This window comes from Phoenix dactylifera, chromosome 17, assembly GCF_051530095.1.
Source record: "Phoenix dactylifera cultivar Ajwa chromosome 17, Ajwa_hap1_PhDact_Kaust_v1.1, whole genome shotgun sequence".
NCBI lineage: Eukaryota > Viridiplantae > Streptophyta > Magnoliopsida > Arecales > Arecaceae > Phoenix > Phoenix dactylifera.
The window spans coordinates 15,849,584-15,985,308 of record NC_143206.1 but is presented as its reverse complement, the minus strand read 5'-3'; the positions used below and the strand labels follow the sequence as shown (position 1 = coordinate 15,985,308).

Genomic DNA, 135,725 nt, shown 5'->3' with positions numbered 1-135,725 from the left:
CCATCCCAGTACTGACATGTTGTGTGAATAGGTGACAGGCACCGGGACAAATAGAGCTGCAGATTAGGCGACCGTGGAATGGGTATTTCAGAATATTTTATTTTTTGACCTTAGATATATTCATATTAGAATGGTATGGATTGCCTATCGCAAAAAAGAAGAAGAAGAAAAAAAAAGAAGAAAAGTGAGAGTAATGGAAAAGGACGCTCGTTGGGTCTTTAGGTGGAAAGCTCCACCGGAGGTGACTTAAACCACTTGCTCATAAGAAATCATTTGTTCTTTGGACTTCTGAGAGCGTTGTTGGGGTGTCTCTCTCTGATGTGGATCCGCTGAAACGTAGCCACCAAAAGATTGAAGCACCGCATCCGAACTCGTAATCTATGAAATATCTATTTTAGCAAAAAAAAAAAAAAAAAAAAAGGTGGCTTGTGATTTATGGGGAAGTAAATAGGGTTATCAATGACATGGATTGGAGGCAAGCCCTGCCTTCACCTCAAATTTGGCCGCGCTTCCTTGTGATGGCACATATTAAATACATAATTTAAAAGAACAAATCTTCCTGTCCACATTAGCAATTGGCACATCAACAAAATTGATTGTAACTATAATATATTGTGAACTATAAATATACTGCTGTACGGTAGATGAGGGGGCTTCTATCAAAATCATAGGTGCAATATACAAGCACTTCATCGATGAGTCCTGGACGTCTGTAATTGCAACAGATTATGATTCGGACTGTTTCCCTTCTAGCGGTGCTTAAGTCGATGTTTACGATAAGCGAATTGTTTTTAATTTCAACACCCTCATTGTGCAGCCTCTTACCATCCTTCTCTCCTGTTCTGCTGGTACTGAACCGCTGCAAAATCTACTGTTTATTGGATCCTAGCAGCAAGGAGTCACAGGGCTTGTCACCTGCTCCAAATGCAATAAATCAGATGCAAAGCCTCATTGACCTGATGTTTAATCATGACTGATCTCATCAGACTGGATCAAGTTGGATCCAACACAAAACAAACCAATACATCTCATTCTTGATCAAAGGTTCATATCTGGATCTCACAAAATGCTAATAGGCTTCGCATGTAGATCTAACCTAAATAACCATTTCCAATTTAGCCCAGAAATGTTGCAACAAAGGTTGCAATGTTGCAAGTCATCTTCTCACCAAGTCATGAAGCGGACATATTCACAAACACTGTAAAACCAGCTGCAAGAAATCTAAGGAACAACCTATTTGTCATTACCAAAAATACCAACATAGTCAATGTACATGACAAAGGAAATCACTGCACCAATAAACGTATCCTTGGCCCACTGTTCAAAAGTCAGAACCACCAATCAAGTAGATGACAACTGAGGGTTCAGCCAACTTAAGATCCCTGGTTGCGATATGCACAAATGAGTTCTTTATTCTTTTATTGACTTGTAACCTTTCACCTCATGTTCTATAAGAACTCAAGGCAGCAGTAGGAAGGCTGTACAATGGGGTCCGGTTTGGAAACTAACTGCAATTCTGACGAAGAAGCCACGTATGAGAGACAGGAAAAAGATACGAGGTACTCTTATCAACCAAACATAGAATCAATGAATACATATGACAGGGAAAAGCCTTATTCAGCATCTCAATAGCCAGATGGATTCACTTGGAGCACTGGGATGAGGATTCAATAAGCATATTTAACTTATTCTCAAGTTCAGGTTTGTTGGCGCCGACAAGCTTATCCAGCTGCTGCCCATCCTTCAAAAAGAAGAATGTTGGAGTTGCATGAATATCCCATGATGAACTGAAATCCTGCAACAACAATTTACAAATTCAATCTCCATATTTGTCAACAAAGAACGCATTCCACGTATAAACACAAACTTGATACAAATCTGACTTGGTATACTAAAGCCAACACATTAAAGTATTTGCCACAATCTAGAAGTTGGTTTTACGTGTAACATATTGTTCCCGGATTTATATGTGCACAAGGTTTTCCAGACCATTAAATTCTATATTGTGGTAATAAGCAGTTGGCCTATCTTCTTGGATTGAATAATGAAACAAATAATGGTCCATAGAAAACATACTTTACAGGAAATATGTCCAGAGATCTCCAATACATACAATTTTCAGAAAGTGTGTCAAATAGAGGCACAATGAACAGGATGGGTTGCATGACATCATGGTTAGCTTGATACTTTTTACCGCATTCAACATTTTACCTTACAAAAGGCTCCCGAAACCTTTTACATGTCCTTCAATTTGCATCCACATTCTCTGTTGTATATCTGATGTTCAAGTTAGTTTTAACTCGCCTTCCTCAACCATGTAAATGACCTGAAAAATGTCGACCAAGATGGAGCCTTGTGAATCAAATGAAACCATGTCTGCAGTTCAAAGGAGCTTTTGGTTGCTTGTATGCGTAGCAGTGAGTCTGAGAAACAACATATAGGTTGGTAGACAAGGGCTTTAACAAAATATTCAGTTGGTTATCCAAAAATTTGACCCGATATTGACTCAAACAATGGTTGATGTTCAGGCACAAGTTTTTTTCAGAATCGTAAGGCTTAAACAAAACTAGAAAAATTCCATGTGCTAAGCTGAGGCTCTGTCTTTATATGCAATTCGCCCTTGGAGTGAGTGGTGCTGAAACAGGATTGAAGCCATACAACATGACGAAAGACTACAAACATGGTAAAGATCTGCTGGCACCAAGCTGACTGCAGAAATAATAGAATCTTGGTTTGATAGGCTTCCACAGAGATTAAAATAATAATGAAGGATCTCATTTCATGCCTTCTTCCTGAACCATCAATTTATAACTTAGAATATTAATAAACAACTGACTCCCCAAAGTACAGAAGTTTAATAACGATTATTCAGCTTTCCCTGACACAACTATTTCATCTGAATCTTCATAATTGAGAACCATAGTCAACAATGACCCAATAACAGAACTGCTAATAACAGAACTGCTTGCTCATCATACAAAACATCACATGAGAGATCATAACAACTCTGGTTACATCCTTAGCCACTTAATAGGGATCTCACTTGTCCTAAGAAACCAAGTGGGATTAGTGGCTGAACCAATAGGTGTGCTATATTACCAAGGCAAAAGCAAAGATGAAAGAAATATCAATTGTAACAACAAAGAATAAGGTGGCGGAAACCATGAGGTAGAGAACAAGATAACAAGCATCAATAGCGCATTTGGGATAACAATGATGATGATGATGATTCAATAATTGTAACCAAGGTTTAAGTTTCGGCTAAAACCAATCCCTTTCAGTCAAAACTGATTGAATTCAGCCAAGACCGATATGAAACTAACCAAAAAGTAGATCTGAAAAGACTACATTCAATGCTTAATTGGAAATATATGTAAAAAGAAACAACGGACCATCAGAAAAAGTAGCTGTTGAAAGCATCAAACAGAACGTGCAAAGGGCAAGATTGAAGATAAGAGCAGATCATACCATCAACTCATCCACATCAATTGTCAGGAACATGAGAGAAGGATACTTCTCAGACAGCTCAGCATAAACAGGTGCCATCATTCTGCATGGGCCACACCAAGATGCACTGAAATTTGCCACAACCTGTGGAAGAAAACATATATGTGATTTGCATGAAAACCTAGAACATTGAATAAAACATGCGAGGGCTTTAAGTTGACAAAGGTGTGCTCAGTATTAAACAAAAAAGTCAAAATTCACACTCCCAAACTCTCTGATCAACATGGAAGCTATGATTTGGAATTCAAACACCTAGCATGGACATGCATGTCTAATGTTTATCTGCATCTTGCATGCTCGTAAATGGTCTAAGTTTGTATTTAAAGCAAGGTGATTGATAAAAGCTGGACTGCCAGTTCTTTTTTTTTTTTGGTACAAGACTGCCAGTTCTTTAGATGTAGTATTCAAGGCCATATCCAGAGTTCAGACTGATACTATCAGATAAATGCCCTCAATTTTTTGGTGCTTGAGCCGACAATAATGATATTATATAACAATCACGTTGGCAATATTGAATCTGATGTGCTCAGACTTATGGATGCTAGAACCTCTTAATAAGCACATGATATATTTTATAGATTTTTACCATACTTCTTTTTTTCATTGCAGGCCACACAGATGCATGTTAATATGTGCAGTTAAATTACCACATGCACACAAGCATATTTATATAAAACCCCACTTCCTTGTATGTGGATTTTGGAAACTTAAAAACTCTGTACCGATACTGTGCTAGTATGGCACCAGTATGGAGTCCGGTATCGAGACAATGAACCTTGCATAAGAGTGAACATTAAAAGTGTTAAGTTTATGTGCACATGGACATTTGTGTGCGCGCGCGCGCGCTGCATGCATATGCCCCTGTGTCTAGATTGTGGGTCCTATCAAGTTGCTTACCAGCTTGCCATCTTTGTTTGCTTCTGCAATCTTCTCCTCCCAGCTCTCTTTGGTAGTAATTGCATGCACATTTCCAGCTCTGAAGTCTATGTCATCAGAGTCACCACGGCCCCCATACTACGAATGATGAGAGAACAAAAGCTATTAGTTGGTCACCATTTTATTTTACTATGCAGTCATATAATTATAAAAAGGTTGCCAAGGAAAGCATGAACACACCGATCCAGTACCGAGATAAACCAACAGGTATAAAGGTACATGCGCACACGGCCACACGCATACAAATGTGCAAAGACAGACATGCCCACAAGCACACACACATATACAAACATAAATATAAATACACATACATACATGTATATATGCATAAACATTTGTACGTAATATTTCAATATATAGATATCTGTCTGTGCATGTGATGAGAAGGCTTGTGTACAATCAAGAATAATGGAGTGTTTAAAACTGAAATCTTTTCCAGTGTTCAATTAAATTTGTAATGTTATTAGGTTTCTTGCAAGGTCAAAAAACCAAAGAATGTGACAAGTGTGATGTTAAACAGAAGATGTTTGGAAGCTCAAAGCTCAGACCATATAACAGTGACTTAAAAGCTCATCTTCATGCCTGCCACCATCACCCGTACACTGCCCCCTCTCCCCCAACCCACTCCATTGCCCAACACACACATTTGTGTACCCACATACTTCCATGTTTCACTATGAAATCACATAACAAGAAACACTAGTTATTTATCTACACATTGCACTGCATTCACTGAATTTCGTTATGAGTTTCCATTAGAGCTGATCATGAGCTGGGCTTGGGCACAAAGAGGATCAAATTTTAAATAGGCCCGGCCTGAAGGCCAATTAAAAATGAATAGAATTTAGGCCCGTTGCTCGGCCCATGATCAGCTATAGTTTCCATGTATTTTATATATCATAACTAACCTTTCCCAAGCAGATTCCCATCAGATCTAAGGAGTTCCAGTCAAGAAAACAGGATCACCAGCTTTTTCTGGAAATAGAAAATGACAAAGAAATCATTAGCAAAAACTAATGTCATTGAATTGAAAAGTTTAGATACCTAGAGGGAAAGAGCAGAAGGACAGATTATTCTGCATATCATAACCACATATATGCTCCAGGTAACTGAAAATAAACTTTGAAAAGAACCACCAGAAGATATTTGTATAATGTTCTTATTGAAATCAGGCTATTTAATCAGACATCAAGTGATGATCATATGTGACAAGTAAATAAAGAATACGTTGAAGAAATATCTTATGACAACAAGATATTAATGCTATCATTAGTTTTCCAACAGCCCATTATTTTCCCATACCTTCTTGTGAGACAAAGTCAATATCTTATAGGATAGCAGTATGATGATATTAGAGTGTGAGTTCACATTTAGGCAATCAGACATGTCCAGAAAAATAGGAACATTGAAAATATGATAATACTTAAGTGAATATCTTAATATATGACAACATTGTTCTATGAATCAAAATAGTGGCAATAAATATGCAATTGACACCATAGAGATGAGAACACTGAGGTGGATACATAATGCACCAGGAAGTGCAAGGAATGCAACTATAGAGGGAATATGCATAGAGAGAACACTTTAGGGGAAAAAATGATGACCGAGAGGTACCAGAAAACAACTTATTAGCATGGCTTTAGTTTTATGATTAATAAAAAAACAACATGATAGTTTTGGTTAGATTGTTGTAAAACTAGAAAAATAAAAAAGGATGCACAGTGAATTCACCAAAAGAAATGCCAATAGTATGACAGAGGTTAAGTGATGATAGCCAGTTTATAAGGCTCTTTCGGTTGCACCAGATGATATATGGCACTAAAGTGGTAGTCACACATTCCAGAATATTGCGAGAACGGTTTTGGTGAAACTGGTTGCAAAATAGATATCGGTCTTGAGTTAAACAAAAAGGAAACCATGATCCGTAATGTCCCACCATAAAGTAGTGCAAAGGTGCAAATAAATACGCCAAAAGAGACTTAGATAGGTGTATAGCAGGGATTATATGATGAAAACTAGTTTATAAGGTTCCAGCATGTGTGTAAATGGCTCCAACGAAAGAAGCAATCAAATGGAATGTAAGTTGAGAAGGTGGGATGCAACTAAGAATATTATGAAAAGAGATCTGGTAATAATAGTTGCAAAACAAGCAAAAATCTTGAGTAGAACAAAAGGAAACACATGGCCCACAAAGTTCAACTTTGAATTATCACTGATTATTTCTATGTCCATGGCTGCATTTTGTATGACAATCTTCTAACAATATTATGCATCATCGCGCATTTAGCTGTGGTCAAGATTACGATATTTATGTCGAAGTTAGATAGACGGAATAAGGCTTGTCACGATATTTGTAATATACTCAGTCATTTGTTATGGTTCATGGACCTCAAAAACTTGCACATTTTACTTGTTAACTTCGAACTGAGAAAACTTATATCAAATTTTACCAAAAAAATAAAACATACATAAAAAAGGACACAGTGCAAAGAATCGACAAAGATAAAAATGCTGTGATGCATAAGAGTTCACAAATTATGTTCTGTGTGGCATTAAAATACAGTCTAAGGCTAGATCCACTGGACAAAACAATTGCGCTTAACACATAACATAAATTCTGAATTATAGTCGATAGTCATCAAGAGGTTCATTTGCAAAACTAAATGACTGCCAGAAAAGGCAACCTTCAGCTAGCAAGATTAGCAGGTTTTACCCTTACAACTTACCAGCAACTTTCAGAACCCATGAAGAATAAAGCATCAACTATAACTTCCAACCGTGTCAAACATTTCACCAATCATCTCATGTGCCATTCTTGAGTTGCTCAGCATTAAAATTACGACACAGGCAGATGCGGTTGCACTAATTTAACCAATATAAACGTAAACTAAGCGGCTAATATGGAACCCGTTCACTAACATCTCTAAACTACCGGTAAATTTAACCAAGAAGCTTTTCACACAACCATCTGCATCAATTAAACAAAGAGCCTGTCCGTTAAGACATCTAACCATGCGCTGATTTAACCAAGAAGCAATTCGAACTCTCCAGGATCCGAAAACATGGAAATTTAAGCCTTGACAAGGAAAGGAAAATACCTAAAAATCTCTTCGCCAATTTCGCCGTGAGATACTGTTCTCGGCAAAAGAATCCAACGATAATTTTGATCGAAGAAACCGTAGATTTTGGGAAGGAGCCAAGGAGGAGAAATCTGAGCGAAGAACGACGATGTCAAAGTGGGGTTGACGGCAAGCGCTAACATTAAATTCGGGCGAAAGCCGAAAAATGTCGCCTTACTCCTCTGGGCCGACGTTTTTGACCTGAAAACGTGACCTACGCCTACGATAATCTTGCGGCTGTCATCAAATGCGTCCGACTTATGGAGGAAACAAATTGAGGCACGTTAATTTTACGAATAAGAGATGATATTTGCTCTATTATTGATGCCCCATCTTTGTGTTGGAATTTGAATAAATTTTGAAAAGTTTTAAAGAGGTGTAAATAAAAAAGATTTGTAACCCCAAATTTTTTAAAAAAGAGTTGTTATAATCTTTAAGTTTTTCAAATTCCATTTGGAAGTTTCAAAACTTCCCATTATCTTTCATTATGGCCTTAATGAGGCCATAAGTATTCAACCGTTATGGTTGGATGACAAAAGGCCTATAAAAGAGCCATTCCTTGTATCTAACAAAAAATACAATAAAAAATCCTTCTTCTTCCTCTCATTGTTTCTCTCTACCACCATTCTCTCTTTTACAATTTTCTATATTATTGGGCAACCGATATAGACTAGGTAATCTGCCTACTACAGACGTGCACTGTAGATTAGGCCCGCTGTGAGCCGTTTGGGTTGTATCTTGGAGCCGTCGCTGACCGCCAATACCTGCACGTGGGGAGGCAACAACGGTTTTAGGACAGTGCGTCTTTTGGCGTGCCTCTCGCACCTCACAGGCCAGATATTTTCTTACCACTATTTTATTAATTGTTAGATTTTCTTTTATGTGATTTAAATATCTACAAAGCATCTTGGTAGATCAACATTCTAAAACCGTTGTTATATTGTTTCATCTATATGTTTATATATTCTGCAAGATGCATAGTTGAACACTGTTTTTGTTCATCTTTGATAGAAATCATTGCTGAATACACTTTAAATAATAATATATATATAGTTTAGCTTTAGATTCTCAATTTTAATATTAAACTGTTTAATAAAAAAAAACAGTTTACTGCTTAATAAAAAAAACAGTTTACTGTTTAATTAAAAAAAAAAACCAGTTTACTGTTTTACTGTTTTAATAAAAAAAAAGTTAACTATTTTGATCAAGAAAATAGATTACTGTTTTAATTAAAAAAAAACAGTTTACTGTTTTACTGTTTTAATAAAAAAAAAGTTTACTGTTTTGATCAAGAAAACAGATTACTGTTTTAATTAAAAAAAAACAGTTTACTGTTTTAATTAAAAAAACAGTTTACTGTTTTAATAAAAAAAAACAGTTTACTGTTTTAACAAAAAAACAGTTTACTGTTTAATCAAAAAAAAAAAATAGTTTACTGTTTTAATAAAAAAACAGTTTACTGTTTAATAAAAAAAAACAGTTTACTGTTTAATCAAAAAAAACAGTTTACTGTTTAATCAAAGAAAACAATTTACTGTTAAAAAAAAAAAAAATAGTTTACTGTTTCAACAAAAAAACAGTTTACTGTTTCAACAAAAAACAGTTTACTGTTTAATTAAAAAAACAGTTTACTGTTTTAATAAAAAAAACAGTTTACTGTTTAATAAAAAAAAAACAGTTTACTGTTTAATCAAAGGAAACAATTTACTGTTAAAAAAAAAAAAACAGTTTACTGTTTCAACAAAAAACAGTTTACTGTTTCAACAAAAAAACAGTTTACTGTTTCAACAAAAAAACAGTTTACTGTTTAATTAAAAAAAACAGTTTACTGTTTTAAATAAAAAAACAGTTTACTGTTTAATAGAAAAAAAAACAGTTTACTATTTAATCAAAGAAAACAATTTACTGTTAAAAAAAAAAAAGTTTATTGTTTTAATATAGAAAATAGTTTACTGTTTTTAATTAAGAAAATAGTTTACTGCTTTAAAAAAAAACAGTTTACTATTTAATATATATAAAAAAAAAAGTTTACTGTTCTGATTTAAAAAAAAAAAAATAGTTTTGGTGAAGATATAAGTATTAAATCTAATTGGTGACATTAGGGTTGTTTTCCTTTACAATTATTAGTAAAGTTATTGTTACATAGTATATTATTAAGAGATACTCTTAGGAACATCTTGTTTAAATTTATTCATTAGTGACATTATTGTTATTATTTTTCCTCACAGTTGAATACTCTACTGCCCTTTTTAAACTTTAAAAACTTAGAGTTTAAAATTTAGAATGGCAAATATGGAAGAAGCTAATAGTATTAAGCCTGAAAAATTTAGTGGACAAAATTTTCGTAGGTGGCAAAGACAACTTAAATATTGGTTGACTGTGTTAGGACTTGTATCTGCAATAGAGGAACCACGGTCTAATCAAGAGTTACCTTCACAAATGACTAATAAGCAAGTAGAGTACCACTGCTATAATAGAATACTTAGTGCTTTGTCTGACCACCTTTATGATGTGTATCATGCCACTACCTCAAGTGCAAAAGAACTTTGGGATGCTTTAGAGGCTGAATATGGGATGATAGATGCTGGCATTGATCGGTTTACTGTCTCAAATTTTAATAGTTATAAAATGGTAGACAATAAACTAGTGGGAGATCAAATTCATGAGTATCAAGAACTTCTGAGAGGAGTTGAGAAAAAGGGAACCAAATTTAGTGAAGATTTTAAAGTCTCATGTCTTATAGATAAGTTGCCATCATCTTGGAATGATTTTGCTAGGACCCTTAGGCATAAACAAGGAGAGTTAACCTTAACCCAAGTCATAAACTCTCTTAGAGTTGAGGAAAAACATAGAGCCAATACTAAGAAAGAGGATGAAAAGACTCCTAAGGTGAACCTAGTTGAAAATAATACTAAGAATTTTTACAAGAGAAATAATTTCCAACATAGGGGTAAGAACTTCAAGAAAAATAATAGGTTCCACAATCGTTCTAACCAAAACCAAAACTTCCAATACCGTAATAATAATAATAATAAAACATTCAAGGGCAAAGGAAGTGAGAAAAGGCTATGCTTTGTTTGTGGGAGAACTAATCACATGGCGAAAGATTGCTTCTTCAAGAAGACTGAGGAGTATAAGCCGAAGCCCAAGTCAAATCACTATCAAAGAGATCCAAAGGCTCAAGTCTATATGTTGATGGATCAAGAGAATTCAGCTGAGCCATCCTTTAGGTATAACTTTAGTTCTTCTTCTATTAATTTTACTTATGGAAATAAAGATTGGTGGTTAGATTCTGGAGCTAATGTACATATTTGTTTTGATCATGGTTATTTTAAAACTTATCAGAAATCAAGTGGAGGAAGTGTAACATTAGGTAATGACTCTGTTGCACGTGTGCTTGGAGTTGGAGACATAGATTTGAAGATGACATCTGGAAAGATCTTAACTTTGAAAGGAGTGCGACATATTCCAGAAATCAGAAGAAATTTAGTTAGTGGGTCATCCTTAGTCCAACAAGGATACAAGGTTGTTATGGAATCCAATAAAGTTGTAATTTCAAAAAATAATGTATTTGTTGGGAAAGGATTTATTAGTGAGGGGTTGTTTAAATTAAATGTACTTTCAGAAGTTAAAGTTATCTCTTCAAGTGTTTTCAATGTTGAATCTTCTAATGTATGGCATGAACGATTGGGACATGTACACTTAAAGAAAATTAAAAGAATGATGGATCTAGATTTAGTCCCTAAATCCAATCTAAACTTTAAACATAAATGTGAAGTGTGTGTACAAGCCAAACAACCTAAAAGGCCTTATAAGTCTGTAGAAAGAAACACTCAACTCTTAGAGCTCATACATAGTGATGTATGTGATTCGAACAGACCACCTACTAGAGCAGGAAATAAGTATTTTGTGACTTTTATAGACGATTGTTCGAAATTTTGCTATGTGTACTTAATAAAAACTAAAGATGAGGTGTTTAATAAATTCAAGATTTATAAGACCGAAGTAGAGAATCAATTAGAAAGAAAGATTAAGAAACTCAGATCCGACAGAGGAGGTGAGTATACCCTTACTAATTTTAGCATCTTCTGTGAGGAATATGGAATAGTACATGAAATAACTCCGCCATACTCTCCTCAATCTAATGGAGTAGCTGAAAGAAAGAATAGAACTTTAATGGATATGGTTAATGCGATGTTGATAAGTTCTGGGCTACCTGAGAATTTGTGGGGAGAAGCAATTCTTACTGCATGTTTCATATTGAATAGAGTAACTGTGAAAGATAATGATAAGACCCCTTACGAAATTTGGAAGAAAAGAACACCTAATCTTAAAATCTTGAAAGTGTGGGGGTGTTTAGCTAAAGTAGCAATCCCTGAGCCTAAGCGAAAGAAAATAGGGCCTAAAACTATAGATGCTGTCTTTATAGGGTATGCTCAAAATAGTAGTGCCAATAGATTCTTAGTTATAAACTCTGAGATTAGTGAAATTTCAAACAACACAGTTATAGAATCTAGAGATGCTACCTATTTTGAAGATATATTTCCTTATAAAAATAAAATTTCACACCAAGTAATAGATAAATCATCTACTAATGATAAACCTTCCACTAGTACAAGTGCATCTAAGGAACCAGAAACACAATTAGAGTTAAGAAGGAGTAAAAGGTCTAGAATAGAGAAAAATTTTGGAGACGAATTTTATACCTTTTTAACAGAAGGAGATCCTACTACCTATAAGGAAGCTATGTCTTCTTTAGATGCTCCATTTTGGAAGGAAGCTATACAAAGTGAGATAGAGTCTATTATTCAAAATAACACTTGGGAGTTAACTAATTTACCTCCTGGAAATAAAGCTATTGGGTGTAAATGGGTGTTCAAGAAGAAGTTAAAACCTGATGGAACCATAGACAAGTACAAAGCTAGACTAGTAGCTAAAGGTTTTACACAAAAGGAAGGAATAGATTACTTTGATACATATTCACCTGTATCTAGGATAACTACGATTAGAATTTTAGTTGCTTTAGCATCAGTGCATAATCTAGTGATTCATCAAATGGATGTTAAGACTGCCTTTCTAAATGGAGACATAAATGAAGAGATATATATGGAGCAACCTGAAGGTATTGTAGTTAAAGGTCAAGAACATAAGGTCTGTAAGTTAGTTAAATCCTTGTATGGTTTAAAACAAGCTCCTAAGCAATGGCATGAGAAGTTTGATAAGGTGATCTTAGAATATGACTTTAAGATTAATGAATATGATAAATGTGTGTACTACAAAGAGAGTAATGGAGAACATGTGATCTTATGTCTTTATGTTGATGATATATTAATATTTGGGACAAATTTGGAGATAGTAAATGATGTTAAGTCTTATCTTTCTAGAAAGTTTGACATGAAGGATTTAGGAGAAGCCTATGTAATTTTAGGAATGAAGTTGGAAAGAACACCTAATGGAATTACTCTTAATCAAACCAGTACAATAGAAAGGATGTTAAAAAAGTTTAATTATTTTGATTGTAAATCTATATCAATACCATATGATCTAAATGTGTATTTGAAGAAAAATAATGGTGAACCAGTATCTCAACTGAAGTACTCACAAATGATTGGATCATTGTTATACATAGCAAATAAAACTAGGCCTGATATAGCATATGCTGTTGGGAGACTTAGTAGATATACTCATAATCCTAACAAAGATCATTGGATTGCTTTAGAGAGAGTCTTTAAATATCTTAGAGGAACCATGGAATACTCATTGTGTTATAAGGGATTTCCGAATGTAGTTGAAGGGTATAGTGATGCGAATTGGATAACAGACAATATGGATGTAAAGTCCACTTCAGGGTATGTATTTCTTTTGGGTGGAGCAGCAATATCTTGGGGATCTAAGAAACAAACTATTATCTCTCGGAGTACTATGGAGTCAGAACTTATAGCTTTAGATACAACTTGCTCTGAGGCTGAGTGGATTAAGAACTTGATGCTTGACATGCCTTTAGTTAATAAACCCATGCCTGCCATTTTCATACATTGTGATAGTAAGGCAGTAATAGAGTTAGTAAGGCAGGCACATACTAATAAGAAAATGAATAGACATTTGCAAGTGAGGTACAAATCAGTTAAAAGCCTATTGAATAAGAATATTGTATCTTTGGAATTTGTAAAATCTGAGAAAAATATAGCTGATCAGCTGACCAAAGCTCTTTCTAAGAGAGCTGTCATTGACTTGTCGAGGGGGATGGGCTTAAGCCCATAAGGGAGTCACCTAGGGAGGTAACCCAACCTTTATGATTGGAGATCCCATGAAGAAGGTTCAATGGGTAGAAACAATCCATATTGCGTGACTCATTTCAGCACTACTTTTAAGGAGAGAGTCTCCTGCTCATCCCTATGGCAATAGTGCTTTGATATGTGACGTTAGGAAGGGTGTTACCCTGAATGAGCCCGAGGCAGGCATACTTCTGCAGGATACAGGTCACATGTATTCTTGGAGGACTCACCTAAATGAGAGTTGTCGTGAGGCCGCGACCGTGAGAATTGGGCTGTTCTCTAATAACTCTCATGAGAATCAAGATTCAGCGCATGGCCATAAATAGCGCTAACCCGCACCAAGTCTATATCAATACTATGTGTGTGGCATGTTAAAATCTGGTCCAAAGGGTCTAGTTCAAGACTTAGTTCACTATGATCCTTCAGGTTAGAACTGTCAACACTAAGTGTAGGTTCAAGTCCGGAAGACACCTGCACCCATTGCATAGTATAAAGCTGCCCAAATTTCTCTCTATATATATGTATATGATTTTATAAAGTTTTGAAACTTGTGGGGGACTGTTGGAATTTGAATAAATTTTGAAAAGTTTTAAAGAGGTGTAAATAAAAAAGATTTGTAACCCCCAAATTTTTTAAAAAAGAGTTGTTATAATCTTTAAGTTTTTCAAATTCCATTTGGAAGTTTCAAAACTTCCCATTATCTTTCATTATGGCCTTAATGAGGCCATAAGTATTCAACCGTTATGGTTGGATGACAAAAGGCCTATAAAAGAGCCATTCCTTGTATCTAACAAAAAATACAATAAAAAATCCTTCTTCTTCCTCTCATTGTTTCTCTCTACCACCATTCTCTCTTTTACAATTTTCTATATTATTGGGCAACCGATATAGACTAGGTAATCTGCCTACTACAGACGTGCACTGTAGATTAGGCCCGCTGTGAGCCGTTTGGGTTGTATCTTGGAGCCGTCGCTGACCGCCAATACCTGCACGTGGGGAGGCAACAACGGTTTTAGGACAGTGCGTCTTTTGGCGTGCCTCTCGCACCTCACAGGCCAGATATTTTCTTACCACTATTTTATTAATTGTTAGATTTTCTTTTATGTGATTTAAATATCTACAAAGCATCTTGGTAGATCAACACTTTGAATAAGAGATGAGGAATTACGTTGAATTTCATAATAAAAGTCATTAGATCCATATTCTACCAGTAATTTTATCTACGAGTGTAGGCTATAATACACTTCCAGCATCAACGCATCTTGAACTAATAATAATACGTATCTACTAATTTTGAATGGTGCATCTCCAAAAATTCGGATTTATATAATTATAATAACGGCAAATCTTCCAGGCTTTCTCTATAAAAAATCAAATAAAAAATATTTTTATTTTTAAGAACCCAAACTTTATGGTGATAGACGAAAATCTACTCTCTCGAGCGGCCAGATTTAGCATTAGTTTAATTATTTTTTGAGTTTATGATCATTGATATTTTGCTTTGGAGATCATGTTGCTAAACCAACAAGCTAGACAAACACTTGCTTGAAAAGTTAATATACCGTGTCGTAGTCGTCATTGTCGTCGTCATCTAAAAGTACAATATCCACATTGCTGAAGCTAAAAAGTTAAACAAATCTTGGTCCCCAATATGACAAAGGACCAATGTTCGAAAGCAGTTTGAAAACATTGATCTCTTGCAGAACTATCAACATGCAAATAACCCCTTCCTCTGTTATGCCAATCGTTCCTGTTATTTTCTACCAAGCAGCCCAACAGCACGATTCTCTCTCTCCCGGTTATGGGGAGGGGGTTATTTTTACACATTTGCTTTTTATCTGCCATTCTATTCCATCCAAAATCTATTCAAAGATCAGGAAATACAAATCATAGCTCACATCTTCCCTTCTGCCAAACAAATATATTCATATGCCTGTTTCTACGGCATGTCGTCCTTGATGCATATTTTGTCTCAGTAATAAATCAAAGCATGTGAACCAATATTGACCTACCAGAACTCGGATGTCCTTGTCTCTCTCAGTCCCGTCCCTTTTTTTCTTTCTTCCGGGCAATGCCTCGATCTGGTCTTTGGTGGGCCAACTATTTTCACATAAATCTCCACACGTTGATGGCATCCTTCTTTTTTTTTTTCAGCTAAAATAAAGAGGCTCCTCTTCCGAGAGAATATTCGATGCGAATAGACAATACACTCATACCCTCTTCGACCCGTGCGTTATTACACGTGTGAGTACGTTATCCCAATGCCATCTTAGTGCTACCTGAATCAGAAACCGCTTCCACCGAGCGCGTCCAGACGAGGAGCATCTGGTCTCCATATTTAATGGACGCCCGTGCTTTTCAAAACTGGACCACACCGGTTGATGGTATCTTTCTTCAGTTCTCTACTGCCTTCTGCCTTTTCCTCTTTGAGCTAAAGAGGGCAAGATGTGGCGAGTCCAATCCACCTAGGCTTCACATGGGAGTAGTATTAGTACTATTTGATAGATTGTTTTCAAAAAAAAAAAAAAAAGTTTCTAATATAAACAAATCAAAATACATTTTTCTTTATGTTTTCGAAGTATTACTTAACAGATACAAGCTCGAATTGCGGTGATGGTGCCAGGACGATTGCCTCACTCGTGCAGGGAAAGTTGGGTGCCGCCTAAACCCACGTTACTCTCTCGGTGGAGATCTATTGGCACATGTGGGTCGGAGAAGCGATTGGTGCGAACCGATCCGTGTCGCCCACTGGCGTTATCGTGAGCAGTGGGCTCCACAGAATCTCAAATCAAGCGGGAGCTGAGGTATCCTATTCCACACGTGATTAAATCATCTTAGATCGAGGACCATCGGATGTGGGATGGACCCCCGGATCGTGCCTCCAACTAGGCCACGTCCCCATCGACCCCCGCTTTCGCTAGAAACCGCCATCGACGTTCGGAAAATCTACGAAATTGCCCTCACCCGGTAGTCCACTGGAGTAGCCTATACGATGTACCATGTATCCGTAGCTTATTTAATTAAACTACCAACTGAGTTAATAGCTGCCAACTGAGTTAATAAAAAGAAGAAGGAGGAGAAGAAAGAAAGAAAGAAGAAGATAATAGCTGCCAACTGAGTTAAGAAAATTTTGGTCAGGCGAGAGAGTGCAAGACTCCTTCATCACCATCACTCTTATCACACGGCAGAGATCGTGCAACGTGATCATTTCACAATTTTTATTGCTATTAGAGTACAATTGTCTTAAATTTTTTTTTTAGAAAAGAAGGGAGAGATCTCCGGCTTTTCCACGCGGGAGAGGCGTGGCATTTAAGGAACGGTATCCTTCCCCCCGACGTCCGCGTGTCCCACACACACAAAAAGAATGTGTTAATTTAACCATTTTTATAACTAAAATAAAATAATATGAATAAATAGCCAGGAAACTATCGCCACTCCACTAACAAAAACTCGCCGTTACACACTCAACAGGGGAAAATTGCTAATAGGAAAAGACGATACTACCCATGGAGGATGCACGCTGGCACCTGAGTGTGATTAGGGTATTTTCGTCCTCGTATTTGGAAGTACTAGAAGGTAACGATTTCGAGCGAGAAATCGTCGGCGTCGAAGTCGCCGAACTCATCCGCTTCCCAGTACTGCCGCTTGGGTAAGTAGAAGTCCGTCCAACACAACGGCGGCTCCACACTGAAGCCGAAGGCGTCCACGTCGCCGTAGCCGAGAAAGTCGAACGGCCTCTGGTCTCCGCCTAGACGGAGGACGGACGTCGGGGAGGGGAAGGGGTAGGAGGAATCGTCGCTCTTGCCGGAGGAGTCGTTGGTGACGGCGACCGCCGGTTCGGTGGGGAAGTTCGTGACGGCGTTGGCTCCTTTTAACTTGACGGCGGCGCTGTCATACACGGCGGCCGCTTCCTCGGCCGTGTCGAAGGTCCCGAGCCACACCCGCTTCCGCCGAGTCGGGTCGCGGATCTCCGCCGCCCAGCGGCCCCATGGCCGTCTCCGGACGCCGCGGAACCTCTTCCGATCGTTCGCCTCCGGCCCCCTCGCCGGCCGCTTCGGCAGCGGTACCTGGCGAGCCGTGGGGACCACCTCGATCCCTATCTCGTGCACGTGCCGCTTCACCCGCCGCCGGGCTATTCCGCCGGCTTCCTCGTCGCTCGACGAGGAATCTGTAGCATCCGCGTCGGTGAAGGAGATCCGGACGACCTTCCGCAGGCAGCGCCCCTCCGCCCCATGTCTTTTCAGATCTCCAGCAAGTTTGTTGCCGGAAACCGTCTTCCTGGTCGTGGTCACGTGCTCGGAGAACTTCTCCGGCTTGCCGGAGATACTTGGCCTGCGGCTCATCGCACGGAGCCACAGATCAAACTATAGGATTCGATTCGCGGTTTCATCAAAAGAATTCTCAAAACGATTTCAAGAACCCCGAGTTGAGAACAGCTCAAGGATCAAAAATTTCAAAAAAAACACAGTAAAAATCACTAGAGAGGCATCTCTTAATTATTCCCACCTCAAAGATCCAGAAAATCCCCAAGATTAACGAAAAAAAAAAGAAGCTTCGATCACTCTTTTTCTTTGGAGAACACACTAGTTTTCGATTAAGAGACACAGACCTAGAAGAGTTCCAACCGGATCTCGGGCGAGAGAGAGAGCGCGCGACGAGGGGAGCAGAGAAGTGGAGAAATAAAGGAAAAGGTTGACGGTGGGGGAGTGGCGAGGTGGTTCTATATACACCCCCCCTATTGCTCAGGACACCCCCCAAAAATTAAAAAAAAATTAAATACTCTCTACACCCCCCCCATTTGCTAAGGACACCCCTAAAAAATTAAAAATTCCTAAATTACCCCCCACCCTCCCCACCCCCTCACCTAAATTGCTCTCTACACCCCCCAAACCCCCCCCCACCCCGCTCTTCCCCTCCAAAACACCTCGCCAACGCCCAAAACCCCCCCGTTCCCCCTTCTCTCTCTCGTCGCCGGCATTCTCCCGATCTCCGACCACCTCGCCGGCTTCTCCCGGAACCACCTCGCCGGCTTCTTCCGAAATTTTTTTTTCACGGTTCGTGCTCCGTTCGGCACTGGATCGCCGAACAAAAGGCTTCTGTTCGGCTGAACAGTGCCGGACAGAAGCCTTCTGTTCGGCACTGTGCAGCCGAACAGATCTGTTCGGCACTGTGCAGCCGAACAGATCTGTTCGGTTGAGGGTTGCCGAACAGAAGGCTTCTGTTCGGCACTGTTCAGCCGAACAGAAGCCTTTTGTTCGGCGATCCAGTGCCGAACGGAGCACGAACCGTGAAAAAAAAAAAATTCGGGAGAAGCCGGCGAGGTGGTTCCGAGAGAAGCCGGCGAGGTGGTCGGAGATCGGGAGAATGCTGGCGACGAGAGGGAGAAGGGGGAACGGGGGAGGAGGGGTTTAAGGGGGGTTTGAGGGGTGTTTTTTTTTTTCTTTTCAAAACGAAACGGAGGAGGAGGAGGGGGGGGGGGTGTATGAGAAAATTTCAAGGGCAATATGGTAATTACACTAAAGGTTAGTTTGGGTATTTTTTTTTTGGTTTTTGGGGGGTGTCCTGAGCAATAGGGGGGGTGTATATAGAACTACCCCGAGGTACTGCGACCTTATCATCTACTCAATTCCCGAAATGCCCCCTTTCCACTAATTGTAGTCTCAGAATGGGACTCATGGTTTCAACGGCTCTGATCGTACATCCCAGATCTGTATTATGGAAACGAGCGTAACCTCAGGAATGCCGTTCTCATCTCCTGTGGAGCCCACCAACGTTGTTTGCCGGACTAACCAATCAAAACTTACAACGTAATAAGAGAACGGTGTAACTGCTTCGGGAGGAGCAACCCCGTGGAAGGGCATTTTGGTAATTTCAGGAGCGACAGGCGCCATCAGTTCGGCACGAGGAAGGACCAGCCGCCGCTGTCGGGTCCACCGGCGTGCTGCCATGGTCTCCATCTCGGTTCGAGGCTCCGGTCTAGCCCGCCGAAACCGTCTGATCTCATGGTACATCTCGAGCCCACTAATCTAAAAGCTGGACCAGTGACTCGTTTGAACCGTTTAATTAATAAAAAATTCCAATTTTCTATTACTATTACGATTCGTTTAGTGCGCCGCTGTGCATTTGGTGCGACGCGTATCTCTATCAATGATCATCAATGATTATAGGCCGTCTGATTCATGGAACCCTGGTAGTGGAACGAAATACACCAATTAGAAGAGGTAATTTCGTCTTTTGGTTTGATGCCACGTCAGCACTTATGTAGGCTTGTCGTTGCGGGCAAGATGTTAGGCACAGGATTATGCCACGTAGAAGAGCGGCGACTTCTGGCCGTTGGATTTCCACGTGCGCGTTTCGGAAAGAGACGTGGCAGGACAAATCCGACCCAGCACGAAAGAAGATAGCGAGGGGCGAACGGTTCAACCGCTTCCGCTTGTTTTTGGTTTTGTCAACAAGCCTGACACAATTGTGCATCCAAATGGAATCATCAAAGTAATCTTAAATCATTAATAATTCTTATCTTGAGTAATTTAATCTCTGATCATCGTGTTTAATACACCATGTTTCAACAATTAAAGATTCCTTGGTATCCATGAGTAACCTGTAATCATTGGCCATAAATACCAAAACTATCATTAATATATTCCATAAAAATATATTTATTTATTTATTAATAATATAAATATATTATAGTATAATATATATATGATAAATATAATATATATATAATATCCCACACACACACATACATATATATATATATATATATATATATATATATATATATATATATATATATATATAATTGATATAATATATTATTAGCATGCTGATGTATCAATTTTTTTCTGAATTGAAGGAATTTTTATTCTCAAATTTCAGGCCTAGATCACTCTTCTAGAATGCTCTTGGATCCCGACCTCCAGGACTTGTATCCCATCACTGGGTTGGATGGTGATTTGAGTGGAGGCAATTTGACATCAGTGCTATGTAGAATTACCATGACGCAACCAAATATCATTCTTGATCTTGAAAAAATCATTCTATACCAAATGCTCTCAGGAAGTTGAGGAGAATCATGTTTTTCCATGACAGTTTGAAATTTTTGCAACTTTCAGCACCAGAGGTCTCTTAATATATAACATTAGAAAAATGCAGTCATATGAGCTCAATGGAAAACGATTTTAAGTAGGCAAGTTGCAAGGATATCGATATATGATACGCAATAATAAATCTTATTTGATTAACTTCCTGGCTTTACAAATCCTTAAGTAAACTCTGAGAACATAGAAGTGCAACTGAAATTTTTTGAGTGAGCCATCCTAGTATGTTAAAAAGGGTTTTTGAGTTTGTTTTACTTTACGGTAATTCTCCTGCGTTGGTGCCAAATGTGAAAACGAAAGCAATGCCATATGATTTCCTTCCCTTGAAAAAAAATTAATGCTTGTATAGAGACAACCTCTATGAAATTTCCATACAAGAGCATGATCCACCACGCGCCTTGCACTGTATGAGTATATATATAAACAGCCAGATGGATATCCCTTTACTTGCACTTAGTATCCCAATTTCTTAAGCAGTAGCTATTGACTTGCTGCCTCCGTGGCTTTTTTTTTTTTTTTTTTTTTTGGCTAAAATGGTTGATTCATACAATTTTAGTATGAAAATATTCAAAAAAAAAAATATCATAGAGCGCTATAGGCAGCTCCCTCTTTCCAATCCACAGGACACCTCCGAATGATTGGCCATATACAAGACCACCTACTTCGTTGCTCCGTTAGCCTATCTATAAATATACATGGCCTGGAATGCCATGCCTCCACTAACCATAGTTCAGATGTCTTGAAGCAAAGGATGACACCCACCCACACTGTCGATGCCTTTCTGAATCCAACCGATCACCGTAGCCGAATCACTCTCCAGCATGATTGCTCGAGCCCGCAACACGCGTCGAGCATGGCCCCGCCCCGCCCTACCTTTGTGGTATTTTGCATAAGCACTCCAAACACTAGAGATCACCCTTCCATCAAAATCTTAGCGAGGCTATGGTAGCTCAAAAAAATACTCAAAAAGAAGTCCCTTATGGGAGACAAGTTACAAGGCCAATTCAAAAAGGTGCAACGTAGAATGGCGTTTTTGATCTCTGCTTTCTTATGTCTTCTCTTTAATTTTAATTTTAGTTCTACTTTTTCGTAAATGATAGAAACGAAAAGGTATATATATATATACACACACACACACGAGGATCGCGCATGGCATTTTTTGTGCTTGTGTCCTCATGCATGGATGCATTTTTTTTGTTTGTGTTTTTACTTTTAATTTAAGTTCTTTAATACATGAGAGAAGCGTGATCACTCTCACTTTTTCATAATCTTTTCGCCACATCATTTGTTTTTTTTATTTATATAACGTCCAATCATTGGTGATGATCTCATTGGCACGTAAATCTCTCAATATTAGTAGACTTGGGGCCTAAGTAATAGTACAAGCATGTGTGTCACCAAGTACAACAACCTTGGGCCTCAAGCAACAAAGGAGCAAGAAATCTATTTTATAACATATCCATTTATTCTACTGGAAGTTGCATTGCGCCCATGAGATCAGATAGGTGAATGACGAGCCAGCGACAGAATTTGATAGATACGCGTTAACGTCAAAGAGCCATGACAAAATGTCGGTGTGGAATACAGCTAACACACAGTACCAGATCATTGTCCCTATTTTTTATACTCTATTACATACTTAGCTTCATCAAATTTTCACCTTAGTCACTTGATCCTACAGGGCCTGCATCTTTCTTTTTTTTTTTTTTTTTTTGGTACAAAATAGGAGGGGAGGGGGAGGGACCAGCCCACCCGCGTAGCAGCTCCCACTGGGCCCCCCTTCCATCAGGGAATGTTCGATACAGGTCGCAGGTTTCGCGTGCCTTCTCCGACCCGTGGGCTCACCGCCACACGTGTGGGTACGTCACCCTAGCGTCACTTTGGTACAAGTGGAAGGAAAGCATAATCGCCCCTAATTTAATCGACGTCCGTGCGTTTCGAACCCGGGCAACTTGGACGGAATTATCATCCCCTTACCACTAGACTACCACGCCTGCATCTTTTGGCCATCACATCATTTATTTTGGAGACAAATGATTTTTATTCATTTCCACAATATAATAAGATATCGTTAATATACATATCATATTATGAAATGAATGATGTGGGTGCGAAAATCGCCTTATAAAATTTTTTGGACCATATGATGATATTCGAACCCTAGACCACCTCCACAGGTAGAAGAGCACCAAACTGGTAGGCTTTGATCGATGATATGCAAAAATATTTAATGAACAACTGTGGTTTTCTTTTACCAAAAGAAAAAGAGTGAGGTTTTCTGTACTCATCAAATATATATAATGCTGTCAAGTGACAAGTGTACAGTCCAATATTCGGACTGGGTCGGAGCTCTTTTTTCCTTGCACGCGAGCATTTAACCTAAAATGTAGGGAGTTCAGAAGCAAGTCACATGTACGAGCATTCAGATGTGTAATCGACCGCTCATCTAAATCAAATGATTGAGCGTCCAAAAAGTCTTCCGGATAAACAATTGCAGGTGATGATGAAGGCAAAGCTTCCCACTTCCCCTATTTCAGAAGCGTCCGATGGAGGTGACGCATTCGATGATGCTGCTTCCTTCTTTCTTTTTCTTTTGGTAAAAAAATTTGCCCGCTCAAAACAAAGCATGAGTAAATCACTATTCCACGTCGTTCACAAACCGTGGCGAGAAACTATTGAAAAATAGTGTGTTAAAATCAGATTTATTTATATATTTTATATTTTCTTATATCTTTTTTCAGTGCTATATATATATTTTTAATAGATGAGTCCAATATGTAAAATTTTTAATTATAGAATTAAAGAGTGCAAAAATAAAATTCGAACTCAGCACCTCTGCTCTGATACTATATTAAAATCATCATTTATCCCAAAAACTTAACTAGATAGATAAGATAAATTTATATTCTATAAATATAAAGAAAGCGGGAACTCAATCTTCGGGGAATTGGGGAGGATCCCCCCTTCTAGTGACTCGTGGAGCTGATAAATCTACTTCAAAGGGAGGGAAGCTAGGAGTGCTAGTCCGAAAGGGGGGTGTTCTCCTTTTTTTTCATTCAATCATTTCTCCGGTTCAAATGCCTCGATACCCGCTTTATGGTGCTGGCGGATCGACAACAGGGTCTGGGGGGTTCCGTATCAATCCATGGGGGCTCTGGTCATAGCCCCCGCCTCCGCATCTTTTATTCCCGCTCTAGCTAACATCTTCGAAGAAAGTGTTTTCTACGGTAGCACCATGAATTGAGGCAGAGTCGGCTGAAGGTAGAAGGAGAAGAAGAGATTTGACTATGCCCTTCCGATCGAAAAAAAGCAGACGGGCGGGCCGGGCCTGAATTCAGAGCGGACCAGACTCTTCTTTGTTTCAGCTGCTCCCACGCACGCAGACCGATGGAATTGAAACAATCTTATGATTGGAATTAGTAGGCGTTGCCCGTGTTTGGCCAGCTGGCAGCTAAACCAAGAAGAGAATGAAGAAGACGCAGACACAGGAAGCAATTGAAGGCGTTCGAGTTTCTTCAATTCAGCCGACCAGACTAGAAGGTTTGGGGATGCAACCAATGTTGGCCCAGTTTGTCACGTAGCTAGATTTGTGTTAGAGCCCGATTGCATGTGGTTTTCATTGATAAGGGCCAAGCATGGTGCCATGTTGCCTGGAGCACGAGCTGGCCGTCACCACTCACTAGTCTAGAGAGAGATGTGTGCCAGAGCCGACTTGGTGCTTCCGGAGATTAGATAGGCCATTGGGGACGGGCGATCCATCGATGTTCTGAACTTAGACCACCTACGTGCTGGTAAACGAAAACCACCTTGACCGGATCTACCGAACGAATCAGGCCGCCCCGTCGAAAGAATTAACACGCCAAAAGGGCCACCAGCTTTCCCCCCAAAAAAGGGGAGATCCGCAGCTTACTGCTCACAGAAACATCCGACCTTATGGTAAAATGTTGTAGATGCATTCATGCATGCATGCATCTTTCAATGTGCGTTCACGGACGCATGCATGTATGTGTTTTGCAACATAGTCTAAAACAATGTAGGCGCATTCATCACAAGCTCGCGCATATATATATGTATGTATATAGGTATTTTGCAATCTTTCATCTTGCATGCAAACTGAATACCAAACCTAAGTCATGAAAATTGTTGGCAAGGAAGGCCGGTCTGTTTGTACCTTCTTCACTTTTCATGGAAGGCGAGATTTTGTTTAAAGAAGACGCGAGAGCTTCCGCTTGAAGCAGAAGCAACCGCGTCTGTTGGACCCAAATGGAGGTGCATGTTGCAATCTGGGTAATAAGTGGCAACCAGGTAATGTTCCTTGCTAAATGCTCTTTTAAAACTCTTCCGTCATCAAAGTTTCAGGCATGATCTTTGGTGGCCATTGCAATGTTTCTTTTTGATGTAATAGATGAGGAACTTAGAAAAAGTTTGATAGTTGGTGCGTGTAACAAATTAAATTTGATTAGCTTAAAAAATGTAAATCTGGATTGTGAGATTAGCATGGACATTGAGATTCATTGCTTATTCGTTAAAATTCTATTTCTAGGTTTATTATACAAGAATATTTATCCTTTAGAGATTTTTTGCATGAATATCCTCCTAAATATTGATTTGCATGTATATCCTCCTAAAACACTTGTTTTGTTGTTTTACTTTTTTTTTATCCCTATTTTTGCATGTACCCACACCATTTAATGCCATTAAAAAATTAACGATTTCAAATTAAAATAAATAAAATATTCTTAATAGGTAGATGTGCAAAAGAAAATATTTATATAGCGATCGTGATGGAGGACAAAAAAATAATTTTGAAATTTTATTTTATTTTAATTAAAATAAATATGATTCATATTAATGGTGTCAGAAGAATAGGAGTATTTGTATAAAATAAAAAAAAAGAGAGTGAAAGTTGTCCTTCTTGGTAAAAAGTGAAAGAGAGTTTTTTTTGTATGATTCAATTTTTTAATTATATTTTTTTTCTCCTAATTAGTTTTCTTCCAACATCTTTTTTCTATTTTTTGTTTGGTATTTGTTCTATATTTTGGGCCAGCACAATCGATCTACTCCATGTAGCATGTTGTAGGCATTCATTGACAATGAAAATTTTCATATATATAATTATGAACATTCTGTTAATCACTTTAGTTGAAGTTTTATATTAATTCAATCAAAAATATTGTTTAATACATCTGAGGGCACGTGAAACCTATGTATCACATTTCTTTTACTAAGAAATATATACATGCAAAGCTCAGGTCATGTTGCATCTATAGTGTGTTGTAGTTTGAATGCAAATATTTGTGAATTCGAACCAAGTGCATCGTAAGATTAACTATGTTCTCTTAGAGTTATCTAACAAACAATGAAGGGTCAAATCAATTCAACAAAGTCTGTATGAGCGTGTTTAGTTGGTTGTTTATCCATTTGGATTAGTAGGTTCCAAATCCAGGTGTCACAAATGCACATTTGTGGTTTATACTTCATCTTAAGGAGATCAAGAACAATGCCACCAATAAGACTATGCTTATTTGCTCATCAACGGGAAAGCATCAAAACAAATACACAACATTGTCCCATTTAACGAAAGAACTTCAATAGCAACAAAATAAGGAGTTTATGCAGCATGACTATTTAGTATATAGAAAAAGCTCATTCGAAAAGCTCTAAAATGAAGCTTCTTTCAAAAAGCTGTATTTAGCTTTCTGAAAAAGCTAAAATAGTTTTTCGAAAATTCTATCAAACATCTCTATTTTATATAAAAGTACTTTTGAAGGGCTATAAAGTGCTTTTTGGCTCTCCAAAAACTCCTGTAAATGAGGCCAAAACACTTTTACAACGATATCGGCAACTTTAAACTCATCCTTTGGAATACTTTTCTGTGTCCAGCTACAAGCCGTGGTCTCACGCTTTGCCCTATCGGTCTTATACATTTTAGCAGCAATCATTGGCGCGAGAGGGTCATCTAGATTTGGGTCTCAGTAAACATTTATGTACCATATTGAGATCAAAATTTTAGGACGCACTGTGACCCTTTTGCATCTTTACTAAGGTTCTAAGCTCAGTCTCATTCCATTCAACAACAACAACAAAAAAAAAAAAGAAAAACCAACCAACGACACCATGATCTAGAAGAAAACAAAAACAAAAAAAAATGCCATCACAAACACTTCAATAATGAATAATCTGATTATTTATATATATTTTGAGAAGTCATCCATCTACTTAAAAGATCCATAAATATGATATCCTTAGTATCACTTAGAGGCAGGATTTGTCATCCACGGAGTGTTGTGATCATTTGTTCATGTAATTATGACATATTCTGATCGAAAAAATTTAGCTAAAATGCTATGATGTATCAATTGCGCTTATCCCTCGTCACGCCGTACGGTGCCTACCGAGGGATATAAACGCAATCGAGTCGCAGGCTGGCTAAAATTTCCCGTGGAAAATGGATCGGGTCGCATCCAATCTCTCGTTTTCTACGATGCTTTTCCCGATGTAACTTGGAAGATCACGGGAATCACAAATCGGATGGATGCACCGAATGAACGGCTTGGATTGTACGAACGAAAGTTGACTTTGTGAGAGGCTTCGACGGGCCTATCACCGCGATATCGCGTCTCGCAGCCCTAACAAAGAGCCGTTAGATGGGTTTTGAAGCGGAAATTTCACGCGGCTCTTGGTGATCGGAGTCGAATCGCACCTCAAGAACTCGTCCTTCTTCCTCCGATCCGAGCTCCGTCCATCCTCGAGCTTGGTTTTAGGGTTAGATTTCGTCCAGAATTGCAGTTAATTGGCGAATTTGTTAATCTTTTTGGTTCCGGGGATTCTGATCGCTAAGCTCGGGTTTGTTCCTGCAGCTTTAGATCTCGGAATCGGAGGGCACCTCAAGAACTCGTCGTTCTTCCTCCGATCCGAGCTCCGTCCATCCTCGAGCTTGGTTTTAGGGTTAGATTTCGTCAAGAATTGCAGTTAATGGGCGAATTTGTTAATCTTTTTGGTTCCGGGGATTCTTGATCGCTAAGCTCGGGTTTGTTCTTGCAGCTTTAGATCTCAGAATCGGAGGGCACCTCAAGAACTCGTCGTTCTTCCTCCGATCCAAGCTCCGTCCATCCTCGAGCTTGGTTTTAGGGTTAGATTTCGTCAAGAATTGCAGTTAATGGGCGAATTTGTTAATCTTTCTGGTTCCGGGGATTCTTGATCGCTAAGCTCGGGTTTGTTCTTGCAGCTTTAGATCTCGGAATCGGAGGGTTTCTTTCTTCGGGGCATTTAGGTACTCTTGATCTCTGATGTACTGTTGGATTAGCGTTCGATCCATTCATTCTTTTTTTCTTTTTCAGATTTTTCTTGTATTTGCATGAATTAGTCGTTACGTTGTCAGATCAATGCGGCCTATGTGTGGATTTGTTGGGACTTCATTGTGTCTGCCATAATATTCGTGTCTGGAGGATTGGGTAGCTTAGACTAATATTACCTTTCTTCGAAACAAATTGGTTGATATGTTGGCCTATGAAACTTGTTGTGATTTCTTGATTTGTCTTAGAATGAATCATGTTTCTGTCAATAAATTTGAATCCTGATGGATTACCACCATTTTACTCTATGTTCCTGTTAAAGTTTGAATACTTTTTCCTCTAATATATGCATAACATGAGATTCTTGTCAAGGAATATAATTACTTCGATCGTTTAGTTAGTAACATGCGAACCATAACTATCTGACACGCCTTCTAATGACTGCAGCAAGAGACACAAAACTGGGTGCTGAATGGAGAGGTTGGATTAGTTTTGTTGATTTGTTGTCCAGCTGAAATATGGATGGAAGGAAGAAGAAGAATAAGAAAAAGAAAGGCAGTCAGAGTAAAGCTGCGGAAGATGCTAATGCCAATGCAGGAGAAGTGACAATGCAGGAGCAGAACCATAGTCCGGCCACTGAGGAGAATCACCATGCACACAGTTCGGGTAATGCAGATGTTCAAATTGCCGGGGTGTTGGAATCTGACATAGAGCTGGAGAAGCATAAAGTCTACGAAGAAAAGTGTGTAAGTGCATCTTATATACAGACAAGATCCCTCTAAGTTAAGTGGAATTGATAGTGCACCAACTAGAAATTTCTAGTATTGGCTTGAGTATTACAATGCAGACAATTGATACTTCTCAATGCTTTTATTTATTTCTCGAACACATTTAGCCCCTGCTTGGATGCAGGTTCCTGAACCTGCTTGATATTTCTCACACATGGGAGTTGCCAATAAGAGAAGGCTAAGGAAATGAACAGGTGGAAAGGGTAACTCATGGTTGTTGATCCCCCAATTCCTGTATGCTCAAAAGCATGAATTTTTAAAGGTGACTTTTAGTAACTTAAGATCATGTAATCACAGTCTCCTCTGGATCCTTCTGACTTGCAATTTTCCAACATCCTCTGTTCAAATCCCATGGCACTCAGGCATCAAAATCAGTCCTTAAGAAACCAACAATATTGATATCTAGTATATCTTTTTTATCGATAACAACTATTTGTAATGAACTGTTAATCGAAGAGACCATATTCAAAATACTAGGTTATTGGCAGCACTCCAATTTCTTAAATTCTTCAACGAGCTTACTCATTTTATGTTCCATCAACTCATAATTTATTAATAGATTTATTCAGGTTGTCCTTTTATACAAATTTCTTTTGAGAGTGTCCATATGGTTACAAACTAGGCCATAGCCTAGTGGTTGCAACCCTCCTGTCAATGGAGTAGTTTCTGTGTTCAGATTTTGGCAGGTGTTACACCAATTGTTTGACTCAGTAATTCATGTTGGCACTCTCATCGTTGTTTTTTTTCACGAAAAAGAGTGAAAAAAGTGCAAACACTATTCGACATTCAAAAACCAAGTATTTTTTTTTCCAGCATGTGTTTCACGCAACCTCATGATGAGGTGAAAGATGGCATTGACCACTACCATGATCATCAATCATTTTTCCTAGTAATTCAGGTTAGATTTATAATCTTTGGTCCACAATAATTCCTATTAACTATCAAGATCCCGCTCCCCCCCCCCCCCCAAAAAAAAAGACCAAAAAAAACTATATGTTTTCTGGTTTTACCAAAGTTTTTCCAAATCCTTTCTCACAATACCAGCCTTATTAGCTTAGATTCCCCACACCTCTTTCTGGAACCTTAAACAAAACTATGAACACCTCTCAATACCGACATCTCCGCAAATCTTTAGCACAAGTGTTTGTACTATCTCCATCACTTTGTCTACAACCAGTACAAACTCCTATGCCTCTTCGAGTATGATCATTCTTCACCTTACCCTTCCTAACTTACATCCATCTCCTCTATTGTAGAAAGATGATGTTGGTAGATTAAGTAAAATGTTTTTACTCTGGATGTTAAAAGTTCTGAATATCTGAGGATTCATTAGGGGTTTCATCATACTTCAAAGTTTAATCAGTAGTTTAGGGATATTGACATCTATATATTTATTTTTTGTCCAAAAAAAAAAAACACAATCATCCATGTAAGAAGCTTAGGAAGGCTATATTATGAAAAAAATATCTTTTCGTGTTTAATATTCCTCAAGTCTTGAGGTTCTTGTTGTGCCAAGTTTGTAACCAAGAATGTGCATGTGTTTTGAAGCTCTGAATATGTTCTGGATATATTCTTTGAGGGTATTTCCTTTTGATTTCAAATAAATCTAGCTTGACATAGTAGTGCATGTATTTTCCCTTTTGCCATATCCTAATACATCCTTATATATTTTTTCTTGAAATTTATGCCTTACAGGTCAGGCTACAGGAAGAAATTAGACAAATAGAAGACGGGAAGAATTCTTGGCTTCAAAAACAGGTACCGTTGGTGTGTTTGTCTTTCATTCTCGGAACAATGGTAATCAACTATTTAATGAAAAAGTTGAATGAATGAGCATATCATATTATATATGGTTTAATCTAGATAATCTTCTTGTTTTCTTTTATGGTGCACCCCTGCTCCCTTCCCCTTCTCACTTATCCCTACCCCTACTTGCTTCCCCCTCTCCCATTTTTCCAACCATACTGTAATAAAAGTTTGCTGATTGTCCTGAGCTATGCATATGAGGCGTACCAAACTGGACCAGTAGGAACTGAGATCGTTCAACCACTTAATTTGATCTCAGGTCAAAACAAGCATGAACCGGGTTGAACTATTTGGTTCTGCCTGGTTTCAAGGGGTTTTGGGTTGTTCTGAAGCTGAATTGGGTTCTTTTTTTTTTAATAATCCTCCCCTCCCCTCTCTCTTCATGCTCCTCGGCTTTGGGGACTCCTCTCCTCTATTGCGACTCCATTCACTAGGGTTAGGGTCCACCACCACCACTACTGCCACCGATGATAACGACCATCGTCTTTCTCTTCTCTCTCTCGCTTTGCCGCTCTCTCTCTCTCCCTCTCTCTCTCTCTCTCCATCATGCTGCTGCCACTATAGACAATGACATGTATCGGGGGCTGGAGATCACAGATTGAAGATCGGAGGTACTCCTATCTCTCCCTTCCTCCCCCTCCCTCTCCCTCTCTTTTGCCCCCACTCTCTCGCTCCCTTTCCCTCTCATTGGTTCGAGTATGCCTTGGGTCAATACCGTATGGTATTGTTCTGTACCAACTACTAGCCGGTGGTACAATCCCTAGTACTGGTTCTTGTATAATATAAACCCTGATTTTATTTTTATTTATTTTGGAGGTGTGGGGAGAATACTCACAAGAAAAGAAGGAAAATATTTTACTTCCATTGTTGTTTAGAGTTAGGAGACTGGACTCACTTAATACATGTACATGCATACTTTCTCACATGCATATTACTACACTTTAATGTTGTTGTTATATTAATAGAATTTTTGGCTATAACTCTAGCACTGAGGCATTTGACACATATACTTGTAAAATTTATATTACAGGTCAACTTGGAAGAGAAAATTAAAGTTTTGCAAAATGAAGTAGACTCTTGTTCTCAGAAGGAGGTAATTGCTATGACATTTATCTTGTATTTTTTTAATTTTACTTGAGAAGCATGTAGTTTGACTGGAAAAAAGAAGTGCTGAATAGGGAGAACTCAAGGCTTCATTCATACTTCTTTCTTTATCGTTTTGTTTTCCTTTTATGTGTGCTTGTGCATTTTATGATTTCTTTTACAACCAAATTAATTGCAGTAAGGAATTTGTTTACTCCCCCCCCTTTCTTCTTAATGCAGGCTAGCTTAGAGGCAAAACTCAGTGATTTACAGATTGGAAATGATTCAGTGACACAGAAGGAGGTAATTGTTTACGATATCATTGTTAACCATTTATTTATCTAAATATCGTGAATTGAATGTAGAGCAAATTATCTTGAGGTTGAGGGAGCAACCTATTATGTACATAGCTTCCAGACGCCTGTATCTATTAGAATTGTGTTTATGTATAGATGAGCCATAAGCTGGAGCAGGAGGGGGAAATTGCTGATCGGAACAAATGAAGTGAATACACTCTGGAATCATCTAGTTGATGATGAATACAACTTATTTCATAGATGCATTCTTTTTTCTATTAGTAAACTCATAGGTAGTAGCATGCTGCACGATTCGTTTTTTCAACACAATATTAAGTAAAAGTGATATTTATGGGCATAGTAAAACGTGGCAGCAATAGGATATGCTTAATCATAGAAGTGGTTGGAAATATCAGGCTCTTTTTACAATTCATTATTCTACTTGTAGGAATTCTACAAGATCTGGTCATGGTTTCTATTGCTGAAGTGAATCTAATGCTCAGGTTATAGAAGCTAAACCAACTAGATAAGAGCCACTTAGGAGATAAAAATCAGCAGGCACAGGATGAAAAAAATGTTTTGGACCATAAATAGTACTTATTTTAGTCATGTTGTTGCATAAACATATTAATCAAAATACCCAAGATTTGTTGAGTGACTTGAGTCATTGTTTTGTTTTAAGAAATAAAGCATGGCATTGAGCCTTTCAGTGCTACACACTTCGTAGTTCATAAAAAGATTGACATGTAAAACAAATATCTATCTAAAGTAACAATTGTTAGTTTCTGTGTTTATATATGAATATTTTTTATGTTTCTGTAGGACCGTGCCTTCTAGGCTCTGCAGAAAATTGTTTCTCCGACAGATGTGATGCTAATTCCATTTTTGAACAGGCCATCTTAGAGGACAGAGTCAAGGATATAGAGGCCATCAAAGACATCTGGGTATTAAAGGAGGTAATTGTTTGGATTTAACATGTCCTGTATATATATTGTTTCCCTATTGCATATTGGACATTATAAAGTTAAATATCTGAACTGGTAAGTTAATCAGCTACAGCGAGAGGTTCTTCTCTTTTTGTTTTTAAAATTATGTTATGCATTTTATTCTCTCAATAATTATATTATGCTTTTTTTTTTCTCTCAAAAATTATGTTATGCATTTTTCATTAAGTATGGTAGTTCACTTTGACACTCTGTATCCTGGTTACTTTGTGTCCCTCACTTACCCCTTTCGCCCCCTTCTTCATCCTTCTTTGTACTGCCTGTACCCTTACGTCTCCAGCTCTCTTGAGTCCACTTTTATTTGCCTTCACCTCCCTGTTTCTTAATTCTGCTTGCTAGACCCTCACTTCAACCACACTACTACCACCCCTTCTACCCACCTTGGCCTCGCCCTTCCCCGCTCCCAAGCCTCCACATCCCACCCTCTTCATATAAATCCCCAAGAGTAAACAATAGGGACTGGTGTGACAATAGTGAGATCTTGATGACTGAACTGTTGCAAAGAGGAAAATTGCAGCAGCTTCCTTCCAGATCTGGTTCAGATCTGTCAAAACATTAATCCTATGCTTGATTTGCAGAGCTCCATGACAGTTGGCTGCAAAAAATAAGTTTAGAGAGCAGAGAAGAGAAGATAGAAAGGAACTTAAGGAGAACTTTGAGAAAATCTAAGGAAGAACGAAGGAGCAAAAAATGAGAGAAGAAAAGATATTAGAGGAACAAAACTAAAAGAAAAATAGAGAGGAGGAAGAAGGGAAATAAAATTACTAATGGGAGAAGATGAGAACAGTGAGAGCACGTAATTGTGGTTGCCATCTAAATCTAATAGAGATGGAAGGTTCAGATTGAGGTTTCATTGTTTTATTTGTTAGTGGGCTTAACACCGAAGCCAAACTAGAAAGCAAACACCCGACTCCTTTTTGTATTTTTGGTCTGGTCGGCCACCTGATAACTTTCCACTTTCAGTTTATTTAAGACTCTTAAAAGGAAACAAAGCTAACTTCTATTGGCATCCAATTCTTAGTGATTTGAGCATCCATTACATCTCTATACAATCCCTAAAAATCTGAAAATGGAATCCTATTGCAATCTAAAAATAATGCAACTAAATACGACCCAAAGTATATCACTTCAGGCTCAAAGTTAAGACTGTAAAAGCCCTTTTTGTTGGCCTTAGCTGCACCAGAGCTTTTGTTTTTGTTTTTTTATCAAAATTTCAATTAGGTCAACCAAACACAGAACAATTGAACTATTGGATATTTTGCTAAAAGTGTTTCTGTTGGTTGTTATATTATTCATTCACATAGTGTTCCTAAAACATTGTAGCAAGCCAAACAGACCCTTAGTTGATAAACAACAATATAATCTGGCACCTTGTATTTCTTTCAAGTGCATCTTTGCTTGTGCATTAAGCATCTGTCCTTTCAGATTCTCTAGGAATTATGCTTGCATAGTTGCTTTAATAATATCTCAACTATGCAACATTTGGACATCTCCAACTCCTCACAACACATACCAAGCTCTAGGAGGACAATTTTTTCAAACATGCATCATGATTAAGTCATCCATACCACCACCATCATGACACCTTGTTTTTAGTCATTCTCTAAAACCTTCTAGAGATAAGCAGCACTATATCCAATAGCAACCATAGCTTTTCATTGATGGGTAAGTAAACAAAATCAAGAAAAGAAATGATGGGTTTGTTGAGCACCACTCTAAAATGCAGAAAACTAGTTATCTGATCATTGATTTGTTATAAGTCTATACTAAATAAACTGCAGTCCTCCTTATAAGTCTATATGAAAAGTTGCCTAAATCCAATTTAATGTCTTGATTACATGTGAAATTTCAGTTTTGTGAACATCTCAATCTAGATCTTGATTTCCTCAACACCCAACCTTATGGGTCTAGGGAGGATTGATATTTACACAAGTGTCTTGAAGAAAGCTTGAATCCTTTACGGGATTATTCGTACTTTCACCATGCCCTTGACTATTAGAGCATAGGTAAATGAAATCCTCTTGCAAACTGCTTCAAGCAGTACATAGTGCAAAAACTGACTGAACTTTTTCAGTTTTTGCGGTCAACTAGCTTTGATGTCATTTACTCTTGAACCCTTTAGATTTGCATCTGTGAAATGAACAAGAGTATGCAAGACTTATCTGCCTGTGACATAGTCAAAAGCGAAGGGACAGAGGAGATATCTATTTGGATTTTTAGCTTCGCTTATACATCTTGTACATTGTATTGCCTGTATAATCCAATCTTACCCTAATAGAAAATAAATAAAGAGATATGGGTGTTCTCCTAAAATTGGAATTGAGAGTTGTCAAGAGCTAAGTCCACTTGTCTTATTGGGGTTATATACCTTCCTGTTGTGACGATGTTGGGATTGACCTTTGCTAGTTATTTCTCTATTGTTGATTCACTATCTTATCAAAATCTTAAACATTTGGGAAACTGTTTCATATATATTATGTTATTGTACAGTTTTTTGTTAGTTTTCATCTATAGAGCTCCAAAATATCCCTATTTGTTATATTTTATTGTTTTGAATTGTTTTTGGGGCTGCCCAGACTTCGATGTGGGAAATGATTGCTAGACTGGAAGAAGCCAACATTGGTCTTCAAATGCAGGTACACTTCCACTATCTTGGTATCCTGTCCTCCTACTTGGTTATATAATAAGATTTACAATTTTCAAGCATTCTCCACAAGTCCACATTATCATATCTTTGCTGTCTCATGCACATGTATCATCTAGTTGGTTTTTCTTGAACTTTTATTTTTTTTAACTTCTTGTATGGAAGTAATGGAGTACAAGGTAAATCTCTAGATGGAAGGCTATACATTTTCCCTTTGGGAAAAAAGATGACAGTGCAACAACGAGATTTTGATATGTGCTCCTTTTCCATATTATGATACTTATATGAAATACTGTATGGACACATGCGAACACATAAGCAGAGGTGAGGGGTGAGTGCCTTGTGCTGCTACAATTCCATGGATAAGAGATTCTATTGAGGTATCATTATCTCTTTCCATGGAAATTTCAAGGATTTTAAGTACTCTATTTTGTATCTTTTCTTTATCCTTGGGTCCTTGCAGATTTGTTTCTTGATGATATTCTTCTATTCCCAAAACCACGTAATGTAAATTGATCCAACAATTGTGTCTTCTCTGCTTCATACAGGGCGACCTTCATGAGGATCGGACCTGGTTGCTCTAATGAAGTGTGCACATATTGATATTGTTGGCAATTCTTAATCTCATTAAGTCAGATTAGAGCTATAATTATTTAGGCTATTTGGTTCTTTTGTTATTCCATTAACTCATGCCATTACTTGTAGAGCTCTCACAAGTCAGCCAACATTGGAAGGAGAACATTCAACACTTAGGTTGTGTTTGGTATTGCTTCTGTTTTAGAAAAAAGAGGATAGAAAAAGGGAAAGAGAAGCTAGAAGCTACATTTTCTAGCTTGTAATAGAAGCACTTTTTTGACTTTTCTTCTTGCAGTCACTTTTTAAATGATGTTACCAAACAATTTTCTGCGAAGTGTTCCTTTGATTTAAAAGTCACAAAACCACTTAAGCAATACCAGACACACCCTTAGACTAGGAATGCTCTGCTTCTTGTCAGGGACAAAGTTCCTTATGGGCACAAGCATGTTTGTATGTATAAAACCCTCGTTAATGGCTTCTTAAATAGATGCAAGTTCTGGATAGTTTTATTTGTGCAAGAGCCTTGTGTTGACTACAAGAATTACATTTATCTTGGAAATCTTTACCTGATTTGGATATGCGGTTTTGCAAAATATCTATCTAAGAATGTTTGTATACAAACCTTTTGATCTTGATATTTACTACCTTAAGAAAAATTTGTCAGCTTTGCTGTGCAGTGCATGATTCCATTCATGGCCTGGTTTGAAGGCTGGTTCCTCTGCCATTGCTTTTGATCATGCATTGACCTTATCATCTTTGTAAGGAACAAATGCTTCTATATAGGTCTTCTTTTATTTTGATGAGATGACTTTCATGGGTGATAATTTCATTTATATCTGCTTGGCAGTAAGGTATGCACCATAGCTACTTTGTGGGGCTTGGTGTTGCTTTGTTCTTGCTACAAGTAATGTTTCTTTTGTCCCTCGTGCTCGCCTAACTAAAAGCTTCCTATAATTTGATCAAGCTTAACCACAGGGTTCTTTTGTTTATGAGGGCACCATCCTAATTCCATAATCCTTCTTGATGGTAGCTTCATCAATTTTGATCTCACAGCCCCTTAATATGCAGTTCCTCTTGGCATACTCTATTGGTGGTTTTCCTTCAGATTATTCAATTACTCATATGTTACGTCAACATGAAATATTCTTTAACCTTTGTTTTCATGATTTTTTTTTTTTTTTTTTGTGTGTGTGTTTTGTGGGAGGTTGTTCTATTTCACGTTTTAAAAAAAAACATCTTTGCTGTATGACTGAGTTTAACTGTCAAATCATGGCTTAAATTGATGCAAAAGTTCTACTTCCGGGTTGGATGTAGGTTCACTATTCTACTTTTAGCACCAAAATATTGTGAGAACAGGATGTTAATTAAATCATGGATAATTTAACAGACAAATAAAACAGGGCCTGAGCATCAGTTTGTATACTGCCTTCTCACCAGGTTATCCATGTAACTTATCCTCTTGTCAGCTGGCAGATGTCTTCCTAAAATCTGATACTACTAGTCACTTGTTTTTTCTAGCGAGCAAGCATGTCTGTCCTTGATCTTGAGAGATTAAGCACTACTTGGTTTGCACTTTTCTGCATTATAATTGTATAGGTTGTAGGGAAATTTTATTATGTTATAATCATTTTGCCTATGATTTAATGGTATCAATCGTAAACAGTCTGTGTCCTTTGTGTTTTTACATGATATTTCTGCTTTCCACACTCATTTTCAGTATCAGTTTGTGAATCTAAAGATTCATTCTGCAATAGTTTTTTCTGTAGTTTTTCAAGTTACAAATCCCCTTATATTTCATTCATCTATTTTATTGTGGGATATGGAATTTATCAGAATGTTTTGTGGCATATGCCAAAACAATTTTCAAAATCAATAATCATCTTTTACATAATCCATCCAAGCTTGAGTTAGCCAATCCACTGAATGCAATAATAAAGGCTGGCCGTATCTTATCAAATTGGTTGATTCAGATGTAAATCTGGAGTGATAGAATAATTCCTGGGTTAAAGCATGTTGATATGATAGAGTTCCCTCAATCTTGGTATATCTTAGTGGGTGTTTGATTAGTGCTTTAAGCCTTTAACATACAACAAAAGTGTCTTGCCATGTGCACGTCATGCATCGACCTAATAAGTTACTCAACTAGATTACTGTCTGTGTTTCTGATATGACTATTAAATAACAAAGCCTGTCAGGTAAGGGAGTTGGAAGAATCTAGAAGCAATATTCTTCAAGAAAACCATCGGTTAGTGGAAAGCATATCAGAATTGGAATTGCGGATACGACGCCTTGAAAGGGAAGCTTCTGCCTATGCAACTTCGAAAGTGATGACAAAGGTTAGTTTGCACCTGCTTTTCGATTGCAAATGCTCTTTAAGTTTATTTTGCTCTTTATATACTTGAACTTCGTCAAATCCATACATGTTTGTCAAAACTCGAAAGAAAGAAACTACTTCAGTCCATCAGAAATTCCTATGATGCAATTATTTTGCTACTCATTGCCATGAAAGTCTGGGCTTGTACTCTGTCCAATGCAGTGATCCACCATTGACTGGTCTATTTAAGAACACGTGCTAAAAGAAGTAAGAACTTTGTAATTGAAAGGTCCCTCCAAATTTATATTTAACTTGTGCGGGCCATCTAATCTGATTGTAGCTTGTTATGCTACATGGCAAAGTGCAAAGTGACAAGCAGTACCTTGTTATGCTATATTGGCATTTGAAACTTGAATTATATGAAATTTTGCATTCCAATTACTGAATGTGTTAACCCTTTCAAATTCTAATATTAATGTTCTGTAAATAAATCAGCCAATATAATCCTTTTTGCCGAGCAATCGGCTTTCTAAAGAGGATTGAGGGTGAGGGAGACACATGCACATGCACACAGAAAGAGAGGGGGGGGTGGGGTGGGGTTGGTTCTGAATGGTTGACAGGGAAGGAGGGAGGAAACAAACTAATTTGATAGGTGTCTGATCTTAGGACACAAACTGTGACAAATATTTTGGGAACTGCTTCTCATTCCAAATCTATTGGCATGAAATTTCTTCTTGCGACTGCAAAACTCTAAATTGCTGGTTGATGATTATTATGAAAATTACTTGAAGTGAGTTTTTTTCTTTCATTCTTTGCGATAATTAACTTTGTAAACTTTGACCTGTTTTCTTGAGAAACTATATCTGAAATCAGAGTTATGGTTCTTTCCTTTCTGGTTGGTCGAAAAATTATCTGAAACAAGAGTTTAGCATTTCCAAAGAAGTTTGTGGTTTTTGACATCATAACTGAATTACTTTTTTCTCTTTTCTTTTAAAAAAATAAAAAAAAGCTAAAGATGGCAGCTAAGGCCATCAGACTTCTATCATATTGCCATGCTTAATTCTCAATTAATGTGGGAAGAAGATAACCCTCACTGTATGTGTCTTTGGTGGTTCTTGTATGCTACCTGTCAAACTTTAGTTTGCCTGGCATCTATATATATTAGCAAAATTTGTATGAAGATTATCCTCAACTACACCCCCCCCCCCCCCACAAAAAAAAAAAAAAAAGCTTATGAAGATAATCGTTGGAATTGGGCCTCCTTCCTAGCCGATCACCCTCTCCTTTTAGCATTTTTTTGCTGAAAACTCCTTTTAGCATTAAAAGTAACAGAATGTCTTGTGTTTGATGCAGTTCCCTGAAGAGAGAAAATCACTTGATCGGATAGAAGCAGCCCATGCATTAATTGAGAAGCCAGATTCCGGAATTGGGGAGTTTGCTGGAAAGGTAACAATGGGAGGTTCAGACTATTTTCTCTGTGCTGCTTTCTTGATATATTCGAGTATATTCTATTTTTCACAATAGCCATTTCTTTAAATATTTAGTATTTTTGCAAAGTTTGTTGGTATAATAGTATTGGATTCTAAACTTGATCCTTTCTTTCTCAGCATCTGATTCTTTACCAATAGAGTGTGAAATATTAGGATTGAATTAAGTTTTACAGTGATCTGCCTTAACCTTGACGTTCTGTATCACCAACAGTTCACAAGCACATATTAGATCCTTCAATATCATTTTTCCCATGTAATTTGAACTGTAGTGATTATACGAGTAAATAGTTTGTGTACATCTCAAGGTGGCCATGATTTTCTGCTCAGGTGACCGAACATTACATGGAGCCAAATCAACATGCTGCTTCTGCTGAACATTCAAACCCTGAGCTTAATCATGAAATGACCCAAGCGAGAACTTCCACAGATAACGTATCAGGGTATGGTGAAAAGATATCTGAATTAGGCGAAAAGGGTCAACCTTCAGTTGGAATTCAGGGGAGATTTAACACTAGCAATGGAATTGGGGACTTTGTTGCTGATCCTGGAGTACGATCAGCACAGCCTCCGGGATTAGATGAACCAAGGATTAGCGAAGATGTTGTGTCAGTTCCACTGGATGAGATCCAAATTCATGAGGAAGATTTGCAAGGCATGAAGAATAATGAGAAAGCTCCAGCGGTTCCACTCTCAGATGCCCCTTTGATAGGGGCACCATTCCGCTTGATTTCTTTTGTTGCCAAGTATGTCAGTGGCGCTGATTTGATGAGCCAAGACAATTCTTAATCTAGCTGGTCAGCTGTTTGAGATCGAGTTATTGGAAAAGAAAAAATATTTTTTTTTTTTTTTGGAAATGATAGATTTTTTATTTGTTTTATGCTATTATAGATATTATTTGTAACACTAAAAATTGAATTTGTTGCTGACCAAGATTTGCCTTCCATGCATTTCTGAAGGTTTGTGTAGTATGGGAAAAATGGAGCTGTTATGATACCTTCTTTTGCCAGGGAGGCTGTTGAAAGACGAGCTATGTTTGTTGAATACCAGTAATGCAAGTGTCTGGATTTTCCAAAAAAATACTCGGTGGCCGCGCACACACATACAGGTAAAGAAAGATTTACTCCTGGTAAAGAACCACTAAGAAGAGCTCATATATTAAACCCATATACAATTGTACAAAGCTGTACGAATAAATGAAATCAAAATTAAAGAGAATGAAGTTATTAAGTCTAAAACTAAAGCATTTATCGTGCAATGAGCGATCATACTCATAAACGAGGAATTTTAAGCATGCATGTATTAGTTGTCATTTTGCAGCCGCTTGTTAAATCCACTTAATTCCATAGTCTCCATAAAAATAATAATTCATCGGGGCAGAAACTAGTTGAGGGCTTTCCATAATCATCCTCCTCTGGGTCATCCGCGGCTGTGAGAGCACAAGGTTATACCTGCAGACATTCCCGAAAGCAGTTGTGTTTTAACTGTTATCAGTGTGCTCCTGTCTCTTAATAAAACTACCAGAAACTTCATCCTTGGATACGAGAAAATAAAAATTACCAATCAAATTATGCACGAATTAGTACCAAAGTTGTCGCACAACTACCAAGCCCGACGCCAGATGGAACATGTTACTGGCTCTGCACGCTCCTTTGTGCACAGCACACCATGCATAGATTCAAGCATCCTTACATAATTGAAACTCTCTAATGGAGTCAAATCAGTTGTCTTAAAATGAAATCCAGAAGCAATGCCATCTCACTCACCCCTCATGATGTTCGCACAACAGAGTCCTCAGGCTCGCCTTCCAAGGATGGCCGGCCTTTTGAGCCAAACTGCTGGATCTCCCCGATCATCGTAATCACCTCCTCCATTCTCGGGCGTTGTTCTGGAGTTCTCGCTACACAACTCATTGCAATCTGAAGCATCTGAACCAACTGTTCCTCGATGTTCTGATACCTCAACAGCTCCACATCAAAAACTTCAGCAGTCCACTCCTCCCGGACCACGGATTGGACCCACCTTGGCAGATCAGCAACATCGTCATGCCCTTGGCCCTGAAGTGGAGCTTTCCCGGTGAGCATCTCAAGGAGAAGGACCCCGAAGCTATAGACATCAGACTTCTGAGTGATCTTTCGGGTCTCTATGGTTTCAGGTGCACGGTAGCCCACCACGACCCGGGAGAGGTTGGCAGGAGGATTCATAAGAGGAGAGAGGCCATAATCAGAGACAAAAGGGTTAAGGTCATGATTAAGGAGGACGTTGGAGGATTTGATGTTTCCATGGACAAACTTTGGACCACCTTCAGAATGAATGTGTGCAATGCCATGTGCTGTTCCAAGTATGATTTTCACCCTGGAGTCCCAGTCCAGTGGAGTCCCTTCAGTGCCTCTGTTTCCTGTCCATCATCAACATGTAAGTCCAGTGAAGGGATTTAACACATAGCTGGTTATATTTACATTAACAAAAAATCTTCTGCTATACCTTTGAACTCGAATGCAAATTAAAGTATGGCTAGCTGAAGTACCTCATACCAGTAGGAGTATATATTATTAGTTCAGATCTACAAATAGGTACTTGGATAACAAACTAAAATGTAAGTCTGCATGATCTAGACGTCATTTCAGCTTCGAAATTATCTTCATTTAATTTTATTATACTAACAAGCTTCTAATTTATACAAGTGCATTGGTCCATATCCACACAAACTAGCAAGAAACTCTGAACCTAACATGCCCACAAGATTTTCTAGATTCCAACAAATCAGAAAACAAGAGACTACTCTCAGGACCAAAAGAACAAGGGCATAAACAAGCAGTTTCTAACAAAGTTTTCACCAGAGTCAATGTGCAAATGACTACCTCAGTCTGCATCTAATACAATCCTAAAAATAATCTAAATAAATAGCCATGAGCTAAACAATGTAGGTAGCCCTTCCCAAATACCCCTAACCCCCCAACCCCAGTAAACATGGGTTTTGAACCTAGGCTCCAGTACAACTACTAAGAGACTTTACTAGCTTGGTAAGCTGACATCTTCAACCTATGGTTGGCATAAGGTTTGTTGGTTATGGCTATTTTTATAATAATAAGTTAGGAATTTAATTGACAAGACCAAATGGCTCGGATGGTACATATATAGGTCTTTACTAATACCATATCTTCATATTTTTGATTTTCAAATTATTTGTTTCCAACCATTAACCACAAAATTTGATAAAATATAAGCATCATTACTTGTACACATTTTTATGCCAAAGGTATTGAAACAAGATATACCTTCTTAAAAACTCGTCTTATATTCCAAATATGGCAGTATTTCATGCATGTATTTTGGGCAGCATATGACATTACACTTCAAAGTAGGTCAGATATCAGACTTAAATTTACACAAAGTAGGTCATGCTTGTTGAGAGCTGCACAAAAGCCTTCTGTACTTAGCTAAGAAAAAATTGTGTTCTGCTTATCAAGATTGCCTCCAATTTAGCAAACGGTCGAGGATCTCATGCTTGGTCCTTAGAAAGTTGCACATACATTTTGAGTCCATCAATTGCTTCAAATTTAAGTCCAATATGTGGATCTAAATGAATGAGTAATAAGCTTCAGATCTTGATGAGTGTAAGGAAGCAATGAGGAGAAAATCTGGGCTAGGCATGCCATACTTTTCAGTTATCATAATCTTTGCCAATCATTGAGAGGCCTGAGATCACCATGAAATCATCTATGGAGTGACAATCTTATTAGGTGTTCTAATCTACTTAATAGGAACGAGTCACCTCGTGTCAAATCATTTTGGAGATTTCTGTTCTTCCTTTTTGCTTAATTTATTATCAGAGAAAAATGAAAAAAATATAGTTGGTTTTACTGTATTTGGTCCAGACCTCGAGGGGAACATTTGACGGTTAGTTTCAAAATGTGTACTTGGAAAAAAGGCAACAATTTTTTTAATTTCAATTTACAGCTTGAAAGATATCCCAAAGATTGTTTTTAGTATATATTACGGGGATTGGGAAGATTGTCAATAATGTTATTTAAAAACATATATCTACATCTAATATCAATCCTACATAAGCTAGGAGTATTCACAATCTTACTCTGGTTCATTCAAAGGACAATTTTTAGTGCAGCAAGCATTTCATAAATCAAACTCATGCACTTACATAATCTATACAACAATAACAATGAAAAAAATACAAACATCAGGCTTTTAGAGAGGCATACCATGCAAGAGGGTAGAGAAGTTGCCAGTGGGAACATAATCATAGACTAGAAGCTTTTCATCTTTCGAGTAGTAATAAGCACGAAGTGGAACAAGATTAGGGTGCTGCCCAGCCCTTTCCATTATCTCCATCTGCTGTTCAAAGTCTCTCTTCCCCACCACCACCTCCTTCAACCTCTTCACCACCACTGTTGTGCCATCCTCAAGAGCAGCCTTGTAAGCTGTTCCATAACTCCCCTTCCCAAGGACTTCAGCAGAAGCTCTCAGCAGATCCTCCAGGTCAAAGTTATAAGCACAGCCCTCAAAGTAAACCAACTTATTCTTCTCAGCCATTTGAACTCCACTACTGTACTCCTCTTTAGGCTTTTCAACATTGGAGCCCTTCTCCTTCGATCCTCCGCTGCTTCTTCCATCCTTCCTCCTTGAAATGCATATAATTAGAACCATTGCAAGTAGCAGCAGCAAGGCCAATGCCCCAGCAACAATTGCAATTATAAATCCTGTACTAATTTTTTTCCCAGATTTTTTCTTATGATTTTGGGGGAATGCTGGTTGGGGTGACAAGGGAGGAGAAAATGGTGAAAATGGTGAAGGTGAAGGAAGAACTGCAGAGCACTGAGGTAGAGGTGGGCCACATAATTGAGGGTTTCCCAGGAATGAGTCATTTGGAAACTTTTGGAGGGAAAAGGGTATGGAGCCATTTAGATGGTTGTAGCTCATATTCATATGTTTTAGCCTTGGGAGTTTCAGGTCAGGGATGGGTCCAGAGAGAGAGTTGTTTTGTAGATTCAACAAAGAGAGTTGAGACAGGTTTTGAATTCCCAGGGGAATTTCTCCTGTAAAGGAGTTATATGAGAGATCAAAGGAGACGAGGCTGAGAGAAAGTGAGGCTGGTATATCTCCAGATAAATTATTGTGTTGCAGGTAAAGATATTGCAGGGAAGGAAGTGACATGATATCAGATGGGAGACTTCCATTTAGATGGTTAGATCGGAGGCTCAAGACTCGGAGGGCATCAAGCTTGCCAAGTGTATTTGCGGGGATTGGGCCGAAGAGCCCAACCCCTGGTAGCCTGAGGGCAAGGACACGAGTTTGGTCTGCTGTACATGTCACTCCAATCCAAGAGGAGCAGACTGAGGTGTTGGAATTCCAGTTGAGTTTGCGGCCATGGTGGACTGCATCAACAAATGCAAGGAGAAGTTGCTTATCAGATTTTAGGTCACCAGTTGCTGCAGAGGGAAAGCACAGTAGGAGGAAAAGAAAAGGAACGGATGGAAAAAAGAAGCATCTGCAGTTGAGGTAACCCATGCCAGTTTTCCGAATCGGAAAAAGGAAAAAGAATGGGAATTCTAACTTTCTGAAACAAAACCAAAGAAAATGACTGGGAATTTCAAGTGTTGGGCATCTTCCTCTCCTTCTGCAGTGATAAAAAGCAAGAGTAAATACATGGCCCAAGCACTAGAAACAAAGAACAATCAAATCATACTGTGTTTTAACTTAAGATATGCTCCAAGAATAGTTTTGCGCATCCAAACACACACACCAACACACACCAACACACACACACACACACACACACACACACACAAAAAAAAAAAAAAAAAGCATGCCGTCACAGAGAGAGAGAGAGAGAGTTGACAAAAGCAACAAAGCAACAGGCTTTCAGCTGTCACTTGCTTAAGGGTAGGTGATAAAAAGAGACATGATTCTCTTGTTACTATTTCCTAAATCCACAAGCTAATCTCAGTTGAGTTGTTGAGTCCTCTTTCGAAATCCACTACGTCTAAACATGTCCCAAAGAATTGTCAAGAAGAAAAGGACACCACTTTGAAAGAATACCGCCCACTCAAAGAGAACCAAACTTTTCTGGAAAGCATGCTGTTAGTCCAAAAGCAAAAGCTCATCTTATTTTCACTTACTAGCAAATTAAGAGGTGCTTAAAACACAGGAAAATGGAAGCTTTCCATCCCTCTCAAAAGGCAAAGAGGAAACCAAAGGCCCACCAAAACTTTCAAAGAAGAGAAGCTCAATTCCTACCCAACACTTGGATCTCACCTCGCCTACTTTTTTGTGCTAATACAGAGCAGCACTTAAATCAAGTAAAAGAAATGAAAAGGAGCTATGACAAAGGAAAAGCATCAACATTTTACTCCGCAAAAAGGAAATTATAATAAAAAGTAGGGCTATCAAATGCGCCACCTTGGTACGGCATTAGACGCACCCACTAAGCGGATATAGTAATTAATAACAAGATATTCAGAGAACTCGAAGACAACAAAGGGAAAAATTATTTAGTCTTACTAAAATGAATCCTTCAGCTATAAACCCAAATCTCACCGGACTCAAAAAAAGAAGACTCCATTTCTGGAAAGAATAGCCATTAGAGCACCCAAAGTTCAGCTAAATCTTCAGTTTTCAAAGAATTCTACTTAAACAATTAGGAACGGAGAGGTTGCAATCAAAGAAAGAAGCAAAACAGTTGGGACCTCGAAACACTGGAAATAATCAAGTACATTAATATCTACACTGCGATGAAGGTAAAAACTGATAAGGCCAGCATTTGGACTCCAAGGAACAAACCATGGCCGGAACAAGAGCTAAACAACTTGAAATCAAAACCCTATATTTAAAAGTAAAGAAAATTTTGAACCTAGAACATTCTGTTCAAATAGTGAATAAAAGTGGCTCGTGATTACTTTGAAAAAGAGCTTAAGATCAAGCTTTTACGATCTAGGCAACAAAGAAGCACTTGGTTACCCCTAAGAACCCGTCACAAACGCCGCAAGAATTCAAAGAACAGCAGGAAAAGACTGGAACTTTCACCAAACCGAGACGATAAGACAAGATTTTCATCTAAATTCGAATAAAAATTCTCAAAATTCCAACATTGCAGGCTCCAAAACCTCCCTTATAGCTAAAACCGTAGCCTCCAGTTCGAAAACCGAAGAAATCCCCGCAAAACCTCAGGGCATTCCAGTAACAATCCAAATGTTGAAGCTCAAGACCTACTATTTTAGCTGAACTCAAGGAATTAACAGAAAATACCTAGAAATTTCTCACCGGAACCCAGGCATCCCTCCAAGAACGCGCCGCTGGAGCGCCCCCGGCGGCCCGAGCTTGCACCCAGAGCTCCACCCGCCAAATCTCGAGGCTCTTAGAGCGCCGAGACCTCCAATTGAGCCGGAATCGGGGTTACACTATCTGAATGGCGCCAGTTTTAAGGCCCTTATAGGATTCAAGACGGGGAGGGAGAGAGAGGAGGGGGGAAGAGAGAGAGAGAGAGCGCTCGCGCTTTTGGCTTCGATGCCGACGAAGTTTGGAGGACGCGGAAATAGGCCGTTTTGAAGAATTAATAGGCTAAAGCATTGTACGGAATTACTAATATGCCCCTTACTCATGTCACGCGAATCGCGCGTGTTAAGAGGAAGCGTGGAACCCATGATCGGTTCCAGGGAAACACAAATAGCGGCTGTTAATTCCAGTCTTCGACTGCACAAAAATTTTAGGATTCAATAATATAATGTCAGTCCTTGGCCTGATGGAATGTAACAATAATTAAATAACCAAATTGTTGTCTCTACCCAAAAAAAAAAAAAAAAAAAACCCACATTGTTTCATTATATTATTTCTGTTAAAATTTATATTTATTTTTATATTCTCATAAAATACTATTTTTATACAAATACTTCTAATATAATGGTTCTCCTAACATCGTTAATAAAAATCATATTTATTTTAATTAAAAATAAAATAAAATTTTGATATTACTTTTTTATTTTTTTTGCACTTCTACACATTAAGAATATTTTAGTTTTTTTAATTTGAATCATTAATTTTTTAAATGGTGTTAGATGGCGTAAGTACATATGCAAAAACGAGGATAAAAAAGGTAGAATAGCAAAATAAGTGTTTTATGAGGGTGTACATGCAAATATTACTTTCGAAAAAATATTCATGCAAAATTCGATATTTAGGAAGGTATTTATGCGAAAATAATAATAATTTAGAACTAATATGGAGATTTGAATTGAAGGAATGATTTCTTACTACGGCGGAGAAGTTGTATAATATTTAGTTAAATTTCTGTTAGATATGATACTCTTTTTTTTGAGTATACTTGACTTTAAATCTTTAGGTATAGACTAGTATACGGCAATCTTTGTATAATGTCATGGCTCGAAACATTTACAATTACTAATAAGACATTGCAGACTTGAATATAATAAACTCTTTTCTCAATTTTGTAAGGTTGATATCCTTATAAGAATAAACTATGAAATAAATTATATCAGTAAAATTAAAAAATAAAAGTTAGCACTTAAATTTAGAAAAATAATGTGTAGAAAATTATTTTGATAGTCTCCAAAACTACTAAGATATAAAGAGTTGTAAAGCTGAGGTGCAACCTTTTATTCTAGACTACCAAAGCACTTTTCTTGACATTACATTGTGCCTATAATTAACATTATACAAGTTGTAAAAATTAGGTGCAGCAGAAGTAATTTAGCATCAATCTTTTATGAGTTCTATGTGTAGTGCAAGAATCACTCTATCCATTACACTCTAGTCTCAAGATGCCTCACTTGATTTATGGTGCACACTGCATGGTCCAATTTTCTTTGTGATAGTTTCATTCCTGTTTTGGTTGTGGCCTCAATCTGTATTTAAATCTTGCAGACAGCCATGTGTATAATTAAAGCCTAGCATTTAAAAAAGGTCCCCACAATATGGCCCCATCAATAAGTATTTCACCAACTAGTATCGTTTGCTAAGGTTTCTAGTTAATGGTTAAGTGGGTGCATGCAGTGCAAATAATAATAATAAAAAATTGCAGGGACCTCATCAACCTCAAATATTGTATAGAGTAGGGTCATCATTAAATCTGAATTGCCTTGTAGTTATAGGTACATGCATTTATTACAAGATGGCTCCACATTTGCCCCATGCTCCTACATAGACGGCGAGGTTGATGAGACCCCCAACCTGCCCAGCCAAATTCCAGAAGGACTGGCTGAGGCCAACCTCGGTCAAGACTAAGACGCAGGCCAAATACACTATCCGCCCAAAAGATGGTTCCGCAATCATCTTCTTCATCCTCCTCAGCAGAAACTTGGTGTGGGGTTTGGGACCGCAACGCCCCGCGGGCCAACATAGGTCAAATGAATTAATTGGCCATCCATAGAAGGTTAAGTATGAAAGAGAATACAATAATACCATAGGATAAACTTAAATTATGATGTTATTTTATCTATATATATTTATGGATATATTAGTATAAAAATTATACTTTATTCTATCATAATTGGAAAGACCGATATCAGTTAACAACCATTATAATGGCTTGGAGTAATTGATAAATAGATATTTCTTTTTTTTCCTTTGTTGAGAAATATAATTGGGATGCTACCATCTTTCATTTATCTAAATTATATTTATAAAAGTAAACACATAATATGTTTATGTATTATATCTAAAATCAATAAAATTTTTTTTGGTTTGTATAAGAGCATTGTAGCATTATCACCATCACTAGTTATAAACCATGAGCCACACTCTTATATCATTAGGTTTGCTTGCTAATTGATGAATCATTGATAAAATATTAACTTGGAGCAAATAGAAAGGGGACTTTGGTTTTCTTCTCAATATACAAAATATTAACCTATCTATACTTGTCAGTCTCAGAAGGCAAGGAAAGCAAGTAACAAATTTTGTATCCATCGTCCTATCATGCACTTTATCCATGTTAAAACTTGCACATGAGACTATTTCATATATAAAAGCTGAAAAAAACAAAGAAAAATTCTTTCGCAACGTATGTTTATATCTTTTGTTGCTAATAGAGAATCCTTTGCGGATTGACCTAATCCAATTTGGGACCATATCCCATAACTGTATCTCTTATTCATTTAAGAGCATTGACCGGAGGTGACGCTGATCAAATCAAGCCCATTGTTTGGTTTTCAATTGAGCAGACATAATTTATCATGGAAGATGGAAGAAAGGGGACCAATCCATTATCCACCAACCAGGAGAATTATTATAAATATTGTCTTCTTTCTAGGTAAGCTTATAGGCATGATTGGCCTTTAGTTTATGATTAGAATTTTTGGTGGTATGACAATCTTCTCTTGTTTGACTGACTATTAGCTTTGAAATGACCTACAATCAAAAATATGCTCCTCTATATTGTTTCCGCTAATAAAGTGTCACTCTTGTAGCACAAAAAATATTACATAATAGCAATTCTAGTTCTAGTCAATGCAAGAAACTCATGCAATAAATTTTTAACATACCTTTTGTCCTCAACTTCATGCAAATTTCTTCTTATACATGTTATGATTGGTTCAAGAAATTTATTTGACTAATATTACTAATTTGAGCCATGTATTGTATCAATTTTTATGTATTATATCAAGGCTCTCAAGTCACATCATAATAGAATACACAAAACAGACATCTCCTACAATTTCATATCAATTAATAGTTCCAAGTCTACTCGTATATATAGCCTTCCAGCGAGCTACTTCTGTCAGAAAATTTGTTGTTGATGGGGAGTTTGGTTATGGTTCTCTTTTTTTTTTTGTGTGGATGCGCATAGAGTGCGCCCCATGTGTGTGTGTGGCTAAGGCTAGTTCTACTTTAATTTTGTAACTTTATCTAAATCATGCTTTCTCTAAATTCTAATAGGTTCGATACAGTTAAAATATTTATACACATGTGTGTATGTATGTATATATGTATATATATATATATATGTATGTATGTATAAAGAATTTTTTATTTATATATCTTGATAAATATTGAAGATTACGGGCACATCCTTGTAAATTTACTATCGATATTATATTCTCACAAATTATATATATATATATATATATATATATATATATATATCTTTAAAAATTATTATCTTTACATAAAATATTTTTTAAAAAAATTAATTTAAGAAATTGATATACTTAAGAATATTTTAAATAAGAATATATCAAAACAAATAATGAATATTTAATATAATTAAGTAAAAGTAGGTGAGGGGATGAGGTTATTGAGATAACCAAAAAGATTAATTTAAACAAGGCTTCATTGAATTGAAAAAGATATTTAGGGTAAGGGTGTGTAGCTTGATTTTGGGTAAGGTTGGATCGATGTTGAGTTGAGCTAGGTCGGAAAATATAAAACTAGAATCTAACTTAATTTTAAATATGGTTCAATTTCGACCCTAACTCAATCCGCGAGTCTTTCAAAAATAGATCAATCAAGTCTAATCCATTTGGGATTGGATCAGATCACAGATTGATATAATCCATTTATTATCCTAACTTATAAAAACAAGGATCAAAGAGAAAATAGGTTTAGAAATGAAATAAATTAATTAGAATAAATGGATAAATTTACACATTGTCTTTTTCATTTGAGGATAAATTATTTTATTCTCCATTGTGGATCAATTAATTTAATAAATTTTTGCCTGAAAAAAAAATCAAATGATTTTTACTCTCCCCCGTCTCCCATAATAACATAAAAAAATTCATTTTGGCACCCGGTCGCTTTGTATCGTGTGACCAAAACTCCCTCGCTCTCATCCGACCACCATCAAAAGTCCAATCTCCTGGCGGACCGGGCGCTCCCTCGGCAGCTGCGGAATCTCTCTTCGTCCTCATGGCTCTCGCCTTGTGCTCTTCTCTCCCCTTCTCTACCGCCACCTCTTCGCCGCCCTCCCTTTCCCTCCCTCTCCGAGCCTCGCCGACGGGTTCCTCCCTAATTACGATCCCTTCTCCCCAACGGATGCGAGGCCGTTCTCTCCGCGCCCGCCCGTCTCTCCGGCCGAAGGCCACGGTCGCTGTCGACTCCCCCGCCGCCGGCCCCGACGTTCCCCGTAGCGGTCCGCCTAGGGTTTTGCTGGAGGTGAAAGATCTCAGGGCCGTGATCGCGGAGTCGGGGCAGGAGATCCTTCGTGGTGTCAATCTTACCATCTACGAGGGCGAGGTGGCTCCCCGTGCCTCCCTTTCTCTAGTTCGTTTCTAGTAATATATCTTCTGCAAAAAAATTTAATCCTTGGTTTCGGTTGAATAGGTTCACGCGATTATGGGAAAGAATGGGTCCGGGAAGAGCACATTCGCAAAGGTGATTCTTTTATATTCTTTTTTTTCTTATAATTTTAATTTCGCTCAACCTTGATGAATGTCGAGACAACCAGTGGTGCTAATACAATGGCTGAAGTTGATATATTTGGATTATAGAAGAACGGATTACTAATCAAAACTGGAATTTTGTTATTCTAATTAGTTATTATGCATGTAGAGCGAATTAGAAAGAGAAGAGGAAAAATGGAATAGCATAGGCTTCCACCATGTATTATTGGGCTGCGCTGAATAGTGCATGAGGCTCCATGATGCTGGTATGCTTATTTTTACTAATATCGGGCTTAAGTTAGCATTTACAAAGCGAACATTGATGGTTAGGATGAACCTATAGTAACACAGTTACTACATGGTTTGAACTTAAATTTGTTGCTGGACACTTGAATAAATTATTGCTGCCATCTTTAGTGTAGTTACTAAAGTTGATGTTAACACTGAGTTTTCACACCGAGACAATGAGGTGCACCTAATGCAGAACTCTTGGAGGAGAGCCAATCAGCTAAAGATATTAAAATAATGAACCTAATGTAAATTCTTGTCATAACTTAGTAAGAATTCCTCTCCTATAAATTGTTGCTTGTGATCCTACTAATGTACATTTGGCATTTTCAGCTATTTTGTACAACCAGAAGTGAATCTGCTTGTCTAGTCTGCAACCATGTTTCTGCATAGCTTCAAAATCTATTCATCAAATCTTAGGCGAATTATATGGCATTGGCTTTATGAATTCCTCATCATCCTTCCTTTGTATTAAGATTACACCATCCACCCTGTCATCTTGGGTTTCCTTCTGTTGATACATATGTGGTTCTTGACAAGGCTCATTAGATTCTTGATGCGTGTGCTCTTTCTTATATAGTTGGTTTCCATCTATTAGCTATAACTTGTGCAACTCCTGCACTTAACATATTCCTAACCTTATTCATCCTTGTTTTATCACACATCAAACTCTGCTCTTCCCTCTCTCTCTCTCTCTCTCTCTCTCTCTCTCTCTCGCCCCCTCCCTCCCCCCTCCTTGCTGTGTGTTCCCTAATCTTGATCTTTGTTCCGTCATTCTCTCTCATATCTCTATAGCATAGCTACTCTAATTTAATTTCATAATAATTGATGTAATATTGTGGGTCAGGGACATCTTCATAATGCTAATACTGTGATACTTATCTAATCATCTGATGTTTTTCTCTATTCTCAAGGTCATGTTAAAAAGGCTAGTTAACCAAATCAAATAGTCTCACTCCAAACCTTAAAGTATGGCTCAGATGCATCACATTAGAAATGATCTTTGAGCACTTAAAGAGTAGTCTTGTTTGATGAGACAATTGGACTTATTGACGTGATCTCGTTTCTTCTTGACTTCAAATTTTTCATTTTTATTGCTTTACAGATTTTTGAGGATGGTCTTATGTATACAGGTTCTCGTTGGTCATCCAGATTATGAGGTAATTGGAGGAAGTGTTATCTTTAAAGGAGAGAACTTGCTAGAGATGGAGCCAGAGGTAAGGTCTCATGCTGGGCTTTTCATGAGTTTCCAGACCCCTGTTGAGATACCAGGCGTAAGCAACTTTGACTTTCTGAACATGGCATATAATGCTCGAAGAAAAAGGCAAGGGCTACCTGGACTACCTCCTCTAGAGGTTTGGATTCTTTTGCATTATTGTTTGGTTCCAGTAGCTATGACTATCTTGCTCTTATTGTAGTGATTTATATTTCTTTCTTATTTTGAAACATATGAACCTGAAATATTGTAACAAGCACTGCTTTGGAGTCATCTTTGGCATACCATGACTGTCCTATATGGAAATTGTGCCTCTGTATTTATCAGAGTTGATAGTTATTTTTGCTTGAATGAATGCAGGAAAATGAATGACTCTACTACACAATTTATCTCAATCTAAAATTTATTTTGTAGTGACAACAAAGCATTCTTCCTTGATGCCATGCTCTGCATGGGCTGGCTTCTGATCTCTGTTTAACCATAAAGTAAGAATTATTACCGTGCCTGTTGAGCAGATTTTCTTTTTCTTTTTCTTTTTAAATTTTCTGCTCAAAGTATTTGCATACCATCTTTTTACTAGGCGCGTCAAGGTAAGTGTTTGCTTTACCTGGATTCAGTCATGCTTTACAAGTTTGAGAATGACTGGCAAAAATATTAATACATATAGAAAAGGAATTAGTGTGTTATTTGCCTTGAAAGCTGAAGATACTGGTTCTTTGATACTAAACATTATTATGACCGTCATAATTCTGATGTTATCAATGAAGATGCTGTGCATCAGTGATTCCTACCTGTCATTGTCCTGTATAATAGAAGATTGCTAGCTAATGCTTGACTATGTGTAAAACTTCCATGTATCCTTCCATTTTCTGCTTCCTTAGCTATATAAGTGAAGGGAAGAATTTGTATCTATGAATTTTATATTGTTATTGTCTTTTGTTTGCTTCTTCTTCTTTTTTTGAATGTGGATGTTTTAATTTCTAGTTGTCGCATTTTTACAGTTCTATAGTTATGTGTCTCCCAAGGCTGCTGCTGTTAATATGGATCTAAGGTTTCTGGACAGAAATGTGAATGAAGGGTTTAGCGGTGGTGAAAAGAAACGCAATGAAATTTTGCAACTTGCGGTATGGAATCTGATCTTTGCATTAAGCAACAAAACTGAGTTATTTAACCCACAAAAAAATCATAACAATTTTTGTCTTTGACTTCTGATGATTTTTCATGATGGGGGCATCTTTTTCTTACAATGTGCACGATTACATTCTGAGGAATTGTTTTAGTATAAATCAGGTTCACTTTAACTTCAAAATCTCACTTTCCCCTTTTTCTTAGATCTCATAATATTTTTTGCATCTTTTCTCAGCAAATACCTTTATCTATTCTCATATGATCATAGAAGACTTGTTCATCATTATATAACTTAGTAACACAATTTGGCTGATTCCACTTTAATAATTTCTTGAATAATTCTTTCATAAATACCATTTGATATGCTCCTTATGGTAAAATTATGATAATCAAATATGTAACTTGATAAATAGGCTAAAGCTGTTACGAGGAAATAAATTACACCCTTTTTGATGAGAAGGAAATAAAATGTCATTTGGCTATATTACTATTACATGTTTTGGAGGAAGCGTATATAGAGAGACCTGATAGCTTTCATTGGTTTGCAAAGAGTTTCCACTACCAATCATTGATGTGCAACATAACGATGACTTCAATTTCAATGTTCCTCCATAAACCAATTTTTTTTCCAATTTTATGAAACACTTAAATTATTAGAATATAACCATCTTAATCTAATTGTAAACTAGATGATTTAACTTTGATTTATGAAATAGACATTGGGGAAAAATATGGTGTATAAAGTTTAAGTACAATTTCAACATTTTTGTTATTTGAAGAGATGGAAAGAAGACTCACTGTGCATATCTAATATTATGGACTCGTGCCAAACTCCAACTACTTTACAGTCACAATAGCTTCAAGTTACTTTAGCTTGATGATTTGAATTGCATCAGCTTGTACTGAAGTTCCCAATCTTGTGGAGTTATGATAATCCTGAGAAGAGTGTAATTGTAGCCTGAGATTTACCAACCCAGTAGTTTTTAGAAATCTCGGTGATCATTTTTCACACATCCAGTAAGTAGATTTGAGTAAGCTCCCACACTGCATTCATATTCTTGGATATCTTGGTCCATAATGAGAAGTAATTTCTCTTAATTGATTTTCTAGAGTTGCAAGTGGGTACCGTAGGGAAGATGACAAGGGCACTTGGTGGGGCCACCTTTGTGCCCCACAATGGAGGCATCTGATTTTGCTTCTACTTCCAACCATGGCAGTGTTCTTTAAAATGACTCAACGCATCATGGTAAACAAACTTCAGAAGAGCTGAAAATGGAAGGAATCTGGGAATCAGAAGTTGGGCAAGGTTATGGTTTATGGATATATTATACACATTCTCTTTACAGACTATACAAGACTCCATATTTCAGTCAATACTCTTATAAGTGAAAACTCTATTGGCAAAAATTGTGATCATTTTTTTGCTTATGTTTTCATAATTATATCGTTTAAGTCTTGATACTTACCTCATTTATGCTATAATATATTCAGCATCATGTTGGCTTCCTGTGTTTTCAGGTTCTTGAGGCAGATTTAGCAATTTTAGACGAGATTGATTCAGGGTTAGATGTTGATGCACTTCAAGATGTAGCAAAAGCAGTTAATGGGCTTTTAACACCCTATAATTCAGTTTTGATGATCACACATTATCTACGCCTTTTGGATTGTATCAATCCCAGCCATGTCCATATCATGGTAAGAGACATAGATTTAGAATCAGAGAATAGCATGAATGGTTAATTGCTTATTTTTTTTACTGACTATTATTCTGTCAAATTTGTCATACCACTTTCGTGTTTTTTTTTTTTTTTTTATGTAACCTGTTCGTGCTTTTTTTATACTGCTGCTACCTTTCAAAGAATGGGACTTTTAGGCTGTTTATCAAGAAAATGTTTACTTGCCATCAAGATGGTATATTCCACTTTGAATCCTATTCCTGGCATGCAGAATATACTAATTTGTTCCAGGACTTCCTGGCTATTGTGGTGTCTTAACCTGAGTTGCAAATTCTGAAAAATGTTGTATTGTCTTGCAAGTATTAGTCTATGTGTTTAGGCCTCCTATTTGCAGTATCTGAAGAATGTTTTGAGAGTTGACTAGTTAAACAAGGGCTTCAACCACTTAAGTAAACTGAACTGCAAATGCTATCTGCAAATGATAGCATATGCATCTAGACTTTTTTTTTTTCATTCTTCTGGTATTCTTGGGTAGTCCAATGTTCAGGTCCTGTACCCTCCTACATTATCCTGTCTATAAATCTTTTGCTTCTTTTCCCCCTAGTCCAGTATTCACTGTCCTGACAAACAAAGCCCCATAGCATGTGAATTGGGTCCATTTGAAATTCATTTAATAGTTGTGTGGTCTTGATCAAACAGTTGATGGTAAATTGTAGTTGCTGCATCTATGTTATTTTCTGCATTAGTTTATGGTTATATTACTATAACACAAAGCCTTTTTCTTCACCTGGATATGTTCAGGAGGAAGGCTCAATTGTAAAGACTGGTGATGTTTCACTGGCAAAACAGCTTGAGAAGGAGGGCTACAAAGCATTTTCTGTTTTGTGATTGTGAAGTTAGTATCCAAATTGACCTAGCTTATTCGTTTTCTGCCTTTTCCTGATTAAGAATTGTAATTGTTTGTTCGACTACATGCATAAAGTGATCATCTCATTTGGGTACATGATTTCAACAGATAACGTGACCATACATATTGTTGCCAGATATCACAAACCATATGTATAATGTATTTGATGCATCAGTGGAAAGACATGTTATCTGATGTAGTGTTTAATAATTTATCATTACTCTCCATCCTTTTGAAAAATTTGATAAATTGTTGGCATCAAAATGAATTGGATGACTACATTGTGATCCACGATCGACACGATCGAATAACAGGAATAATGCATTCGTAAGTCATTCTGTTTTCCTGAGGTATTGCAGGCAGATTTCTCCAAGTCCATATTCTCTGTAGTGTTTGGAACTTTTGGATATCAAACGGCAATCAGTAGCTACCAACTGTTGCAAACTAGTGATAATTGACCCTTAACAATTTAGCCAGCTAAAGCAACCACTTATATGACTAGTCTTGTTTAGTACCCATCAATAGTTTACCATGTGTTTGCCAAGTGTTGACACCATGCAAGAGCACCAAGCATGATGCACTCGCTATCTCCTTCAATCTCTTCTCTCCTTCAATTGTTGATTGTTGATTGTTGATTGACTGGGGCAGAATATGAAGACCATCTTTCCTTTTTCAAGTTCATATATCGGAGCACAGAGAAAAAAATCCTTAAATTTCATATTCCTGTAATCAGTATTTTTTTATTCAAAGTCTCTCTTTTTTTTCCTTCTTTCGCTGCCCTGCTGGTGCTGCCCCTGAGTAAATTAATAGGCATCACTGTTCTGTTGGTTTACTTTTCATTCTCTTGCATTTTGGTGAGCGAATCAGCAATGTTTATTGTAATTTAGGTAAAGATTGCTCCACTCATGATATTAAATAAAGGACAAACCACAATGGTGACTGTAATTTAACTAATGGTCACAATCCACAATGGTGACTATAATTGTAGTTTTAAGGCATTTTTTGTTAAAAAAAAGGATTTTAGGGCACCTACAGTACATTTTTGAACAAAAATAATGACCTAACAGTGGTTATTTGTAGGCTGTTATGTATATGCTATTTTGATTGTAACAGTGCAATGTTTGTTAAATATTTTGATTTGATTGTTGCAATGGCTTGAACATAAAGATCTTAGTAGTTTTTTTTATTTAGTTTTCTAATATTCGATATTTATCTACCTTGTCATTTTTTATATACAAAGTAAATTTAATAAATGTAAAATGCTGTAATGTTCATCATGAATCAGCAATCAAAGGATATTAAAAAGTTAAGTTTGTGCAACGTTGAAATAATGATCAGTTGTTTGCAATGTTTCAAAATCATGGTTCTTGCACAGCTATAAAAACCAAAGGAAAATAAGTGAGTGCGCACTTGGACACACATTGACTGACTCAAATCTTTCTTTTACCATAGTTTTTTTGCTCTTTGTTGGCCATGTGTTCGCATCTTTCTTTTTCAAAAAAACTTGTTTACTAGATGCACACCTTCTGTTAAAACATCTATCAAACATGAGCATAATGCATTAAAACACTTCTATAATAATTTATAGAATTATAAGAATACACCTAGCATTGAATCTTCAGAAGAAAATCATAAACCATAAATAACATAAAAGGAGAAGATCAGCAATTACAAAATTACAGGGGCAGCAAAACCATATCTCTCAAATAAGGCTGAAAGGTTCCGGCAGTGGCTCGAATCGATGATCAAACACAGGGCTCTGGTTGCAATTATCTTCGATGCTGTGCAGCCAATTGAAGTTCCTGGAATCCTCTTTGAGCAGAATCGCATCATATCGGGAGCTCTCATAGATATCCAGCTCTTTCACTCTCACAGCACCAGACTCCCTCTCTGCAGAACTGACCACTGCCTCCCCATCGTCTGAGATGGCCAAATTGCTCTCACCAGAGATCATTCCATTGTGATTTCCATCCTCTCTACTGGTCAAGTCCGACATTCTTTCATCATCAGGAGGTGCTGCTTTGTCAACAGGGGGAACAGGCAGGGCTTCTGAAGTAGTTGGGCGAATGCTCTGGGGGAAGAGAGAGGCCCCCCGAATGCCCCCCATGCCTTGGCGGATGTCCTAGAATCAAATTAATTAGAAGGCTTCAGCATTAGAATGTTGATGATTTCACCAAGTATGCGTATCTAAGGAGCCTCACCATATGCCTGAGAGCCATGTCAAGTGACTTCTTGGAGATTGTCCTTCCGAATCCAGTGCTTTCTGTGGATGAAGATGGCTTGGTGGGTCTCCCGACAGCAGTCTCTGATGCAACAGACTTATGGATTTCAGGTAGCCTGACATCTTGCCCATTGCTGCATGGTCGTTCCTTTGGTGAATTGTGGGAGAGCCTGCCTCGATTCAAGCTCATGGAAGCTGCTGCCTCCAAATTCGGTTTTGCCTGAACTGTTAATGGCGCTCCTGGTCGCTGCTTGCTGGCAGAAGAAATGGGTCTTTCAGGCAGCTTCGTCCTGGGATTTGGTTGAACCTTGTGCAGGAAATCTGGGAGAGCTAGCGACTGTGCTGGAGGAACTCGAGCTCGCGGTCCCGGTGAACTAGGACGTAATCTGGGGGCAGGGTTTCTGCTATTTGTTGTCGGAATCCGACCGGCAGAAGGGCAGCGAGCCATAGCTGGAGCTGGTGCTGGCATTGGGGTGCGGCGATTCGGAGTCGACGGTCTGGAGTTCGAGGTAGTTGGAGCTGGGGCCGGGGTAGTAGGGTTGCGACGTGTTGGGGTTGATGGCCTGGAATTCGAACGAGCTGCTGAAGTGCTTGAACTAGAATCTGAACTAGTAGAACGAACATGAGGCCGGCCGGTCGGAGTAGAGGGTCTCGAATTTTGCAATTGTCTGGGTTTATCTCCAGAAGAGCTGGAAGATGTTCGAGTTTTGGAAGGGGTGGATGGACGTAATGGCACCGGACGGGAGGCTGGGGCCAGGTTTGCCTTTGTGGTGGATGCAGTGGTTGGGCGTTTGCCAGGGGTTGTGGGTCTAGAGGTGAGTGAGGCTGAGCTAGTATTGAGGTGTGATGTTCTATTGTTATTAGAGAGAAAGCTGGGGGAGTTTGTACTAAAGAGAGAAGGACGAGTGGCTGAACTACTTCTGGTTGGTCTAGTAGATTGCCCATTCTCTGATTGAGACACAGATAACTGCATGAGAAAATGGAGATGTTGAGATCCCAGTTCTTAAAGGTAGGGAGTCCTGATTTGGTTAGATAAACAAGCATACATTTTTATCATACCAAAGGAAACTTAACAAGTAGGTATCAATTAAGAATCGCAAATTGAGTATAAGCAAGTCATGTCCCATAAGAAACAAAATTGAAGTTTAAATGTAAATTATATTGCAGTAAACTAGTTGTTACAGTTATATCGCAAAATTATAGAAGTCTTCAAGGTAACAGAGGGAGTTGAAGCATACCCTTGAAGCTTTTGTGGTAGTTGAGACTGATCTGACATTGGAACTGCTCGTTGGAGCTGTTGAGGACAGTTGATGTTCGCTGGCATCTGAAGAAGAGAAGAGAGGAGTGCCAGGGGGAGTCAGAAGCCTGTTCATTGAAGTCAGATGAAACTTGTGCTTAGCTTCCAGATTCTCTATAACAAATATATCTATGTATTTATTTATAATTTTTCTCATGAATCTATGAAGTGCAGCATATAAAAAAGAAACAGTTTGAAAATTAACATTAAGTTGGTAAAAAGAAACAAATTATTGTCAATCCATACAATTACGTATAAATCCAAAAATTTCAAATCTGGATTTCCAGAGAGCAAAAAACGAGAGTTATTTAATAAGAAAGGTTTGTTTTTTTTAAAAAAAAAAATTAATTACCAATCATAATCGCTTTTGCCAATGTCAGCCGATAAGAGATCGTCTGCTCCACTCCTCGCCAACTTTGCTGGTCCCATCGATGTCTCAAGCAGTCCTGCAGCCGATCACCATCACTACCATAATTCATTATTTCATGCAGGAATATGAATAAAATGCTTGAAACATAATTCAATCTCAATCTAACATAAATGCATAATAAATCTTTGTTCCGAATGACAACATAATACTTCAAAAAGCAAAAAGAAAAAAGGAAAAATATAGAGAAAAATGCAGCTAAAAAAAAACAAAATCTTTGTCCATCAAAAACAAAGCAATCTAAAGAAAAATGCGAGCTCCAATGATCACGACCAGTTGCAGTAGAACATACCCGAATTATAGAAAATTCTGGAAGACAATGAATCTTGATAGAACAATGTAACCAAGATTTAAAGTTATAGTGGAAGACAATGATATTTTGATGACAGAGAAATTCTGGAAGACAATTTTGTCGATTCTGAGAGAACGGAGCAAGGATTCAGGAAGAGGAAAGGAAGAAAGCATGGATCCAAACCATTCTGGCTGCTGGATTCGGTGGAAGAGCTGATCAAAGAATTCCGGCGGATCCTGGCGAAGAGATCCAAGCTCTCGTCTCCGTCCCTCGACCCCCCTCCGGCGGCGAGCCCCCTCCCTCGCCGGAGATGCTGCGGTCCGCCGGCCGCATTCCTCCCGCCTGGAAGATATTCCTTCGATATCCGACTCATCATCACTCCAGCTCTCTTGCTCGCATCCTCATCATCTTTAAGACTGGAGACAGGCAGAAATTAACATAAGATAGATTTTTTTCCCCCTCTTTTGGTCAGATCTGACTGAGAGGAAGGACAGGGGCGAGGGAGAGAGCATTAAATGGAGCAGAGGAAAGTTTTGAGAGCGGCGCTCTTTTAACTGTCACTGGCTCATTGCCGTTTCTTTGTACGGTAATTTCCCGGGTTGAAACAAGGTTTCTTGTAACGGCTATTGTGACGGTCTCGACGAGTTGTCGTTAGTTTACAGCATTCCTCCGAAATCGCCCACTTCAAGTAGGCGAAGCGTTGATGCAAAAATTAACATAAAATAAATCCAATTTTTAGTCTGATATTCGACCAAGTCTCCACTTTTATTTTTTTTAAAAAAGACTATAACTTTGTTGCAGCTGTTGAATATACATTACTGGTATTTAAAAAAAGAACACACCATTTAGGTGCTATTCTGCTAAATTGGTCGTTATTATAATTAGAAGGATGGGAATCAATTAATCTTATTTTATTAAAGTATTATCTCTTTAAATCAAAATTTCTGTGTTAATTTGTTCGGCAATTTTTTATTAACAGAATGGTGATATGATCGAATAACATCATTATTTACTACTATTTTCTATTATAGCACTAATTTAAGCGATCATTTTTTATTTCAAGAGATAAGTCGAGGATTTTATCAAACAAAAGCGACCTTGGTACATGGTATGAGTAAATGATGTGTTATTAAAATCTCATGACCAAACATTTTATACTAACTACTATATAAATATATATTATGTTTTGCCAAAATAGTTTTATATAAATAAATAAGTTTTCTTTCGGTAGTGTTTATTCAGGTATAAATGTTCCAAATTCAAGTATTGGATGCCGATTTTTTTAAAAAAATACAGCTACATCCATACACAAGAGACTGTTTGTAAATATTTTTTGGCATGTAAAGAGTTTTTTTTATATAAATTATCATCTCATTTTTTTTTAAAAAAATAAAAGTTTAAGGCTGGACTGAGTAAACAACAATTTTTCTTTATAGCCATCAGACTGATCAACTCTGATGGATTGTGAACGGCGTTAGAGAACCCTACGGTTGATAGGGGTAACGTGTCATGCTTGCCTCTACCTAAAACGGAAAAAGAAAAGAGAAAAAAAAGGAAAACCTTCGTTTGGACGGTTCAGATGGCATCTTTCTTGTCCAGTTGCGTTGGGCCTAGTCTTTCGGCAAGTCACGTGCGTCCATCACTACTTTTTGGCGTCTAACTCTGGACATGTTCTCGTCGACCTTAAAGAACGTCAACGGAGTCCAGCGATCACGTGGTCCAACACATCCACACCGTAGAGATCATAATCGACGCCGCGCAGCTCGTGGATGAGCTGAACCCGTCAGTCGGTTGCCGAGTCTGTAGTGGGTCGACTGTGACTTGTCAGCCATACGATGCTCGTCGGATGGTCCCTGATCGTGACCGCCATATGGTGGTAACTTCGTCTTCGTACTGCGTGAATCTTATCCGGGTCTAACCGCATTTTTGGTTCATTTCCCCAACAGCCTTGCGCCATATCACTGTTTGTTTTTTTCTCACAAGTATACAGTTGTTGTTATTACAAATTCTCATTGTTGGGAACCCATGAGTTCACTTCACTTTTTTTTTTTTTTTTTTTTTTGGGGTTGAAGCTGTCTCGTACAAATCAGGTACAAATACATCCAAAAAAATATCAAAGAATAAAAAGTTCCAGCGTGCACCGAATAATCTCCTCTCTTCTAGCCACAGGATCTTTTCAGAATAGTTAGCCACATATGAGGCTACCGAATTTGCTGCCCCATTGGCCTCACGATACACGTGCTTTGCCTACAGTGCTATCCCACCACTGATCGTAACCTAAATATCTCTGAATAGTGGGTGGTGCTCGCCCATCTCCTTCACACCCTGCTAAATTCAACCAATAACTATAGCCGAATCGTCCTTGAGCACGACAGCATGGGCTCGCAGCTCACGCCACACGTAGCACATGCCAATCCAGGCTACTCACAGTTTCGCTCTAAAAATCGAGATGTCGAAGATTTGGAAGCCCCAACACTTTACATACTCTCTCTCTCTCTCTTCAAAAAAAGAAGAGAGAGAGAGAGAAAGGTTATCTTCATTTAATCATCTAGATGTAGACAAAATTTGAATATATATATATATATATATATATATATATATATATATATAAAAAGTTGGTAAAATAGAGTGTACTTGTTATTTATATTACTATTGCTATCATCGTCGTTACTATCATTATTTAAATGCTCGAGCATAAGAATCTAACTCCATTAGGACTTGGGAGGGTGGTTATTAATTTCATAAGACGCAGTTTACTACCCATTGCTACAGATGGATTGAGTCGTGGATTCACTCGGTGATTCTAGAAAGGTAGATTGCTTTCGAACTTATGATTCTCTCTTAAGTAAGGGGGAAGGCAACAGCCACAAAAGGTGTTAGGGACTTGGGAGACCATAAGATGGGATCGAATGCGATGTAATTGTCATGAAAAGAAGATCATAATAGATCTTGAGGAGTCATGCTCAAGTGGACAAAGCATTCAATCCTTCTTGCATAGGCCTAGGGGGATGCATCGGTGGTAACCCTATGGATCTCCGAGGATTTGGGGAAGATGCAGATATTAAACCATTTTAATAATTAAAAGAATTTTAATGAGCTTATAAAAATGAATTTCATACTTCTGTAATATTAACTTGTCTACAATACATATAAGTTGTAGAGAATAATACAAATGTATGTATACAAAGATGACAGGATATATCTCGAGAGGGTTCTGCTACAATTATTGATTGGTTATGGGGGATAGATCGATCCGGTGACGGTCATCCATTGCTTCGTGAGACTTGAAAATTGGTCGAGGGAATAGATTTCTTTCACGCAGCTCATGTATATCGGAAGGCGAACAGTGCGGCGGATTGGGTCGCATCCTTTATTGCTTGGCATGCTGGAGAGTTTATATGGATGGGTGTTGCAGATATACCCTGTCCTCTGTTTCTGCTTCTTTTTTTTTGACTTGACATGTTGTACTCACGTTAGAGTAATATAAATGCCATTTTCACAAAAAAAAAAGGGAAATAATTCATCGGCTATAGCGTATGAGACATGGATTAGCCGGTTGGCACGTAGCTCTCGTCCGTTGTAAGAGGATTTAAAACATGGATGATGGCATTTCTATCATGTAATGTAAGCTTAAAATTAGGTTTCGTTTGTTACTATGGAGTTCGATGTTGATGCTAAGGCTCATGATTAAAATGTTTGTAATTCTGCATTTAATTGATGAAAGCTAGCTGCAGCTCTCCATTCATAATTGAAAATTGAGCTGAAATGGATGCTTTTGTTCTTTATCATGTTGTTCAACAAGGACATGTTTGCACCAAGGGCTTCTCAAATTACCTTGGAAAAGAAAACCATGTAACTCGTGTCTCATCAAGCATGTGATGGAGATCTATAACGCTGTTGCAGCGGGCCAACGGAGAAGATTATGTAGAGGAAATACCGAAGCCTATCACCAAATAAATCCTCTCTATCTCTCAAATATTTTGTTTCTATTATTTTTTGTCCCAACCACCACAGTCCTCTCATGCCTCCACGGTTGCTGTCTCATTATTGAATGCCTTGTTTCACAGCTTGCGTTCATATCTATTCTTTGGATCTACTGTAACTATCCATACTTATCCTTGGGATAAAGTGAGAAGAAAAAAATTTGTAATTGGACCAACGATTTATCATCCTATTTATAGGGAGGGCGGGGGAGGAGGGAAGAGGCTAGTGGTAGATCTCGGAACCGACCACAACTCATACAAAAGGCCGGCCAACCAAAGCTCACCATGAAGCTTTTGGATCACCAACTAAAATCTACCATGTGGCAAGCCCAGAAATGAGCAGCTAATTTCAAATTTTAAAGACTCTCCATAGTTAGCGACACATTGGTCGAAATCTCGAGCAGCCTTTGCAATCACGCCAGCTAAATGGGTATTCGATTTATGTGCTCGAATTTTGGGGCGAGCTACTCTCAGAGGACCTTTCAAGTAAGTGCTCGCAGATCCTAATAAACCATCAAGAACCTCCTCTATTTTCTAAACATCCTAACTTAGGCATTGGAGGGTTTTCCGTCAGTCACACTCCGGCAGGAGGGCTGGTTGCGGCCAAGACTCCGATGGCAGTTCATTGTTCCGAATTGTAGCCTTGCATGACTGGAAGAGTTCGTTGCCTAGTATTTCAGCATCTCTCTCGCTCGGCGCCTCGGATAAGCCGGATTCTGGCGGCAACGCTATAGTTGATTATTGAAATAATACTTATCCTTGGGATAAAAGATGAAAATGTGCATTATTTTCTGCACTAAAGCGGTAAACGAGGATAGTTTTTAATCATTTCAGAAACAAAATGGGTTTAACAAGAGACATCTATAAAGCTGATTTAAATGGATTTTTACCATGCTAAGTCTCTTATCCAACCCTTATCCAGACTCAACCCAATTACTTGCATTGAGCTTTAAAGATGCTTGCTTATACTCTCGTATTATCATACCTTTGTTCCCTTTACAGCAAGAGATTTGTTCATGTAACCGGTGTACCTCTTGCAGAAATAATAAGAACCTCACCTTTTGGACAACTTTGCTGTGGGTCCTATGAATCCCTGTCATGAAAGGCATGAGAAAACATTCATCTTGGATCAAAGGCTTTTCTCCCTTGTTAGACTGTCCAGCCTCTGGACAATAATTATCTAAATAAATGCTGTCAGGAATACTTAATTCTTCATAGCTGACCTTTGCCTATTCCTTGGCAGCCACGGCATCCCTGGACACTGAAAAGGTCCATGTTTTCAGGGGACTCATGGATGAAGATAGGCCCCCTAAATGAAATGGACATCACAACACGGTAGTTCCTCCCTCCCAAGCTATCATAAATTACAGTGGAAAAAGTAGGCACATGAATAAACATCAGATAAAGGGGACAAATTTATGCTGGAACAAATTTTAAACAAGAAGCCCTGACCAACATGCTTTCATGCTTGGGGAAATAAAATCCAAGATAACATTTGAAAGTCCCATTTGGAACCGGGATTATACGGCTCGTTTGGTTCGCAGGAAATATTTTTTCTCCTAGGAATATGGTACTTTTGGTATATTTGGTTGACCATGAGAAAGTGACAAATTTTCAAAATGAATATGTTTGGTTGACCATCCATTTTTCTAGAAAAGTTATGTATAATTTCTATTATGCCCTTAATAAAAATTAGGTCTTTATTGCTTCTTTAATGCTGAAGGGTCTTTTTGGAAAAAAATAAAAAAAGAGTGATTCTCACCTCATGGGAAAGTAATTTTTCCATGTTTCTCATGAGAAAGACTTTTACATGAAATGTGAGAATCATATTCCCATGAGAATACAACTTTCTCATTTCTCTCCTTTGAAAACTCCAACCAAACAAAAGGCATCTCATTACTTTCCCGTTGACCACACTTTCCCCTCTTCTTTTCCTGCGAACCAAACGAGCCCATAATGTGGGGTTTATCCCTGTCTATCCCTAGGATAAGTGGCAAATACATTGAGCTGTCGGGCAGGATAAGTCTATCCCTGTTTTCCAGTCATCTCTCCCTTAACCCCAAAACCGAGTGTAATCTATACCTAAGGTCTCCAAGGATAATTAGAGAAAATGATAGTTAATTACTACCCTCAGTTTGTGTTATATCATAGCTATGTAAATATTACTCAAAAATTAGTAATATTATATAACATGTTATTATTATTCTACTATAGTTAATAATTTAAACTAATTCATCACCTCAAAAAATAATCCAAACACATTCACTAATACAATGAACGAGGAATGGTGGGGTTTAGAAGGACAAACTTGTCCGGTTTCTGAAGAAATCACCTTTATCTCCAAAAAACATCCAAACAGTATTATGTTATCCTTGGTCTGCATCCAAACATTCAAGCAAGATTATTATAATTATTAGATGGAATAATCCCTTTCTTCCAAATACCAAACAAGGTTTATACTTAGTAAAGCCGGTGTAAACTGCACCGCGAATTAGCTTCTCTTATCCCTATTTTGCCTATCCCATTTCCAAACAGGGTCACTTATCCAAAAGCCATTAATTATAAAATTATTTCCATGATACTCATCTCTTTAGCTTTAGATTTCAGATTTTTAATAGCTAGAATGTGTAGCATAAAACTCTGCAGTATATATCTTGGAAGCATGCAAGGAGCTGACTGCATATCTCTCTATGTAAAGAGTTTAGAGTTGTGAGAAATATATATGGTAAAAAGTTATGATGATCTCAACTTGACCTTGAATAGGTTTCTTACAGCTCCTCACTAGTTTCTAGAGAAAATCTTGGAGCTGGCTTGGCTTTTCAGTGGTTCATGAAGAGTAAAATAAGGAGTGAAAAAAGTGAATGTTACTCCATACATACTTAGTAGAGATTTTTATTTCTCCAAGGGGAAAATATTAATTATGTAATATGATATGAAAAATCAGGTTTTATTTTCATTCATCTCTGCTTAGAACATATTGAAATACTATCATATCTATTCTTACGTTCGATCGTGAGAGATCTAAATCTATTCTTGAAGAGGTTAATAAGAGTATCAAGAGCTAAAATAGTAACATCAAATAAAAGAAAAATCCTTGTTGGTGGTGTGATCATGTCATTAAAAGTTTCAGCATAGAGTGAACCCTCCACCTTACAATCTTGAGAATCCACCACCTATCTACTTATTTAGTTTAATAAGCAAAAGAAAATTCTCCAAGGAGGGTCAAATCCAAGGTTAAGGATTCTAACAAGCCAGCCCATTGATCTGTTTCCAAATATTAGAAACGGGTCGGGCTTCAGCTGGATCTGCTAAAATCTTTTTGATTTGGTAGGCTGAGACCCAAGGCCATTCCCTTCTCGGTTTTCAGATTCCAATAGACAATTAGACACTAACAAGGAGCAGAATTCTTTCCTAGATTCTAACTCTCAGCATCTTTATCTGTCCTAAAAGTAGGATGAGCTCATGGCTGTGCTACTACCACTTAAGCATTTCTTCTTTTATTCCAAAGAAACATGTATCAAGTAACAACCATATCCTCTAATTTTTTGCAGAATATATTCTTCCACTACATTTGCACAGTTCATTGCTCTGGAGAATTTGGATTTGACTGGTTTTTTTGGAATCAATTTAAAAAAATATACTAGGATGCAATTTTTTTATAAGCTTTCATTGGAGCCTCCTTGATGGATGGAATGTTTCACTTTGAGGCATGCTTCTAACAAATTGTAGCAATGTTCCAAATGGCTTCTACAATATTCTTTCTAATGCTTTACCGTGCGATCCTTCAGAGTTTTTCCTGCATCCAACTCAATCCGAATCCAAGTGGCGGGATGACTGGATCGCTATGTGCTTCATTCTTGCAAGTTTTAATAGCTCAGGTGGTGTTGATTTGGCTTCACAATGTGAGAATTGCCTGCAAGAACACTCTAGATGCAAGACTGGATATTGTTTTCAGACAGAAACTGCCTGAGGTATGTCCTGGCATTGCCATTTATTAGTGATGTCTGTGACAAACAACACAAATTTCAAATCTATTGGATGTGCAAGGGGCACAGACAAATTTAATGACTGATATTTTTTAGCAAGCAATTCATGCTCCGTTGTCCATCAGATTCAGCTCTTAACCCAACTCTCACCTCTGGTGATTTGTTCTCTTTGAAGTTCTGAAAATTTAAAAGTGCCTATCCGACTTTCTTATATGAAGATTTAATAAAACTAGCTTCCAATAGCAGTCTGTTGGCATGAATTTTGATGTGCATTGCATTTTGAATTTTGGTCTCTTGAAGTGATACTGTGACTATTTTTATTACTCAGAAGAATTCATTGATATTGAAATGTGTGGCACAATTTTCTCCCTGTTTTCTTTTCGTTGTTCATTTTTCTTTAATAAATACTATACGATCATTTTCTTGCAGATCCCAAAGCAGGTTTTTGGAAAGATTGCCACCTGATTTGCCCATATTGGCCTTTTTATCTGTAATAGGAGATCCCTTGTGCCCATATTGCCATATCGCCTTCCTCGTTGGCGAGTTCAGGAATGGCCCATTGTGGAAATAAGGACCCTCAAAATCCTTGCCTTTGTGGAAAAGGAGACAGATCATCAGTCAGATGCTTTGCTGTATCAGTAGTTTTGCTTGAGATGCTTTGATCACTGATAGAACTTGAGGAAAAAAATTATCTATTGCTTGTGATTCCCGAACATTGGAATCAAATACTTTTCTGTTGAAACCATTTAAAGAAAACCTCTCGGTTGATGCAGCTATTAATAGTTAAAGATCAAATTAAGAAGGTTCAAAGCCAAGTGATTCCAAATTTCTGCTCTGCAGGAGCAAATAGATTCTTTCAGACGATGCAGCAGGTATATTTATAGTTAAGATTGAATGAAGAAAATCCTTCAGTGAAATTTTTCCAAATATATGTGCTCCGGGAGCAAATTAGCTCCAAAGAATGTCAAGATCGAGGGATTCTTTTTAATAAACAACTACATGATTGGTCAGACTTGGAGTATGATTACAAGAGGCATCACAAATTAAATATACACGGCCGCTACAAAGAACAGACCAAGCAATTGCCTTTCACCTTGTTATGCAGAGTGAGACAAGACTGCCAATAATGTCTGGAGTTTCAAAAGGAAAACATAATTGTGTAGAGGCAGAGAGACGCTTATCTTAATGCCTTTTGTCTTGCAAAAAGTTTATCTTGTATTTATTTTCACCAAATGTGCATTCTCAAATGTTTTAGATGCCATGTTAAATTTCTGCACAGCCAGTGAAGCAAACAGTAGCAGATTTGCTTGCAGGATAGAACAGAAACCATAGACAAGAAAAGACTAGTAGTATCAGTGGGGTCGAGATGTCAATATTGCAAGCTTGTTTGGCTCTCTAGATCCTAATGAAGATTAGACACAAAAATAATAAAAAATAATCAATCCCAAACATAAACTCAATGCTATGTTGCCTGTTCACATGAATTTTACTCACCTCTGAATATTTCTGTTACATGAAAGAATATTCATGATGCTTGTACCTTATCTGCAGGTTCGCACGTCTTACGCCCCTGCCGTTGTCATTGTTAGCTGGTGCTGCGCCACTTGTATCACACGGGCACATACAACTTGGATTGATCAGATCATGAAATCACAAGAAAGAAAACACGATATAGCACCATGCAGAACAAAACATTCTCTATTTTTTACCGCTGAAGATTTAGATTCATGGTGAGGTTAATGCTATATCTTTATTCAGGATTGCGTGAAAACATGAAAAGCTTAAGAAGTCGAAAAAAGCACAATATTAGGTGACCAAACTTATTTAAAGCTTTGAATGATTTAATGCCTCATGAGTGACAAGATCATTGTCTTAATGACAAGGATAAGAAGAAAAAAAAAAAAAAAACCCTTTCAAACTCCTCCGGCCTAAGCTTTTGTGATACGATCCAACATTCTGTTCCCTCCCAAAGGAGAATGTTGCTGTTTCATACCTGGGAAAAGAAAAGAAAAAAGAAGGGCACAAAAAGAATCTAAAGACACCCATCACTTCTACGAACTACCTTTCTCTAGCATCTTGGCCTCACGCTGTTTTCTTTCTTCCTCTTCAAGTGCTCTTTCTTTCTCCTCATGCTGCCTTCTTTCTGCCTCCTCTTGCTCTCTAATTGCATCTTCTTCCTCCTCCTTTTGATCAAGATCTTCAAACTCCTTTTCTGCAGCCATTGCTTTTACTATGGGGTCCCTTAGTTCAGATATCAACCCCCCACCAACTTGGTATTCTTGCTCATCCCCAATTAGAAACAGCCGCTGATCAGGCCCTGATGCCATTGGTATATCAACTGCAAGTAGTTTCATGTCGTACTGCACCAAAATATATTAATTTCAGGTTAAAATGTTATTATACAACTAAACATAGAGAACTCGAATATTTTACAGGCAATCTCTTCATTGAATGGATGACCAGTACTTTGTAGCGTATGATACAGGTTCAACTGGCACTAGTCAGAAATTGTTTGTCTAAACTGAATCCCTTCCAATGAAACCACCACCTGCCTCCCACTTTTGCAAAACACTTGATAAAGATGATGAAAGACTTAAACGAGCTTCCTTAAAGTTTAAAATATCTACACCCATCTCTTTAAACTCTTAAATGCACTCTTTAGTAAAATAATCATATTTGGTGATTCCTTGTCCATTTTAAGGCATATGAAAAAAATAAAGGACAGAAAGAGCAATACTAAGGAATATGCATCTATATATCAGTCTAGACCCTCCACGTGGGATCCATATTCCCTTTAAAATTAACCTCTGTAAAGAAGTATAATCAGTGTGCAACAATAGGCAACAGAATAGAGGTCCCAATGAGCAGGCAATGGAAACAAATGCCTGCCTAACCAAATCAAAGACATTTAAAATCTAACTTCTCATTGATTCATAGATTTACTATTATTTGGTAATGTCTCAAGATAAATAAGATTCATAACTTAAACAGTCAGATGGATTTGATAGTCTGCTTAAATGGTTGTAAATAGAAGTTCGGTGGCAGAAATTCTAAATATTAATAGATTATTTTCTGTAAAGTGTTAGAGGGATGCATCAAGTTACCTGGCCTTTTTTTTTCTTGACCTCAACACTTACGAGTCCCCTCCTTTCAAATCCTTTGATGGGGAAAATGAGGAAACACCGTGCGTCACCAAACTTAAGCTTAAAGTTCTTTAGTTTAGGTCCACCTCCAGACATAACATATGCTCTCGCATCTGTCCCAGTTAGAGGGGCACCCATCACCTCGAGAATCCCAGCAGATGTGTTCAACTTTCTCATTGCCATTCTGTAAATTCTGTCCGGATTGATAGTAAATCTTGAACGAAGATACATGCCCTAGTAAAAGCAAGAAGAAACTTAAATAAATGCTGGTGTCATGCTGCTATTGGGAAATGAAATATTTGCATCCAGAAATCTAGAATTTACATCTCATCATCTCAAGGTGTTACACAGAAAGGCCTGCATAAATTTGTTCATTCATACTTCTATAAGATCGAGAAACCCTAGGTTTCTTCCATGTAACAAAAATATTTTTTTCTTGCATTTATACTGGTACTTGAAGGCTCAAATTTTTGATGCCTAGGAAATATCAAAATACTTAACCACTATTACACAATGAGAAGGCCTAGCATATTCCTTGGAAAGTTACTTTAAAGTAATCAAATTTGGATCTACCAAAAACAGTATGAACCTCTAACATAAGTAATTTTAAAAGAATCACGAATCCCATCAGATTGCATATTGCTTATAAGACAGTGTTCCTCAACAATGAGAATAGAAGGAGAAATGAATAAATTTGTCATGTACACTATTAAGTAAGTTCATGTACCACGCAAGCTAAACCATCCATACTAAAAGCAAAGAAATAAGAAGACAAAGAGTTGCCAATGCTCCAGATACTTAATTGGTATGCAGATTTTTTTTTTTTGAGAAGAAAGATGGGCAAAGGCCATCAGAATTTCATTGAGATCATGAAATATAGTGAAGGTGGGATTTGTATCAACATCGAAAGACTTTACCAGCTTGGCAAGTTGGCACAACAATTTAAGATAAATTGAGAATTCAAATAATGCAGAAACCATGCATCAGGTAGACCAGTGTATAATGATAAAAGTACAAATGAAAATGGAAGGAAATGGGCATATTATGAGTGGGTCCAGGGAGCATATCTTCCTTTTGATTTTGGAGATCTGAAAGAGAGCCAATCATCCTTGGAGATCTCCAGCAAATAATGTGACCAATATTCCTTAGAACTAAGGGAGAAATATTTATGATTGATTAATATGTTAGCATACAACGTACATCCACTTCCATTAAAGTTTGATATCAGTGAGCCATCCAGAACTACTGGCACTTTTGAGTTTTTGATGAAGTTGGGGTAGTCTCTGGCATTTACTAGTCATTGAGTCCATGAAGGGGGTTGAACAAGGTTAGGTCATCGCCCAAAGCTTAGACATGAGCTAAGGAAGCCATGCTATACTAGCCTTTCAATATGTTGGTATTGTATTTCATTCTTTAAATGCAATATGTACCCAAATTCTTGCTAAGAAGGTCGATAAAATCTACAATTCAACTCAACTCAACTAAGCCAAATAAGAAAAGTTAGGGAAGAAATAACCAAATAAGAAAATTCTGGAGGAAAGAAATGTCATGAGGAGGTATGAAAGTGGAGGAAAAAGAAAAGAAACATACTGAGCATTATGACTCTGCAGTCAAACACAAGCAAGTGATAATTCACATTGTGCAAACATCCATGGAGACCATCATCATGTTCACTTTAACTTAGAATCAAATTCAGCATTTATATACTGGTTTTGAGTTGAATGTTAAAACCTATATAACAGGCTCATTGTATTAGGCCTTTCGAGTAAGGGAGACAATAATAGAAAGATAGATGTTTCTACAAATTATATGCAAAGAAGTGGTTAAAGGATGTGGTACAGGAATGAGACAAAGGGAGACACTTTTGCAAATTGTATTAACAAATGTGTGGGTACTTAAGTTCCAGAAAGTGTGCCTGATATCGATGACAAGCATGCTAATAATGGCTAAAGAGCCCTCAACATACTAGCTCACATATCACCTTTCCCTCAGGTCTTTGCGGTGAGGTCTCATCTTGACCTGTGATTAGTCATCATGTAATCCAAACTTGACCCCAAAGGAGTTGCACCATTGTTTGGCCCTATTAGTTTGCCGTTTTAACACCAAAGTCATAGTCAATTTGAATTAGCAATCAAGCTTCCAGTATTAGAGGCCCAACATAAAAATCAGAAGTTGAGACACCAGAAGCTTGAAACAATTGTCATGCACATCACATGCCAGTAGGGGTGATTACTTGAACTGTTATCAACCCTGGAATGTGTTTTCAGCTTTGGTTGATAGATGACACTCAAGAATGATAAGCAAAAGTCTTCAACAGCTCTTGTTGGCCGAGTCATTTGGTCTAGCCCAACCCTTTTTTTTTTTGAATAAGCAAAAAAGTAGTAGCCACTATGAAGATAATTAGGAATAAAGAAAAATGGTTAGTATCATACAATTATCATGCAATCAACATGAGTACCGACAACGATAATATATTCTTTACAGAAATAGTATAAGGTCACATGAGATTGCAACTATTGGCCCATACCAATCCAGTACTAGCACTTGGTGCAGGCCGGTACAACACCCGTTTATTATTTCTTAAAATGTTTTTAAATTTCGAGAATGTTAGGTCCTTTTTTCTGTTTCTTTATTTCAGCAAATCTTGACACATGCGCTAGGCTGCGGCTGATACGCCCAGCAGCACCAGCCCTTAAATAATTGATGACACCATAGCTTGTAATCAGGAGAGACATCATCCACTGCAATTGCACTGAGAGCAATCAGTGATCTATCAGCTCAGTAAGATGTCTTACTTTTCCTGCCTCTCCTCTCAAGGCAATATTTCAAAGCCTGAAATGTGAATGGTTGAAGTAGATCCAATTTCTTTTTCTCCAAATTACAATGAATGCACCATGCTTGCAGAAAACTGAAACAATGTAAGAGGACTCCCATCCCCAAGCTTAAAGTTAACCCATGGAGATCAGGAAAAACAAAGAAAGAAACAAAGAAAAGAGGAAGATAATGTTCCTAAATTTAACCATACCAAAAGATTACTATAACAGAAACCCTGACACATTCACCTTTATCACCTTCTCACCCCTAAAAAAAAATCACCAAATAGTTCATCACTTTTTTGCCTTTTACATGAAATATCACAGTACTGAGCGAAGAAAATAGACCAACAGTATCTTCAAGTCAAATTGTACTGAGTGATGCTCTTAATTCAAGCTTCAATATATATTCCAGTGAAGCCATTTTACTGTAGCAGTATGATCTTTTGCTGAACACCTAGACTATCAAAGTAAACAACATGGGACAATAAGAGACCACCCCTGACTCATATTAACTGTACATGATATCAAATCTCATTTTAGACTCTTCTCACAATAACAAAAATTATCCATCATTGTGTAGAGTTCCTCAATCACTTTATCCATCTATATATTCCTCTATATCAAAGAAAAATCATGGATTGTATACACATAGAAATCCACATGTTCGTTAGACTTCTTTGTATCAAGCTTATATACGAAGCATATTTCTTTCAAGTCTTCAATACATTCATTGGCTGTGAGAATTTAAGCGTACCATGCCGTTAATGTTCTCTAACAAGGAAAAATATGCATAAATGTATAATTGATATTGTTTCAACACTTTCGGTAACACAATATGACAAACGAAGTACTCACAGCAAAAGCTACCATGGCAGCTGCCAAAGCGAGGAACCCATACTTCGCCATGCCTTCTGAAAGCCCCACAAAAGTGCTTGCAACTCCAAACATGATTCTCCAAAGTGCAATGCAGACGACTACCGCACCAGCCCCCATAAGAGCCAAGTAATTTCTCTTCCAAAATGCCTCAACTTGCAAGCCTACTGCCTCGCGATACCGCGAGAAAGCCGATGTAACAGCAGATAACGGCTTGTCGACCACCGATTTCCCAAAATTGCCATTAAATTTGACATACTTGAAACTCTTAAATGAGAAAAACCTGTACTTCAACTCATTCTCATTGATCCTGCCAAGCCCCTTGATCCCAGGAGAAAAAGATGGCAACTTGATAGGGATTCCGGAGCTCATATGCCTCGAATTCGAAAATCCAGATGGGAAATTCCCATAGGAGCAGTTCCTGCTGAAGCTATTGAGTTGTGGAGGGTACGCATTGAACTTCGGGGAGATCAAACGAGAAAAGATACCCTTCTGAAATGCGGGTTTGGAGAAAACCTCACCAAAATAAGCTCTTCTCCAGATTTCCGAGGGCGATGGATGGTTGGAGGACAGATTGGATATCAGATGCCTGGAATTGAAGAACCTAGACTGGCCAACAAAAATGGGGGTCTGGGGCAAAGGCTTAGGATGGATTTCGTGGAAACAGAGCTTTTGGAATCCCTGGATGATTTGTTTGGAGGGCTTCGCCATTACAAGAGCCACGAGGGAATCGATCGAACGAACCGAGAGTTAGTGGTGGGTGGGCCGGAGGGAGGGAGGAGAGAGGTCGAAGCCCGGATGGGCGTCTACCGGAGCTCGAAAGGTTAAGGCTGGTGGAGGAATTACTGTGGAAATTCCTGGATTACATTAAATTACTCTGAAGTCCTTCATATAGGAGCTTTCGGTGTCAACAATTTGCTGAATACAAGTTTTTTTTTTACATACACACCCTCTGCATATTTAGATTGACGTAAATATCCTTCCAAAAATAATATTTACATATGCATCATCATAAAATATTTATTTTGTGTAAATAAATATTTTTTGAAGGCCGTATATACCTACACTATCTAACACCGTTAAAAAAATTAACGATTTAAATTGAAATAACTAAAACTTTCTTAACAAGTATACATACAAAAAGAAACATTGATAAGGATATATATGTAAATAACAATTTTGCAATAATATTTCTACAATTTCATATATTTAGAAGGATATACATAAAAAATTTATTAATTTTATTTTTCTTCTATTTCAACGTATTTTAATACTCAAATTAATCTAGTGCCTTCTTTTCAATATTTTCTGTAAAAATATTTTTTTAAAAAAAGATAGATAATAAAGAAAGTTATTGAAGTTCTTCACTAATCATAAGAGTGTTGTACTTTATTTTTTTCAATTTATAACAACCATTACATTTTATTTAATCGAAAACAAACTTGTCATATTTATTGTTATACATACACATGTGAGGGCATGGATTAGAATATAAGAAAGAATGAGAATCTTTTAAAAACAATGATAATTTGCAATGATCAAACTTTAGTGCTGCTGTTATGCACATAGATGGAAGAGCATCAATTATCCCCGATCAAAGTTATTAAAGGACTTCAGAACCCTTCAAACTGATTAACAACCTCGATACTTATACAGTAGAACACTACCCCTTATGTTGGATACCTTAAGCCATTTTTTTGGAGCTTTGATTTTCTAGAACGAAAAAAAATCTAGTGTATGAGATCCATCTTGTCACAATAATTTTAAATCAGCCACATGTCTGCACAGAAGAAATTTTTTAGCTCTAAAAGAGAAATATTGCAAATCTCATAGTTATCATATTTTGTGGAGTAATAATATATTTCATAGTATACTTGATATTTGTAAGTTTATATTTTTTCTGATTAAATATTATTTATTTTCCAATCTTTGAATCAATCAAACATTAGGTTAAGCTACAAACGAGCTTGATTCAGGTCTATTATAATCTCGAGTTAATTTTAGCTTGATTCGAGACTATCAAACCAATGGATCAAACGTAATGCTGGCTTGACATGATATTAAGCTTGATCAAATGATTAATAAACTAAGCTTGATAAATAAAACAATCTTCATTTGTCCGAAACTCAATCAAGGTTGGCTCGAGCACATACACTAACCTCACATGCCAAACTCTGGTTGATTAATAAATCAAATCAATTCATTAACAAGAAAGTAAGATGAATTGATATAATATCTTGTGGCTTTAGAGTTTTGAAGCGTTCCAAGGCTCCAAGAAGCTGAGATTTGCAACGAGAAAAATAATGGCATGACGCACTCACACACGTCAAAGGAAGGATGGAGAAGAAGCATTTCGCCAGTTCAGTTGAACGGTCGGCCCATCCTAATCCAGCTCGGGCCATTTAAAGCTGGATGCCGGTTTGGGCCGCCTCATACCCGCTTTAGGGTTTTGAAGCCGTTTCGGTATATATATAGAGGGCATTCGTGTCGCCCTTAGGTTTTCGACCGCAGCCGCTTTCGCCCTCCTTCCTTCATCGTCTCAGCCATGGGGAGAAGTAAGCATCCCAATCTCTCTCGTGGAATCCCATTTTCTGATAGCTCTTCTCGATTGATATCCGTTTGTCTCCGATTGATGCGCTAATCTTTCCTGAAAGCGGGGAAATATTAGAGACGGATCTGGATGTCGACTTGATCCGATCGTTGTAGTTATTTGATTCGATATATGGTTCTATAATTCGTTGGAATAATTTATCTTTACGATCTTCCGAGTTTAATCTTTTTATATGAATTCGAGTATATGAGAACCGGTTTTCTTCGTAGTTTTCGCTCTCTGTAGCTAGGGCTTTCTGAAGCCCTAGAAATTTTGTTTTGGGATTTTTTTTATTTTTTTGGATCTGAACCTTACTTTGCTCTGGTTCTGTTATATGCTGTAGTTTCGTAGCCTTCTTTTTTTGGTATTATAGTCTTTTATTGTCTTGTTATGTGGTTTTATTGTTTCGGATGTTGTATATTTTATCATGACTATAAGATAGGTGATATGTGTCAAAACACTTTAGGATATGTTAGAGATTTGTTTGTAGACGTCGCGGTTTAAACTGCTAGAATGGAGCAGAAGTGCATTAAGTTATTTTTTTTTCTTTTTTTGTGGCGAAGGAAGATTAAATTCTTTGATCTTAAAGAAGTGAGATGGCTTCACCTATAGTACTTGCTAGAAATTGCATGTGTTGAACATAATACTTATGAAAAACAAAAATACTGTGAAATCATGGATCTAAGTAAATGAAACCATAAACTTTACCGGACTTATTACGAAATGAAATGTTTTTTTTTTCTTTGGGTGTTTGATGGAGATGGGAGATTTTTTATGATGCCCATTTATGTTTTATGTAAAACTGATAATTTGCTGATGAACCAACAGCCAGGATTGCATTTGTGATGGAATAGATATAATTCATTAACAATATTATGAGGGACCAAATTGCAGAAGGTGGAAATATTACATTGATTATTCAACTCATGAATACTCAACCTTGGTGGATTAGTCTTTCTTTTTTGAACTAGTGGTACCCTCACTCTGAGTATGATGTTGTCTATCTTACTAAGTTTGGATGGGCAACTTCTTGTGTCATAACCTATCAACTGAGCATTCATGTAACAACATTGTGTGCTATTCCCTCTATGAATCATGTCCATTTTGTGGGCTTGTAAGTTGACCACAGTTTTCCTGTGCCTAGTGGGGGTGTTTATAAGCTTTTTTTTTCTCCTTCAAAATACTTCCTCATATACTTTCTCATATCTGGAATCATTATAATTGTAATAAAGCACCTCTGGAAAGAACTGGATAGTTCTGTGCAAAAAAAATGATGTGGTCTAAGTTAAGGGAATCCAGGATCTTCAAGTAAGTTCACATGATTTATTACGCTTATCGATTCTTCATGCTGTGTGAACTTTTAAATTGTAGAGTAGAAGGTTTGGTTTTGGTATCAGATCATGAACTTGTGTTCCAGTCGCTTGTGTATTAACTATTGATTGCTTTTATTTAAAACAGCTCTTTTTTATGATGTTGAGACAGTTATTCATCCATAAATTGCATCGTTAATTTCAATAGTGGTTGTACAATGTAATGAGACTTGTAACTTATTCAATTTGTACAAGTTGATTGATAATAACATAGAAAACTGATCAATTATGTGCATTGTCAGTGAACACATGTTTATGACGATAGTGTCAATAGGAAAATGTTCCCATCAGAACATCTGATCCTATATCTGCATGTTCAAATGTAATATCTAGTTAATGTTATAATCCAAAATCCTAATGGCAACTCTAAATGTTTAGCTCTTTTTACTGAACAATGGGATGGGACTGCTTTTTGCAATTGCCCGAAATTTATGTTGAGGTCGCAGGTATACATTACCTATATGCTGGATTTTAATTTCTATCTGATTTTTCATTAGAAGCAAAGTTTAATCATGCATGGATCTTGCAGTTTTTATTTGAGAATATATTATAATCTGGCTCCACGCTTTCTCATGTGCAGGACCTGCAAGATGCTATCGCCAAATCAAGAACAAGCCATACCCAAAGTCACGGTACTGTCGTGGTGTTCCAGATCCTAAGATCAGGATCTATGATGTTGGGATGAAGAAGAAGGGGGTTGATGAGTTCCCCTTCTGCGTTCATCTGGTGAGCTGGGAAAAGGAGAATGTAACCAGTGAGGCTCTTGAGGCTGCTCGTATTGCATGCAACAAGTATATGGCGAAGTATGCTGGGAAAGATGCTTTCCATCTAAGAGTGAGAGTGCATCCCTTCCATGTGCTGCGTATCAACAAGATGCTTTCATGTGCTGGAGCTGATAGGCTTCAGACTGGAATGAGGGGTGCCTTTGGGAAGCCTCAAGGAACATGTGCTAGGGTGATGATTGGTCAGGTCCTTCTGTCTGTTCGTTGCAAGGATAACAACAGCAATCATGCACAAGAAGCTCTGCGCCGTGCCAAGTTCAAGTTCCCTGGCCGTCAGAAGATCATCATCAGCCGAAAATGGTATGTGTAAAAAAGAAACGCTTATAATTTACTAATATTCATGTATGTTGATAGATATGCACTAGCTATTGGCTGGTGGCCTTTTGTTTCTCTCCCTTCAAAGGAAGCAATAAACTAGTGGGGTTGTATTTATAGAAGATGGGATCGCATATATTAAAGTTGGGAGTGGAGGTGTGAATTTGGTCTAGACAAGCTGTTTACCATATAACACTTGGGATGAGCATAGCTATCTGTTTTCAAGTTCTAACTAATATTAGAAAGCATTGTGTTCTATGGGAAATGCCATGACATTTTTTCCCCTTTGACACAGCATTTGTTTTCATGAATACTCATGTCACGAACTTATGTTCTTCAGGGGCTTTACAAAATTTAGCCGCACTGACTATTTGAAGTGGAAAAGTGAGAACCGAATTGTCCCAGACGGCGTGAATGCTAAGGTACGTTTTCAGATACAGTTTAATGATCTCTAGCTCTGTCATTTCCCTGTTCTTATATTCACACGGTAACCAGTGGATTCCTTCACCCTATGCACCCATGATTCAATGTGCTTGTGTATGCTCAAAGTCGAGATGCTATCACTACTTCGTAAGGTAGCACCTGATCACTGTAGACACTTGTTAGATGCTTAGGCTGCTCCCCCCCCCCCCCAAAAAAAAAAAAAAAAAAAAAAAAAAAAAAAAACAAAAACACACACACACACACACAGCCCCCCTTCAAGCATGGGAAATTTTGTCTGGACAAGATGTGATGTCAGCATGGAGTTGCTGCTATTTTTACGTGGCAGAGATCTTTTGTTAATCCTCAACCAATAATTTATAGTAATCCAGTCTTTGTCAAAAACAATCATCACAAGGTTCTTGGCGGCCTCATCCTGTCATCATCTTTGTCCTGTTTTTTCACTTTGTACCAAAAGTGGTGATTGAAATATCTTAACTGGTTAGTTCATATCTCCTTTCCTTTGATTACAAACCATTCAACTGCTATCTCACCTCATGAATCTGCTAGGGGAACATTAGTTGGATTGTAGCAAATAAATTTAGCAGAAATTATTTCTTTTGAAAATTTCAATTGCCATTTTAATTTTGCTTGCAACATATAAGGTAAATTCTGATTCTATTATTAACATTTTGGATGGTGTAGTTACTTGGATGCCATGGGCCACTTTCTCAGCGCCCACCTGGAAGGGCGTTCTTGTCACCTGCAAAAGCTTCTTAAGATCTCCTCCATTACGGAACAAAGGACAAGGCTGTTGATCTATCAATTTCTGTTGTAATGTCCAAGATCATGTTGGAGTTTAATTTTCTATTTAGTGTGTTGCCTTTTGCTGCATATGACTGCTAGGTTTACCTGTTATTATGGATATTTGTTTTTTGATCCTGTGCTTGAACATCTTGATTTGTCAGTTCAGCTTTTGAACCTGCTTCTGTTGAAGTGTTATGAAATATGAAATAAATTCTGCACCTTGCTTTCTATCGTGCTTATACTTTAACTACATGGATCAGTGGGAAACTCGTGTGTGCATTGACATCTGATAGGTTTTCGCCTTTTTTTTTTTGTTTTTTTTTATGAGCTCGTTTGGTTTGCGGGAAGCATTTTTTATTCTAGGAATATGATTTTTGAAAAAAAAATTCTAGGAAGAGAATATTTGGAAATGTACTTTTGGCATGGGAAAGTGACAGATTTTCAGAGTGTTTATGTTTGGTTGACTTTTTTGAAAGAATTATGTGTAATTTTTATTATACTCTTAATAAAAATTAGGTTTTTAAGGCCTCTTTAATGGTAAAGGATTTTTTTGGAAAAAATAAAAATTGAGTGATTTCCGTCTTATAGGAAAATAACTTTTTCATGTTTCTTATGGAAAATGCTTTTTCATGAAATGTGGGAATCATATTCTCATGGGAATACAATTTTTTCATCTCTCTTTTGAAAATTCTAACCAAATAAGAGGTATCTCATTACTTTTCTATTAATCACACTTTTTCTCCTCCTTTTTCTGCGAACCAAACGAGCCCTATTAGGTAGCCTCCTCACAGTTATTCAGCAGCAACAAGTGGGTGGGAACAAAGTCTTTATGACGTTGGGACAACTCCAGGAAAAAAGTAATGAAGGTTTGGATTCTCCCACTTATTGCTGACTGCTCCAGCGTGCTGAAGAAACTAGCTCCTCCAAATTTCTAGCATGTAACCGATTAATCTAGCATGAGCTGAGCACCTGTTTGCGATAGAAATGGTTGAAAAAGCATGCCCATTTACCTTTATCCTTCTTCTGACCCGGCCTCTTCTTTTTTCTCCTGAATAGGTGCTTTTCCTTTTTCTTTTGACGAAACCGGTTGAGGTTCTGAGGGCTCCTCGAGTTCCGCTTTTCCGGCTTCTCTCGCTGTTTCGGAAAGCTGGTCCATTGGTTGAGTGTATAAAATACTTACAATCAATATTTTATTTAAAAAGAATATTCTTATAATACTCCAAGTAAATAATAACCTTCATATTAGTAAAGACTAACGGTGTTATATAGCTTAAACCTTTTTCTTTTCTTAGGTATTCAAAATAATCTTTCTAAAGTGCGGATGAGAGAACCAGACTGCTTCACACCTGAAGGGACGATTAGAGGGTTTAGCAGAATGCATACCTTCCATGTAAATGATCATAGGATAGTAGCCTGAGGTGGTACGAAGCATCTCACTTGGAATGAGAAGAAATTTTTTCGATCTTGTACTAAGGTATACGGAACAACATACCATCATTCAATATAGGTGGCTTTTGGCTCATCACACGGATCCTCTCCCAGGACCGTGAGAGTAGTTCAGTGCCTCTACCACCTGCCTCTCCCCGATCAACTTGCTTCTCTTCTTTTGACTGACCGGGGAAGATCAAACACTTCAATCAATGTGAGATTCGTTAATGCCTCACGCGTATTCCACTCGAAGGTGACTATGCTTGTGTAGCTCTTTCTATGGCGGGTGCAGGGACGGGTGCGAATAGAGTACAGTGCTTGCTCTTGTGCCAGGCAGCTCGAGAAGGTCAAGTTAGAAAGAGTAGGAGCCCGTCTTCCAGGAGCCCTATTCAACCCACCAATTTGAAAGCTAAAAACAGAGGATCATGATTTATCACCTAGAGGCAAACTCATGAGACTAAAGAACTCCTTCAAACACATCAGAAATGCCCAGAAAGTCATGCCTAATAACACAAAGGTTTATGCAAGGTAATAAAATTTCTCTAGTATTGTAGTTTGATCTTAATCACATTGTCATGGCTATCTTAAGCATTCAGATGGAATACTTACCATCTTCCTAGGTTAATTAAGAGACAAAAGTGTTTAAGTTTTCCATCTAGAAAACTCAAACAACAACTATGATCTTGTTAGCATCAAAATGGATTGGAACGAGAATCAAGATGGCTCAAAAGTTAAACGTTTGAAAAATTAATTAAATAGAGAACTATTTTTAGAAAATTAATTTTTATGTAAATGTAAAGGGGAGGGTCTGAATTAGGTTTTGAAGGATTAGAGCATTTCCATTCCCTCCTAAAATGGGAATGAGAATGGAACTACTCCCAACCAAATAGCTGGAGTGGAAGTCATTCATTCTTCTTTCCATTCTAGAGCCCAACTCCCCCCAACAAAACTTGTTCGTAATGCATGTGTTGCGCTAGACTGATGTTATGTATCCGATGTGTTCGTTTCTTTTTCTTTGATATTCATACTTCAGAGCAACATGTAAAGAATTGGGATAAGTGAAAGAAAAAAAATAAGTTTTATGAAATCGAACTCTTTGTTTCTCTTTACTTTTTTTTATTTTTTAATCACCTTTATCTAGGATTTATTGTGATCTCTGTAGTGATGGTGTGGAAGATTGCCGGCATGTGATTGTACAATGTTCATTTGCTCAGCAGTGTTGGAATCAGCTAACTATGCTCACTGAGCTTCATCTACCCCTTACTTCTTTGCCGGCATTGATTGTTTGTTTAGCTCATGCCCAGGTAGAGAAGGGGGTGAAAGCAATGATGGGTAATATGGTTTGGTTGATATGGAATGCTAGAAATTGCAGAATATTTCAGAAGCAAAGTGCTCCTCCGCATCGCCTGGTTATGTCTCATTTTCAGGATGCAAGCAGGGAATTTAGCATTCACACCCAGTCAAAGCACTGAGGCAGCTTACAGGTGCTTTCCAGCACAATTTTCCTCAAAATTTTCTTTCTTGGCTGCCTCCTCCTTTTAGGGTGTTAATGATCAGCTTCGATGCCGCGGTGCAAGGAGGTGGTGCAGCAGTAGCTTGCATTATTAGAGATGCTTATGAAATCTTTTTATATTGAAGGTAAGAATATTTCAATTTCTTCTGTTATGTAGAACTAACAGCAGCCAGGTTGGGACCATGAGTTACAAGGGGATTCACTTATAGTGGTGGATTGGATTTCTCATCCTTCTTCTTGCAGGGTAAGAATACTTTGGCTACTAAATGACTGTTCCCAACCTGTGTAGTCTTGGTCATCTTAGAGGGCCCTTAAGAGGGATTGTGTTTTTTCATTCCTTATAGTTTCAAGATAACTACAATCATAGTTCACATAATCATATCTTCAATAACTGATATCTATATATAATAAACACATAAATATATTCATATCAAAAATTACATAGAACTATATTATCTCACACAAAATCAAATTTATTAAATATTAATTAGAATATTTTAGCTGCCAAGTGTCTGGTTCAAACCGGTGTAATCTCTCGCGTTTATCGGGAGCAGAATAGGGATGCGGATTGGTCATCTAAGAGGGCCCTTCAACGGGATTGTTTTTTCATTCCTTATAATCTCAAAATAACTAGAATCATAGTTTTACCTAATCATATTTTCAATAGCTGGTATCAATATATAATAAACACATAATATATTTATATTCAAAAATATATAAAACTATATTATCTTATGCAAAATCAAGTTTATTAAATATTAACTAGAATATTTTAGCTACCAAACGACTATTTCCAACCGGTGCAGTCTCTCATATTTATCGGGAGCAGAATAGACGGCGGATTGGTTATCTAAGAGGGCCCTTCAGGGGATTGTGTTTTTTCTGCTAGCGATATGCCCACATCCTTGCAGAGGATAGGATGGGAGTTGGTTTTGTCCGACAAATATTCTTAAAGTATCCTTCACTGGCTCTGTGTTTCTCAGAGATGTAATCATTCACTGTACCAAAAAAATAAAAATCATCTTTATCTTGGATTTGAATACTAACTGGAATGAGCCTTTATTTGAATACCAGACTTTTTGATCAGACAACTTCCCCCCTCTTTCCCTTGCTACTTAGCTATTGCTAATGCTCTGGATTCCCTATTTATTATAGATTATAATCAGGCTTCACTCCCAACATCCAAAAAATTGAGAAAGCAATGTTCAATTATGCTCCCTTCTCCTTCTTCAAATCACCAATGATTTAGAATTTTTGTTCCAAGTCTTTGTTCTTTGAATGATTCTACGAAGAAACTCAATTTTCTACACCATGTCAAAAACTAATAATTTTTTCAAGGCCATATGTAAATTTTGTATGTATTTTCTTTTCTAGCTTCTTTGTCGGAATATGAGAAGAGTGTGAAATAGTTAGACTGATCTAACTATACGTGGAAGTTTGACCAAAATCTTGATTATTGACTTAAGGCCAACTTCGTTGGATTTGTTGGTTCCGTGGATTGGTACCCACTGACCTCCGTGTTGGTTGGGTCAAACCTGCTTCACGTCAAACTATATGTGGAATTTTGACCAAAATCTTGATTATGGACTCGGGGCAGCTTAATTGGATTTGTCTGATTCGCGGATTGGTGTCCGTTGAGACCCCTATTGGTTGGGTCAAACCTACTTCCATCAAAGAATCTATACCTATCAACTCAAGTCCCTGATTGAAATGAAAAGTCCTGAATATATGAGTTATTGGATTGATATTGCCTCCTCTATGGACCTCCCATCCTTTCTATTTTTTATACGATGCCAATGTGTTTCTTCTCTGCTTGTTCAACCCTCTTCACGGGCAATGATAAAATCTCCTCTCCTCATTCCACTCTCCTCTTATAAAATCACGAGCTTATCTCTTTCTCAAAGTAAGGCTGAAATCAGATCGAATATAAATCAGATGCTAGCATATCCATATTCATATTTGTTTTATTCGACGAATACAGATATGAATACAGATATTAGTCGGATGCAAAAATTCACACCTATATTTGTTTTAAACGGATACAGATACAAAATATATATCAAAAATATAGATATAAATACGAATATAAATCGAATAATTAAATTTTATGACCACAAAATCAAAGATATTAATAAGTAAATGATAAATCAAATTAATAGTAAATTAGTATGGTCATTTATTTTTATTAAAAGTATATGAATGTCATATAAAATTAAATAGAGTTATAAATGGAATCAGATATTTAGCTATGGATTGAATAGTTGTCGATTGACATCCATATCTATTTTTTTTAGACGGATATGAATACGGATATAAATATTAGGCAGATGTTCAAATTTCTATTTATATCCAAATAGATTCGGATGGATATTATTCAGTCCACTTTCATCCTTTGTTGTCCTTGTTTGTCCCTCCGCCAACTATTACCATATCTTCTCTCTCTTCCAAACAATAAAAAGCTAAGTGGGCTTAGGATCTGATAGTCATTGCTGTAAGTAATAGAGCTTTTATCTTGGGAGCTTTGGCCGGTAGATATTAGCTAAGTTGATCCCATGTCCACTTCAAATCAGCATTGCCAGCCAGCTGGTATATCCGATTATGTTCGTACTTAAGCGTTGTCGGTCTCTGGACGGAGTTAGAATTCAAACCCGACCCCATATTGGTCAATTGCCATCTCATATAGTACGGAGTTTGAGTTCATATCATTTGAGATCTAATATTCCACATAGCGTACGGATTAGCGGCCGACATAGATATAAAACGATATATCGGACCAGATCTCGGATGAGGATGACAACCACCACTGTTTTTTTTTGGTAAAAGTATTTTAAATTGCTATTTTCCTTTTTTACCAACTACTGATGAAAGATTAGGGTTTATTCGTCCACAAGATTTCTCCCTCTCCCCTTGTACGTGAAGTCCTGGATCCCGGCTTTCTTCGCAATCTTATTTGTTTTTCGAAAAATTTGGTGGGGATCGCGTCGGTGGTTCTATCTGCAGCCCTAATTCCGTCAATGGGTTGGATTTCCTTGGATTTTTGGGAATCTTGGAGCCAATTGGAGGTAATTGGCGAGATTAGGGTTCTGGAATGAAATTTGTCTTTGTTCTAGGTTAGCTAGTTGGAAAGTAGTTTTTAATAGATCTTTCTTTTGGTAGAAAGAGACATAGAGGGTTTTCCCCTTCCTTTGTTTTCCTTTTTTGTTGAATGTGCGATCAGAATCCCTTTGTTTGCATTCTGTCAGGCAACTCGAATTTGAACCGGTAAGGCATGTTAATGAATGGTGTAAAGGGAGAAAAAGGGATTTTGATGAGATATTTTTATATAAAAAACAATATTTCAGTCAATGTATCACGCATTCAACAAACCCCCATTTGCTATTCCTGATAATTATCAAGTCTGGGATTTTTATTAGATAAAAACTATAGATCTATATATTAGTTGTATTTTAATCCTTCATCAGATTGGAACTTTGGTCGTATGCCACTTAATTTAGCTGCGGGAACTGATTTGGAGTCTCCTGGTTCTGAATATCTGTTCTTCTTGTTCATAATAGCTGCTTCTTTTTAAATAGATTTTTTTCCATATGATTCTATTAAGTTCTTAATTTTGCTTTATTTGATCTTGAATATATTGTAATTCAATGAGTTCATGGAAGTATAATCTGATCTCTGTATGTTTTGATGGTACAGTGTTGATTCATCTGAGATGCTACACTTGATGTGACACTCAAATATCTCACTGGGTGTTGTCTGTCCTTTTGAATGGAAGGATCAGTTGCACCACATTCCACAAGTGCTTATGGACCATTGTTTTAGAATATCTGGTTTTGTGTATATCGACGTATAATCTGCAGTTAATATAGGAAACAGTCAATCAGAGGAGGGACTTGCTGATGCCAACACTACATCTAATCTGTAGTTTATATGGGAAACAGTGAATCAGAGGAGGGACTTGCCGATGCCAACACTACATCTTTGAGTTGCAACATACCATGTTAAAGATTTCTTAGTGATTCATATACAACCCGGTGCATTCTGAAAGGTTAGTTGCTAAAAAAATTGCAGCATTATATGAACCTCGGAGTTGGATACAAGAACAAGCATTTTCTGTTTTCTAGCTGTATATGGACTGGTAGATCTAACCTGTTTCAGGCAAAAGCAGGGTTGGATGCATTGATGTTGAAAATTATTTGAATAGATGGCCTCAAGGCCAAGAATCCTCCTACCATTCTTTCTAGTATTTGTTTTACTGCATGGTTCTGCCATTGCAGAATCTGAGAAACAATTCATCTGGAGCTCTCGGAAAGCTCCTCATAGGAACTTAGAAAGTGCAGTTATAGATGGAACTGGCAGAGAAGCCGAATTTGGTACCTCTGAGGATAGTTTTCAAGGGTTTGGTGAGAGGAAAGCTGCTAATACCAGAGTTTCAGTTTCTACAGTTGCATGGCTTACTCTTGCCATGGCTGCAGCAACAGCCTTGGGCGCAATTCTGTTTTTCTTTGTGGAGTTAGAGCCACAATGGGCAGGTGTATGCAATGGGTTGGCCGCCGGAGTGATGTTGGCTGCTAGCTTTGACCTAGTGCAAGAAGGACAGATCCATGGCAGTGGAAACTGGGTTGTTATTGGAATTTTGAGTGGGGGGATTTTCATTTGGCTTTGTAAGAAGGTATATGATCTTCTTATCCCTTCATGCCTTTCTTCCTGCGTAATAAATGATGTTGCATATTGTTCTTCATTTCAACAAATGTGCATGGATTATTATTATTATTATTATTATTTTCTTACAAATTTTTTCCAGACATTGTCACTTGGGCATTTTTATTACTTCTAACTGGTTTGACTTCTCCTCCACATCTTAGCATCCATGTTTTTCCTGTGCCTCTTTTGATATAGTCACATGTACTTTTCCTAATCTGGTCTCTTTATTCGTCTTCTGTCTTATCTTAGTCAATTCACAAGTTTCTTTCCTTATTAGTTAACCTAGATCATCATAAGCTGTGCACTTAGCTTAACCAGTTTATGTTTATATTGTTTCAAATCTATTTTAAAGACTTCTGTGTTATTCTTTAGAATCGTTGACTTTGATTTTTCACTTAATCACCTTGGAGTGGTCAATTTTCCATCACCAGCCTTCTCTATGTGTGTGTTGCTTTTATCTAGATCTCTCAGGAATTCAAATTGAAACAATCTTAATGCTACCCAACTTCGAAATAAACTCATCCCTTTTTCCATGTTGCCCTTTTGTGTAGGCATCATTTTACAATCTTTGTATTTATAGAGCTCTTCAGTTGTCCGAAGGAATATTTCTGTGACATTAAATCCACTTCTAAATCAATAAATGTGTTCCTTTCTGTTTTGCTATTATGAGATCATATATTGCTGCAAACTCAAAGATTGAATCCTGATTTTCTTCTGACATTCATACCTTTGTCCACCATGTATCTTCGCACATCTTTTACTATTACTTTCTTTACTTTCTTTACCTTCTTTACCATATTCACCCTCTCTAGGCATCTAATTTACTTGATCGTATATTTGCTTCAGTACATCTATTTTCTGTGAATGAAGCTATCATTTTGCTCCTGCCTTATGGGCTTCATACATATTATAGTGTTATTTATCTCTTTTCTTCTTCCAACTTGATAGTAATTAGCCTATGATTTATACATGTCATTTGAATCTTCACCTTGTAAACTTCATTTCTAAAATTATTCTTCTTGCTCCCACACCCTTTTTTCATTGGATGCGGCAAGCATTGTTTTTCATGCCTCTACAATTTGGTGTTGCCATGTAACATCATTTCCACGGTACAGTGAGTTAATTTCTTGGATATTTTCAACGTTATTTAGGCTAACTTGTGGCATGTCAATTAAACGGAAACAACATAAGTAACGCTTGCCCACAAACAGTGAGTCTTTAGGCAAACCTTGCTCTCATGATAATGGAATCATGCAACACAGCAATTCTTACATAGAATGCCTTGGTTTTAGCCAAAACTAAATGCAACAATTAAGATTTATACATAATTTGAAAGGCTTATTTGCGAGTAGGTTTTAGCATGAAATCAAACCTTTCAATTTTTCTTGTTCAAGCTTGACATCATCATGGTAATGTGGAATGTAATATATGTGAATGGATAAAATTGATAAATGAATAAAAAAAGATTTAACAATATTGGCTCACTATTATCAAAAGGCTTAATTATGATTATCGATATCAAAGATTGTTGAACCATGCTGAACCAGCCGGTTTGAAGCGTGCCAACCTGGCCATTTTGGGGCGTACCGAACCGGACTAGTCGGTTGTTAGCACGGTTCAAGGCCTCTCTTCGAAACAATAAGTTCCTCCTTAAGGATCCTTTGAAACCCTTGCCTCTCCTCTCTTTTCTCCTCTCGCCTCCTCCATCCCCCTCCTTACCTCCTCCCCTCTCCAATCTCTCACCATTCTCTTCCCCAAATCCAATCTCTTCCCTCTCTCCTTCCATTGCCTCCCTATCCTTCCATTGCCTCCCTATTCTCATCCCGATCCTCCCTACCCATTCCGGTGGGATTCTAGGGTTTCTGGGGTGCCTAGGGCTGGATGATGGCCCCGATCCTCTTTGGACGACGATTCTATAATGGGGGGACCATGATGGGTTGTGGCGATGGTGATGCCGACTATGGATCCGGCCTCTCTCTGGCTTTTCTCCCTCATCGTGAAGCTCGGCCAAGTGAGTCCTCTCTCTCTGCCTCTCGCTTTATCTCCTTCTTTTTCTTCCTCCCTCTCCTTCCTCTTCGGCCCTATCTCTCTCCCTCCTTGTAGTTCTGGTATGCTGTGGTTTGGTAACTAGTGCCATACCGTTCTAGTCACTAGCCAATATGTTTGTTAGTACCGGTTCTACTTACCTTGATCATATTATTGGATTAAATGGCCTCCACATTCAATTCCCCGAAGAAATATGTTCTTGCTTCTTAATTTGATAATCGTTAAGTTTGATCGTCTTTATCTCGTGATCATTAGTTGCCTTGCATCTTGTTAACAGGACTTGACGACCTTCATGTTAAATATGCCTCATGAGCTCCTGATTAGTATGGGAATTATAACCTCTTCAAGGAAAGGAAACTGTGTTACTGCATTTTACCCATGTTGATGCTTTCAGCTAGTTATAAGCAAACAGAAATTCTGTGGACTGATGGATTAGCTTGTTCCCTTTCATCTATGCAACCCTCTTTTGTTATTTGTTGTAACACAAGGACGTATGTCTATTTTCTTGTTAGAAGATGAAGAAAGATATGTTTTTGCTACTTTCACACTATGTGATCTTTCAAGTCTCAACCAGTGAAGTGTGGGTTGAGAATTTTTTCCCAGCATTCTCCAAGATGATATTCTGCTCAGAAGGTTCAGAAACGACGGGTGTCAGAAGGATTAACCGGTTATGGAGACTTTATATCATTTAAGTACATAAACAGAGAGACTGAAATATGGTACATCGTACTGGTCCGAACTGGATGATACGGGGCATACCGTACCGTACTAGTTTAATATCGGTATCCGATATGGGTGGCATATCGACATTCGGTACATCAAAAAAATTTTGTACCATACTGTACCGACATTGTGCTAGTGTGGCACCGGTACGGGGTCTGGTACCGAGATGGCGAACTTTGGATTGGAATAGGAGTAATTCACTCTCTTTCCATTTAAAAGGATTTTCATCAAGTTAATCATTAACTAGAGAACAAAGTAATAAACTCAAAAGGGTTACATCAACGCTTAAATCTTGTATCACTTGTAAAAGCCTTTGTGGTTACATGATTACCCATAGAAGAAGCACTTAATGGAATGAGCATCGTTAATCTATACTAGGACTCTGATGTCACAAGTTCAACTGATTTAAAAAATTACATACATACATACATAAATGCACACACACACACACACACACACACATATATATATATATATATATATATTCTGTGGATATGTATATATTCTTGGTAAGCACTAGTGTCTCTAATGGGGCATGGAATGTGAAATAAAATTCTACATCTTTAGAGCACCTTTATCAAGCATCATTAAGCTTCTGCTTTAGTAAGTTGTCTGTTATCTTTTCTGTATGAATTAGATGGAGCTGTATTTAAATTTTCCTTTTCAAAGTGCCTGTTGTTGGTGATCATATTTCCAAGACAATATGACCTGCATCATGTTTGTCAGTATCTGGTCCACTGCTCATTATATTACAAACAATTCCTAAATGCAAACTTTTCTTTGTCATTAGGTTTGGATTGTTTATCAATATATGTGCTAAAATAATGATAATTCTTTCTGTGCAGTTTCTTGAGCAGTATGGGGAAGTAAGCATGCTGGACATAAAAGGTGCTGATGCAAGTAAAGTTATACTTGTAGTCGGAATAATGACCCTTCATTCCTTTGGGGAGGGTTCGGGTGTTGGGGTATCCTTTGCTGGCTCAAAAGGGCTTTCTCAAGGTCTTCTGGTTACGCTGGCAATAGCTGTGCACAACATACCTGAAGGTTTAGCTGTGAGCATGGTTCTCTCATCACGTGGGGTCTCTCCTCAGAATGCGATGCTGTGGAGTTTCATTACATCGTTGCCTCAGGTAAATTGTTTACATAATTTTGCTTATGACTGGACCTCCATCAATGCATAACTAGATGTATTGATTGGAAATCTGAGATATGGCATTTATGCTATTTTAGCTTTCGTTTTTTTTCTCGGATAAAGGAGAATGTGATTTTTATCTTTTTTTTCAGTTTGACATTTTCATTGTTGCTCACCAAATTTTTTTCCCTCATTATCTTCTCAAGTGTTGCGCAGGTCTTCTGTGCTTTCTGTGATGATCATTATATCTTCATTCTTTTCATAAATTCTTCACTTGTCTTAATAATAAGCCTTTTGCTGTATGTTTGTGCTTGCCCCTAAAAATGGAATTAAATTAGCATGAAGAATGCCAAGACCAGAAAAGCCTGGGCATCATATATTTGTCATCATAGCCAAATAAACCTATAAGCCTTGTCCTCTTTGTCAACAAACTATTATTCACAAAATGGCCATTCTCCAAGATGTTATGGAGACATAACAGTCAGAAAGGATGACTAAGAAGTGATAAAAGAATTTAAAATAACGTTATTTTGTTGAAATTAAAGTATTACCCTGTTTTATTGGACATTCTTAGCCATTATTAAAAGATATATTGGCATCTATCTGCATAATGAATATTTTCTACTCATGAGAATATCCTAATTTTTAATATATGCATGTGAGTATATGCTATGGATATTTGAGAGAATAAGTTGGGGATGCCACCTCCTGGGTTCAATCTCGACACTTCTTCAAGAGGCTGCTATAAGAAGGAATGCCAAATGGCCAAAATATGTCTGGTTATAAAACAGCTGCAATGCCAGATAACAGCCAATATGACCACTACAACATTGTTATGACAGTGACGCATAGGTCGGGATTGTTACTGATAATGATGTTGCAAAAATAAGATGCCTTGAAACTGTTATTAAGGTCATTAATTAAAACCATAATTTGGGGTTAGAGTAAATATTTCTTTCTGTACTATTTATTGTTTTCAAAAAATATATTTTAATGTATATCTCTTCCTCGTTGTAGATTGTTATCCTTGATATAACTCCTTTTTTGTTGACATCATGTCCAGCTTTCACTGCCCATAAAAAAGCAAGCTCAATCAGTTTTGGCTATGTTTTGTTCTATCATAGTCTAAGTTCTTTAGCTGAGAGAAAGTTAAAAGTTGTTCCATGTACGTTTTAACAGTTCACTGTTGTACAGTAATATTCAAGGTCTCAAATCATTTACACTAGAGACACTATTAGTAGGAAAACTTTTTTTTTTAAAAAAAATATGACACTTCTTTAGATCCAGGTTGCTTCTCTTTTCTAACATCAGTATCCGTATCTTGTTTTGTTGCTTTATGATATCGTTGCTAGCGTTTATTGCACAAGACATGACCGTATTATTGGTTGTGCATGCCTATCACTTTTTATCTTCTCTTTTTATTTTGATTTTCTCATTTGTTTCTCTTGTTTTTGTTGCCCCACAAGTTCATCTCGGCTCCTTCCTCCTATATTTTTTTGATTACTGAATATTAGCCAATGCTCCAATGCTCCACTTCACAACATTTTGGAAAATAACAAATCTTTACATGCTTCTAGGAGAAAAATCTCCATTAATTGTGGAATTCACGCTCTTTTCCCTCTGTTATATGGGAACCACCTATCTAATTGCTTATGTCAATTAGAATTCTGCCTTTTTTTTGTTGTTAGAAATCCTGTTACACCTGCCTCTTTTGTTGCTTTAGACATATCTATTTCTTTCTGCTTTGAAATCCTGCTGGCATTTGAGGAATTCTATCAACACATGACAAAGGCCTCCAAATTGTAATTATTACTCTTAAAGATGATAACTTTTGCACTAAATTTACAAATCTTTTAATCAAATCATATTTTTTACCTGGATATTGGATATTGTTTGGGCTACTTCAATTTTAAACGATAAACATACTTGAAAATGTGTTTAATATACCAACTTGCATTACATCTATTCTGCTTCCTAGTGGAAGGAAAAATAAAAGTGATGGACATGCAATGACTAAAGATTTGAAACTTTTTTATGTTTCTGTTTCTATGTTTTCTGCAATATTCTCGTTAATGGCCATTGGACTTCTTGCTTTATTCTAGCCCATTGTGGCTGTCCCTTCGTTCCTTTGTGCTGATGCATTCCACAAGGTACTTCCTTTTTGTACGGGCTTTGCTGCTGGGTGCATGATCTGGATGGTGATAGCAGAGGTTCTTCCTGATGCTTTTAAGGTAATTATTTAACTGATCAGTACATTTATCTTTATGCGCAGCATAAAGTAAAAATAGATGTGCATGACAAAGTTTTGTTCAAAGTTGCAGGAACACATGCATTTCATGATCATTGAAAACTATTGTGTGCTACTTATCTTGCTATGAGTTCTCCATGCATTATGCTTCTTCACTTGGTTTCATGTGTCATGATAATTTGCTTTCTCTTTTTCAGGAAGCAACTCCTCCTCAAGTTGCTTCTGCAGGCACGCTGGCCATAGCATTTATGGAAACCCTGAGCACAACACTCCAGAGTTTTAGCCATGGCTACAAGTAAGTTCCTATTATTTTTCTATCCACATTTTTTTAAAAAAAAGATTGTCGCTAAATCCAATATAGAGAAACTTGAAAACTTATCCTTTTTTGAATATATGTGAGTGTTTTCTTGCACGAGCCTTTGGTTCTATCCAAAATCTGTTTGATTTGTGTTGCAGCTCAGAGGATGCCTCTGGCTTTTTAGTATCACTACTATTTGGTCTTGGGCCATTGCTTGGTGGAATTATCCTCGTCACTTTTTCTCTTGCCTTCTTGCTGCAACATTCTCTTCTCACAGGCGTGGCCTCTGGCATTGCATTTCTTCTTGCTGCATGGAGGCCCCTACAGCTTCTAGTGTCTTCAAAGATGGGGTTCTTTACCCTAACATTGTTGCTCATCGCCGGTTCTGCCTTATATCGCATGTTCACAGCTAGCATCTTAAGGGTGGCTCCTCGCAAGAAGACTTCTGTCAATGACCTTGCATCTTCTGGTCTTTCAGTGAGTGCCCTTACTCTTCAATCATTCTTTGCATGCGGGGCCATCATCCTGCATGCCCTAGCAGAGGGGCTTGCTCTAGGTGTGGCAGCCCCAAAGGCTTATGGGCTTGGCAGACACATGGTTCTACCAGTTTCGCTACATGGGCTGCCACGAGGTGCAGCTGTTGCAGGCTGCATCTTTGGCGCTACCGACAGCTGGCGGGGAGCCTTAGCAGCTGCTGCCTTGACTGGATTTGCGAGCCCTATCTCTGCCATTGGAGCTATACTCGCAGGCATCGACTACAATGGACTTGATTATTGGATGGTTCTTGCATGTGGAACGATGCTTCCTAGCTTTGGCACTGTTTTCCAGCGGGCGCTGAAGTTGGACACAAGGAAGAGCACCTATGGGCTTCTGATGGGTCTCGGATTTGCCTGCTCGTGTTTAACATCCACCAGGTTGGTTTGCCTGCATACGCCCTACTGCAATTCAGCACCAGAGGCTGTCACATAGATGTGGACTGAATTCTTTTTGTTCTTGTACTATGGGTGCACTTGTGCACAGCTTTGTATCGGCCACCTGATTGCTTTGGAAGCCTACAGTCTGGAGGGTGAAACACAGGCCTAGAGAGGCTGAAAATATTAGGAATAGAAAGTTCTCATTAAGTTGATCATGTAGGTAAATACAGTAGTTCCATCAGTGGCCAAGAATCTCTGTAGTTTTTTGGATCAATAGAATGGAATTTCAGGATGGATTTGGGTGGAGTGCGGCATATACCGAGGCTTTTGTAATGGTAGTGACAGGACATCAAACACAAAACAAGCTACTTTGATCCAAGTGTCTTCTGTAAATTTAATTGAATGTAAAGAGTTAATTTCTCTTGTTTGGTGGAAATCACATTCTTGTTTGTTGTGCTTATGGCGAGATTGCAGCAATGATCTGAGTCTGACAAGCTGTGCATCTTTTGTTTGGCTGCTAAATAATATAACACAAAACAACTAGTTAGGAGTAAAGCTTTTAAATGGAATAACCTTATTCCGGACTGTTTAAGCTAAGTGGGAAAAAGATGGGGCGGCCGGCCTGAAAAAAAAAATGGCTGCAAATATATACTCGATGGAATGGTTGTATGACCAAGCTTTTTTGTTTGCCTCGCTTATGTGGTAGTTTATATACGAAGGAAACAAAGCTATGAACTTTGGCTCTTCCAAATGGGAGGGCCTCCTGCAAATCTTTTATTTACGTGGCATCGTGAGACATCGGCATCCTGACCTTGTTTATTTTTTTCTTTTCTTTTGTCTCTTCCTCCTCAAAATTGGAAATTTTCAATTCCGGTCGACTGAATTCCTAAAAATGAGATTCATCATTTTAGAGATATCAAAAGAAGAAGAAAAAAAGTCAGAACAAATGAAACAAAATATACGATAGAATTAGAATATTTATTGTATGAGGTCTACCTAATGCTAGATGCAGAGGCGTATAATAGATCGATATGAATATCATAAGCTGTTCCGTAATAAAACCGGTTGTTGCTGATACCTTCTTTAGTTTTCAGGTCTCCCGAGCTGAGGAAACTATATTATGCTAATGACATGGAGCTATTCAGAAAAACAGGAGCAATACTACAGTAACTCAGAAAGATCACTCAAAAAAATCACCCAGCTGCCTTGCACCAGTGCACTTCATGATGCCAATCCAAAGGGAGCAATGTGGATGCTTAAAGACTTTTCTATATGCTTCATTATGTGGTGCACTTCGTGATGAAAATTCAAAGGGGGCAATGAGGATGCTGAAAGACTTTACATGTTTTGGCTGTTAAAGCATCTTTAAAGTAAAATGAAATAGGGATGGAGAAACCTCCACAAACATATGGACACAATTGGCTGCCTGAGTATACCTCACCAAATGTTTTAGTATGTAAGCTTGATTGACGGCAAGAACATTAAATTAAAACTGACTTGCTCTCCTGTACCCCCTCCCCCTTCCCTTCTCCAAAAAAAAAAAAAAAAAAAATCTGTGCAAAAAAACTAATTGCTCTTCAACCATGCAGCTGATTTCTAAATTTCTCTAACTACATCAAACTAAGTTCCAACTTATCAAAATTATCAAATCTTGTCGGTTGATTTTATAAATTTTAAATAAAAAATGCTTTATAGTTTATGAATTTTATAGTTTGATATGTTTTTATTTGTTTCATATTAATATTCTAACTTTTCATTTTGTCCCATGAAAGTGCCTGTAATATATGCACATGAAAATTTTATCATAACATGATTACAAAATTAGTAACTCTATAATCAATTAATCTTTGTATTTGGCAATAAATCTCATAAAGTTATGCCAATACATCTGCTCCATTTTCCTTCTTTGCCCATAGCTCATTACTCGACAAAGAAAGCCACCAAACCCAATCTCGCAAAGCCTCCTATCACTGCTCCAATAAATCTCCCATGCCACGGATCCATCATTCTTACCTGAGCTCAATAATTTCCTTGGCCAGAGAAGGAGCAATTCCTGTAGATTAACAGCAATGGAGAAATGCCCATGCCGGTAAGTCGAGCAAAGATTTTATTGGGAAATTTCAGTAAATAAGATAATTGTGTAGTTTTAATCTTACAGTTACCCATAATTTTCACATGCTCCTTGCAGTTTTTTTTTTTTTTTTTTGATAAAATGGATGACGTATACAAATCTAGTATGAATAGATCCAAAAAAAATTAGAAAATAAAATATTACAAAAGTATAAAGGCACATAGGATGAGTTCATCCATAAGGTACCACCGGAGTGTTCCGCAACAAAGAAGATCATCCTAGTAGAATTTTAAAACCCTTATGGTGGGTTCTTTGGTCCTTTCATCGGAGCCTCAGGACCATCGACATGTTGCTTGTCTCGACCACCCTCGGCTTAGAAAAATCCATGCTCACTCGCAACCAGATGAACCATGTAATCCTGAGAGCTACCTCCAAATATATTACATGCAATGGTCCCAAGAGATGATTATATTATGCGATATATATACTCAAAGAATAATTTTATGTTGGATAATTCTTTCAAAATTATAGGGCTATGTTGCCGAGTTTCTTAGAAAGAGTTGTCTCGAGTATTCTCTATCTATCCACTTGTGTTAGTTTCAGGTACATGTACCTTTTGTTGAAGATCGTTCAAGCTTTTTCTGAGAGTATGGTATGGGTTACTTTAGCGCCATAGCGCCTAATACTTGAGCATTGGCTTGAGGCATTTTCTTTATCCCTTCTTACCCTAAAAAAAATAGAGTCATCTTGTGTCCTGAATTGATTATCATCTTTGGCCTAACCTAGACTCCTCCGTCCCTCGAAACTAACAAGGAGTAGTACAGGAATATTCACATGTTATCAATTAACTACGCCTTTCGGCCTGATCTTAGGCCCTGACTCATCTTCTGTGGATGAACCTTATATATATATATAGAGAGAGAGAGGGGGGGGCATGTTTCAATTTTTATTGAGTTACTTAAATTATTAAATATTAGATATTGCTTCTTTAATGATTTTTCTTACAAAATGTTTCATAAACTTTCCATCCCGATTAGTAGTCTAATAATAAATAGTACTTATTCTTATAACTTGGGGCTCATCCTAGTAAAACCTCTATACTTAATGATAAAAAATGATGTGTTTAAATCTTCAATGATGCATCTTGAACTATTTAGACTTGGGAATTATAATGTAGGAGGGTAATTATAATGCAGATGGATTGCCCTCGCTTTTTATTTATTTCTCTTATGTCGCTATGCAAGAAATTAAAACATGTGTCAACAAAGGGTGAACAATATAAAATAGTTAATACGGAATGGCATATGTTTGAGTGACCTAATGTAGAAAATTTAGATGCTTGAAAATTTTAATAGAATTATTTACAAGATGCATGCCAAGCTCAACAACATTCGTTTTTTTTCTTGATCTTTATTTCTCTAAATTTAGGGACTTCAATGATATTTTATGTTGATATTTTTTCTACTGGCCTTGAGAGCAATTGAGGTTTGGAACAAAATAGGACTGTATGGAATTATAAGCTTGTTTTAAACATGTACGCTCCAAAATCAATATAGAAATAGATCAAAGCTAGTTGATTATTTATAATATCTACTTCTTACGTACATGCGATGCTTCTCATATGTCGACAAGTCAAAATAATAAAAATATAATCTATGATTTGAAACTAAAAAAAGATTCAAAAGCCATCTATCCCATGATTCGTAACTTCTCTGCAAAAAATAAAAAAAAATTATTTATACTAGTAGATTGCTTAAACACATTGAATAAAATAAGAGGCATAGCAACAAAACAAACCCAAATGTGCATCATGCCCTAAAATTCCAGTGCCACAAAAAATTTTCGTAGCTACGTATTGAGTTTTTTTTGGGTCGGTTGTTGTATAACTTGTATCTAGCACCAGATTGAGTGCACACATATAGAGGGCTGATTTCATGGGAGGTCAGTATGTCATTAAAAAAAAAGGTCTAAGTATAAGCCACCCATATTCCCCCATATTCTAATAGTCCCACAAACATGTGGGTATGACAATAGGATGCGGAGGGTATCTTTCTTGAAAAAAATTGGAACGCACAATAACCGCTAAGAGATCTGTGCAAGCAGAAAAAGAAAGCATTCGTAGTGCTTTGAGATCTGTGTAAGATATGATCAGAAGGTCAATTATTCTCTAGTGCACAATGTACAACCCCAACGCATCACAACATTGCATATTAGCAAGAGGGTGCAGAATTTGGTGTTCTCAAGCGCTTTAAGTATTATTCATTTAGGGCTTGATGATTACCATGGTAGTTTCCATGTTAAAGAATGGAGACTTATAAGAATAATAATAGAAAGATACATACATCCACAAAACTGTCGTCTTCGAGGGAGTGGAAGGAAAAGGGAGGGTGAGCCGCACCGTAGCGAAGGAAACCCCATCTTTTCTTCACCGTTAAGAGAGAGAGAAAAGAGAGGATATCGAGAGAAACAAAAGCAAAACCGCGGTGAGAGATATCGAAGACAAAATCACAGCGCATGAGCAAGAGATCTCGAATCTTGCTATTTCCGCCGCCTGTTTAACCCCAAGAACTACTCGTTCCTCGGAATAAGTTATCCTTCCCCTTCAGCTCCTCCTCTTCTTCTTAATCTCTCCTTCCGACCTCGCGGGGGAAAAGAAACGATCCCTTCTAGGGTTAGGGTTAGGGTTTTTGCATGATTTATACCTTTTGCTTCTGATCGATTCCGCCAATCGGACCGATCCGCAGTCGTTCCCGGCAGATTCTTGGGGGTTTCTTGGTCGGATTTGGGCTCCGATGATGGAATCGTCCGGTGGGAACTCGGATTCCTACAGGAGCCAGAGCGCCGGCAGTAGCGGAGGTTCTTCGAGGCGGTACGGGGTTCACTTCTCGACCTCCAACTTCATCCAGGCGCCGCTGTCCGCGCTTTTGGAGTACTCCGGGATCTTGCGCCCGAGATCGAGTCACCAGGAGAACGAGAGCTTGATCACTGGTAGTGGCTTGCGAAACCATGTCTCAGGCCGGCTTGATGATTCTGCCGTCGCCGGTGCTGGCGGCGATGGGGAGGTGTCGATAAGGATCATCGGCGTTGGGGATCAGGAGACTTTGAGAGTGGGTTCCGGCCAGCCGCAAGCAGTGGATGTTCGTCCGGGGAGAGAGGGGAGTTCCAGTGGTAATGGTCTTACTGCTGAGACGATTCCGGCTATATCTGAGAGGCAGGGAGGTGATGGTGGGAGTGATGGTGGTGGGGTTGGAGAGGTAGCTTCTTCGTCATCCTCTTCTCTGCCATCATCAATGTCTGCGGTCGGTCCCCAGAACACGGAGGGTGAGGCGAATGCTACAGGAGGCAACAACAGGGATTCTTCGTACCAGAGATACGATATACAGCAGGTTGCGAGGTGGATTGAGCAGATTTTGCCATTCTCGTTGCTTCTATTGGTGGTGTTCATCAGACAGCATTTGCAAGGTATATGTTTCTGAATCTTTGCTTTGAATTCCTAGCAGCATGTCATTTGTGTTTCTGAAAATATCTGGGAAATATCATATGAAGATGAGAATGTCTGATGGTATAATGATGATTAATTGGCGCAAGCTTAGAAGTTCATTCTGTAAAGGTATTAGCCTTCAAGTCTCCCTGGGCCATAAGTTATCATCAGTATAAATTTCTTAATAACTTATAGTCATATCATAGTTTGCAGTTATATACTGTTAAGATTTTGTCTTTTATGTTAATAGTTAGTTATGGAGCCTTTGCACCAGGCACCCAACATATTGTTTATATGATGGCTATCATCTATAAATACAACTTGCATCTTGATGGTTCTGCAACTTTAGTCTTGATGAAATCTTATGCTACTTTGTAAGAAGATAAATTAGTTCCAGTAATTTGCTTTTGGATTTTGGATATGATCATTCAAAGCAACAAATATTATGGTGTTATACCTAATGCTTGTCAGTGGATTTAGAAACAGAAGAATGCTGGGCATACTGAAAAAGATACAGGCCTTGTATAACTACATTTAGTTCACTTATAGGCAAAGTTAAAATTGGTTGCCAGCATGTCCCTAATATATGCCATTGGTTCCATGACTGAATCCTTGATCAGGGAGTTTGCATCAAGCAAATTATGATGGTATGCTATTCAGCTGCCAACAAAATTCTCCAGTATCATTGGTCTGGGTAATGTTGGTTCCCCGGTGGAATTGTTAAAAAGCTGCTGCACTGTCTGTCAAATTATTATAGCTGGTTAATAGCGGTGCTTGATATGAGATGAGGGGCCACTTCTCTCTGAAATCTTTTCCCCTTATCTTCTTATATATTTGCTGTTTCTCTGCTCCTCGGTCTCAAATTCTCCTCTGCACCTGCCTCTGCTTCAAACTACTAAGATTTAGACACAACTTTGAAATAGTAAAACTGTTTTGCAATTCTGTATCAGTTCAAAGCCACTATTTTCTTTAATAATTGCTATTTTACAATAGAGACGGGATGTTTCATATGCTTAACTATGAGTTGACTGTAGCCTTTTTATTGCCTAGATGCTATAAACATAAACAGCACTTTCTTATATATGTGAGGATGTTGTGAATAACATGAATGGACAACCGTCTGTTGCTTAATCCTGCTGTACTTTTCTCAGGCTAAAGTGGTTACTGTTCATGCAATCCGATCTCTTCTCACTTCCAAATCCTCATATGGTGGAGATATCTAATTATAGTTCTTTTTCTTGCTACTATTTTTAAGTTTAACCTTTGTTGGTGGACCTACAGGTTTCTTTGTCACGATTTGGATTGCTGCTGTGATGTTTAAGTTTAATGATATTTTACGGAATCAGACTGCTCTAAAGGTTTGTTATCTTCTATTTGTAAATTTCCTTTTTTTATAAAGATATGCACCAATTCCACTCTTCTGCGACCTTATATAAGCTCTATGGTATTATTTGTATCAGGATGCTTTAATAACTGTAGTACCTGGAGAAATATATGATTTGTTTTCTGGTTACACTTACCTTTTACCCCTTTATACATTTGAGAATACGACGGTGATTTGCTACCGCTCAGATTTGAACCTCACTCCTCCCACATGGAGAGATGGTGCCAACTAGCTGAGCTATCTGCTGTTGGTTCCTTTTTACCCGTTCGAGTTACATTCAGTGTGATGCAACAGTTTGTCATCATATTTGCTAATGTGTTTGAAAATTGCTTTTCAAGCCTAACGCGTTAATGATGCAAATGTGATGGTTTCTTTTCTTTTCTTTTTTCTTTTTGGTTGTAATGCTTTTATACTGTTGTGATACTTGTCTGCATATTGGTGAGAAAGAATTAGGGACCTTAATATTGTTAAGAGCTTCTTCATATTTATTTTTTGGTCATTAGATGGGAACATAAATTTTCCCATAACCTAATCTAGTTATTTTAGCTCCTGATTATATTGGACCTATTTTGTAGTTCAACTGGATTGCTTTATTTGGCAGAGGGATGAATTTCCTACATTATTTGACTCCTGTCCTGATATTTAATATTTGTACTTTCCATTTCACTTCGATCATTATTGATTATGCAGTTTATGCATTTTACTCAATCCTTTCAAAGGAAGTGGCAATGCTCGTACAAGGAGTCTTGCCAATATTCTTACCAAAAGAATCTTGTCTAATGTGAAGTTATTGTACAAGGGTCTCTTTGCCTATGCTACAACAAGGAGCAATTATAAGAGGGAGCCAGCACAAGCCTTACCATTTGCAAGCTAGCTTAGGGAAAACCTAAAAATTGCACAACTCTAGTCCCATCAACATATTATCAAACTTTTCACCTTTTTCTAGAATCCCAATTCTCTTTTCCTAGGCAATCAAACCACAAAACAATATAAGATTACCGTTCTTTCGCTCCCCCCTCCTCTCTCCCTGTTTGCCCTCCATCCTCTCATTGCAGCAATATCACAAATTGAGAGCACTGCAAAATGTTTCTTTGGTATTACACTGTTGATCCTCTTCAGTAGCATTTGGCCATCATAGAAGGATGACTAACTATCTCTCACCCATCCTTACTTTTTGATTGTTTTCATGCCATCAGGATTATCTTTAAGCAATTAATCAAGTGATGATGTCTTGGGCTTATTAGGAAGCCCTTGTATTTAGAATCAGTATTTAAACCCAACTGGAACTGCTTTTCATTTGCTCTTTGGCTTATTTGAGCTTTGAGTTGAACACAGCTTCCTGCATTAGAGGTTGTCTTGCCTCATTGTAAAGACTCTTTCCAAGTTTAGGGGAATTTTGTGATTGCATGAGTTTGAACCACAACCAATAAAGTAGACCCTCTTACTTGTGAATTGGCAATATAGGTACCTTGGTAAGTTCCTTTGCCTAAAGTTGCTTTGGCCCAAAATATGACGTCAATAACTAGAGCATCCATGTCCGGTGAAAACCTGTTCAACAGATGGAGCCTTTCCAACTCTGGGTCATGCTCTTTAGCTGATGGGAAAAGGCTTAGGTGTAGTGTTGGTGATGATGAAATTTAAACCTCATGCCATAGGCAACGCTAAGAAGTTAAGAAAGATATAAAGAAATGAATTTACGAATATCTGTTTAACATCTCATCTTTCTTGGTAAAGTAAGGTTTGAAAGTGTTGATATGGTGAACATAGTTTAAGATTCTAAGATTTCATATGTACTTGCTAAACTAAGTATGAAGTATATCAAGGCAAGGGAAGAATCGGGTATTGAAATGGGAAAATAGTTATTCTGGAAATTTTAGGAAGCATGAGCCCCTAGGAAGATTTAATTCATAAATTATTACAGTACTCACAAATTGAACAGGCTTATCATCGACTAGTTTCAAACGGATCATTGGGTTGAGAATGGCTTCAACTGGAGTCATGATAACAATAGCTAGGGGATGAGCATTGGAAGTATTTTGAAATTTTGGTTGTAGGTCTCGGAGCATAAACCCATGGAAACAGTATTCAGCAATCCTGAATAATTGCCTTTCTTTAAGAGGCTAGAGGAAAGGTTGGGGAGGCTGTATTCCAACTCTCTGTGGACCGCACAATCTAACTGCTGATAGTTTCTTTAACACATATTTCAGTCACCAACAATTTACCAAACTTCTGCAGCTGTTGCTGTATAGAACACCCAGTCACGCCCCTCAGTCTTGGCTCGTGTTCATATTATTTTCGCTTCCCTATTGTGACTCAAAGGCTGATGCTTTTACAAATCACTTAAATGTATTTTAAGTGGAAAGAAATCAACATTATGGGGTTATTGAGTCTCTGCTGTGTATGCTTTTATTATAAGGTAGAACATGTTTTAGAGACATTGATATATCTTTTTTTTTGCTGGGACCCATCTGTTTCTTGTTTCAGGATAATGCACTAATGAAATTATACTAAACAAATGATCCTATGTGGATTATATCTGACAATATTATTATTCGTTGATTTCTGCAGGGGGAGAGAAAAATCTCTGTGCTTATTGGGATTACATTAGTTTTCATGATTCATGTATTTGGAGTCTATTGGTGGTACAGGAATGATGACCTTCTGTACCCACTGGTCATGCTTCCTCCAAAGGAAATACCACCTTTTTGGCATGCAGTTTTCATCATTGTGGTGAATGGTATTTACTTTACTGCTACAAATGAGTATTTGATTATGCATGCAACTTTCTTCCTGAAGTTTTATGTGCTCTGATAGTATTGATTTCTGAAGACATGTAATGAATAAAATGGGTTGGGAAAAAAATTACGTTTTGGATAGTTTCATTCATAGTGTTTTTGTTTCAGCAGTAAAAAAATACTTTACTCTTGCTTTATCTTGCATTTGCTATTTTTCTTGCTTTATAGTCTTGGAAAATTTCTTGGATGATGCAATTACATTTGACCATATGTTTACTTCCAACCACTGAAACATGGAGTCCTGTGTTAATTTGGACTTATTGGAACTTACTTTTAGAGGTATCTCATTTAGTGGAATGTCTGGAATCTTTTAGTTGTAACATTTTTTCTTTATATATCAATTTGTTGTTGCTTATTTTATTCCTTTACTCATTTCTCCTTTATCCTATCTCCCACCGGACATAGTATATGTTCAGTCAAGATGGTTTCTTAGGTGTAATAGATTGGATAAGTGTCTGAAATCTACTTCAATGGAGAGGAAGGGAGAGGGAGAGGGAGGGAGGGCCGCCAGAGGGGCCGGAGCAGGGGTTCCGCAACCCCTATTTCGTTCGAAACAAGGGTTCGTCGGAGCTCCTTTTTTATTTTAAAAATTTTAAGTAAAGTTGGCGAGGGGTTTGCCGACTTCACTTAAAATTTGGGCTCCTTTTTTTATTTTGGAATTTGGGTCTAGAGGGTGGAGCCCCTGCTTCGGCTCTTCGAGGCCCCTCTGACGGCCCTCCCTTCCCCTCCTCTCTCTTTTTCTTTCCTTTGCCCTCTCTCCCCACTTGCCGGTTTATCGTCTTGAATGCCAAAACCGACACAGTCCGCCGCCGGCACGGCTAGATACACCCCGAAACAGGCGGTTCAGGATGGTTCTGCATTTCTTGCTTGGTCGTGTCCTCTTCTTTTCTGTTTTGGAGGTTCACTTGCACACCACTTCACTATATCCATTTGCTTTCTCATCACTTTTTTGTTCTGCACTCGGTCCCATTAATGTGTCTGTTCCACAAGTTTTGACAATTATTTCATGGACAATGGTCTAGGGGTTGGGATATGCATTTGCATGTTTTAGAGCCAATTGGATGCATGACTAAATTCAAACAGATGACTTGAACTCATTGAAATACAAAAATACCTGTCCGGTCAAGCGTGATTTAGTCTGACAACTAGATGGTTCTTACCCAATTTTGTGACTTTATCTAAAATAATTATATGGTATAGTTTGGAAAGGAATCCCAAGTTTAAAACTGATCTAGGTGGGATGGACCATTGGGAATGCAGAATCAATTTGTAACTATTTTATTACCGGAAGCGATTAATTGCTCTTGTTCTCTTCCACAATATCTGAGGTTGTAAAACAACATTTTAAGATCTTATATAAGGTTCAATGGCATTCTATTGTTTGGCTTGTATGGCCTTTGGTTACTTCATGCAATGTTTGAATTAGAGGTATGGGGAAGTGCTCTGTGAGAATCAATGAGGTTGTCATTCAATGAGTGTATTGAAGTGATATGATGTGATCACAATGTGCAATACATGCAAATCTTCTGAACATTTGTAGGGGCAGTTTCTATAAAGCTGGTCATGATTGTGAAGGAAGGTAAATCCTTGAGCAAATGTACAAGAAAGAGGGATCAAGGAGGGGTCTTTCCAAGGTTCACTGTCTTGGTACTGAACCTCATACTGGTGCCACACTAGCACAGTGTTGGTACGGTACGAAGTTTTTTTTTGGTACGCTACTCGTATCAGATACCAGTACCGAACTAGTATGGTACGGTACAGTACGCCCCGTACCGCTCGGTTCGGGCTGGTATGGCATACCATAGGTCTTCCTCTCCTCCTTGACTAAATATGCACGTTGAGTCATCAAAGGCTTAACTAATTTAAAGGGACTCAGCTGAACCTTCGCCTTACACTACCATGACTTTCCAAGGAACTCTATCTTTGGGTTAATATAATGGATTTGCATGCTTGGAGAAAACATATTTGGCGACTTGAATTTGGGTGTCTTGGCTTGTTGGACAACTGGCACAATAAGGCACACTATTGTACTGTGCGACACTCCACATTTTATATTGATGGCATTTTTGACAGTGGCACTCGTCTCCTTAGCAGTTGGAGTCAATTTTTATATCACTTAATGGTGTTAGTAGTTTTATATGACAAATTAATTAATATTGCATAATCTGTGACAATATGCAAGTTTGCATATTGCATCTTGCCATATTAGATTCTTCAAGGATATTGCCTTCTTAGTCATGTTGAAAGGGATATATGTAGGGTTGGCAATTGTGTCGGGTCGAGTCATATACAGGTAGGGGTGGCAAAATATGACCCGACCCGCCAACCCGATCCGTGTTCGACCCGCCATAAACAGGTTTGGGTTTGGCCTAAACAGGTTCGGGTCGTAAACAGTGGTCGACCCATTTAACCTGTTTATTAATTGGGTCAGATACGGATTTTAGATGTCTGACCCGTTTAACCTGTTTAACCCGTTTATAATTTGATGCCCACAGATTTTTTTTTTTCCGCTTGCTGGGAGTCTGGGACTAGAGTCTCACCCGTTTTTTTTTTTGTTTTCGTAAACATAGTCACAGTGGCACAGAGTCTCTCGTTTAACCCTTTTTTTCAGCTCTATCTCCAATGGAAGATCTCCACGACTCTATCCCCTCCGGCTCCGAGCCCCACCTCCGCCACAAGCAGTGGAAGAACCCTCCTCCTTAGTCGGCGATCACCCCCGCCACCTCCGGTCGTCCACGGACCCCTGAAAGCCCCTCTCCTCGGCCCCGACGACCCCCGCGACGCCCCCGGACGCCGCCGACCAGAAATCGAGTGGCGGGGAGAAAGTACCGGGAGAACTCAAGACCTCTGGGAGGGCGGAATCTGAGAGCACGAGGGCGGGGGCTAGGGTTAGGGTTTCGGGCCCTCCCTTCTTTTCGTTCTCCTTCTTCGGCCCTCAAGACCTCGAGCCCACCCTAGCGGCTTACGGTTAGGGTTCGGGCGTCGACGGCGGCTGCGATGAGAAGGTATGAGTTATGCAGCTCCTCAAGGTTAGGGTCGGGCCCTCCGCCGGAGTCGTTGTCTTGGGTACCACCGGAGTCGTTGTCGTCGAGCTCGAGGTACCGCTGTAGGGCAAAATTTTGAATGGGAGGAAGAGAGTAGGGCGACCCACCAACGACCGACTCCTTGGAATCCTCGATCATTGGTGGAAGAGAGAGGAGTCGGTCGTTGGCGGGTCGGCGGAAGGAAGGGAAGGCGGAGTCGCGGAAGTGAGTTGCGGTAACGTGAAGAAACTAGGGCTGGCTGCCCCAATTTTTTTTTTTATTAAACAGGTTAAATGGGTCGGGTCGGGTTACCCGTTTAATAAACAGGTCGGGTTCAGGTTTTACAATTTTCTGACCCGACCTACATCTGACCCAACCCGATTGCCACCCCTATATACAGGTCAAGTTTGGTTGGGTCAAAAAAATTCTAAACCTATACAATAAATAGGTCAGGATTTAAAACTTGAATCCGTTATGTTTAATAAACAGGCAACCTAACCCGACTTGCTTAACTTATTTAATAAACAGGTTGGGTCCAATAGCAAACATGTTTAACTGTATAACCTGTTTAACACACTATTAAGACTGGTTAACAGTTAACCTGTTTGGCATAACAAAGGTGAAGTCCACAACAATATAATGCTTAGTAACTATTAGCTTCTTGTTATATCTAATATGAAATAGAATCCAAGACCACCATACTCAGCCATGGCACAAAATCATAGATATTAACTTAAAAACACATATGGTGATAGTAAGCACATTATAGTAAGATAGTTTTATCAACTTAGCTATCCAATAAGATAATTTCTTGCTGCTAAGAAGAGCCTAGAACGAAAGAGGCCCAAAGGCGCTAGATCTCTCCCTTGGAAGCTAGGGGTGGGTGGAGAAACAAGCTTGTGACCATTGGTCATCTTGATTGGCGACAGGAGAAAGGGAAGAAGAGATCGCATATAGGATGGATCGCCTCGAGATCTCAGAAGAGGAGAAGCGGAGGAGGAGGAGGGGAATAGAGGAGGGAATCGGAGTTCATGGCTACAAGATTAATAGTGTGGAGAGGAGGGTATGGCCTCTAGGTTTTGGTTCGATCTCTCTCTAGCTCTACCTATAGCTTGGGGAGCTCCGCCAAGGGGCGATGAGGCTGAAGCAAGGAGAATTCTTGGAAGAGTTGAGGTTGATTGGAGGAGTGACAGGGATAGTGGACAATGCTCCTCTCTCTAAGAAACCCTAGCCCTATCGTGGAAGATGGAAGAAGTCTCTAGAAGTCAAAATAAGAAAAAGTATAAACAGATTTAGAGCTGGGGCAGTCGAGTTCAGGCATGGGTGCTGGTTCGGTTTGTATAACTTAGGTAGGTAAACGGGTTCGGTCAAACATGTTTAACCCGACCCAACTTGATTAATATTAAACTTGTTATGATCCTGGAACCTGAAACCGACCTGTTTAATAAATAGGTCAAAGACAAGTCGACCTATTTACAACCTAAACTTGTTTAGCCCAAACCCAAACCTGTTTATTGCAGGGCAGATACGAGTCGAGTTGATGGGTTGGGTCATTATTTGCCAGTCTTAGATATGTGCCATGTTGTCAAACTTGGTTATTTTCCCCTTGCTTCTGTGAATGACTTTTTTTTTCCCTCTATGCACTTAACTGGCTTTTCAAATATTTTATAGGTTGTACATATCATTGATTTGTGAATTTGAAATCATTAGATAATACTGTTATTATGCAATCTGCAAATCATGTTGCTACAGTGCTGTAGAATGTGTCTGAGTTTAGTATGTATTAAATGTGCAATTTTGTGTACAGACACCAGATTGGTCACTCAAATGAGTTAACTTTCGAGTTAATTCAAAAAATGTAAAAATAATTAAAAGTATTAAAACTATAAAAAATTGGAGAAAATAGTGAAAACAATGCTAATATTAATACTTCTAAATGCATGTGTAGTTATTCATCTTACAAATAAAGTAAGATGACAATTTGTATTGCAACTATTTGTTAGCTGTTGTCCATTTTCAAAACTCACAAAGATTGTTGTAGAAATTGAGATGGCCTTCGATCTTTTTTGGTCATGTCCAATGCTTTCTGCAGAGGCAAGGGGTGGTAAATCCCCCAGCTTCTATTTTAGTGCTAATAGAAGTCCAGGATAAAGAAAGCAGCGGAGAACAACAGAAAAACAGAAAAGCTTCATCTGTGAAGGGTAAGAGAGACGGACTGGACTTAAACTAGTTGGTATTTTAGATTTTTAGGGTAGGTTAGACATTAAAGATGGAGTGGATTTAGATATTTGTCTGTAGATTTCAAGTTGCTTCCCAGATAAATCACCTATCTATTGAAAAGCTTGACCGATCCTTTTGCGATAAATCAGGCATATCTGATTTGAATCCTGTTCCGTGGAATGCTGATTCCTTTTCTGTTCTGACTAGGATTTTTTACCGATCCGGTCTGGATCGGGAGATCCGTGGTTCAAAACAGCGAGTTTTTAAACCCTTCATGAATCCTTTGGAAGCACACAAGTGGTCTCTTATCGTAGATATTTTTGGCAAAGATGTGCTATCTATTTTTCGTAAACATTATTTTAATTGGGCACATCCTTGTATCATTTTAATGTAGAATTTTTTGTCTAAAGGTTATTGCTTGTTTCTTAGTCACAGTTTTAGGATTACTGTCTTTGGATCAAGTAGCTACTTTTCGACAACTGTACTTTCTAATGTTTTAGCTATGTTATTGTGATTCCTCATAAGTTATGACTTCCCAGATACTATGGTGCGCCAGGCCGCTATGGTTGTCAAGTGTGTGCTGCTGATGTACTACAAAAACAGCAGGGGCCGTAACTACCGTAAGCAGGTAATCTGGTTGTCTTATGTTTTATACTGATTTAAATGTCTCTAGGATTGTTTTTTCTATTTTTCTTTTTTAATGAAAATTTAGATGTTGAACGGGAAATCTAAGAAGTGAAATTTAAAAAAATTACTAAGTGGAGACAATGATAACCAACATACTTTGCTTGCACAGACACCAGAATGGACTATCATGATTTGCTTATCTAATTGTGTAGGGTTGTGAGATGCTGTCATACTTAACTTTTCAGCCAACATTTAATATAGTCAGTTTAGATTGCTTGGTTTCTTAAAGGGGCTAAGAGGATAGTCTAACTTATCAGTTCAGTCTGGTTTGGCATTTGGGGCCAAATATGCCAAGGTGTTGGTTGTAACAAATGTAACTGAAGAGTTGAAGTTTTGGAGTGGTATTGGTGTTTCACATCATAAGGTTATGAGAAGGTTTTTGACAATGGTTTCTCTATAACTTGGATTGGGTTATAATGTTCAGTATTAGGCGGAACATGGCTGCAACTTTGTGAATGACTTGGACTATGTTTGTTTAAGAGGCAGTGTTGAAATGTGGTGATAGTGGACATTAACTTTGTACGATGAATTGGAAGCTTGTTAGGTGATAACTAGTGGAGCAGACCTCTTATTTCTGTGATAAAATAAGTATTAGGTTCAGTATCTGCAAGCATCATTGATGCGAAAATGAGTAATGGTAATTTGTTTATCTTAATGAAAAAAGTAACAACCTCATGTCGTGCGAGGTTATTACATACTTCTGCTGAATTTGTATTACAGTTTCCAGTGCGGACTACTTATCCTCATTTAAAAAACATTGTCATCCACACGTGGAATTTGTCATAACTGTTTTTCTCCCTTTTGAGCATAAGAAATACAATGAAATGTAACTTATTATTTAGAAATTCTTTGTCGTTATTGCTCGTGCAATGTTAAACATTAAATTCTTTCCCTTCAACAGCTTCAGGAAATGTGTTGGTCATTTATTTTCTTTAGACATCTGGAGCACATCTTTCATGGGTAAAAATCATAACACAGCATCTATTCCTTGGATGCCTCATATATCATCCTAATTAGGCTGCCTCCAAAACTTGGTTCTTATAGTTTGCAGTTTTATGATGTTCAGATTATGGAGGTTGTTTACTTGCAAGAGTACTCGATTATGATACAATGATTGTAATAGGCTTATGCAAGAATATCGATAATAACTCTTTTTGTTCAAGCGGAATTGATAGAAGTATTTCCATTTCACAAGACAAAATCATATTGGAACAGTATAGCTTTTTCGATTTTATTGTTTATAAACCTTCAGACAAGACGTACTAGAAAAGGTAGGCATGCCAGACAAATTCCACCTGTTTTATGATAATCTTCAACCTCTAAAACATAAAACAAAAGAAAAGATTGCTTGAATCTGTCAATTTTATATAATAATTTTGATTCGAGTCCACATAAAAGAGGACTATATGTGGTCTCGCTCACTTGACAGTCAACTGTTGATCCATTGGCAAGTTGTTATTTGCATCTAAGAAAGCCAGAAAATTGAAATAGGCATGTCATGATGCTTCATTTCAAAATATTTAATAAATTATCATGACAACTTTGGATAAACAAAATAATGATAACTGTTCTTTATTCCATTACTGTTTTTGTCGAATAAAATTGGTCCAGCAAAAAAATAGAGACTGCTAATGTAAATCTTATGAAATGATTCATAGTCTTCATGTTTAGTGTAATACATGAATATCAGGGTCCAGCTTGCTGTATTCTGTTTGTTTCCAATTTTCTGAGTCCTTTTTGTCTTATTTGAAAATTTTCTTATCTGCATGACATGGTCTGCGCTTATACAGTTTTCTGCCAGTCTAATATCAAAATGTATGAAATGAAGGCTTGTAAATATTTATAGCAGATGAAACCTCGTAAATTGTGATTATCTGTTTGTTTTTTAATTTTAAATTTGTCAAGGTTATTATTTTGTTCAAAAGCTCGATCCAAATATCATGTAGGTTTCATTTTTGAAACTTGTTAACAGTCGATGGTAAGCTAATTTGTTGAGTTACTTCCTAATTCTCACAGGGTCAATTGCTAACCCTTGTGGAGTATCTCTTACTTCTGTACCGTGCTTTATTGCCAACTCCCATTTGGTACCGATTCTTTCTAAACAAAGAATATGGCAGCCTCTTTTCATCTCTCACTACAGGGCTCTACCTTACATTCAAGTTGACATCAGTTGTTGAGAAGGTACAATATTTTCTGGTTTTTATTTTTTCCCTGTTTAGATGTAAGGACCTTTTTATATTTTGTAACTCTCAAAACTTTTGAGCCAAGTTTCTAGCCTGGCACAACGGTTTTGCCTTCATAATTAGTAATGAAATGTGGTGGAAACTTCTTCGTGTGTTCATTTAGCCTGTGACTTGCAGGTTCAATCATTTTTTACAGCACTAAAGGCGTTATCACATAAAGAAGTGCATTATGGATCTTATGCAACAACAGAACAGGTAATCTGTTGACTTTTATATGTACTCTACCTAAACAGCAACTAAAAAGCCTGCATAATCTATATGTGATGACTAGGGCTGGCTTTGAGAATCATTCTTATTCTTTATGGCTGCATTGGTTTAGGGTGAAAGGAGGGTTAAATGTAATAAATGCCGCTTCAACCTATTTATTCCTCTCTAATCTACTAAATGCTAGAAAATTAGCTAATCATTCGGAGAGCAAAGTCGATATTATAAAAGTTGGTAAAGCTACTTTTCCACCTAACGGAATGGGAACTATTCGTCCCTATATGATGGAGTACTTATTCTGGAGTAAAGTGAATGAGGAGTTGGCCCATTTTCTGGAGTAAATTATTCTGCGACCAAAGACAGCTTAAGAGTATGTTTGATTGTTTGGAAAGCTTTTGATCGAAAAGATTTTTCCAAGGAAGAATCTGGTCAAATTTAGACAACCAATTTCTATGTTATTTTAGTTTTCCCATCATCTAAACAGATGGCAAACTCAATTTCTCCAAAAACTTCAGTTTTCCAATGCCTTTTCCAAGCAACCATACATTCCCTAAATGCAACATCTTGAGTTAAGGATATGCCGATCCATTTCCTTACCTTTCATTCAGGTTTTCATAGTCTTATTATCTCATATCACTATGACCAGTTTATCATGACGTGGAACCCATTTTTCAATCAAAGCTTCCTCTGTTTGTTGTTAGAAATGAAAACCTTGTCTGACATTATGGCACCATTTTGTCCTCTTGTTGGTGCAACTGAAAGCATATTTCAATGCACTCATTTCACCATTATCCTTTATCTTGCCATCTGTGCTATGCTTATCAGATGTGCTTGTATCCTTTCTATATAGCCAGCAGTGCAATGCTTTGAAGTACGATTGAAGGTTGATTTTAAAAAAATTGAAAAGGTGATCTCCCTTTTTGAAGTTTGCAGGTATACCTCTGTGCACTTATGAAAAGAAAGCTTGTATACATAGAGCATGAAGGTTGAGAAAAACAAACTCACCACATTTGTGGACCATAAGATAGATGGGGGTGGGACTTCAATTGCTAATATCCTAATGTACCCATACTTTCTCCATTCTACTTGGCATTGGAGTTTTCTTACCGATACAAATCCAATGGTTGCAGACATGCTCCTAAATCATTTATCTTCTCTTAGCTGGCATTTCAAAATCTCATTTTTGGTTATTGTATTGTTGCTTATGTTTTTTCTCACTTAGAAACATTATGCAATTATAGAATTAATAAATTTAAGTCTTTAATATGTTCTAGGATTTCTTTTAAAATGCCTCTGCCATTCATTGAAGGATGTTAAGGAATTGTTACTGTCTTCAAAGAGTGAGGTGGGTGCCTTCACAGGTGAACTTATTAGGCCCTTAGCCCATTGTGAACAAATCACTTTCCAAGATAAAGGTGTGGTTTGATTATTATTATTTGCTCACGTATGAAGAGCAAACACTGTTATTACTTCTCCAATCAGCAGGATAGGCCTCATTTATTCTTTCTGTAATAAGTTGCAGTTTTTACAAATGTTTGTCATTCTCTTGATTTAAAATAGATTAACCATGGATCAAGTTATTGTGCACCGGTGCCTTGCCGAACTAGACTGGAACTGTACATACCATGCATGTCATGTTGTTGTGTCGGTGCTTGGCATGCTCTGACACAATTGCATTCCAAGCACTAGCGTGGTACCTATCATGTTGTCCCATGCGTTCTGACTGGCATTCTAATCCATGATTTTAGGTAGTAAATGCTACTTCAGTTGGTCTGTCAAGTAGATAAATGAAGGTTCAAGAATTTTCTATACTGCCCCTGCATACCTGTCGCATCCTTAAGTTTGCCACAAATCACGTTTGGATATCATGAAAAAGGTCCAAATGATGCTGTAGATGACTATCAAAATCTTGCTAACAAGATGCCCTAAAAACGTTGTAGATGTTAGAGATTAGTTCTGTTTTTTGAGAGAATCTGCAAATTAAGAGTTTTGAACGGTAGATCTTTTTATACTTGAGATCATGTTTGTATATGTAGGTGATTGTCATTTAAGGGGAAAGAAAAAGGTTAGCCAGAATATGAAATTTTAGTTGGTCAAGTTTGAGGTGATGGTGTGTATAAAGCTAATTATCTCAAAAAAAAAAGGTGAACTGAAAAATTCCGGTGACTGGGGTAGGATGGATACCTGATCTGCTTACAGAATACATAGTTTTCTGTCTGTCTGCTTGCTGTTACTAAGAGAACACAGATTTTTCGAAATGCCTACTGTGATTTTTGTAGGACAAATGACACGTTTCTTGCAAAGAGTTTGGAAATTCATATCTACAATTAAATTTTGTTCACTGATTGAGTAATAGCCATATCTATACCTAGGCTGGCAAACCCTTGTGGCAATTTAACTATTCTTGTTGCGGAGGAGAAGTAGGATTTTTTTACTTGTTTATTTATTTATTCCCTCTTTTTTTTTTTGGGGGGGTGGGGGGGGGGGGGTGAGAGTTGTGGTGCTGTGGGGTCGCATTTAAATTTCAGAACTGGTGATATCTTAAAGTTCTATTGGCATCTCTTGTAGTTTTATAAGGATTCTGCCATTCATTCACATGTGATGGAATTAATGCAGGTTATTGCAGCTGGTGATCTGTGCGCTATCTGCCAGGAGAAGATGCATGCTCCTGTTCTGCTTCGCTGTAAACACATATTCTGTGAAGATTGTGTTTCTGAATGGTAGCATACCTGAGCTCGTCATTTCTTGTCCGCTTGTCCAACTCTCTCTCTCTCTCTCTCTCTCTCTCTCTCTCTCTCTCTCTCTCTGACACGGGCGTGGGCGCACACCCACATCCACACACCCATCCAGGCACTTCATTTTCTTTTTTGCATTTTGTTTCTAGTTCTACTACAAAATCCAAATAAAAATGCCTTGATTTCCATTGAACTAAAAGAACTGTAAACTGTTACTGTACCAAAATTTATATTCAGCTCCATTACATGAGGTCCCTGTCACTATGCCAAAATGGAGCATTAGATGCCTTGCATAATTATGCTTAAAATTTGGCTAGATGACATGAAGAAAATGTGTAAAAAGCAGGTAGTCCTTAATTGCTAGTATGACTGCCTATCATTTTCTCTAGGCATAAATGAAAACCTACGGTAATCTCATTTTGTTAAGACATGCACACATATTTGGGGATGGCTCTTTTTCTCCAGGAAACAACCAAGCTGGTTGTTCTTTGGGAACTAATTAACATTTCCTTGTATATACATATGTATGTATGTATGTATGTATGTATGTGTATATATAGATATATGCGTCAGTCGAGTTTATCTCCGCTAAGATGTAGTTAGACCAATATTGGATGATGGGGTTCGAACATCGATGATTCAAACCATTGGATGTGATCTATAATTTTTAAGATATTTACATACCAAAATCGTGTGATTTGCGATCACTAGCCTATGCCTCAATTGTTCAAAAAACATGTATTGTTTCGTTAAATTTAAGCTATCCATTCTTTGACCATCTGATGCATAAGCTAGGGGTCTTTGTGATTGTTGGTATGTTAGCAGTTTATCCACTTGACCACATCCTAGTCTACCTCTATATGCATATGTGTATATATGCGTGCTTATCTATGTGTATGTGTAAGGAGTTGGACTATACACTTACATGAACTTTTTTGAAAAAGGAATCTACGATTCAAAATCAATGGACTATTTAAATTCAAGATCCAAATAGTCGAATATAATCTACACTACAAAAGATGCTCCTACCTACAAAAGTTTAATTCACAATACTTTGTGAGAAATTTTAGTTGCTTTCAGGATATCACTTTTCTTTCATCTATTCTTGTAAGAACATTACATTGGACACTTTTCATTAACCATTTATGCCTCTTGCAGGTTTGAGAGAGAACGCACATGCCCACTGTGCAGGGCATTGGTCAAACCTGCAGACCTTCGCTCGTTTGGTGATGGTTCCACAAGCCTGTTTTTCCAATTATTCTAGGTTACACTGGCAGCAAACTCAACTGATGACAAAAATGTCGAACTCTGGTCTGAAATGAGCAGGATGACCACATTCCATGCTTTGCCATGTGGCGGAATCAGTGTCTTTGCTGGAAGCGTTACCTATGAATGCCACAAAATTTGTTGCGACAGCTGTTGTGTCCATATTCCTCTGTACCCAATCTATATAGCCCCTTGTTGGGAAATTTTAACAGAAACAGATGGAGAAGTCCAATGCCATGTATATGAATAAAAATGTAATTTTTATCATATTATTGTTGAGTGAAAAGTTCTTGATGTATAAGCATCTTTTGAAATTACATGCTTAGAGTCAATTTGTACAGATTTGGTGGTGCATGATGGGGATCATGGAAATTTTGCAAACTTGCTTCAACTCTCTCTTTGCAGATTCTGTCAAGAAGTCTAGTTTTTAAAATCTTACATTACGTGGCTCAAGCAGATAAAGACTTTCAGTCATTGTCCTAAGTGGAGTTGAATGTACAATATTTTTTTCGATTGAGCACGTATTTGATCTAAAATGCATGTATCTTGTCTGTAGTTGGATGGTGGGGAAGTGGGGCCCCAATTGCAACCGATCAGGCAAACGTCAGCGGGAAATTGGACTCCCCGATGCAACGAGTGAACGCCTCGGCAGCCTACCTGGTGACGGTTTTTGAATTAATCTTTAGCCAAATGGAGGAAGCATTGTAGGTGATGCAATGTGTAGGGGAGGCCGGCCAAATCATGCAGACAGCAAAGAGTTCAACCAGCGGAATAATGCTGGTACGAAGAGGATGGCTCCCGGCAGCACAACCAAACCATATAGGTCAGTTGGGATGGCCCCTTGTCACTTACCCACCTGGATTTCGAAGGGACATCGGCCTTCGCTTCTTGATTTACCATGCTCTGGTTTCACGAGCAGTGGCTCAATTTGCCCAAGGGCCTGGGCTCCAGCCTGGATGGGGTGGGTCCCTTCTAGTCGCGTTCGAGAGAGAGAGAGACGAATGTTGTGAATGAAGAAGATGCGCCCTTCGACACCTCGGTTCTTGGGCAGAACTGCGGGCGGCCTGAATAGGTATGTGTTATGCGCAGTGAGCGCTTCGAATGAGTTCAGTCTTACTGGAGAGAGATTCGACCACTGTGATCAGCAGGGTCCAAAAGAGCTCGAGCAGTTATGAAGGAGTTCACCCCCTGCTACGCGATATTTGGGAGATGGCGAGGCAGAATGTCACATTTCAGGTCATGCATGTGTATCGTGAGGCCAATGGGGCGGCCGACTTGGTGGTGGTATATATTGCGAGCCACTCAGGAGGTACCCTATGGATTGGGGGGAGAGAGATGCCCGGAGTATTTCGGGACTTTTTGTTTTCTGATTCTATTGGGTATATTCGTATCTGTGATATACGAAATGCCCATTTTAGCAACCCAAAAGAAGAAGAAGAAGAAGAAGAAGATGCACCCTTGCCATCCGATAAGATATCTGGCTCCTAGTTTGACAGAACCGTAGAATTAATTTGAATCCATCCCAATGGAGGGGTTCCAAACAAAGCGATAGGAAGAGATTACCTGAAGATAAAAGAGAGAACCTCAGAGCCCGTTATGAGCAGGAATTAACGAATTTGGATTCTGAACGGTTGAAACAAATTCTTCTGCCAATACCACAGTCCACAGCATATATTTTGTTCCATGCTGAATGCAACATACCATATCAGAGGTGAGGGGCAAAATCCTAAATATTGTAATATTGGGCCTTTTCTGCAAATAAATAAATTAAAAGTGATCCATATCTGACAAATAAAATGGGCAATTTCAGGTAGCTAAACTACAGGTATGCTGATATCTGTTTGATGACTTGTAATGAAATGCACAAAGAGGGCTTCCAAACCTTTGCTTTAGAGAAACAAACAACCATAAAAGTATTATGACAGCTTTGGCTGTCTATGTTGCGTTTTGGTTTGATCGGCTGCACAATGGCGAGCATCCCTGACAACAAGCCATATGGGCCTGTTTACCTGGTCAAGACAACCCACTCATGCCGCTGAAATTTAGAAGGAACTCTCATCAATCCCCAAGTAAGCAAACACCGAGCACTCAAGCTGTCTATGACTAGGCGAAGACGAAACCATTTTCAAAAAGTAATGCCTATCATACGCCATAATAACTTGAAAATTGTCCCAGACAGGCATATCATGGCAATATCTATCACTACCCCCTTTTTTTTTGGTTCTTCTCATGTTGCAATGATTGAAGCAGAAGCAATATCTGCAGAAAACCCAATATTAAAAACAATGATTAGAACAAAAACACTGGAAAATTAGATCTATGAGAATAATCATGATATGCCCGTGTAAATTATTTAAAATAGAAAAAATGTCCGAAAGGAACAGGTTAACATGCGGTTTCATTTATCGACTGAAATTATTGCTGCCTGCTGTCGGTTAGAGAGTATTTAATACATGCTGAACGGCAAGTACGATGCTGCTCCGAATAATTGGAGTTGAAAGTAAGTCGAGCTATATTTTCACGTGGAAGTAGGAAATAATTAAGATTTATATTTAATTTTTTTGAACTTGAAAATTATCAAAAATCAGCCTGAAACACGGTAGGAGAAATAATCATTGCAGTTTTGCCCCAAAATGTTGGATGGGCAGCAAACGAGATTAATGAGGCGCACTGGAGATTTCATAAGTGCCAGGAAGTCGGAGATCTTCTCTTGACGCAAGAAGTCATTTATGGTAAGTCGTCATAAATAAATGACTGTCATCATTGCGTGGATGAGAGCAGAATGCCTACCGAAGATTTTATATGCGCCAGGGAGCCGCAGATCTTCTCTTGACCCAAAGAGCTATTGATGGTAAGTCGTCACAAATAACTTGTGCTCTCTCCGGTGCTATATACGGCTTGACCCACTTGTTCTCTCCCCGTCCAATGCACTAGTTCTCCAACTCTCTGGCGTTTCCTCTACCATTCTCTGTACGTTGTCTTCTACTTTGAACTCGGCAGCTGGATGTCGAAGCGTGGCGGTGGTGATTACTATAGGGAGGCGCAGCTCAGAGCTCCGTCCTCCGGCCAGTGGGGAGGAGGCCGGGCCGGTAGAGGCGGAGGAGGCAGAGGACGGGGCGGCGGCGGAGGCAGCCGTGGTGGCTATGGAGAAGGGTACACTCCGCCACCCCGAGCGCAGGAGGAGCGCCACAAAATTTTTTGATGTAAAAAGTAGAGCACCGGCAATGTACAAGCTTTTCCTTCCATTCTTAAACAAGCATCCGCCTACCTAAGTAGGTGGGAGTCCTTATATAACGTCATAAGCTCGCTGTTTGCTAGTCCTGGTTTATCGATTCTGGGTTGATTGAAACCTAATCGATTCATGAAAACAAAAACTTGGATCAAATAACTAGAAAGGGCTTTAGAGGGTTTACACCAAATTTAAAAAATAAGAATAAAAAAAAACACTATATAGAATGAAAGAGGGTTGGGGGAACAGATCATCAGAACACGAGGATCAGAAAAACAGCTACTTTTACATCGAAGATTGGTTCTTTTGCTGCTGCTTGCGGGTGCTCTACCTGTTACATCAAAGAATTTCTTGGTAAAATTGCCCGACATCGGTCGAGACGGCAATGTTAGGTTAGTCAGGCTACTGTTTTTTTTTTTTTTTTTTTTTTTTTTGCTGAAACGGGTGCTTCATACAGACCGTGTATGAATACACCCAATAAGATCAAAATACAATATCTCACGGAGTGCCAAAGGCAACTCCCCCTCCCCTGACCAAAGGGCGTAACCCGAATGGTGGGCCGCATAGGCGGCTACCCAATCAGCCACCCCATTGGCCTCCCAAAATACATGCATGGCCTGGGTGGCCCCCCCATCTCTCATCATCCTGACTATGTCGCGGATCAAGGGGTGGTCTGAGCTCTCACCCCTCAACCCCTGCTGAATCCATCCAATAACGGTAGCTGAGTCGCCCTCCAGAATAATCGGGCTGGTCCGCATCATCGCCCGTGCATGTCGAATCCCCGCCCAGGCAGCGTGCAGCTCAGCTCCCGGGACTGATGTAGCGAACAAGCGGCAGCCGCCTGCAGCCACAACTCTGGACTGCGGGTCCCGTATGACAAAACCTGCACCACCTCTCGAGCCGCCATCCAACACAGACCCATCAAAGTTGACCTTGAGGAAGCACGGGGGTGGGGGCTCCCAGGTGAAAAACACCGTCTGAGGAGCTGCCGGAGCAAGGGGGGAACCCCAGGTGTCCCGAGCTGTCAAAGGTCTAACTGTGGAAGGGTTATGGCTGATCTCCGTGGCCTGTGCTCGAGCAAACTCTGCTACAAACCTCGGTGACACCCTACGCTGGCCGAGAGTACGAGCATTCCTTGCCAGCCAGATCTGAAGGGCCGTGCAAGTCGCTCTGATACCCTCCTCATGAGTCTGCGGACTCGCTAGCCACTGCCGCATCATACTAAGGAACTGAATCCGCGCACATCGGGCCCCCTGCGGGATCCCTGTACACTGCCATGTCGACATCGCCCAAGTACACTCAAAGAGCACATGGTCCACTGTCTCCTCAGCTCCGCACGTCCCGCACTCCGCAGGGATCCCCCAGCCACGCCTGCTCAACACTGCTCTCGTCGGAAGGCGGTCCCAGAACACCTTCCACAAAAAGAGAGCTGCCCTCGGGTGGAGGCCGGACCTCCAGATCCAAGCGCAATCTGACCCCGGCTCGTGCTCTGGCTGAATGGCACGGGATAGGTCTCCCAGTCTAACACCGGCCCGGCTCGAAGTGCCCCATACCCTGACATCCGGCCCCCCACAACCTGGAAGCGGGAGAGACCGAATCCTCACAGCCAGATGTACTCCGAAGAGCAGCCGTAACCTGGCCTCATCCCACTCTGCCCCTCCTGGTGCTAGGAGATCGCACACCCGTAGCCCCTCCACTGCCTCTGCATCTACCATGGTCGGCCAGCGACTCAGGGGAAGGGTGTCCACCCACGAATCACTGGTCACATCAATACTCTGGCCATCGCCGATCAACCACCTGGTGTGTGCTGCAACTGATGGCAAATACCTCCCGATCTCGCGCCACATGAAGGAGACTCGTCGACCGGTCCGTGCTACTGATGAGGCCCCCCGACCATATCTGGCTGCCATCACCTGACTCCAGAAACTGTGTGGCGCTAACACAAACTGGGCCGCGTGCCGGGCAATGAGTGCCTCACGCCTCTGAACGAGGGACTGCACCCCTAGACCACCCTCGCTAGTAGGAAGGCAGACCTGCTCCCACGCTACCAAATGCACTCCATGGCCTCCACTATATGACCCCCACAGAAAGCTCCGAAGAAGGCGTTCGATCCTCAACAGAATCGTCTTCGGAACTACTGTGTTGGCCATAAGGTACACCGGAATAGATCCCAGCACTGCTATGACCAATGTCACTCTCCCCATCATGGATAGGGAAGATGCCCTCCATCCCTCCAGCCTGCTCTGGACCCGCTGCACCAAGCCCAAGCACTCGGCCACCCGTAGCCTCCGACCCGTGATAGGGACGCCAAGGTAGGTCAGCGTCCCCTCCTGCTCCGGTACCTGCAGTATCCCTCTGATCTCCTGTCTGACGCCGCTCTCTGTGCTGGGGCTGAAGAAGATAGCCGACTTGAGGAAGTTTACTCTTTGACCGGACGCCACGCAATAGTCTGCCACCACCCTGCGTAGGACCCGTGCCTCTGAAATCCGTGCCCTGGCCAAGAGAAGACAGTCATCAGCAAAAAGTAAATGGGATATAGGGCGGGCCCCCGGTGCTGGCACATAGGCCTCCAGCTCCCGGCTGGCACACGCTCCCTGCAAAGCACGGGATAAAATATCCGCACAGATGATAAACAAATAAGGGGATAAGGGACATCCCTGTCGTAATCCCATCGTGGACTCGAAGAAAATCGATGGAGTGCCGTTGACCAAGATAGAAAACTTTGGCCCCCGGACACACCCCATAATCCATCCAATCCACTGCCTGGGGAAGCCGTGCTCCTCCAGTACCCGCTGAAGGAAACTCCACCTGATCCTGTCGTAAGCCCGCTCCATGTCCAGCTTGACTGCCATCAAGCTGTGCCGCTCCGAAGCCCGCCGAAGATCCCACATCATTTCCTGGGCTAACATAACATTGTGAGAAATATTTCTACCAGCTACAAAAGCCCCCTGTTCCTGACTAATAATGCCAGGTAAAAGGGGCTTCATCCTGCCCACCAAAATCCTTGCCACAACCTTGTATAAGGTTGTACACAGGCTAATGGGCCTAAAGTGACAAGGCTCATCCGCATCCTGACGCTTAGGCATAAGCGTGATGAAGGTGGCCTTCCAATCCTCAGGCATCGCAGCCTGGGTAAAGAAGCACTGGATGGCCTCCACCACTGCTGGTCGGATAATACCCCAATAATGCCGGAAGAAGAAAGGGGGGAAACCATCGGGTCCCGGGGCCTTGTCTGCTGCCAAGGCCCAGACCGCCTCATGCACCTCCTGTGCCATAACCGGTCGGATCAAAGATGCGCACTCGACCTCTCCAATACCCTCGTCCACCCGGAGGGGGTAGTGACCATCATAGGCCCCCTCATCCTCTGTCCATCTAGCGCGGAAGAAATCAAGCAAGACCTGTCGAATGGCAGGCTCACCCTCCACCCGCTGGCCGGACCTATCGTGCAGGGAATGGATCATGCTCCGACGTCGCCGGATGACTGTCGTCCGATGAAAGAAGCTAGTGTTACGGTCACCCTCGCTTACCCACTTCACCCGAGATTTCTGTCTCCAGAAGACCTCGTGTTGCCGTAGCAGCGAATGATGAGTCGCAAGTAGGCCCCGAAGGTCAACCATATCGTCCTCCGGAAGCACGCCCCCTAGGTCTTCCTTCCTTTGTAGCTCAGCGATCGAGGTCTCTATCACCTCCAAACGCCGGAAAATATTACCCACAACCTCACGGTTCCAACGGCGCAAGCGCCTCTTGGTCAACTCAAGTTTGCGCGAAACCCGCTGCATGGCATCCCCGTGTACCGGGATCCGCCACGCGTCGCGGACAATGTCCCAGGACTGGGGGTACGACAGCCAAACCTTCTCAAAGCGGAAGGGGCTGTGGTGGGTGGGACTCGATGATGTAGAGAGTAGCAGAGGGCAGTGATCCGAGGCAATCCGAGGGAGGTGAGTGACCCTACTCGTGGGAAATTGAAGGATCCAATCTGGGGACGCTAAGGCCCTATCTAATCAGGCTACTGTTTTCACAACCCTTTATTTTGACTCGCGTCTTTCTGTGATGGTTTTGAATGGTTGATTGGTTATCTAGTTTGGCAGCTGAGAGAAGGAATACAATGTGACGGGATAATCTTGTAATCTGTAAGAAAATATAAAATATATAAATAAATCTATCTCATCCTATTAGCTTGAGCTTTTAGGACAAGTGATGATTTCAATATGGTATCAGAACAAAAATACATTTATGTGATGCCTCGATTACGTTGGCAGGGGCATTCTTTGTAATGGTCTATATTTCATGGTATTCTTTATGGAAAGGATGAGTCATTATCTTGTGCACCTCATCGAACATGCTCTTTGTTTCCTTGGCTGTGGCACCCTTTCAGCCCTCGGCAAAAAGTTGAAGCGTTAAAAACTATCTCGAGTATCTAAAACAAGTTTTGAAGGTTGACATTGTAAATAACATAATTTTTTTTGGAACTAGAAAAATAACACTTGTTCAAAATTTTGCGGAGGATTTTTTTTTTAAAAAAAAACATATTTACCAACTCATATGTTGGTTTTGATCAGCTAGGCTGGTCTGTAGGTGCTGGAGTTAACCCAAGTAGTACAAAAATCTATTGATTGGGTGAGTAAGTGGTTTGCACTTGACATAAACCAAATTTAATTTGTGTTCACCTACTGAAGTGATTCCGAACTATGATAATATAATAGTTTCTATATACAGGGGACAACGGGCAATAGCACTTATTTGATCACATCCTTTGATTTGGTCATCACTTGTCAGTCCAGAATTTTTTTTTTTTTTTTTTTTTTTTTTTGTGTGTGTGTGTATGTATTGATCCGACTGCTTCACAAAGCCATTAAATAAATACACCGAGTTGCATCCATCATCAACATACGTCGGAGGTAACCCAATAATATAGAGGAGGTATTCTAAAGATCAGATCCATTGTGATCAGCTACATAGGAAACCACCCAGTCGGTTATCCAATTAGCTTTTATGAAAATATGCTGATGTTCGATTTAAGTCTCTAAATATCCATCATCAATGGATGATTAAGCTCCTAAATGCGGAGCTTGTGTAGAGATCCAGGAAATAACTATTCTCGAGTCTCCTTCTAATACAATGTTATCTACCTTTAGGCGAGTAATGGCATATGCCAAGCTCTCCCTTGCAGCCCTTAGTTCAGCCAATAGGACCTTTACATCACACAAGGAAGAGCCTCCTGCTGTTTTGGAATGATAAAGCTTGCTCCACCAATTTGTCCCTTGTTCCTTACACTGCCATCATTGTTGATTTTTAGAAAATTAGAGCTCTAGATTCCTAAGTTAAGTAAATCACATGGGAAGCAAGATTGGAATAAGAGAAACTCTAGATTTTCCTAACACCCATCAATCCCTCCAATAAATTGGCCTGCATAAAGTCCAAGGAATAGTGTAGAGCTCTCAACACAACAACTCATGGGCTTTCATCAGTATTCTCAAAGCGTCTCTTATTTCTAACTAACCATATATGATAGGAAATATGGAAAAATGAGACATGCCTAGGATCAACATATCTTCTAAGGCTGTCATGCTTAATAGACTAGATAAAATTATCCAAATTCCAAAGGCGTAAAGATAACAACAAATAACTGCAAGCTTGGCTCCAAATCTATACTACTATGGGACACTAAAAAGCACATAGTCGATGGATTCTTTTGTTTCTATACACTAATCACAATGAGGTGGTAATGGTATGACACTACCTCTACTATGAAGAGTCCTTTTGCATAGTAGTCGACCTCAAACTACTAATTTTTAGAGAAAAAAGGACCACTTTTGAACGAACACCTACCTTCTAGATATCCCTCTGCCGCTCTGAAGAACATTTAAGAAGTGTACAAGTTCAGTGACGCTAACTCTCTATCCACTACGGCCATCCTATCCAATTCTATCAGCTAAGCCGCCCAAGGGGATCACTAGAGAGAATATGTGGGAACTAAGCTCACCTCCAATTCACTGCTCAATGAATGTTCTTTCCTACGTCCTTTCTCCAGCCACCATCAAATCCTGAACCACTTCACCTTTTAGAGTCTCATAATTAGCAGCTTAAGGATAACATACGAGTAGAATTGTAGAGATCCATGAATCGTTAATTACGTTATTATTTCTCCCAACACCAACTATCCGTCTAAATTTTAAAGCAAGTATAGGTGCAAACAAGTATATTATTTTCCAAATAAATGAACAATTACGGTCTTGAAAGTTGTTGGCCGATCTTTAGCTCCTTCATTTTTGTCGGTTCAGTTATTCATTTTATTCACTGCAACTTGCCACGATGCTAGTCGCTCCAATCAGAGCAAAGAATTTGTTAGATAATAGTGTTTCTATGAAAACTAAGCTGGCTTCAAAGATTTTCTATCAATATATCCTTATTATTGGTGGGAATTCTGCTCTTGAGTGGCATTATTTGTCTAATCACCTAATTTTGCTTGATCAAAGCACATAAACTTGCCAAGTGATACAATGAAGCTAGTGACTAGCATCCCTCTCCAATAAAAAAGTAGATGAGTTTGAAAGTAAGGAAATTTGTAGGGCTAGATGGACTAGCATCGAGGGTGGCAATAGGATACCTAATCTTCTTACCAGCTGATGTGAAATCAAATAGCTTTAGATTAGACAAAATTTTATTGGGTTATAAACATGTTGACACGACTAACTCATTTATCTCTAATTGAATACAGTTACTTGTGGAGGTAATGTTTAAAAATTTATATATGGCATTATGTTTGTTAAAAAAGAAATTAATATTTAATATCGGTTAAAAGTTTAATCAGGTTAAATTTATTTAAGCATATCAAGTTAGTTTACTAGATGAATGGTGTCGTTTATAACATGACCAACTCGACCAAATAGAGGTTGGGTTAGGTTTCAGTTGAATTATTTATCAAAGCGGCTTAGTCTGTTGTTACTCTTGGTTAAATAATAAAAATAATATTTGGTTTTAATGAAATATTGGTTGAATACCAAAATAACAAAGGGCGTTTGGTCTAGTGGTATGATTCTCGCTTTGGGTGCGAGAGGTCGCGAGTTCGATTCTCGCAACGCCCCGAATCGAATTATTTAATATATTTCGTTTTTAAAAAAATTGTTTTGTTTCTCTAGACTCTTGCTATCTTAGCCAATATGAACTAATATATTTTGAAAAGTTTCATGTCAGTCTTAAACTTTTTTCTTGACAACTCTTGTTACAATTTTCTAATCACCTAATTTTGCTTGATATATAAATCTATTCCCTTTTTTTCAGCATTCATTCCCGACTAAGAAAAATCTTTATAACTTTGAGTCCATCACTGTGTTGGTCGGCTGAGCAAGCTAGCTTAGAGATTAGGCTTCTAAACTTTGTTTGGCTCTTCCTTCGTATTCTACTTCTTCTTATTATTATTTTGCATTATTTTTGTGAGAGGCCAGGGAAAGCTCCAATATGTAACCAAAAAAGCTACCACCAAAACTATCAGCTATAACCAAATCCAAAGGCCAAAAGCTGACACATTACAGAATCTCATACATTACAGATTATTTCTTGGAGGTCTCAACCATTTTATATAAATGGTTCATAAAAGCTCTCAAATAAAACAGCAGCTCTAGTCTAAAGGCATAGGTAATCGGGTACAAGCTCGTAATGAGGGACGTAATCTTGCTCGTAAAGGTAATAAAATTATCCGTGAAGCTAGCAAATGGAGCCCTGAAAGAAGTACTAGAAATAGTCCATAGCATAATTTAAGCGAAAATGAACAAATAGGAAGACATCATCCCATCAAAGATAAACATGCCTCTTATTCATATTATTTTTTATTTCTAGGGAAAAGATAGGGAAGGCCACCAAGTCGACAACTCCTTTTTGTTGATTTATAGCGTTTAATATATATATGGAGGTCCATTTCTCACCGGTGGCTTCTGCTTCTCCCATAATGTTTTAAGCCACCATCTTGAGTCTTGATTCTCATTTACATTACTAATTATCAGTTGGACAAATATAATTAAGCATGGTTCCAAGCAAGAAAGCTTCATGACCATTGCCTATGATTCATGAAGTGGACATCAAAGCTTTGATCTTCCTGCAGAGGAGTTCTCAATGACGAGCATCACTTTACCAATGGCCTTTCTTTCTTTGATAGCAGCAAAAGCAAGATTAGCCTGCCAAAAAACAGGGGCAAAAGAAAATGAGGTGAGTAGTTGCAATGGTTATAAGAAAGATTTATCAGAAGTAAAAATGTAAGGATAAAAGAAATATTATCGTAGCTATTCTACCAAAAGAAGAAAAGGGTTATCTACAACATACTTCATCACAATTTGAAATCATTTTGGATACACAGTTTTGTCCTCTTAATGAAGGTGGTAAACTAGTAATGGCTTTTTACCATTTTGTGATAAAAGGGATAATAAAGTGCTTTTATTCTGTATTTTTCTTAGTTTACCAGATTGATCATGACAATAAACTATAGCAACAGTACCACCACAAACGCAACAGATTTCACTAATATTTTGCAACCAATGAGTACCCCTGAGTTGATGTTGATTTATGAATACTAAGATAAAACTTGATTAATTTGATTTGTTGTTCCTTTTTCCGAGGTGAAGGCACTAGCCAACAACTCTGTGTATACACTAGATTCTATTATTGCTTAACCAAAAGTTCCTTTAAAGACTGATGAAAAGATGATTGTTTTAGACACCAGATTGAGGCAGGCTTGGCTAAAGGATGATACAAAAAACCGACACAGACAATGATTCCTTCTTGGAGGACTAGAAAAGTTAATATGGAAGTCACACTTATATGCGAAAAGAAAAATAGATTCTATGGGGCAACAAAGAAGGCTTTAAATGATTGGATGGATTCAAGCTCAAGCCCAATTCGGGGATGAGGATTATAAAAATAAACAACATGTTATATGATATACTACAGTTATGTTTTTAAAATGCAAAGTATGTGATCACAATCAAGTTTTAATTCCAAATTTTCTTGTTCAAAAAAATTATCCAGTGGATTTATTCTTAGTCCAGCAGTATCACAAGACAGTAATACTCTTGTAACGATGATCTACACAGATGACATCACTCATAACATACCATCAAGATTTAAAGCAAACATTAAGGATATGCTATATAATCATGAATATAAACCATAGAAGTATGACATTCAAAGGGTAAATGATATTAAAAAGACTACCATAAGCACATCAAACTGCAAGCATGCTTCTTCTGAAAGACTATTCAGTCATATTAGTCAGACACTGTGCTTGAAATGGATGTACAGTTGACTTAGAAATAAGAACTGTTAGCTTACGCTGGGCATTATGCAGATGCAGAAACAAAATTAGAGTAGTAAAAATTATGCTGCAGCCAAGACTGTAGGTTTAAAATAAGTTGCTGACCTCTGACAGACTATAGGTATGAGAGATGTGGATGGTTATCAGGCCCTTCGATAGCCAGGAGAGCAGTTGCATGAGAGAGTCTTCAAGGACATGGGGTTGATGTATTTTGTAGCTACCCCAATAGAGTCCATGAACCGTCCAGTTCTAGCACATTTTACACGCCATTAAGTTAGCATCAATCAAATAAAATATTATAGGCAAACTTTTGTCCAAATTTTATAAATATGACATAATTTAGTTTGTATGAGCACAAGAACAAGAATAACTGCATAATAAATCATAAAACTTAGAGATGAGCAAAATAGTAAACCATGAAAAGCCCTCCACCTCCCACCCCCATGGCCAAAAAAGAGGAGAAGAAAAAAAAATAGCTTTATTCAAACATGCACCGCACCTTGTATCCAGTATTTGTGATTGGTTTATAGGGACTACCTTAACAAGAGCAATATTAGCTGGGATAACTGGAACTTCACCACTTGCAAATCCAATGACCAGAATATGTGCTCCCCAGTTTAGAAGCTTCATGCTTTCCTTCATAAGTTTGCACCACAAACTTTTCCTATCTGTACAGCTGAGAGTCCAACACCGCCAGCTGCACCAAGAACAAGCAATACCTGCAGTGTTGTCATGTTCATTAATATTAACAGCCTAATTATGAGGATCTTCAATGTTGTTGACCAAATGCAACTTATTCAGAATTTATCTATGCAGGAAAAAATAAGATAGCAGTTTCTTGTTTGTCTGAAATGTAACAGTTGATCCTTCTACCCTAAAGTTGCAAATATACTCGTGACCACTGAGCTACAGGCCCAAATAAATATATTTGCAGAACCTGAATATATATTTTTTTTTGAGAAAAGATTGGACTAGGTCCAATCCAATTCATTAAGATAATGAACAATAAAAAAAACCACAGCTGGGTCAAAGCGGTTCACTGACAGGTCTGCGAACTGAATTTATATGATTGCATAAATCCTTGGATACACATCAAAAACTAAAGTGAAGGGGAGAAAAGATAACAATTCATAATAAGCTGAGATGTTAACTAGAATCCACTACTCTTAGCTTATGAGATTGAAAACACTAATGCATGCTCAAAAAGAAAGGTGATCCGAATAACCAATAAAGCAAGTACCTTATAGCTGAAGCACAAATACTAGCATCTTTTTAATTCTGGAAATTCCAATTTTATCCTATTAATTCGCATCAAGGGGTTCTTCATTTCTAGTGACATAAGTGGTCAATTTTCTGTGAAAAAACATGCTCTGGAAATAATTAAATTTGAAGGCTGCACCCGCTTCAGAATCTTGCATGAAACTTCTGTCCATGGTGCCATACTCTGGATAGAAATTCCTTCTTTGCATGTGGTGGTTGTGTATAACTAAGTCCAGGAGCATGAAAAATTCTCTCCAAAACAAACTTGTTACAGCAAAGAAAACACCATCCTTAATGCATCCAGGATGCTACCAAACAAGCAAAGTATGTTCATCCCACAACAATGTTCTACATGTTCTTAGAAAATATTAACTATAATCAAAAAATTCCAACAAAAACATGCCCCTGGTATAAGTGAAGGTCAAGAAGGAGAATTGAAACTAAATTCTACCATGCTTTAGTTCAGGAAGATGAAAAAGATCGCAAACTTCGGTAGCTCGGCTATCAAGTTATTATATTGAATCAGTAAAAGAATGAATAAGAGCAAAAGATTGGAAGGACATACCTGACCAGGTTTCAGCTGTGCCCTATGCACAAGTGCTACATGTGAAGTACCAAATGCAACAGGTAGAGCACCAGCCGCAACCAGGTCGCATCCATCAGGCACTAAAAATCTTTTTCAGCGATGGACAGTAAACGAATAAGTAAATTACAATTAGATCCATCAGTAGTGATCAATCTTCTAATTGACAAGGTTATTTTACCCATTGTAAATTGAAAAGAAAAAAGGGGAACTTTGACCAAACTATTCAAAAGAAAAGAGCTAAAGAACAAATTTTTATGCCTCCTCATGATTATGCATAGGCATTTTCATCATCAGAAAATACTCAACACACAGATACTCACAAATCCTTCTCGTCGGCCACAATGAACTCGGCGAAAGACCCGAGGGAGGCAAAGGAGCAAACTTTATCGCCAACCTTGAACCTGGAGACGCGATCTCCGACGGATTCGACGATGCCGGAGTAGTCGGATCCAGGGATGAAGGGGAGTGGGGGCTTCTCCTGGTACTTCCCGAGTATCGAGAGGTAGTTGGCGTAGTTGAGGCTCGTCGCCCGGATCCGAACCCTCACGGTGGTCGGGGAGGTGAGCTCAGGGACGGGGTGGGATCCCGAGACGGAGATCGGGGAGGCATCGGAGAGAGGGACGGTCGGGTCTCCGAGGTTCCGGCAGACAAGAGCCTCCATGACCATGAGAGCGAGGGGTGGAGCGGTTTTAGGAATTCGTCGGGACCGGAAGAGGACTCGAGGAGAGATTAATCCTCGCGCAGAAACATCACATGCACCGTATAGTAATATAAACATATGACGAGGGGTTATATGCACGAATGGTTGCGATAGGTAAGAAACATCACATGCACCGTAAAGTAATATAAACATCTGACGAGGGGTTCTATGTAAGAACGGTTGCGAAAGTACTGTAGGTACGCGATATCGGCAATGCCGTAGCAGATTTTATATTAACTCAATAAAAATGACGCGTCTCACGTGGCTAAATTTGGTATAAAACGTAGAAGCTACCTGAATGAGACTTCATATAGCCTCTTTTATTTTAACTCAATAAAGATGTACTTGAATGTAGATCTTCGTTCTTCTGTGGAAGGATTAGAACATTCTACAGACTCTGCAGGAGATAAC

The 135,725-nt window shown here is 38.4% G+C and overlaps 12 protein-coding genes and 1 non-coding gene across 28 annotated transcripts; 6 read left to right on the top strand and 7 right to left on the bottom strand.

Moving 5' to 3' along the window:
* Positions 1–1,211: 1,211 nt before the first annotated feature.
* Positions 1,212–7,798, bottom strand: LOC103722173 (thioredoxin H4-1-like). The gene is made up of 5 exons (XM_008812627.5): positions 7,545–7,798; positions 5,352–5,418; positions 4,405–4,521; positions 3,469–3,591; positions 1,212–1,795 (listed from the first exon to the last, which is right to left on the bottom strand). The coding sequence occupies exons 2-5, from the start codon at positions 5,370–5,372 to the stop codon at positions 1,643–1,645; spliced, it is 414 nt and encodes a 137-aa protein (XP_008810849.1). The 5' UTR covers positions 5,373–5,418; positions 7,545–7,798; the 3' UTR covers positions 1,212–1,642.
* A 9,411-nt stretch (positions 7,799–17,209) lies between these two features.
* LOC103722174 (pathogenesis-related genes transcriptional activator PTI6-like) lies at positions 17,210–18,562 on the bottom strand. The gene has a single exon (XM_008812628.6). It carries the CDS (start codon positions 18,181–18,183, stop codon positions 17,410–17,412), a length of 774 nt encoding a protein of 257 aa, XP_008810850.1. The 5' UTR covers positions 18,184–18,562; the 3' UTR covers positions 17,210–17,409.
* Positions 18,563–27,548: 8,986 nt separating this feature from the next.
* On the top strand, positions 27,549–41,262 carry LOC103722175 (uncharacterized). Of its 7 annotated transcripts, XM_088713858.2 has the most exons (13): positions 27,549–27,708; positions 27,804–27,891; positions 27,988–28,075; positions 28,172–28,216; positions 28,686–28,984; positions 30,722–30,784; positions 31,863–31,925; positions 32,156–32,218; positions 33,105–33,167; positions 35,792–35,851; positions 38,631–38,771; positions 40,103–40,195; positions 40,567–41,262. In XM_088713858.2, the coding sequence occupies exons 5-13, from the start codon at positions 28,757–28,759 to the stop codon at positions 41,023–41,025; spliced, it is 1,233 nt and encodes a 410-aa protein (XP_088569984.2). In that variant the 5' UTR covers positions 27,549–27,708; positions 27,804–27,891; positions 27,988–28,075; positions 28,172–28,216; positions 28,686–28,756; the 3' UTR covers positions 41,026–41,262. The 7 variants fall into 7 exon arrangements, with proteins under 7 accessions (XP_088569984.2, XP_008810856.3, XP_089784135.1 ...); XM_089928009.1 differs by lacking the exon at positions 27,804–27,891 and having other exon boundaries at positions 27,575–27,708; XM_089928008.1 differs by lacking the exon at positions 27,549–27,708 and having other exon boundaries at positions 27,731–27,891.
* A 514-nt stretch (positions 41,263–41,776) lies between these two features.
* On the bottom strand, positions 41,777–47,779 carry LOC103722177 (putative inactive receptor kinase At5g58300). 3 transcript variants are annotated; one of them, XM_026810427.4, is made up of 4 exons: positions 47,515–47,668; positions 44,457–45,871; positions 42,003–42,634; positions 41,777–41,923 (listed from the first exon to the last, which is right to left on the bottom strand). In XM_026810427.4, the coding sequence occupies exons 1-3, from the start codon at positions 47,526–47,528 to the stop codon at positions 42,006–42,008; spliced, it is 2,058 nt and encodes a 685-aa protein (XP_026666228.1). In that variant the 5' UTR covers positions 47,529–47,668; the 3' UTR covers positions 41,777–41,923; positions 42,003–42,005. The 3 variants fall into 3 exon arrangements, with proteins under 3 accessions (XP_026666228.1, XP_008810859.1, XP_089784133.1); XM_008812637.6 differs by having other exon boundaries at positions 41,777–42,634; positions 47,500–47,779; XM_089928007.1 differs by having other exon boundaries at positions 41,777–42,634; positions 47,515–47,779.
* Positions 47,780–52,001: 4,222 nt separating this feature from the next.
* On the top strand, positions 52,002–58,021 carry LOC103722178 (ABC transporter I family member 6, chloroplastic-like). 3 transcript variants are annotated; one of them, XM_008812638.5, is made up of 7 exons: positions 52,003–52,443; positions 52,531–52,581; positions 54,011–54,037; positions 54,131–54,232; positions 55,095–55,217; positions 56,740–56,916; positions 57,699–58,021. In XM_008812638.5, the coding sequence occupies exons 1-7, from the start codon at positions 52,117–52,119 to the stop codon at positions 57,783–57,785; spliced, it is 894 nt and encodes a 297-aa protein (XP_008810860.3). In that variant the 5' UTR covers positions 52,003–52,116; the 3' UTR covers positions 57,786–58,021. The 3 variants fall into 3 exon arrangements, with proteins under 3 accessions (XP_088569415.2, XP_008810860.3, XP_088569416.2); XM_088713289.2 differs by having other exon boundaries at positions 52,002–52,443; positions 54,011–54,232; XM_088713290.2 differs by lacking the exon at positions 55,095–55,217 and having other exon boundaries at positions 54,011–54,232.
* Positions 58,022–59,361: 1,340 nt separating this feature from the next.
* On the bottom strand, positions 59,362–62,624 carry LOC103722179 (uncharacterized). Of its 3 annotated transcripts, none has more exons than XM_008812639.5 (5): positions 62,225–62,624; positions 61,675–61,768; positions 61,264–61,390; positions 60,006–60,992; positions 59,362–59,926 (listed from the first exon to the last, which is right to left on the bottom strand). In XM_008812639.5, the coding sequence occupies exons 1-5, from the start codon at positions 62,415–62,417 to the stop codon at positions 59,507–59,509; spliced, it is 1,821 nt and encodes a 606-aa protein (XP_008810861.2). In that variant the 5' UTR covers positions 62,418–62,624; the 3' UTR covers positions 59,362–59,506. The 3 variants fall into 3 exon arrangements, with proteins under 3 accessions (XP_008810861.2, XP_008810863.2, XP_088569414.2); XM_008812641.6 differs by having other exon boundaries at positions 61,264–61,349; XM_088713288.2 differs by lacking the exon at positions 62,225–62,624 and having other exon boundaries at positions 61,264–61,349; positions 61,675–62,203.
* A 9,197-nt stretch (positions 62,625–71,821) lies between these two features.
* Positions 71,822–77,748, bottom strand: LOC103722180 (uncharacterized). Of its 2 annotated transcripts, XM_008812642.6 has the most exons (3): positions 76,825–77,748; positions 73,115–73,387; positions 71,822–72,370 (listed from the first exon to the last, which is right to left on the bottom strand). In XM_008812642.6, exons 1-3 carry the CDS (start codon positions 77,551–77,553, stop codon positions 72,062–72,064), a joined length of 1,311 nt encoding a protein of 436 aa, XP_008810864.3. In that variant the 5' UTR covers positions 77,554–77,748; the 3' UTR covers positions 71,822–72,061. The 2 variants fall into 2 exon arrangements, with proteins under 2 accessions (XP_008810864.3, XP_088569596.2); XM_088713470.2 differs by lacking the exon at positions 73,115–73,387 and having other exon boundaries at positions 76,825–77,708.
* A 1,310-nt stretch (positions 77,749–79,058) lies between these two features.
* Positions 79,059–83,354, top strand: LOC103722181 (large ribosomal subunit protein uL16). The gene is made up of 4 exons (XM_039132968.3): positions 79,059–79,397; positions 81,383–81,884; positions 82,240–82,321; positions 83,025–83,354. The coding sequence occupies exons 1-4, from the start codon at positions 79,388–79,390 to the stop codon at positions 83,097–83,099; spliced, it is 669 nt and encodes a 222-aa protein (XP_038988896.1). The 5' UTR covers positions 79,059–79,387; the 3' UTR covers positions 83,100–83,354.
* Positions 83,355–88,743: 5,389 nt separating this feature from the next.
* LOC103709722 (putative zinc transporter At3g08650) lies at positions 88,744–98,562 on the top strand. Of its 2 annotated transcripts, none has more exons than XM_039132966.3 (6): positions 88,744–88,883; positions 89,758–90,733; positions 94,380–94,664; positions 96,769–96,897; positions 97,112–97,209; positions 97,371–98,562. In XM_039132966.3, the coding sequence occupies exons 2-6, from the start codon at positions 90,266–90,268 to the stop codon at positions 98,179–98,181; spliced, it is 1,791 nt and encodes a 596-aa protein (XP_038988894.2). In that variant the 5' UTR covers positions 88,744–88,883; positions 89,758–90,265; the 3' UTR covers positions 98,182–98,562. The 2 variants fall into 2 exon arrangements, with proteins under 2 accessions (XP_038988894.2, XP_038988893.2); XM_039132965.3 differs by having other exon boundaries at positions 88,850–89,129.
* A 3,842-nt stretch (positions 98,563–102,404) lies between these two features.
* Positions 102,405–120,575, top strand: LOC103709708 (uncharacterized). 2 transcript variants are annotated; one of them, XM_039132967.3, is made up of 8 exons: positions 102,405–103,659; positions 104,960–105,036; positions 107,631–107,799; positions 113,640–113,728; positions 115,804–115,968; positions 116,148–116,225; positions 118,851–118,954; positions 120,128–120,575. In XM_039132967.3, the coding sequence occupies exons 1-8, from the start codon at positions 102,990–102,992 to the stop codon at positions 120,231–120,233; spliced, it is 1,458 nt and encodes a 485-aa protein (XP_038988895.2). In that variant the 5' UTR covers positions 102,405–102,989; the 3' UTR covers positions 120,234–120,575. The 2 variants fall into 2 exon arrangements, 1 of the variants encoding a protein (XP_038988895.2); XR_015974368.2 differs by lacking the exon at positions 120,128–120,575 and adding an exon at positions 117,509–117,579 and having other exon boundaries at positions 102,540–103,659.
* A 3,142-nt stretch (positions 120,576–123,717) lies between these two features.
* Positions 123,718–127,243, bottom strand: LOC149751064 (uncharacterized). Its single transcript, XM_089928056.1, has 3 exons — positions 124,502–127,243; positions 124,040–124,396; positions 123,718–123,795 (listed from the first exon to the last, which is right to left on the bottom strand). Exons 1-3 carry the CDS (start codon positions 127,241–127,243, stop codon positions 123,718–123,720), a joined length of 3,177 nt encoding a protein of 1,058 aa, XP_089784182.1.
* A 3,234-nt stretch (positions 127,244–130,477) lies between these two features.
* TRNAP-UGG (transfer RNA proline (anticodon UGG)) lies at positions 130,478–130,549 on the top strand. Its single transcript has one exon. It is a non-coding gene; the product is annotated as a tRNA-Pro (tRNA).
* Positions 130,550–131,255: 706 nt separating this feature from the next.
* LOC103709721 (GroES-like zinc-binding alcohol dehydrogenase family protein) lies at positions 131,256–135,354 on the bottom strand. The gene is given in 6 exon segments (XM_089928221.1): positions 131,256–131,635; positions 132,874–133,017; positions 133,306–133,418; positions 133,421–133,487; positions 134,594–134,702; positions 134,935–135,354. Coding segments are annotated over 6 exon segments (876 nt in total). The 5' UTR covers positions 135,282–135,354; the 3' UTR covers positions 131,256–131,539.
* Between the last annotated feature and the right edge of the window lie 371 nt (positions 135,355–135,725).

Coding starts and splice junctions, on each gene's coding strand:
- LOC103722173 (XM_008812627.5), bottom strand. CDS start 5,372: ATGGGAATCTGCTTGGGAAAG. Junction 4,522..5,351: donor TGGGAATCTGCTTGGGAAAG/GTTAGTTATGAT, acceptor CATCATTCGTAG/TATGGGGGCCGTGGTGACTC. Junction 3,592..4,404: donor CAAACAAAGATGGCAAGCTG/GTAAGCAACTTG, acceptor TTTCTTCCACAG/GTTGTGGCAAATTTCAGTGC.
- LOC103722174 (XM_008812628.6), bottom strand. CDS start 18,183: ATGAGCCGCAGGCCAAGTATCTCCGGCAAGCCGGAGAAGTTCTCCGAG.
- LOC103722175 (XM_008812634.6), top strand. CDS start 28,757: ATGGATGGAAGGAAGAAGAAGAATAAGAAAAAGAAAGGCAGTCAGAGT. Junction 28,985..30,721: donor AAGTCTACGAAGAAAAGTGT/GTAAGTGCATCT, acceptor TATGCCTTACAG/GTCAGGCTACAGGAAGAAAT. Junction 38,772..40,102: donor CTTCGAAAGTGATGACAAAG/GTTAGTTTGCAC, acceptor TGTTTGATGCAG/TTCCCTGAAGAGAGAAAATC.
- LOC103722177 (XM_089928007.1), bottom strand. Junction 42,635..44,456: donor CTTCTCTACCCTCTTGCATG/GTATGCCTCTCT, acceptor GATGATGGACAG/GAAACAGAGGCACTGAAGGG.
- LOC103722178 (XM_088713289.2), top strand. CDS start 52,117: ATGGCTCTCGCCTTGTGCTCTTCTCTCCCCTTCTCTACCGCCACCTCT. Junction 52,582..54,010: donor GGAAGAGCACATTCGCAAAG/GTGATTCTTTTA, acceptor TTATGTATACAG/GTTCTCGTTGGTCATCCAGA. Junction 54,233..55,094: donor CTGGACTACCTCCTCTAGAG/GTTTGGATTCTT, acceptor GCATTTTTACAG/TTCTATAGTTATGTGTCTCC.
- LOC103722179 (XM_008812639.5), bottom strand. CDS start 62,417: ATGATGAGTCGGATATCGAAGGAATATCTTCCAGGCGGGAGGAATGCG. Junction 61,769..62,224: donor CGAATCCAGCAGCCAGAATG/GTTTGGATCCAT, acceptor GATCGGCTGCAG/GACTGCTTGAGACATCGATG. Junction 61,391..61,674: donor GGCAAAAGCGATTATGATTG/GTAATTAATTTT, acceptor TTCAATGAACAG/GCTTCTGACTCCCCCTGGCA.
- LOC103722180 (XM_008812642.6), bottom strand. CDS start 77,553: ATGGCGAAGCCCTCCAAACAAATCATCCAGGGATTCCAAAAGCTCTGT. Junction 73,388..76,824: donor CTGCCATGGTAGCTTTTGCT/GTGAGTACTTCG, acceptor TGCTTTTACTAG/GGCATGTATCTTCGTTCAAG. Junction 72,371..73,114: donor TCAAGAAAAAAAAAGGCCAG/GTAACTTGATGC, acceptor ATTTTGGTGCAG/TACGACATGAAACTACTTGC.
- LOC103722181 (XM_039132968.3), top strand. Junction 81,885..82,239: donor ATCATCATCAGCCGAAAATG/GTATGTGTAAAA, acceptor TATGTTCTTCAG/GGGCTTTACAAAATTTAGCC. Junction 82,322..83,024: donor CAGACGGCGTGAATGCTAAG/GTACGTTTTCAG, acceptor TGGATGGTGTAG/TTACTTGGATGCCATGGGCC.
- LOC103709722 (XM_039132966.3), top strand. CDS start 90,266: ATGGCCTCAAGGCCAAGAATCCTCCTACCATTCTTTCTAGTATTTGTT. Junction 94,665..96,768: donor TCATTACATCGTTGCCTCAG/GTAAATTGTTTA, acceptor GCTTTATTCTAG/CCCATTGTGGCTGTCCCTTC. Junction 97,210..97,370: donor AGTTTTAGCCATGGCTACAA/GTAAGTTCCTAT, acceptor TTTGTGTTGCAG/CTCAGAGGATGCCTCTGGCT.
- LOC103709708 (XM_039132967.3), top strand. CDS start 102,990: ATGATGGAATCGTCCGGTGGGAACTCGGATTCCTACAGGAGCCAGAGC. Junction 113,729..115,803: donor GCCGTAACTACCGTAAGCAG/GTAATCTGGTTG, acceptor TAATTCTCACAG/GGTCAATTGCTAACCCTTGT. Junction 116,226..118,850: donor CTTATGCAACAACAGAACAG/GTAATCTGTTGA, acceptor GAATTAATGCAG/GTTATTGCAGCTGGTGATCT.
- LOC149751064 (XM_089928056.1), bottom strand. CDS start 127,243: ATGCAGCGGGTTTCGCGCAAACTTGAGTTGACCAAGAGGCGCTTGCGC. Junction 124,397..124,501: donor TCAGCCATAACCCTTCCACA/GTTAGACCTTTG, acceptor TGCTTCCTCAAG/GTCAACTTTGATGGGTCTGT. Junction 123,796..124,039: donor CCAATGGGGTGGCTGATTGG/GTAGCCGCCTAT, acceptor TTGATGTAACAG/GTAGAGCACCCGCAAGCAGC.